Genomic DNA, 144,179 nt, shown 5'->3' with positions numbered 1-144,179 from the left:
TATACTTTTTCTTTATTGATTCAGTCTCAAGACTGCAGTTGTTCAGTTAGGAGGTACAACAAGGTGTTTCGATGTCTGTCACTACCTTTAGCTTAATTCTCCCTTGCTCCCTGGACTGCAGCTTGCTTGAGTATTCCCTGGATAGTTTTCCTTTTTTGTCAGGGATTTTTATGGCACATATCCATCATGTCAAAATCCAGTCTACTTTGTTCACTTTATTTGTCAGAATATTATGGCAGAAAAGCTTAAGGGTTTAATCAGGCAATTTTTCATTTTTCTGTGAAAATGTTGTAACAAATCTCTCTTAATCTATCAGAAAATACTCATTATGTGATACTTCCCTCTACCATAAAGACAGGAAGCCACAAATTCATTTTCACAAACTCTGAGCTCTGAGTCACTTAGAAGGGGTGATTAGAATCACAGAATCTAAATCATGAAGGGAATAGAGAGGCCATCTCACTGACTTATCATGGGAATCACCTAGGTTGCTTTTTGTTGTTGTTGTTGTTGTTGTCGTCTTTTTTGTTTTGTTTTGTTTTGTTTTTAATGCAAGATTCCTTCTCTCTTCTCCCTACCCCCAGCGATGCTGATTTTCTAGGTCTGATTTGGAGTTCAAGAATGTATTTTTAGAAGTTTCCCTAGGTGATGCAGAGGATTAGCTGTCAGTGATCCTCTAATGTAGTTCCCTCTTCTTTCAAATAGAAGAATATCTACTTTAACATTATTGAATTGTGAACATCCAGCTTTTGTAGGAATGGTGTAAGAAATGGGACCTTCCCGGTAGAGCTGTGCTTATCACTTCACAGATTCATCATCACATTCATTCATCACAGTGCATTCATCATTCACTCTTTCTGCAAGCATGTGTTAATGCTTAACTGGGTCCTAGTACTATTAATAGGAACTATTTGTGAAGACTCCACAATGGGCAGGCACTGTACAAATCATTTTATAAATAATATATATAATCTCCACAATAGTCCTGCAAGGTGGATTTGTGTAATTGTCCTCATGTTAAGAAGAAATTTAGGAGAGCTAGAATTTAAGCTGATATCTACTAGGAGCTCCATAGCTCATATATTTTCAAGTGTTTCGTATGTACATCCAGTTCCAAAGCAATTACATAGATAAGTATATACACTTTGCCTTTTTAAATTAAGAGAATTTGGGGGACTCCTGGGTGGTTCAGTGGGTTAAGCCTCTGCCTTTGGCTCAGGTCATGATCTCAGGGTCCTTGGATCGAGCCCCACATCAGGCTCTCTGCTCAGCAGGGAGCCTGTTTCCCACCCCCTCTCTCTGCCTGTCTCTCTGCCTACTTGTGGTTTCTCTCTCAGATAAATAAATAGAATCTTAAAAAAATAATAAACAGAATTTTTTTCTTAGTCCAGGAATATGCTTAGTCTTTTTTTAAAAAAGATTTTATGTATTTATTAGAGAGAGAAAGAATGAGAGAGAGAGCATGAAAGGAGAGAGGTCAGTGGGAAAAGCAGACTCCCTGCCGAGCAGGGAGCCCAATGTGGGACTCCATCCCAAGACTCCAGGATCATGACCTGAGCTGAAGGGAGTCATTTAACCAAGCAAGCGCCCGCTTAGTCTTTTTCTGATCTTTTTAATTATGCAAACTTAATGACAGCCAGTAATTATTGACCACTTGTCTCAGGTACTTCATACGTTAAATTAAGTATAATATTGGCAATCCCTTTGGGGATATACTATTTATGTCTATAAGAGGCTTTGTGATTTTAAATTCCCACTTCTTTCCAGACCTTGTAAAAATAGGATATATTCTTACCTGTTGGCGATGATGTAAACACTGTACTACTGAAGAATAGATAAATAGATTCCCAAAATTCATACCAGCCCTCCAATTCTATATTGGGATTATAATTAGCCCTGAGAGATCCTCTACTGAAAAACTTTCTATTTCCTGTCGAATTAAAAGCTGTTTCCAGTGCATTCATGGATTGAATAGGCTCTATCTGATCACAATGTTTCACTTTTCCCATGAGTTCAATAAGTTGTATTTTTAGCATTTTTTCTGAAGCCAGAAAAAAGCCACCCAAAAATCCCAACAAACCCCAAGAGCTATTTTCAAAAGGGAGTTTTTTGGCCACAAGCAGTGGGCTACTTTTCAAGTGATTGCAGTAAAACTTGGCTCAAGTTAAATTTAAGGTAGTCTCTTATTTTTTTCTCCCATTCAGACTAAAAATATTTTCAAATGTCTAGATAAACTATAAATACTTCTTAACTATAAGAATAACTTTTAAATTTGAATCTTTGAATGTAATTCTAATTTTTTAAAGGTAAAGTCATGTGTATAAAGTCAGAGTAAAATCTAAGATAATGAAAATTCACTATATATTCCAAACTTTTCAATTGTTCTTTAATATAAAAATGACTAATTCAGTAAACATTTTCTTATGGCCTGTGATGTGCCCAAAATCATGCTAGCCACTAGATAAATGGAGATGAATGAGATAAGGGCTCTACTCTTGAGAATTTTCAGGTACACTCCTTTTAAACTATTGGATTAAACTGCAATATAGTCTGCCACATTACCATTTTTTACCCACCAAAATAGCAATTTCATATGGTTCAACCTAGTAGTTAATCTATTGTATTGTATTGATTTCTCTTAGGGAGAATGAGTAGGCATTCCCATGAGGAGATGTGGAGTGGAAGATGATAGCAAGACTTCCTCATGCCCATACTACTGAGATTGTACTGAATCCTACAGCTTAGGAGAACCACTGGAGATTGCTATAGTGTTCTGGCAAAGGGATGGGGGTGGAAAACACTATCCATCTGTGTTGCTAAAAATGTAATATAATGTTGGGTAGTATAAGGAATGAATGTAAAGAAGAAGTTGGATATCATGAGGTTCATTTTAAGTTTGTTTCATTAGTTCAGGTGAGAAGTGTTGAGGACCTGAATTTAATCTATTCTACAAATATTAGAGACAACATTTATAAAAATAACAAGATGGCCATGATGGCTAATTTTATGTGTCAACTTTATATGGTCACAAGATGCCCAGATTCTTGGCCAAACATTATTCTGGGTGTGTCTGGTAGGGTGTTTCCCTATGAGATTAACATTTGAATCAGTAGACAAGAGAAGCAGATTGCCCTCCCTAGTGTGGGCGGGCCTCATCCAATCCACTGAAGACTTAAATAAAATAAAATGGCTGAGTAAGAGTGAGCTTTTAACTGACTGAGCTGGAATGTCGACCCATTTTGTCTGGCTTTCAGACTGAAACTTAAACTTTGGCTCTCCTGTGCCTCCAGCTTGCCAATTGTAGATCTTGGTACTTCTCAGTTTCCATAATTATGTGAGCCAATTCCTTATAATCAATCAGTCTGTGTACTTATCCATCTGTCTCTTACTGTTCCTGTTTTTCTGGAGAACACCTGACTAATAGTTTTTGGTACTGAGAGTGGTTCTAGAGAAACAGAATGTAAAGAAAGTGTTTTCTGAATTATTTCTGGGGTTTCTAGAATTGGTTCTCTATTCTGATTAAAGATGTTAATGGTTCTATTTTTAGTAATAAAGAAAGCACTGATATTCCATGGTGTGATCTGGAATAGAGATGTATATGAAGACTTCTGGTGAAGCTGGGGACATTAATTATCTAAATTCTGATGAATTTTATCAGTGATAGAGGCCTCCTAACTCCCAGCAGAAGTAGCCTCTCTACCCTTGTCTGAGGGGATTAACCCTGTATTGCCTAAGGAAACTCTGATGGGCTCTCTTGAGACAGCCACTGAACAAGACAATGTTGATTCTCCCCTGGACCGCTTCTACCACCCATTCTTGCTTCTAGACCTATGACTAAACTCATATCCCAAAAAGTCCCTAAAGAAAGGTAAGGTACAAATTGTGATCCATGAGGAGATATACTACACTTTAAAAGAACTACTTTAGTTTTCAAATGTATACAGACAGATATCCAGAAAACATGTGTAGGAATGAATATTAAGAGCATGTGATAATGGAGGAAGGAACATCAAGTTTAATTGGGCCAAATGTGATATCAGCTTATTAACCAGAGATTCTGCATTTCATGTTGCAATTCAGGGAGTTAGAAGGGGTTCTAACAGTTTGGTTGGTTGGCTGAAACATGGATCAAAAAGTGGCCCCCTGCAAGCAAGTTGGAAATATCAGAACTGCCTTAGTTTAATGTAAAGGCAGGGATTCAAAAGCTTACGGAGATCGAAATGTTAAAGTGGATTTATCTTTTGAATGACACACTGGGAGGGTCCAGAAGACATACTTTTCATGATGACTGTGGGAAATAAATGACTATGAGGGGAGTTCCAGCATCTTTAAGAGCCCTGTGATCACGCTTCTCTGTAGGTCAGACCTTACAGTGGGAACTATAGTCACTGAATTGAGAAACCTAAGTGCAATGAGAAAAACTAGATCATGGGGTAGCAGGGGCCAAGTAAACATACTCAATCACCAAAGGCGAGGTGAGTGTGGTTGCCATAATAGACAGCAGAGTCAAAGCAGCAATCAAAATAGTCTGACTGGCACAGACCTTTAAAGTTGGCTACTTGAACTTGGTGTTCTAGAAGTAAAATAGATAGGAAGCCTACTAAATTCTTCCTTGATCTGTATAAGCAGAAAAATTCCAGGTTAAATGAACAAAAGCCTAACCTGAATTATAAAAACAGAGAGTCCTAGCCCCTCAATCAATTCCTATACTTCAGCCAACATACTTACCTAAAACTACTTGAATGAAGAGAGGCTGGGTACCCTAAGGAAGGACCCTGGTACACTACCAAATATTTATACTGACAATCTTTCTCCCAGCCTTCCCCAAAGGGATCTATGGCCTTTTACCAGAATTAACTGTGCACTGTTGAAAAGGAAAATCATCAGACATTTCAGGGACTACTGCATATTGGCTCTGAGCTGATATTAATTTTAAAAGACCCAAAATATCATTTTTGGTCATAAAGTAGGACCTTATATAGGCCAGGCGAGTTTTAGCTCAGGTATGTCTCACAGTGAGCCCATTAGGTCCCCAGATGCATCCCAGTTCCAGAATTCATAATTGGAATTAATATTCTTAGTAGTTGGCAGAATCTCCACGTTGGTTTTTGACCTATGGAGTGAGGGCTAGTATTGTGGAAAAGGAGCAGTGGAAGCCACAAGAACTGTCTTATCTATGAAAATATAAACCAAAAGCAATACTGCATTGAATACTAAATTGCAGAGAATAGTGCTATCAAGGACTTGAGACATGCAGGAGTGGTGATTTCCACCACATTACCATTCAATTAGCTTATCTAGCTCTTTAAAAGATAGATGTATCTTAGAAAATGACATTGGATTATCATAAGTTTAACCAGGTGGTGAACTCCAACTGAAGCTTCTGTACCAGATGTAGTTTCATTGTTTGAGCAAATTAACACATCCTCTAGTACCTGGTATGCAGTTAATGATCTAGCAAATGCCTCTTTCTCCACCCCTGTCAATAAGGGCCACCTTGTCTTCAGCTTGCAAGGTCAGCAATATACCTTCACTGTCCTACCTCAGGGTTATATCAACTCTCCAACTCTATGTCACAATTCAGTTTGCAGGGATCTTGATCACCTTTCACTTACACAAGATATCAAACTGGTCCATTACACTGATGGCATTTGCTGACTGGACCTAGTGAGTAAGAAGTAGCCACTACTCTAGGCTTACTGGTAAGATACCTGCATGCTAAAATATGAGAAATAAATCTGACAAAATTTCAGAGGTCTCTGTGAAATTTCTAAGGGTCTAGTGGTGTGGGGAACTTTGAGATATCACTTTTAAAGTGAAGGATAAGTTAATGGATCTGGCTCTTCCTACAACCAAAAAATAGGTGCAATGCCTCTGGATCTCTTTGGATTTGGGAGGCAACAGATCATTCACTTGGATTTGTTACTCTGGCCCATTTATCAGATTACCCAAAAATCCACTAGTCTTGGGTGAGGCTCAATGCAAGAGAAGACTCTGCAATAGGGCCAGACTGCTGTGAAAGCTTGCTCTGCCACTTGAATCATATGTTCAGTAGATCCATTGGTGCTTGAAGTGTCAGTGGCAGATAGGGATGCTGTTTTGATCCTTTGGAAGGTCCCTATATGTGCAGGCCCTCAGCATACTGGAGCAAAATCCTGCCATGCTCTGCAGATAACTACTTCCCTTCTGAGAAACAGCTCTTAGCCTTCATAGAAACTAAATGCTTAACCATGGATCACTGATCCATGTAACCTGACCTGCCTCTCATGAACTGGTTTTGTCTGACCTGCCAAACCACAGACCTGGACATGCACAGCAGCATTCCTTCATCAGATGGCAGTGGTATATATGTGATCAAGTCTGATTCAGCCCTGAAGGCACAAGTAAATTATATGAAGAGGTGGTCAATTGACATAATTTCCACTTCTGTTATACTGTTGTCTCTCCCAGCTTATATCTATGGCCTCATAAGGGATTCCCTATAATCACTTTATTAAGAACTTTATATTCATGAACTCACCGTGACTTTGAGGTGGAAATCATCATTTCTATTCATTTCCATTTTGAGGAAGCTGAAGTACAGAATGGGTAATAACTTGCCCAGGACCATTCAGCTGCAGTTATGCTATGACACCAATCTGATACCAACATTTCCCTTTGACAAACATGCTATACTGCATTTTCTAAAATTCCACAAGGCAGAAGTTGAAGAACTCTCTTTTAGCCTTGCTGTTATTTTTAGCAAATTTCCATTTTCCTTACTGGAAAATAAGATTGTATGGGGAAAAGTGAGGGAAGGAATCAAGCTATGTATCCAAAAGATACTTTAGTTAAATTTAGTCAATTTAAATTATTCTAAAAAATTAACAATAACAGAGAAAGTGACCTAGGTTCTCTCCCATAATAGACACAGGACTTTTAGGAGGGGTACTATTTATTTTTCATCCCAAACCCCAAAGGTCTCAAGTAGTCATATCTACTAAAGAAATTGAATTTATAATTATAAACCTTCCAATAAAAATGTTTTAGGTCCAACTCCTTCACTGGAGAATTCCATTTAACATTTAATAGAATCTGTTTCAGAAAATTAAGATACGCAAACACTTCCAAACTCATTTTATAAGGCCAGTATTACTGTAATACTAAAATCAGTCAGATACCACAAGAAAAATTATAGATCAATATCCCTCACAAACATAAATGCAAAAACCTTGAAAAATATTAATAAATAAAATTCAGTACTATATAAAAATGATAACATATCATGACTAAGTGAGGTTTATCCTATGAATTGAAAGGTGGGTATAATACCTCAAAATTAATATAAGTTAATAAATGACTAAAGTAATAAATCATATGATCATCTCAATAGATACAGCAAAACATTTGACAAAATTCAATACCCATTCATGATAAAAACTTCAAGATAACTGAGGAATAGATGAGAACATGTTGACAAAAATATGTTTGAAAAACCTATATCTAATATCATACTTGATGATGAAATACTGAAAACCTTCTCTCTAAAATCTGAAACAAGGCAAGGATGTCCACTTTTACCACTTCTATTTCATAATCCTTTGTGTTTTTTGATTTGTTTTTGTTTTTTATTAGTTTCAGAGGTAGAATCTAGTGATTCATCAGTTGCATATAAGACCCAGTGCTCATTACATCAAGTGTCCACCTTAATGCCCATCATGGAGTCACCATTTTTCCACCTCCATATCCCCTTCAACAACCCTCAGTTTGTTTTCTAGAGTTCAGAATCTCTTATGGTTTGCCCCTCCCTTGATTTTCAACTTATTTTTCCTCCCATTCCCTTATGGTCATCTGTTTTAAGTTTTAAATATGAGTGAAATCATATGGTATTTATCTTTCTCTGACTGATTTATTTTGCTTAGCATAATACCCTCTAGATCCATCCATATTGCTACAAATGGCAAGATTTCACTTTCTAACTGGTTTCTAAAGTGTTTCCCAAACTTCATTCATTTAACCAGCTATTGAAAAATTTTTCTCATAACTTCATTACTATGTACAACCACATTTTGGAAATGGCTAAAATAGAAAAATAAAACAGAATTTCAGGAGCAGAAGTTTCTTGAGGAGAGGGATTATCTAAACACACATGTGTATATCAGATCAATACCCATTTATATAGTGGATAATCAGTTTGACTCAGCCTACATTTCCTAGAAAATAGAGCCTGAAGAAAATTTTTATGTGTAAAGACTTTATTTGGAGGTACAATCTTAGGGCAGAAAGTGAGGGGAAAAGAAATGTGTAGCAGGGAAGGACAGAAAGCAAATATAAGCTATTGTATTCACAAGCTGACCAGTTTCACAAGAAAACATGGATGTCTGCTCAGTCACAGAGGATATATTTCAAACAGACTCTTTGGAGCCATATTGCTTTCAAACAATCTAACAAGGACAGGAATTATCAGCCAACCACTTTCCATCTTCCATGCTTCAATAGTCAAAGTTTGGCACGTGGTACATTAACTCCTTTGCACATCCTGGTTGTCCCACCCCTCCTTGTCTGGGAGCTGCTAGAGAAACCAGATATCACGCCTTATATTAAGATGCTTCATTTGAGTAAAACACCCAGTGCTCCATGCAATATGTGCCCTCCTTAATACCCATCATGGAACACTACATCAAAAACTAATGATGTACTGTATGGTGACTAACGTAACATAAAAAAAAAAAGCTTCATTTGAGACCACAGTGATGGGAGGAGCCAGATTTTGTGTAGGTTTGGTCAGATCACATCTGCATTCTCAACAGGCACAATAGAGACCATACTGGAGTCCAGCAATCACTCTGAGGAGGTGGTGACAGAAGGTGGTATTAGGTGATGACTTCCCAGTGGTGGCCAGGGCCCTCCACTGACCAAACAGCAAGAACCCAAAGGGCAGGTGGGCCTGAGTAAATCTGTAAAGGTGCATAAACCAGGTCTGATACAGTTTCCAAAGGATTAATTGCTATGGGTGATCTGCTGACAGTTTGAAATACCCATCTAATATTTGGCCTATTTTTGAAATCCTTTGGGATAATTTTCTCAAAAATATTTCATGCCATTGTTTATTGGCAATACACATAAAAGATTGCTGAGTTTTCTCAAATGTTGCATAGAGTAGAATTTAATTGACCATCAATTCATTATCTATGGCAGAAGTCTGAAAATTTTTTTCTACTAAGATGCATACCCAGATGATGTATCAGGACATTATATACTCCCATGAGCTTCCCTGAGACGGGGTGGAATTCCTAGTGTACTTGACATAACCTGATTATTATCTCCCTCTCTCTCCTTCTCAAAGGAATTGTCTACTAGAGAGTCACATAGGGATAACTATTATATATTTATATATTTATATAGATATATAAAAATATATATGGTGCAGAGTATATTCTATATATACACATATATATGTGTATATATATGTATATATAATATTCTAAGCATATATACTATATATACACATAGTATATTATATATAACATGATTTTATATATAATATATATTATATATTACTTATAAATATTTATATAAATATATAAATATAAATGAGTGTGAACACATATTTGGTGACATAACAAAATATGGTGGCTATATATATAAATCATTTGAAATTATTATTATTAGAGAGTGAAGTACAGTGCTTAAACATTTGAGCTTTAGAGTTCTTAAGCAATCCAACTCCCGCCACTTTCTAACGATGTTACCTTGGACAGATATCTTCACATTTTCTGCTTCATTTACCTTATCTATCAAATACAGATAATAATGATATCCACCAAATTTGGATGTGTAAAAATTAAATGAATTCATCTCTCTTTTTTTTTTAAGATTTTATTTATTTGAGAGAGAGAGAGAGATCACAAGTAGGCAGAGAGGCAGGCAGAAGAGAGAGAGAGAGAAGCAGGCTCCCTGCCGAGCAGAGAGCCCAATGCGGGGCTCGATCCCAGGACCCTGAGATCATGACCTGAGCTGAAGGCAGAGGCTTTAACCCACTGAGCCACCCAGGCACCCCCAAATGAATTCATCTCTTGCACCAAAAGTGAGAATTGCTGAGCTGGACCAGTGCTTAGCATAGATTAATCATTCAAGAAATGTTAGTTACTAGCAATAGCTAATTACTTGTGATTATTATTTGAAAACTATTATTAATAACAAATGACTTCATTTGCCAATGTGCCATTGGTATTCAATTCAATTCAATTCAATTCAATTCTACGAATATAAACCACTGCTCTATAAGAAAAGTAGAAACTGTGTTTTGAATTTGCTATAATTTTCTTATTTAAAAAACTAAAAATCTAAGTCATGTGTATAGTTCAAGTACTAACCTCAACAAGGTACATTCTATTTCTATAGGTTAGATCTTTATTCTAATTGTTATCAAGAGTTGTGAGATTCTAGGTTCTTTACTGAAACGGTTATTCTAGAATTTTCAACTGGTTTTATTCTCAATAGATAGGGTAAGTCAAAAATTGCAAAATATCAGAACTTGTGCCTTAAAACCATTGATGGAAATGAGCTCATGTACACAGGTAGGTGGGAGAGCTGTAGAGTAAGGTAAGACAGTGTGGGTGCAAACAACAAGTTCTCTAAGTGGGTGTTTGTCTTTTTCATGTGCTGTTTTCTTCCTAGGCATGAGTTCTCTGTTGTACTTAAACAGACGTTGTTTAGTAATAGTCACCACTTTGGGCACTTAATCACATATCTACCTACATTTTCTGTTAGAAGTAACTTCATCTTTTGGGTCTCCCAGGATAGAAATATTGGTCTTATCTTTGTTTCAACCCCTTTAGCCCCTGCATTCAATTTGCCATTATATTCTCTAGCTGTTTCCTCTAATTTACTCAGGGCCTCAATCTGTGCATATCTGGTTTTTGTTTCCAAAATATATTTATCTTCTTATACATCTATTTCCACCAGGAGATGAACAGCTACTGCAGGGCAGCACCATCCTTACCTCTCTACCCCCTTCCCAGAGCAGCATGTTTACAGTGTTTATTAACTGGGCTTTGTTTTCTGCTCTTTTGCCTTCTCTCACAAGCTGCTCCAACTTCCCCATCTGAGGACCACCTGCCATAGACAGACCAAGAGAGCTAGCAGGACTCTTGAGCAGAACCTATGGCCATTCTGCAACAAGAACATCATTTCTCTGAAATCAGGTTTTATCATATTTGTTTCAAAGAAAATACTAGATTACTTACAAGCTAAATTACCTTTCCTCCAAATCTTCAAGTAAAATCAATACAACACATTTTAGTGTGTGAATGTGAGTGGGAGTTTGAAAAGCACATATCTATTTTGTCCAGCATGTATCTATCAGTTGAATGTTTCTCACACACATCCTAATCATGACCCACCTCTACTTAATGATTTATAGAACTTTCATGTGTTCCCTGAATCAAGCCCAAACTCCCCAGTCTAGCTTCTAAGTGCCCACTGCCTCATTTCTTACTCAGTGAACACATCACTCTAACAAGCTTATCTGCTCACTGTCCCTTATGTCATTCTCAATTTTATCTCTAGACCTCTGTACTAATTCTCTAAAATGCTATTATCTTCTTTATTCTGTTTTTCTTAACCTTTTGAGAACCAACTCATACAACTCCTCTACGAAAACTCAGCAGCTCAGGGGTTTTACCTTCTCTAACATCCTCTGTTAAAACACTGTTTCAATTTCTCATTGTTTCAAGCATTTCCTTTATCTTTTCAACAACTTTTAAGGCAAGGGGCAAGAGTTGATTTCTCTTTGTATCTCCCACATAGTGCAGAATGGATACTAGAAAAAATCAAGAGTATCAGCATTCTTCTAGACTTCCGTGGCCACTTAGTCTAATCTTACATAGTAATACAATCATTTATTTACCAAAAATAAATTTTTCCAGTTTTATTGAAGCCATAATTGACAAATAAAAATTATGTATATTTAAGGTGCACAATGTGATGTTTTGACCTATGCATAAATTGTGAAATGATTACCACAATCAAGCTAATTAAAATATTCATCACTTTACATAGTTGCAATTATTTACCAGTATGAATTGAGGGTTTATTTTGTACAAGTCAATATGTGTAAAATTCTCCCATTAATACATTTGAAGAGATTATTGGTCTCGCCTGACTATTTGTCATGACAAGAAAGCTTACCTCTTCACAAGAAGGTTTATTTTATTTTTGGATAGCTGTGCAAGTTCTTTTTTATGATGATCTGAAATACATTTTCTTCTGATCTTAGTTCTGTTTCTGGAACAATTTAGAATAAGTATTTCTTCCAAAAAAATAAAAATAAAAAATAAAAATAAAAAAAGAATAAGTATTTCTTCCATATAACAGTCCTTTGATGTTCATCTAATTTCATTTTTTTTTACAGTTCTATCCCCCGCTGACATTAAAATTTTCATCTTCTGTTCTCCTTCACTATTCATCTTCTACTATAACTCCATGCTTTCTAAATCCTTCCTCATCTTAGCTGTCTTCTTCCAAAGACACTTGATTTTGTCACAGTCCCTTGGTAACTAAATATGGAAGTATCATTGGACTATTACCAGTGCAAGTATCTGTTGCTTAATCAGGGCACTTTAACATTTTAGCCTAGAGACCAGTGTCTCAAATGACACAAACCATGTCTTAGTTACCTTAGTTACCAATCCAGTCTTAGTTGTCTTCTCATAGTCAAGTTTATTGACAATAATCCAATCTCAAACTATTATTTTAAAAAAATGACTAGGAAAAATGCATTGCAGTTTCTCTTTGGCACATACAGAAATCAATATGCAACAGAATACACTACATTCCTGGCATGGTACCAAGGTGCTAGGTGTATGATAGTGAACAGAGTTGGTCCCTGCTATCAAAGAGCTTTCAAGTTTTTTATAAAGAAAAATAACAAAAAGTAAACAAATAATATAAACAAATAATATACAAACATAAATTAATATAATTGTTATAAAACAAAAAAAGATAAAGAATAGAGTTAAAAATGGTGGGTCCTACTTAAGGTAGTAAGGAAAGCTTTCTCTTTGGTGCTGACATCAAACCGAGACCTAAAGAGAAGAAAGAGGCTGCTGTACCAAACAAGAAAGGCAGTCTTCCAGGAAGAGGAAACCAATTCTGCAACAAGATTAGGGAGAACAATCTTGGTTATGTTTTAAAGCCAGAGGCCAGAGGGCTGGGGCAAGAGTAGAATGAGACAAGACTGAAAAGGTACGTAAAAGCCAGGGTAGGCTGGATCTTGTAGGTCATGGGAGATTTTGAACAGGATAGAACTCAGAAATGGATTTTGATTTAAAAATTATTCTGGTTGCTAGAAACCAAGCCAGGAAGCAATTATAGTGGTCCAGGAAAAAGATGATAATGAATGACTTGGACCTGGGTGGCTGTAGTGGGGCTGAAAACAAGTTGATAAATTTGAGATATATAATGGAGATGCTAATGACAGTTTGCTGATATATCATCTATCAAAAAATATGCATCTATTCATGAATTCTTACAAACCAAAGAAAGGTATTTTCATGCAAGCCACAGGCACACAAAATAAATATATTTTTTGTTGTCTTCTAAAATCCAAAGTACCCCAACATATAGCACAATTTCTGTTTGCATTGATAAGTGATCTTCATTCTTCAGATATGAAACATCTGTCACTATCTATTCTGAAAACATGAAGGAAAAGAAGTGTAATCTAAAATAGTCACTGAGGTTATTCTCCTCTGGTTGTTGGAATAAAACAGTGGATCCCAGGCTCACTCTGGATTCACATTACAAAACACTAAATTTGGTTTAGCCTTAAATTTCTGAGTTGATATTCCAGAAAAATAGATTTCTGCTCATTAGATGAAAGAGTTTTCCCGTAGTTGCATTTTGAATAGGTAAACTTCAGGACAAATTATCTGTCAGACTTCCTATCATTTCCACTTTTTAAGGAGTGGTCCCTTAACTCACCTAGGGGTGTCAAGAGAATGATTTCCTTTTCTTTAGGGACTTGAGAAATAAAAGCTGAATTTATTAGATCTCAGGAAGGAAATAACACAATATCCCAGAAACTGATGACTTAAAAAGTGCTTGAATAATAAAGATCCAAAGAAGAATATTAAGACATTTGAGTTCTATTGCTAATGGAGATTAACTTTGTTTTCTTGGACAGGGTTCTTGATTATTCTGAGACTTGGTTTACCTAAATGTTAAATAGTTATAAAAATCAATGGTTCTCTCTCCCCCCGTTTCTTAGTAGTGAATTAAAATCTGGAAAATCCCTAAAACTGAAAAGAAAAAGTGAGAAAAAGTACCTAATAGTCAAAAAAGGAAAGAGGGCATTATTGAAGCACCTGGCAACATTAAGCAATCATGACTCAATGAGCAGAGAAAATCAATGAGTCAAAAATGAATGCTTTTTTTTTTTTTTTACTTGAATAGACTTTCTCTAGTCTGTGAGCCTTAATCTTTTCACTAATTTCTAATCCTCTGAAAGGCTGTTGGATATATCACACTGTGAGGGTGCAGATGTCACCAAGATACCATGATCCCATCCTCATCTTCCCTATTGACCTATGTCCTAAGGTGCATTCAAAAGGGTGAGAGCTTGGTGTTTGGACTGATTTCATGAGTGGCTTTTCTAGAGATTCCAAAGTGCCAGACCCTTTAGTGTTATTGAAGATATCTCTCTCTTCCTGGACAAATTCCTAACCTCTCTATACCTTAATGTTTTCATCTGTAAAATTAGAATAAGGACGTCACCTAACTTATTACAGTTGTAATGTTAGGTGATAAGAGCATAAATAAGATTTTTAAAAGCTCTTGAAAATATGTTTTATGTTAGTGATGTATTATGGATAATGTTAGTGACAACAGATGCTAGCCATTATTCATTTTACATTCTCATCCATAGTCACAACTTCAACTTCCATGTGAGTGCTCACAGTCTCCAGTTACTGATCAGCCCATGTTACCAAACTTCATACTGTTACAGACACTTGTAGTCCCCCTCAAAAATGCTCAGCCCACAACTTTACCCTTTTTTATTTAGTTCAACATGTCTGTTCTAGCATATTCCCAACAATTCTGCCCTGGCCTTGTCCTTTGCTCGCTGCCCTCATTCACAACCCCTTCCTCACTTCCTCCCACCATCTGCAGAGATGCACAATGACACACAGAATCCATATCTATGCCTTTGGTCATGCTGTTTCCCAAACCTGGAATGCCCTTTTCTTGGCACAAACAAATCCTATGCGTTTTTCAAGGCCTTCACTCGCATCTCTCTTATGACTTTACCTTAATTACATAAAACATATCTCTATATCAATTTAGTACTTAATTATAGCATCCTTATTTGTGTTTTCATTTGTTTTCTGAATGAAAATCTAATTTTTCCAACCAAATTGGAGACTTACTGAGAGTAAATTCTATGTTTCATGCTTTTTCCATATCTCCTCTGGAGTCCATCACTAATATAACACACATAAGCACTACTGGACTTTAACAGATTTTCCACTGGAGTCAGTTCTTTCTGAAATAAGCTTAGAAGATGCCATGGAGATGGCTAAGAATGGTCAAGACCAGGTCTGTAATTCCCTGAAATCTCTCATAATAAGTACCCCTTAATGACTTATCCCATGTGCCAGACCCCATACAAGGCCACAGCACAATTAACACTCTCTGAAACCTTTTATCTCCAGTTTGTAAATGAGGAAAGTGAGAGAGAGGTTAAGTAATTTTCCTCAGGAGATGGAGCTTGAATGTCGTTACCTTCAAACTGCTAGTTATACAGGTTTTCCTGAATTTAATTACAGACTGTATATACTCCTTTAATCCATCAGCAATGTAATGAAAACAGTCTGGTTTTATTTTCTTATGTGGGATCTTTGTAATGAGAAGTCACAAACTCTTTGTCTATGGCCAGATCTGGCCACCAACATTGTTTTATTTGGCTTACACAATAAAAAAAATATTTTTTAAAGATTTTATTTATTTATTTGACAGAGAGAGATCACAAGTAGATGGAGAGGCAGGCAGAGAGAGAGAGAGGGAAGCAGGATCTCTGCCGAGCAGAGAACCTGATGCGGGACTCGATCCCAGGACCCTGAGATCATGACCTGAGCCGAAGGCAGCGGCTTAACCCACTGAGCCACCCAGGCGCCCAATAAAAAAATTTTTTAAACAGACAATTTTACATGAAAACCTAGATTCCTAGCTAAATTTGAATGAATTCAACTTAGATCAAATCTTTGTGAAAAAAAAAAGTACTAGAAGAAAATATGAATTGCTATTTATATACTCTTGGGACTATAAAAAGATTTTCTAATAAATACATGAAGTCCAAAGGTCATAAAAACTTTCTGACAGAAAAAATTAAAAGCCTCTAATAGGGAGAGAAAGAGATATATATGGAGAGAGGAGAGAGAGAAAGGAGGAAGAAAAGGAGGAAGAGCAGGAGGAGAAGGAGAAAGCAAGAAAATCAAAAGACAAAATAGGAAACTAAATTTATAACATATACGCAGACAAATGCTAAACTATCCCTAATATATAAGAAATTGATCAAAATTAATAAGAAAGCTATTAAATTTCCAATAAGAAAAAAGAACTAGGAATTCACAGAAGAAAAATACAAGTGGCCAAATAGACATATGAAAAGATGCTTAGTAATTTAACAATGAAAGACAGTTAAATAAAAACTAATAAAATAATGATTTTCAGTCATCACACTGGCAAATGTTAAAGAGGTGAATAATATCCAGTACTGGCAAAAGTATGAGGAAATAGGGACTATTCTACACTGATGGTAGAAATATAAAATAGTACCATCTTGCAGAGGATATTTGACAACAGTCCTTAAAATTTTAAAAGATGACTTTCCTTTGACCTGTTTCACTTCCAGAGATTTATTTTAAACACAATGAAAAGACGTGTACATAAAAATATTTATTGTAGAATATTTGTAATAATGAAAAATTTAAAACAAATTTAAATGTTTAAATCAACAGATATATTAGATAATTAATTATGGTATAATCATACAATGTAATACTGAGATCTCCCAGGGAAAAAAATGAAGATATGAAAAAAATATGTAGCATACTATTAGATGATCTTATTTTATTTTTTTAAGGATTTTTTTTTTTTTTATTTACTTTACAGAGAGAGAGAGCACAAGTAGGCAGAGAGGCAGGCAGAGACAGAGGGGGAAGCAGGCTCCCTGCTGAGCAGGGAGCCCGATGCAGGGCTTGATCCCAGGACCCTGAGAACATGACCTGAGCCAAAGCAGCAGCTTAACGCATTGAGCCACCCAAATGCCCCTAGATGATCTTATTTTAAAATAATATATTTATATGTGGGAAAAATCCAGGAAAATATATACAAACCATTACCAGCAATCTTCTCTGGTGGGATTCTTTGATACATTTCTGTGTTTTTTGAAAAATTTTTCTAAAAAATTTTACTTATTTGAGAGAGAGAGAGACAGAGTGAAAGAGAGCATGAGAGCGAGGTCAGACAGAGAGCAGACTCCCCATGGAACTGGGAATCTGATGTGGGACTTAATCCCAGGATCCCAGGATCATGACCTGAGCCAAGGGCAGTCGCTTAACCAATTGAGCCACCCAGGTGCCCAGTGTTTTTTGAATTTTTAACTAGAGTATATATTTTTTGCAAACTTCATGCATCTGGGGGAAAAAAAACTATATAGGTATTTTACGGTTCCTTTAGTATCTGCTTCCTCCTTACTTCACTCTAGGGAGTCATTCCAGGAATCTAATATCATGGACCATCTAAAGAAGAGATTTTACATTTTTCTCTATTTCCCCCTCCATCCAATGACCCCATGCATTTATATATTTACAATCAAGCAAACTAGTGGGAAGAGGCTATTTCCAGTCTTATGTGCTCAGTTTTCACTTAGGCTCAAGTAGAGTACAATTTAGTAGTATGTTCTTGGAGACAAAGGACTCTCTGTGTGTGTGTGTGTGCGCGCGCACGCACGTGCAAATTGTTTAATGGTTCTTAACTTCAGCTCCTTCTCCATAAAGTAGCCACAATAGTGTATAATTATTAGAGTGGCTGTAAGGATTGAATGAGAATATAAATGCCTGGCATATGGTAATTACTTGCTAATTGGTTATCATTATTATTGTTATCTCCTGTGTCTCTTAGGGTGAGGACTGTACATTTGACTTAATACAGCTTTAGATATAAATGGGTTCCTAATAAATATTTCTTGATAGTTATGGCCACATAGTTCCAAATTACTTCTGTTCTTGTCAGTTTGAATGGATAGTGAATCTTACTATATTTTTTATTTTGGAGACTCTGCTTTTACAAGTTGACTCTGAGAAATGTTGACCTTGTTTATTCAATCTAAAACGTATATAAAATGCTAGAATCTCCCTGGACTGACTAGCAGTGGTCTGGGAATGAAGGGATAGAATAGAGAAATGGAGAGGTAAATTTCTCTGCAGGAAGGGCAGGGAAGGGGGTAGAGAGGAAGAAACTGTGTTTGCATAAACCCCAACCCAATCTTCCTTTCGGTTTTCTCATCTTGATTTTGCTAAAGATAAAAACTAGACCTGTCTTTACTTACTACTCGTCCTCCCCGCAATTAAACATGATCTCTTCAGGTTTGAAATCTTAGAAAGTTTTTGTAGTTTGACCATTCTTGTCAATGACTCTCAAAGAAATATACAGGCAGTCCTAACTTAAGCCTCTTAGGACTTTGATTTAAAAAATCTATTCATGATCGTGTGTATGAGACACACCATTGTGCATGACTAAAAAGGTGTGTTACAGGGAAAAAAAGACTGTTTTTGAGTATGGGCAGGGGATTCCTGATATGATCAAACCATTAGGCTATGTTTTCTTGGGTTTATGATTTAAGAAGGAATTTCATTTCCTCCGCAGTGAATTTTCTTGCCTTTGTTGATTGCTTTTAATCTTCATGCCATTGAAAATTGTGCTTTAAAAAAAATAAAGTTCTGAATGTGGAAAAACAAATTGCTTGCTCATTCTCATTTTCAGTGGTGGAAGGTATGACTGCAGTCACTGTGGTGCACATACCTCCCTTACTTTCAGTTTTTCCCTTGTTAAGATATGGAAAGTAATAAAGATGGTAATTTGAATAAAGGTGGGAAGACCAAGTTTTGGGCAAATTTCTCCATTACTTTTGCTTATATTATCAAGTTGATGTGAATAAAAACTCCAGATTTTTAAGGTAACATTAATGCCAGGATTTCAGCATTTCTTTCCATTATATCAACTCTAATCAACCTCCATCTTTCCCTCTTCAGAAGGGGAAATACATACCAAGGTTTGATATAATGCTTTGCAACTTGTTAAAAATTTCCATTTTTTTCAAGGGTTTAACTTTCATAAAACTCCATGTCATCATGATCCTGTCAAAAACTGAGAGCTATGGATGCACTTATGAGTACTCCAAGGCAAAAATTCACATTTGATTTGAAGGAAACTTTTTTAATGTGTATCTCAAAATTATTACACAAAAAATCATGTTTGTTCCATAATTCAAAAAACACAGTGGAAACACCTAGCTTTCTCCCTAGGGTTTGCAGGTGAAGCAGCAGAATGTGAAACAGCTGAGAAAGACTAACCTGCAGTACAGACATGTGGTGCTGGAGTGAACTCTGGCCTTGTTTCCTGGTGCTCCTGCTTATCTTCCTCCCCTAAGGAGGAGGCAGCTGAGGAGCAGGAACTGAGGGCAGAAGAAAGGTGGGTATTTGCTAAAGGCAGAAAGAGAATATCTCTGCCCCCCCTAAAAACATCTATCCCAGAACCAGGAATCGGTCTAGGAGGTTCAGGCAGACAGGGAGGGCTGCGGTCTGGAGAAGGACTCAAATCAAAGAGCCAGGAGTCACAGGGCAAAAACTGGTGAGTGGAAATAACCAAAGAGGAGATAATCAGGATTAATCCCAAAGATCTGTGTGGATAGGTCTACCTTATTAAAGAGAGAAGGGTATGGCCAATAATCATATTAACTTCTATTTTTAAAACCCAGAAGTAATTTAATATTTTAAGAAGTAAAGTTAAAAGTGTAATCTGCAACCTCATTTGAGCCCTGAGTTACAGTGGACAATAATTTTAAAACTAATAAAAATTTTAAAATGAGTGAGCCCTTTGTCTCTGTTATTAAAACTCGTGAAAGGTGGCTTTGTTTTTGTTTGTTTGTATGACTCATGACTGGCTTTATTAGTTTAGAGGCACAACAGCAGTCATAATGTTCTAATTTTAGCCATTAATTATTTTAGCATCACCTGCAAGTCATCAACAAGTCCAATATCTCAATCTTAAGCCCTTCCTACTTCTTCAACCCCCAACCCACATCAATTGCCAAGAAAGTCAAGTGCCTACTCAGTTCAGAAAAGTCAATTTTGATTCTAAGTACCAGGTAGAAGAGACTCTTGCATTGCTTGCTGCTGTGGATCTCACACAGTCAATGGGCACTGTCTCCTGGTGAACCGACGTTCTTGCTTCCCCAGATCATGCCCAGGCTAAAGTACTGCCACATTGGGCTTTAAGGAGAGAACAAGCCAATCCATATGTTCACAATCTTTGTTCTAAAGACTGAGTTCTAGACCAGCGGGACTTCCTGGGGAGGCCTTCCAGCCTCAGCCCTGTGGTGCAGATCTTCCCTTGCGCATCAGACCAGGCTCCTCATCCTGCATGGTATGCTTTCTTTGGGGACCTATTATCCTTTCAAACTGCAGGAAAATCTCAACTAGAACCATACCAATTCATCCGAAGGATTCTAGTGAACTGAACTTTAAGAGGCTTTTCACTCCCTTTTTCTCCCAGGAAGTTGCTTAGCATCTATGCAAATATGTCTACCTCATACAGCAACTAGCCATGCACATCAAGGGGTCTTAAGAGAGGTCTTATGGTCAGGTTATATTGAGATTCTGTTTCACCCTTCTCCTGGGGCAATAGGTATCTGTGTGCCTTTTATTTGTAGAACTATGTGGGATCACGCAAATGACTCTGGAAAAAGAAGACCCACTGTGCTTGCCTATAAATCCTGGCAACTTCAAGTGCTGGCTGAAGTTCTTACATTTCTATCCCACAGCACTTTGTTAGATCTGGAAACCCAAATCTAAATTCACAGAAAATAGATTGGGTTGATAACTTATGCCACATTCATCTTAGAATCCAGAGATGTCTGAGTATATTTAGAATGCCAGCACGGTGGCCCACAATGGGCTTATTTACCTAAAGGACTGAAGAACCTTCTAGGAAAGAAAGAATTTATTCGAACAAACACAAGTGTCCAAATCTCAAGTTTGGTTCAAGAACAAAGGATCAAGGTGGGCAGTGGGGAAGGAAGTCAAGGAAGGGAGTAGAACAGGTCTTTACTACTCAGATTGTCTTTCAGTTCAACTCCCATGGACTTACTTCAAGTGTCTAGGGGGGAAGGGGCTATAATAAAGTATGAATAAAAACTAAAAGAGTTATTTCACTAACCTTTATAGACCTTAAGAAACCCAATGCAGTGTTTTCCAGAGGAAAATCAGGAGAGAAGGGAATATTGTCAGAAACCAACAGGGCCCTGACAATATTGGCAGCTCCAGAGTATCACCACAGTGAGCTGGAGAAGAGAGCAGGAATGGAAAATGCCAAGTAGGAGCAGAGACTAAGTTAGCAAACACAAGAGACCTCCCACCGGTCTTTTCAGAATTAGCTGGGAGTATCTGCAAAGCAGGTAGAAGCAAAGCAAGAGAAATACTGTTTTGTGACTGTTACTGTGACCCTGCTTATACCCCAGAGCTAGGACTGGGGACACAAAGCCTAAAATATAGTTAAGTTTCAACATTTGTTCCATGTAACCCCACAGGTCTTCTGCATTCTATTTGTTTTCTATAGATAAATGTGTTTCATAAAACTATTTGATAGGAATCCTTATAAATGGTAGCAGTTGCCTGAGGGCCACAGAGAGAAGAAACCAACTTAGAAAATGGGCCTAGGGGCACCTGGGTGGCTCAGTGGGTTAAGCCTCTGCCTTCAGCTCAGGTCATGATCTCAGGGTCCTGGGATCGAGTCCCACATCGGGCTCTCTGCTCCGCAGGGAGCCTGCTTCCTCCTCTCTCTCTCTCTCTGCTTGCCTCTCTGTCCACTTGTGATCTCTCTCTGTCAAATAAATAAAATCTTAAAAAAAAAAAAAAAAGAAAATGGGCCTATGTCATTGGGTAAGAATCAGCTGTTATGAACTGAGTCGTGACAATTGCTTTGTCATGTCAGTGGTAATATGTATTTATGCCTGTAGCTCGGTGTTCTAACAAGTGCTCTCTGCCCTGAAATTTTTTACTACTAAGAAACACCAAACTTTAGAAATACTTGCTTTCAAATTTCTTTTGAAAAGAGCCTGTACATCAGACTCAGAACTTACACGTTCTCATTACTTATAATTTAAATCAAAGGTAACTGTCTGTGATGATTATGACCAATCTTATATTTTCCTTTTTAAAAAGCTATTTTGATTTTTTGCTTTTTATTAAATAATCTTTTAAAGATTCTTTCCTTTTTCTTTAATTTTTTTATCATTCTTTCCTAAGTGAAGAGAAAGAAACAAAAAACTATCAGATATGAGGATAACCCATAGCTGATAAATGGAAAGCTGAGAATGTTTTTCTCTCACAAAGAGAATGGTCTTTATTGTTATTGTTATTATAAAAGTAATACTGCTTATGTCAAAAATTCAAAAAAACATAGACATAAGGAAAAGAAAAAATTATTTCAAAATCACACTATTCAGAAGATAATAACCATTAATGTTCTAGGATAGAATTTATATGTGTCTCTCCATATACATATAGACAGACAAAAAGAGAGGGAGAGAGAGCTTGTGCAAGAGCCTTTCTAGGTCCTCTGCCCCTTGAACCAGTGTCTAAATATTGTCACCTAGAGAAGAAAGAGATAAGCAAACCCCATGTTTCAAAATTACCCATAACACAGCAGCTCCACAGATCAAATTAACCACACAGGACAGCCCTGAAGATCGCTCAGGAAAATTGCTAGAACCACATTGTTATCTTGTTTCCAGAGCTATTCAGAACATCTATGAGGAAACACATAAACTATAAAGCATTGTCTTTGACGTACATTGTCATCTGATAGGGGCCGCAACTCTTGAGTGGCTCAAAATACCACAGAAGTGGGTGGGGAGTGCTTCTACACAGGGAGAGTCTTTTAACCACATTTCCCTGCATCTGATCTTTCAGAAAGTCCAAGTAATTTTAATTTACCTTTATAATTGGCCTCCCAGAAAGACTTTAACAAATGTTTGGAATCCATTAGTTACTGGTCTGCACCCAGGATAAACTAACTTACTTTCCATCAAAGCAAGAATTTAAAAACAACATAAAGTGAAACAAAACAAGAACTTATATTAACAGGGGAAGAGAACTGATGCTGGTATAATTCCTACGAAGGTTTTTCAGTGTAGGAGTGGTATTCTCTCTTAGTTGGAGAACAGAAAGAGTCAGAATGTAGAATCACATAGTTATGAATCAAATGCCACACACTTAGGGCTATATGTTGTCTATTGCATGCAATCTTGGGGACATATTTATGCCAAAGAAGTATTTGCTGTTTTTCTGAAATGCAATTTTGACTGCATCCTGTATTTTTATTTGCTAAATCTGGCACCCCTACACTCCCTCAGTTTGTGACCACATATAAGGTACTTCATTTCTCAGAACCTCCAGCTCTATATATGTAAGTTGTGTGATTGAGAAACATCTAGTATTCACTCACTAGATATTTACCGAGTGTCTACTATGGCAAGGGGTCTCGTCTAGTCCAGGAAATAGAACATGTCCTCCTGAAGATTACGTTAAACAGTTAACTGCACAACTAGTTACTTACCTTAAACTGATTAACACAACAGAAAAATATGTTATGAGATGGAGCTGTAACTGGTCAGAGCAGCTTTTCTTGAAGAAATGACATTTGAACTTGGATGCATATATTCAAATGCATACTTGGAGTACTTGAAACTCAAAATGTCCAAAACTGAAATGAGTACCTTTCACTTCTTCCTTGCAAACCAGTCTTCAGTCCCAAGTCCTTAAACTCCAGTTAAAGGGATAACATTCATAGGTTGCCAATGCCAGAAACCTAGGAGTCATTCTGAACTCATTCCTGACACTCACTCTATATATTAATTCAATTATCAGTTTTTCTTCCAAGCATTCCTCAAATCTGTATACTGTTTTCCATCCGTACTACTACTGCCCTCACTGTCTCTTATGTGACTATTTTAGTAGCTTCCTAACCAGTTAATATACTGCTAGTTCTGCTCCCTTAAAACTTATATTTTGTACTTGAGCTAGAAAAAGCTATTAATTTCTCTACTTAAAACATTTTAGTGGGGCACCTGGGTGGCTCAGTGGGTTAAAGCCTCTGCCTTCAGCTCCGGTCATGATTCCCAAGGTCCTGGGATCGAGCCCCACATCGGGCTCTCTGCTCAGCAGGGAACCAGCTTCCCCCTCTCTCTCTGCCTGCTTCTCTGCCTACTTGTGATCTCTCTCTCTGTGTCAAATAAATAAATAAAATCTTAAAAAAAAAAAAAACACAACATTTTAGTGACTTCCTTTTACCCGAAGCTCAGGATTTCCTTCCCTTTCCCCTTTATAGCCCTTTTAAGAATCATTCCTGAGCAGCCAATAACCTATTCAGGGAATCAGGGATGTGTTTTAGAGCCAAGGATACTCTGTATCACCCCAACAACAGAGAGCACTGAGAGACTATTAGAAAACCAACACAGGGCTCCTTCTGAGTATAGCAAACAATAATATGCCCAGCTCTGGGATGAATAAAAAACAAAACCCAAAACCTTACAAAAAAATTTGTCCTTCCAAACAATTAGTGCCTAAAATAAAGTTAAGCCCCTTTGCCAAAATCTGAAGTGTTTGGAAAAGAAGAGCATAGGGAGTCCTGGGTACATGTAAAATGCTGTCACCACTTAGTTTCTTTAGATCTGAACAAGTCCTACTACCTAATCTTCATTGCCTTGTAAGCCACATCTGTTCATGAGTTGTGCTTGGATCTTTGGTGTTGATGTTCTACATGTATATCACTTCTATGTTTAAATGACCAGTTTCCATTAAAAAATGAAAATATATACCATATTCCTTTAAACACCAATTGTGAAAAACCATTAGCCAGATCCCTAGACTCAGAAATCTAAAATAACTTTTTAAAAATTTTTATTTGCCTTAGAACAGAACCACTAGTGTGGGAGGGATGAATTCCTTGATAGTATTTAAGTAGCAGGCTCAGAAGGGAAGTCCATATAGAGGAGAGCAGTGCTGCTCTAACAAAGAAGAGAATTGGAACTGGAGGCAACAGAAGACAATTACCTCCTACTTGCTGCCTTCGTTCCAAGAGGTCTGGGATTCTATGGGGTCATCAGAAGGGCTTCAGTCTTCTCTCTGTTCAGATTAGGATGAACCAGAGAATGGTGGAGGTGTGGGAATTAGGTCCTCCAGTCTTGTCCTCTTCTGCATCCAGCTCCTAGATGCTGTGGGAACAAAGCAGGACTTAATGAAGGACAAAATGAAGTCACTTTTGCTATAATACTTTCTCCTTCTACTGTGGATGCTTCACACCCATTGTCTAATGAGTTACGAGAGATAAAGAGGGGAGATAAGAGAGTTGAAACAAGGATGAGGACAACTATAGAGGCTTAGGTAAGGAGGGAACGATTTCTCCATATTCTGTCAGAGCTTGCCAATCCAAAATAACAAAGGCCTCTTTTGGGGACAGAGGAAGAAAAATAAACTTCAGGAATCCCTTATTCCTCACATGGACACTGTGAAAGAGTTTTGAGAATATATCATCAGGCTATTTGTGGGATAGTAAAAAGCAGGTCAACCACAGCTTCCTCCAGCCTCAATTGTGATTCAATTCACCAAACCAGCTGGGCTCTTTGGGACAGGAACCCAGAAGTTTGGGCTGCAAACCAAAAGGTAACAGGGGGTCATGGACAGCACAAGTCTCCCATTTCCAGGAGAGCTGCCATAAGTAGACATCCTGAAGCAGTCATATAGAATAGGGTAGCTAGATTGGACATATCTAGATCCTTATGCCTATCATCACCTATAACTCATTTCCATTTTCTGGAAGAATTGGTAAGCACTGGATGTTATATGCAACTAATGAATCATTGAATATTACATCAAAAATGAATGATGTATTATGTTGGCTAATTGAATTTAAATAAAAAAGAAAGCAAATTATTCTACACTGAATTACATATGCTTACATACATTATCCAGTTAGCAGTGTGCAGAAGACATTATTTTTGTTCTATGTAGACCTCTTTTTCTTAGTCACCTTTTTCTTAGTCACTACCATCCAGGGGAGGCCATGGGTCATTCATTAATTCTGCTAATTATAGGCAAGTAGGGCCACCTTTCCCCCTTCTTCCTGCTTTAAATGAAACTTGATATCTGAAATTACAGCAGCAATTTTGTAACCACGAGGTGACAGACATATATAAAAAAGGCTGAAAATCATAGACAATAACCTTGACAATGTCAAGCTACTGAGCAAGTACAAGCAAATACATATGTTCAGCTTTCTTATGTGACACAAAGTGATTTGTTTAAGCCATTCTTTTGGGGTTACTTTCAACCTTAAAGATTCCCTGAATGATATAAGGAGTCCATCTGCTTTACTGAACTATTAAAGTGTTGGTTACTGACAAGAGAAAGGATAAACACCATGTGATCATTTCCATAGTTGCATAAAAAGCATCTGACAAAACATAACATCCATTCATGATAAAAGCCCTCAACAGAATAGATTTGGAGGGAGCATAACTCAGCAGAATAAAGTCATATATTGAAAAACCAACAGTTAACATCACCCTAAGTGGGGAACAACTGAGAGCTTTCCCTCTATAGTCAGGAAAAAGACAGGGATATCCACCTTCACCACTGTTATTCAACACAATGCTAGAAGTCCTAGCCACAGCAATCAGATAACAAAAAGAAATAAAAGGCAACCCAATCGGGAGGGAAGAAGTAAAACTTTCACTATTTGTAAATGACATGATACTATACTTAGGAAACCCTAAAGACTCCACAGAAAACTGAACTAGAACTAGATAAATGAATTCAGTAAGATCGCAGAACACAAAATCGATATACAGAAATCCATGGCATTTCTACACACTAATAATGAGGTAGCAGAAAGAGAAATTAGGCAAACAAACCCAGGGCCTGGGTGGCTCAGTAGTTAAGTGCCTGCCTTCAGCTCAGGTCATGATTCTGGGGTCCTAGGATGGAGCCCTGCATTGGGCTCCCTCCTTAGTAGGGAGCCTGCTTCTCCCCCTCCTACTCCCCCTACTCGTGCTCTCTTTCTCTCTGTCAGATAAAGAAACAAAATCTTTTAAAAAATCTCAGGTATAATCACAGCAAAAATAAGCAAACACCTCAGAATACACTTAGTGAAGGAAGTGAAAGAACTGTACTCTGAAAACTATAAAATACTGATGAAAGAAATTAAAACAACATAAGTAAATAGAAAGATATTCTACGTTCATAGATTAGAAGAATAAATGTTGTTAAAATGTCCATACTACCTGAAGTAATCTATAGATTTAATTCAATTCCTATCAAAGTACCAACATTTTTCACAGAACTAGAATAAACACTCCTAAAATTTGTATGGAACCCCAAAAGACCCTGAATAGCCAAAGCAATCTTTTTAAAAAAGATTTATTTATTCGAGAGAGAGAGAGAAAGTACAAGCAGGGAGAGGGGCAGAGGGAGAGAGGAGAGAGAGAATCGTCAAGCAGACTTCTCACTGAGCACAGAGTCTGATGCAGGGCTCCATCCCAGGAACTTGAGATCATGATCTATGTCAAAATGGAGAGTCAGATACTTAACTGGCTAAGCCACCCAGGTGCCCCTAGACAAAGCAATCTTGAAAATGAAAACAAACAAACAAACAAACAAACAAACCTGGAGGTACCACAATTACAGATTTCAAGAAATACTACAAATCTATAGCAATCAAAACAATATGGTACTGGCACAAAAACAGATGCATAAATCAATGCAATAGATAGAGAACCCAGAAATAAACCCACGATTATATGCTCAATTAACCTTCAACAAGGGAGGCAAGAATATACAATGGGGAAAATATCTTCAAAAATGATGTTGGCAAAACTGGATAGCTACAAGCAAAAGAATGAAACTGGGCCACTTTCTTGCACCATGAACAAAAACATACTCAAAATGGATTAAGGACCTAAATATGAGGCCTGAAACCATAAAGATCCTAGAAGAGAGCACAGGCTATAATTTCTCTGACATCAGCTATAAAAACATCTTTCTAGATATGTCTCCTGAGGCAAGGGAAATAAAAACAAAATAAGTTATTGGGACTGCATTAAAATAAAGGGCTTCTGCACAGCAAAGGAAACAACTAACAAAACTAAAACACAACCTACTGAATAGGAGAAGATATTTGTAAGTGATATATCTAATAAGGGGTTAGCATCCAAAAATATATAAAGAACTTATATATTACTTAACACCAAAAAACCTCCAAATGATCCAAATCAAAATGGGCAGAAGACATGAACAAAGAAGATACATGGATGGCCAATAGACATGAAAAGATGCTTAACATCATTAGTCATTAGGGAAATGCAAATCAAAACTACAATGAGTTATCACCTCACACATGTTTGAATGGCTAAAATCAACAATATAAGAAACACCAGGTTTTAGTGAGTAAGTGGAGAAAAAGGAATTCTCATGCACTGTTGGTGGGCATGCAAACTGGGGCAGCCATTGTGGAAAACAGCACGGAGGTTCCTCAAAAACTAGAAATAGAATTACCAGGAGTGCCTGGGTGGCTTAGTCAGTTAAGTGTCTCCCTTCGGCTCAGGTCATGTCCTGGGGTCCTGGAATTAAGCCCCACGTCAGGCTCCCTGCTCAGTGCGGAGTTTGTTCTCCCACTCTCTTTACCTTTCTCCTTGCTTGTGCTCCCTCTTTCTATCTCTGAAATAAACAAAATCTTTTAAAAATTTTAAAAAATAGAATTACCATATGATCCAGTAATCCCACTACTGGGTATTTGGCCAAACAATATGAAAACACTAATTTGTAAAGATACATACCCTATGTTTATTGCATTATTTATAATAGCCAAATCATGGAAGTAACCCATGTCCACTGATAAATGATAGGTAAAAAAGGTGTCATGTGTATATACACAATGGAATATTACTCAGTCATAAAAAGAATGAAATCTTGTCATTTGCAACAACATGGGTAGACTGAGAGTATAATGCTAAGTGAAATAAGTTAGTCAGAGAAAGAGAAATACCACATGATTTCACTTAAATGTGGAATTTAAGAAACAAATGAATAAATAAAAAAAAGACAAACCAAAAAACAAACTCTTAACTATAAAGAGCAAATTGAGTGTTACTAGAGGGAAGGTGAGTAGGGTGGATGGGTGAAGTAGGTGAAGGGATTTAAGAGTACATTTATCATGATTGAGTCAAGTATAGAATTATATATAAACTATACTGGAATCAAAATAGATAATAAAAATATGGGGCACATGGGTGGTTCAGTGGGTTAAGCCTCTGCCTTCAAGTCCTGATCTCAGGGTCCTGGGATCAAGCCCTGCATCAGGCTCTTTGCTCAGCAGGGAGCCCACTTCCCCCCTCCCCGCCGCCTGCCTCTCTGCCTACTTGTGATCTCTCTCTCTCTCACTCTGTCAAATAGATAAATAAAATCTTTAAAAAGAAATATAAATAAATAAATAATAAAAATAAATAAAGTATTGGTTGCAATGACTTAAGCCAAAACTAAAATGACAGATCCATAGCTTTTTCAAATAACTTTTCTGCCAGTATCTACTCATGCATGTAATAGAGTCTTTACTCTAAGACTTTCAGTATAAGAGAGCACAGGGAGAAAGTTGGCTAGAGAAAAGATATTAGAAAGTTAGGACTTTCATTTGCATATGAATACACTGGCAAAGGCCTGGCTGTAGAGGATACTGGAACTAATGTTCCAACATCCATTTTATTTCAGGATATTTGTATAAGCCAATCATGATAAGACTATGTCCCTTGGAACTGTTAATTGGGGGATGAGTAGACCTAAGCCAATATGGATCAAGGACCTACTGGAGTTCCTGGGAAAAGGTCTAGTTTCAGTCTCCTGCTAGAAATAATCAAGGAAGTATATTATTCTAGCTGTTGTTGGCAACCATATTATGATCATGAGAGTAACCAGTTTTGACAGAAAGCCAACTCCATGGCAGCAGAGAATTGGGGTGCTTAATGACATCTCTAAGCTGCTAAATCAATTAGCTCTGAAATCGAGCCTACTTTTAGACTTCCTAACAGGTGAAATAAATATCTTTGGTGTTCAGGCCAATCTGAAGCAGGGCTTCTGTAACTTATGGCTGACGGTATTCTATCTAACATGGAATTTGGTACCTGAAACTGAAGTGCTCCTAGTTTCAGACCCTAAAATGTGATGTGCAATTTGTTGAGTGGAGAAAAGTGGGACCAATAACAATGGGCACTCCATTATTATTCCTGGTCAAAAAGGTTCTAGAAACTTGTTTGAGAAAGAGTAAAACTGTTTTATCTTGGGGGACAGATCTATGCCTATTAAGGCTATAGTATTTGGGGAAATGATAGGAAATTAAGAATATTGGAATACATCAGCTCCTTCTTGCTGCCTTAGTAAAACCCTATAAGAGAGAAAATGAAACTAAAGGTGGCTCATTTGATAGCAGAGAAGGAACAAAATATAGTTCTTTTCCAAGAGAGGACTTTTCTGTCTATAACCTATATTCTAAGTTTTTTGAGAGTCCAATAATTTTGATCCTTGAATGCTGAAAACAGACAAACCAAAAAAACAAACAAAAACCAAGAAACAACAATAACAAAAAAACCAAATACCAAAACAAATGAAATGAAACAAAACACCAAAGACTTTTCTTCCAACAAGTAGCAAAATGGGTGGAGTGTAAACATCCACAGACAAGGTTTAGAAAACTCCCAGAAACTAGCTAGAATGATTAATGCCGATCTTTCCTTACTGAAGCCAATCCATAAAGACTGGGAGATGTGGCTGTTTCTTCAAATGTAAAGACACCGGTGCAAAAATACAAGGAATGTAAAGATTCAGGGAAATATGACACAACCAAAAGAACAAAATAAATCATTGTTAACCAACCCTAAAGAAATGGAGATCTATGTATTTCCTGATAAAGAATTCAAAATAATCATCTTAAATAAGGTCAGTGAGTCACAAAAGAATACAGATAACTAAACAAAAACAGGAAAACAATATATGAACAATATGAAAATATCAACAGTCATAGAAACTACATAAAAGAACTAAACAGAAATTCTGAACATCAAGAATTTAATAATTGAATAGAAAAATTCAGTAGAGAGCTTCAACATCCAACTTGACCAAGCAGAAGAAAGAATCCATGAACCTGAAGCCAAGTCACTTAAAAAAATTAGAAAGAACAAAGAAAGCCTGAAGGAATCATGGGACATCATCAAGTGTACCAATATGCCCATAAAGGAGAGAGAGGAAAAGGGACAGAAAGCTTAAAGATATGCAGGAATTTCAACATAATAAAGATTATATATGACAAGCTATAATAACATCATATGCAATAATGAGAAATTGAAAGTATTTCCTTTAAGATCACTAACAAGACAAGGATATCCATTGTTCCTACACCTATTCAACACAGTACTAAAAATCCTAACCATAGCAATTAGGCAAGAAAAAGAAATAAAAGCCATCTGACTGAGAAAAGAAGATACACTGCCTTATAGATGACATGATTTATATGTAGAAAACCCTACAAACTACACACACACACACACACACACACACACACACACCACACACACCTATTAAAACTAATAAACAAATTCAGTAAAGTTAAAGGATACAAAATTAATATACAAAAATCAGATGCATTTTATATAACTATCAGTGAACTATCTGAAAAAGAAATTAAGAAAATAATCACATTTACAATTATATCAAAAAGAATAAAATACTTAAGAATAAACTTAACCAAAGAAGTGAAAGACTTATACACTGAAAACTACAAAACAATGGTAAAAGAAGACACAAAACATTGGTAAGATAACCCATGTTCACAAGTTGGAAGACAATATTGTTTAATAGCCATACTACTCAAAGAAATCTATAGAGTCAAGATCAAAATCCCAATTTTTTAAAGAAATAGAAAAAAAAAATCCTAAAACATATTTAGAACCATGGAGGTCCCCAAATAGCCAAGACAATCTTAAGAAAGAAAAACAAAGCTGAAGCAATTATACTTCCAGATTTCAGTACAGCATTTTGTATGTGCAAGATGAACAGGTTCTAGAGATCTGCTATAAAATATAGTGCCTATTGTTAATAATATTATATAGTATACTAAAAAAATAGTTAACAGGGTTTATCTTATGTTGAGTGTTATTACTACAAAAAGCAGGGAGAGTACAAGATAGATACACTTATTACTTTAATAGTGGTGATGGCTTCATGGGTATGCCTATGTCAAAACTCATAAAATTATATATAGTAAGTATGTATGTGCATTTCTTTGGTATATCAGTTATACTTCAATAAAGTTGTGGGATGGGGCACCTGGGTGACTCAGTTGGTTAAGAGTCCAACTCATGATTTCAGCTAGGTCATGATCTCTTGGGTGTGGAACTGAGCCCCCTGTTAGGTTCCCCACTGAGTGGGGAGTCTGCTTAGGATTCTCTCCCTCACTCTCTTTCCCTCTGCTCCTCCTCCCACATGTGCTCTTAAATAAATAAATACTCTTAAAAAAAATAAACTTGTGAGGAAAAAAGTTAAAGGCTGAAAGCATTTGTATTCTTAGAAATTAGGTTCATATTGGTTGAGCTATATCTTTATTGTGGTCAACCATAAAATGTGAAAATTTTTTCCAATTTTTTTAATAAAGTTTGCCCATTGAAATAATATCCCTAGTTACACAAGATTTTTGAGTCACATACATATTGCTGACAGAATTAAAATATAATGGTTGTTTCTATGACTGCTCATTCATGAAATATCTATCTATTGTATGCCATGGGTTTGTGGGTTTTATCTCTGTTTTTCCATCTTAGATCTCATACTGACTTAAAATTGGAGAGAGAGTTGCTTTTTCTCAGAAAGTGGATCTCTCTGAGGCTGAACACCTGAATAGAAACAATTTGGGAACAAGTGAGTAGAGGGAAACCAAGCTCACTGATGCCAATTCCCCAACCTCCCCCCCACACCACCATGCTTTCTTACTGTATCTGGAGATGTAGACCAAATTATTTGAATTGCATAGTAAATTTGGAAACAGAGGGAGGTTAACCATTCCCATTAACTTAATTTAATAACTTTCATGTTTTACCTATTGTTTCTAGTTATTGATTTATTTATGACTTGGATAGGAATTTTAAGCCCAGTATATATGACCAAGGAAACACTGAAATCCAGTGGAATAGTTAAAGGTGGATATTTGAAAGAATGTAAAAAATTTTAGTATGGTGATTTTATTTGTAAAATTCTGCAAAAACTGCAGATATTCATGGGTAAAACTAGATAACAAAAGATTGGTTTGCCTCTATTTGATTAAATGGAAGTAATACTTCAACCAAAACACTTTATTGAGCAGAAATGGGTAAGTAGAAAATGACCTTTCTCTCTGCATTTATCACTCTTATGTGTGACTAAAAGCATAAACTTCAGCCCATGTAACTTGGGAAATTTGAAAACAGACATCTCTTGGTCATGTTAAAACAACCTTCTCTTAATAAACATTTTCTTTTATCCATGAATCTACTCTTACCATCCTACCATTTGTGTTTTACAAAATTAGAAATATTTGCAATAATTATTTCAGTTGTAAACTACATGAATCCAAGAACGAACAGGTATGAAAAAATAAACCCAAGAAGAAATACCACAAATGGGGGAAGTAAGTTTTCCTTTGATTGCTATCTGCTTAGTGGACCAGGAGAAATAGTCTCTCACTCAGCTATCCGATTTAAGACAACTGCTCTTTCAGTTCTTTTTGGCCAAAAAATTACCAATATGTAAAATTAATAGAAGTACACTCTTAGGAAATAAACTACATGTCATACTAAATGGTTATGGTAATTGTGAAATACAAAGTTTATCTATCATAGTATAAATACATATCACAATTTTTCTCAAAATATATGGCCTAATCACAAAGAGAAAAACCTTAATAAAAGCATGTCATTTAACTATGAAGAGTAGTGTTAAGCTGGAAAAGTTCCATGGAAGGACCAACTTTTCATTTCAGATTATAAACAAACATTGAAGGAAATCAGAACATACACTTGATCATACATAGTAGAAATCAGTAAAGATTTTTTTCTTTATAAGGGCACATTCTTCTGCTCTCCTAGAATTCAGGCACTTAACTATTTGAGAAGCAATTCACTTTTTCTATCCAGAACACTACAAAATGGCCATCTACTAAGGGCTATTTTTTGGCCAAAATAAGAAAAAAATGAACAATTTCCTTGCTTACTCATGATGAAATAGTTTCGTGTCAAAACTTCAGGTGGATTACTGCACACATCTTTCTCCCCCACACCAACTTTTTCTACCAAAACTTTGAACACTCTAGCTGATTCACATATGATAGCATTGCTTCATTTTAAATCTCTCAATACATGATAAATTTACATACAAACCTGATGCTATACCTCATGTTCACAAATTGGCAAATAAAATGCAACTTTATCTTTTATTTAATTAATCAAGGCTTTTCTTAAGGAAATGATAAGTTATGTTCCTAAACTAGGTTCAGTTCCAAGTAGAGGGTTTCTGTAAAATTTGGGCATGAGAAAAGGAAGTCATTCCTGTGTTTGGCTCTTTCAATTTCTCTTCAATAATATTACTAGAGGAATCTTTGTAAAATGCAAATACAAAATCTATCAATCGCTAAAAAAAAATAAAATCTATCAATAGCTTTCCATCATACTCAGGAAACATCCTAATTCTTTAGAATGACGTACTGTAAATATTTATTGAATGACAATTATGTGTCAGATACTGTTATAACACCTAGGGATAGCAATAGACATCCCTGCCTTCACAGAGTTTATATTAAAGTGGAAGGACACAGACATTTAAAGAATAAATAAGAAAATTATGCAATGTAATTAAAGGAGATAATAAGAGGGGGAAAAATCAGGGAAGGGAGATATCTAGTTCCTGGGAGGTCAATATTAATAAGGTGATCAGAAAAGAAAGACATTTGAGCAAAGAACTAAAGGCAGCAAGGGAATAAGTCAAGCGGATATTGAGGTAGATAACCTTTTAGGCAGAAGAGCAAATGCAATGGCCATGAGGATGTCACATGCTGTTTTGTTCAAGGAGCAGTAAGAAGGCCAGTGTGACTGGAGGTAAGTAAGAGAGAAGAGTAGTGAGAGAGGATATTATTGATAAGGGGGACCTTGTAAACCAACTATTGACTTTGGCTTTTACTTTTGGTGAGATGGGATGTCACTTGAAGATTCTGATAAGCACGATATAATTTGATTTATATTTTAGAAGGATCATTCTGTCTCCTGTGTGAAGAGAGATTTTTAGTGGAACAAGAACTGAAGGAAGGAGTACCATTTAGGACAATGATCGAAATTTTAAAACAAATGCTGGGGGTGCCTGGGTGGCTCAGTGGGTTGAGCCGCTGCCTTCGGCTCAGGTCATGATCTCGGGGTCCTGGGATCGAGTCCCACATGGGGCTCTTTGCTCAGCAGGGAGCCTGCTTCCCCCCCCTCTCTCTGCCTGCCTCTCCATCTACTTGTGATCTCTCTCTGTCAAATAAATTAAAAAAAAAAAATCTTAAAACAAATGCTGATAATTCTTAGGCTAGAGTGGTAGAGATAGCTGTGGTTAGAAGTGCTGGATTGACAATAAATTCTGAAGATAGAACCAATAAGATTTCTTGACAGATTGAATATGGAGCACAAAAGAAAGAAAGTAAACAAAGACGATTGCATAGATTTTTGTTTTGAGCAGTTAGTAGAATATGGAATTCCCAATAATGAGTGACAGAGAAGACTTACAGAACCATCATTTCTGGAACCATTGCCACATTTCTATAGTATTTGTTAGTACAGTTATTTATCTTAAATATGTTTTTTAAACATTCAAATATACTGATGTTAAAGGATACCATTTTCATTTGCTACTCAAAGAAAAAAAGCATTACCACTACTTCAATGTGTGGGCCTTAATTAGGTGATGATAATTAGCAATAGGAGTAGTGATTGAATGCCCTTCAGTATCTTTCACTGTTTAATAATAATGATAATCAGAGAAAGACAAATATTATATGATCTCTCTGATATGAGGAGTTTGAGAGGCAGGGTGGGAATTCGTAGGGGGAAGGGAGGGAAAAATTAAACAAGATGGGACGGGGAGGGAGAAAAACCATAGGAGACTCTTAATCTCAGGAAACAAACTGAGGGTTCTTGGAGGGGAGGAGAGGCGGGTTGGATGCTGTGGCTGGGTTATGGACATTGGGAAGGGTATGTGCTATGCTGAGTGCTGTGAATTGTGTAGGACTGATGATTTACAGACCTGTAGCCCTGAAACAAATAATACATTGTATGTTAATTTAAAAAGGAAATAAAATCTTTTAAAAAAGAAAAAAATAATGACAATCTTAAGTTTTAATCTATTGATTTCATTCTTAATTTTAACAATACAGTTGTTTTACATATACTGGTTATATACACAATTCTTAGAGATAAATGCAGTTTCATTTGGGGACATTGTTTATTTCAGTATAGCCACAAACCAAAAGAATACTGCATATGTTTCAACCACAATTATGAAACTAGCAAAACAAAACAACAACTTTGAGATATAATCTATACACCATGAGTATACAATTCAGTGGTTTTCTAGTATATTCATGAAATTGGGCAACTATCACCACTATCTAATTTTAGAACATTTTCATCACCCCAAAAAGAAACCTCATGCCTATTAGAACTTACTGTTCATTCTCTCTTATCACAGCCCCTGGAAACCAGTAAACTACTTTCTGCCATGATGGATTTGCTTTTCCTGGGTATTTTATATAAATGGAATCATACAGTATTTGGCTTTTTGTGATCATTTTCTAGAAATTAGCATAACGTTTTCAAGGTTCATCTGTATTGTAGAATGTATCAGTTCTTCAGTATTTCCACTGCCAAATAATATGTCATTGGATAGATATGCAACACTTTATTTATCCATTCATAAGTTGATAGGCATTTGGCTTACTTCCACTTTTTGACTATTTTAATTAATGCTGCCGTGACCATTTGTTTACAAGCTTTTGGATATGCTTTCATTTCTTTGGCATATACCTAGGAGTGGAACTGCTGGATCATACAGTACTCTAATATATTGAGAAACTACCAAATTATTTTCCAAAGCAGCTGAGCCATTTTTTTACATTCCCACCAGCAATACATTATGGTTCTATTTCTTCACATCTTTGTCAACACTTGCTATTGTCTTTTTTCATGTTAGTTATCCTAATGGGTATGAAATGGCACCTCATTGTGCTTTTGGTTTGCTTTTCCCTATTGATTAATGATATTCAGCATCTTCTCATGTGCTTTTTGGTCATGTGTACATCTTTTTTGAAGAAATGTCCAATCAAATCATGTGGCCATTTTTAAATAAGGTTATTAGCCTTTTCATTGTTGAGTTGCAAGTGTTCTTTATACATTCTGGATACAAATAATAAGATTCATGATTTGCAAATATTTTCTTCTATTCTGTGAGTTATCTTTTGACTTTCTTTATGGTGTCCTTTGAAGGACAAAAGTTTCCTGTTTTAATAATGTCCAATTTATTTTTTCTTTTGTTGATTTTGCTTTTAGTGACATATCTAAGGAACCACTGACTAATTCAAAGTCAAGAATATTTACTCCTATGTTTTATTCTATGAACTTTGTTATTTTAGGTCTAAAATTCAGGCCTACAATTCAGTTTTGGTTAATGTTCGTATATGATATGAAGTAGGGGTCCATCTTCATTCTTTTGCATATAAATATGCAGTTTTTGTGATTTATTTATTTTTTTTAATTTTTTAACAAGTCCCAGTACCAGCTGTTGAAAAGATTATTCTTCCTCCCTTTGGCATCCTTGCCAAAAACTAATTGACCATAAATTTAAGGACTTCTTTCTGGACTCTCAATTCTATTCCATTGATCTGCCTGTTCTTATGCCAGTAAAAACTAGCAAGTTGTACACTTAGCAATTAACTACCCATCCATCCCTTTACATTCATAGTTATACTAGAGCATCCCTACATGTCTGTTTTTCCTACTAAAATGTAAAATTTTGTAGGCTAGGGATAGCTACTTATTTTTGTCCTCCTATAGCCCATGATGTTGTTCAGTAATGTACCTTAAATATTTTGCAGACAAAAAACCCTAAATACGACTGTTTATAAAGAACATGACCTAATGTACTCAGTGTTAACTGCATACACAGTTGACCCTTAAACAACATTGGTTTAAATTGCACAGATCAGATTTTTAAAATAAACACAGGATAATGTTGTAAATGTATTTTCTCTTCCTTATGATTTCCTTAACATTTTTCTCCAGTTTACTTTATTAGAAGAATATGGTATATAACACATACTACATATAGTATATGTTTTAATCAACTGTTTCGGTTATCAGTAAAGTTTCCAGTCAACAACAGTCTATTAGTTAAAACTGGGGGGAGTCAAATGTTACATATGGATTTTCAACAGTGCAGAGGCCAGTGCCCCTAACCCCCATATTGTTCAAGATAGTCAACCGTAATGAGAAAGCCAAAATAACAGTGGCTTAAGCAGATATGTTTCTCCTTCACATAAAAGAATTTAGGAACTAAGCAATCAGAGTTTATTTGGCAGCTACATAAAAATATCAGTATCATACCTCTCAGTTTTAACATGCCTAGATTACGGTCCCCTGTCCTTAAGGTCTAGAAGAGTTACTAGAGCTTCAGCCATTATATCTGCATGGCCACACTTCATTGCAAAGGGAAAGTAGGGAAAATGATCTTTATTGAGAAGCAGCAATATATCCCGCTAAGAAGCAGGATTCTTTTTCTAAGCTGGAGGGAAGAATGGATATTAGGATGAAATTATCATTCTCTACAACAAAAATAACAGAGTAACTTTTTAAAAATCCTTTGGGCCTGAAGAAAGCAAGGTATTTAGGAAGCTCCAAGGTGATTTAGTGTCTTATAGCTGCCCCAATAAGACTGGTCTGAGATGAGTTTGGGGTGGATGTAGAGCTTGTTCTTCTTTTAACTTAGACTCTGATGCCCTAGCTAACTGTGACCCTTATGTAGTTCTATCCTCACCAGTGGAGTGTGGCACTTGAATTTATATTCCCTAGGAAATGGTATCATACAGTCCAATTCTAAACCTTCCCTAAATGCTTGATCCATCAAATTTAATCACTTTGGGCTTCATTTTCACAAGAACCTACTATAGTGTACAGAATAACGAATTATTCTCTTAAAATCAAAGAAATACTAGGGTTTTATTACATTAATTCTAAGTAGTGGTGAGCAAGTCAGCAGAACTTTCAGTGATTTTTTAACCACACAAAAATATATATTTTTAAGTATTTCTAATAGTTGGAATTTTGCCACTATATAGCCAACCACAAAGACTGAATGCAGGAGTAAGAGTGTGTTATCTCCAATTACATGAGTGTGAGACAACAAAAACTTTTTTGTCTTCTGTATATTCTACACTGAAAACATGTTATCTTTTGCCTGACCTGTATATATACAGGTCATCTGTTATAAGTACAGGATAACTAACATGAAAAAAGACAATAGCAAGTGTTGACAAAGATGTGAAGAAATAGAACCATAATGTATTGCTGGTGGGAATGTAAAAAAACGGCTCAGCTGCTTTGACCTGTACTTATAACAGATCTAAAAGTGAGAATTAAGAAAAAGGTACATATTTATACATTTTTAAAAATTACAAAAGAGGCAACTTTGACTCTAAAATACTTTCAATAGTAAACAATAATTTTTTGTACTTTTATGTTGCCTCTTACCCTGTTCATAGGTAGTTCTAAATCAAACAACCATGATTTCTCATTTGAAGGAGTAAAATTCTTAAGCATTATTTTTCTTCCTGTTTTCAAAACATTATGTCATCATTCTGGTCTATGAAGCAACAAACCTGCAGCCACTCTTTTAGGAACTATACCTGTATCTTAACGGAACAAGTATTTTCCTTGGAGAACTCTTATTATTGCTGCCCCAAGCCATACCCCAAACTCAGAATAACAAAACTGTAAGGATGCCCATTATACCCATAACATCTAAGGTACCTTCTAGATGGTCCCTGGAGTGCTCCAAGGGTTTACTTCCTCACCTTAGAAAAAAAGAAATGCTAAAAAATTAGTTGTTCTTGCTATGCTTCATATTTCAAAATTAACTAAATGGTTTTCTAAGAACTGCCCTATTTTGCAGAATAACAATGTTGGGAATCTATGAAAAGGGAGAGTGAGAGAGAAAGAGTGAAGGGTGGGGGATTGAGAAAAAGCTTAGTTTCACCAGGTTGATTTTGCATAGGAAGAGTGTTATTACTATGGATATTTTCAATGACTATGTGCCTTTAAGATGGGTAGAAGCTTTGTCATATTTGTATACAAGAGCTGATACAACAATTGTCAACAAGCTTACTAAAAGATTTTATTCCTAGGTTAAAATAACCTTATCCTATGGCTCACAATTTATGAATCAGATGAAAACATCCCAGAGACTTGTCAATGCTGTAAAGCCCATAATACATTCTTACTGCACAGAAAAATCTGCCTGAATCCTTAAGAAATAATTACAGATGCATACACACATACACATAAAAAGGCATATATAGGTTGGTCTATAACAGGCTAGGCATAAGAAGTAAAATGAACTCTACAAGAATCTTAATATCACCAGGTGAATAGTTCAGAATTATTTGCCCAATACTGTGAGACTAGCTTGATGCTTATCAAAGACAGAAGTGAGAATTAAGAAAAAGGTACATATTTATACATTTTAAAAAATTACAAAAGAGGCAAGCTTGACTCTAAAATTAGCCACCTGTATAACTACTTCTGGAAGCTCTACCAGTGTAAAAAAAGTCCAGTTTCCATGAGGTGGTGTGAAAGCTTTCTCTCTGGTTCCTAGTAATGGAAGCTATAGGTGCATCTTAATTGCAGAGGCTGGCTCCTCCGCCCATCTCCATGGATTGCATGGGTGGGCCCTGACAGAGTGTTGATTTACTTTATTTCCTCTTTTTTTCTCTAGCATTACTGTCTTCTATAATAATTTTTTTGCCTTGATTTACAGATGTATTAAGTGTTCTCATTTGCTTTTGTTCTATTATCTAACCCATTTGAAATGAAAATCTCTCCTCAAAATATTAGGCATATTGTGGCTTCCTAAACAAAGCAGATAAAAACAAAGCAAAACATAATTTAAACATTTTTTTGAGGAGGTAGAATCATTACTGTGAATGTTAGTCACTATACTCTGCTACTACACAGGACTCTCAGGACCTGGTTGGGGTACATGAGATGACTGGGTCATATACTAAGTTTCTAGAAGGCTGTGCTTTTCTTTGGTTCCTATATTTATTTCAGTTTTTAAATACTTTATGCGTTTTCTATTTTTCTGTCTACCCCTTATGCCCTATTCTTTTAAACTGTTGGTGATCATTTGTTCTGCACACAGCCCCATTCCCACAGTTCTTTCGCAGCTACCAACATCTTGAAAACAAGTAACATAAGTTGGCTAGAATTGGGCTAAAGAAAGCATAGGCATAACAGAAATAAAGAGCTAGCATCCAGGCTATTACCCCACATTCCAGAGCCTATTGCAGATTGAATATCCATAACATGTTTCTTCACTGAGGACAGAATTATTCTCAGTACAGCATTCCAGGCATACAATGCTAATAATTCAGCGCATGAGAAGAAACCCATTTACCATCTTCTCCATGAGATTTGTTGCACAAAGGAATTTTTAAAAATTAATTTTCTGGTTTTTGGTTGTGTTAAAGAATGAGTTTGTCTTTCAACTCAGGTCAGGAAAGGCCAATTTTGATGGTAAACAATAGCAGAATGTACCATCTCAAAATATGTTTCATTGGCATCAGGATTATTTTGAGTTGATTATTTTGAAAAACTTGCAGACCCAGGAGAGGCTCTGAAAATAGAGCAGAACTTAGTATTTTATAAGGGAAAACTATGTTTATAAGGAAATTTACATTAGGAAGAGGCCTGTGCTAGGAAGAAAGCTATTACCAGAGATAAGTTCTTCACCTGAGAGACTTAAGTGCATGACAAAGCAAGGTAATTTTGCTTCCCAAACATTCCCTCTTTTCACCTTTTCATGAATTGCCTTCTCCCCTTTGAAGCCACAGACCCCCATCCCTTTCCTTAGCTCAGGATGGGATATAAGCTTCAGCTGTTTAGGTGCCCTTTGAGTCTCATATTTTTGTGGGGATCCTACAGGTATTCATGTATGCAGTTAAAATTATTACATTTTTCTATTAATCTTTTTTATAGTGGGGGGGTCTCTGCCAAGCACCTAGGTAGGCAGAGGGCAAATGATTGTTCCTTCTCTACAATGGACAGAGTCCCCTTAGGTGGGACTGATATATTATGGAATAATAACCTTATCTCTAGTGACCTCACAGAATGATTAAAAATTATTTGGTTAATTAAATTAGATTCTGAGTTTAATTTGGGTAATGTTGGATGGTAAAGTTTTCACCTGTTTCTTTCTCAACCCTCAAATTAGGCAGATTAGCAAACCTGGATGATATCAAGATATTATGCAAAGGAAATCCCATCATTTTAAAGATCTTAGTAGAAAAGGACAAGGTGGTAGCATATCAGAAACAGATCATGGAATCACTTATTCATTCCAAGTTAATAGATTAGTGTTGTGGGCTTTCATTTATGCTATCTTGTTTGTTACACATAAGAGTCCAGGGAGGTCCATATTGCCATTTTAAAAATGAAGACATGCTTAGGTAAGATAAATAATTTGTTCAAACTCATACAGCCCATAAATGATAAATAGGACTCCTACCCCAGGTCTGACTGACTCCCAGTTCTAATGATGGACCTCAGCATATTAGTATAACCACCAATCAGCACACATTTCACTAGATCCTCTCCTTTCTCCCTCTTGCCCCCTTCCCTATTTGATAATATGGAACCAACATAGGCAGCACAGAAAAATAAGCTCATACCAATGATAAAGAATATTAGATTTTTATGAACTTTCTAAGTATCAGAAGTCTTAAAATGTTCACAGTCTTTGACCCAGTAATTCCACTTCTAGGATTTTATCCTAAGAGAATGACTAGAAATTTACACAAATATTTATGTGCAAAGTTTTCAATGAATTACAGCACTGTTCATATGGTGAATGACTGGAATTAATGTAAACTCTGATAAAAGAATAAAGTCACACAACAGAATTTTATGTAATTATTAAACATGTTTTAAATGAATATATAATATGTAAGATATTTATAACACATTAAAAGAAAAATAAGCACGAAAACTATAACACAGAAAAAAAGACTAAGTGGACTTATACCAGTATATAATATCAACAATTGCCTCTATAAGGTAAGATTACAGTTGATTTTCACTTTTTTTTAGCTTTCTTGTAGTTCCCAAATTTTCTATAATGAATATATATTATTATGCATTATTTTTAAATTAGATAATAATGTTATATTTTTAAACAAAAAATCAGGCTATCGCTTTAAAAATTATTAGTGTTAAAAACAAGACAACATGCCCAAAATGAAGTCACTTATGCTAAGCCCCACATCACTAAACCATGACTTAATTACAGTTTCTATTCTCCTAGGAATAAAATCTTACACCAGTCAATCAGGAATTGTCTGCTCATCACTAGATAATCTACCTGACAGACCCATGCCATCCCCTAAAAGAAAGTAGCCTTGTAATAACCAACTTTTTTTTTTTCTTTTTTTGCTTGGTATAAGTTGCTCATTCTTGCTCCCTCTGGCTATAAAAGTCTTTCATTTTGTACAACTCCTCAGAGCTCCCTTCTATATGCTAGATGGGATGCTACCCAATTCAATTGGATTTTTGTTCAAACTCTTAAATTTTTAAATACACCTCATTTTATCTTTTAACATGAATGATGGAACAATGGATTGTCGAGGATACATCCAAAGAAGCTACTGTAGAAGAGGGAAGAACAAATGGTTAACAGAGAACTCAGAAACAAAGTTAGACAGGGGAAGTATTTAAAGGAAGATAATTTTATCTTCAGAAGATTTTAATGAAAGCACTTATCTTAGCAGAGGAGAAAGCTAATATTTACCTGTAAGTTGCAAGCTTAATTCTTAATGTACAAGAAAATAAAGTTGTTAGTGAAATACATATAACCAGAAAATGTTTACCTATTTTGCCATAAGAGGAGACAAATGGATGTGAAAGTGCTTTATAGACTTGAAATGTCTTGCAAATCTATTGCTGTTACTGTCAGCTTATCCCATTCTACTTCTGCTAACTGCTGTGTATCTTGACTTGGATCTTATATTTACACAAAAAGTAAAGTTCCTAGGGTTTGGAAGATCCTCCCATTCTCATTACTCACTTTAGGCAGTGAAGTGTCTCTAGGTTGCCAAACGCAGACAACTGCCTAGTGTGTGATACCCCTTGTCAGCTTTAGAATACTGTACTCCTAAAAGTACAATGCAACTTAAATCCACAGTAGATGCCATTATTTTCTTACTTCACATACAGGAGAAGTGTTAGGAAACATCAAGTTCTCCACTGCTTTTAAGAGACCCCAGAAAGAGATGAAGAAAAAAGAGAGAGAGAATACCTAGCTTCTGTAGCTGTGTGAATTAAGCAGCTCTAACTTCTTAGAAATCCTAAAACTGCTCAGGCAAGGTATTGGTTAGGCGAAGGTGGATGATGCCTTGCCTGACTCATCAGCTATCACTGATAGAGTGAAATGAGATGGAATAGCAGGCACAGACTAATTCAGCTTTCTCTGTATAGCCTAATGCACCTAGAATTTAGCATCACTATTTTACCCCGGAAATACACATGATCATTAGGGGTCAGGAAGTCTTGGGGTTTTGCTCTAACTTCACCACTAACTTAAGAATGTGTTATTGGGCAAGTTATTTAACCAGTACAAATGTTAGATTTCTTATCAGTAAAATGTGACTCAATGAGATAATGAATTTGAAAACACTTTGTAAAACTAAAAGTACCAAGGAAATAATTCTTTCATCCCAAAAGATTATGAACATTAAAATTGCCCACATGGAAGAAAAGCACACATGAATGAGATGTAACTGTGATCCACAGATAGATTTACAGTATTATCACATCATGGAGGGCCAGAGTTCTGATAAAGACTAAGACTGAGCACCAACCTATGCCTGAAGAAATTCAGGTTTTCACGGGAAACACAGAGCTCTTAGCTGAATATTCTCTGGGTAGTATGGAGATTATTCCTCAATATGTCCTAATTTCAAAGGGAGACAACTGTGTCTTGAAAAGCCAAGAGGCCTGTAGACACTAATATGGGCATGAAACATCAGTCTAAATTAAAGTTTTATAAAGCAATGAGAAAAGGTCAGGAAGAAAACATTCTTGCAGGAGGTGGAGTCCTTGAAAGTCAGCTTTGATGAATGGACAATGTGTGCAACTGACTGACCAATCTCTTTGGTAGGCAGCTTCAGAGACTAGGGCTTTTCTTTTAAAAGAACTTGGGCTACTCTTGAGTCTAAGAGGCTGAGTCACAAACAATGTTTAGCAATGAAAATAGGTTCTTATGGAATAGAATTTTATTTTCAAAGGGGAAGTAGGGGGTGTGACAAATGCAGTAGCCTGCAGTCTCTTACTGATTTTACCACCACTACAGCCAGAGAAGCCAGCTGATGTGTCAAACATGTTAAAAAAGTGAAAGTATGCCACAGTGTATGGTAGTTTTACCCACAAGCATTTAAAGAAAGAAACTGGCAGTCCAGCTTCATAATGGTGCCTGTTGTATGATAATAGGGATACGCCCGGGGCTTAAGAACTCAGTCTTCTACAGGGTCCCATCAATGTAGCCATATACTGACCCATTCTCTAATGGAAATAGCTGGAGAACTAGAAATATCAAGACTATGAGAACATCAAAGGCCTCATTGGAAAAGCCCCCACACAGAAAAATGTGTGGGCCTGAATTCTTCCATTCTGGAAGGGTAAAGGCCTGAGCTGATGATGCTGGGATGAAATACTGAAGTCTTTAGAGAAGCAAAACAAGTACAACAAGGTTGACCCACAGATCATTAAATAGCCCTTCCCTTAGAACTAATGCTTAGTTTGATTTGAAAGGTACAGAGAAAGATTTTGCACTTTTTAGTAATAAAAAGAAAAGATCATGATCATTTGTTCCTAACTTGTCTCTAATCTTTTCTGAAAGATCACTGATCTCTAATCTGTCTTTTCCTTCATTTTTTTTCCATCAAAGGAACTATTTAATGCTTGTTTTTAAATTTTACAAAGATGTTTTATATTTTTCAGAATGTTACCTGATGCATAAACGGTACTAAACCAAACCATTTTTCCTTTGTTTTTTTGTAGTACAAATGCTCCTTTGAATGGTTAACCTTTCCTGCCTACCACTCACTCTCCTCCTCATCCTAAATGTACATATCTACAGTTTAACCATGTTGTCAAAATCCAGTTTGAAGTCATATTCTTTCTTCAAAATTCTTTATATCCACTTCTCTCGAGGCAGTAATTTTTATGTTTTACTGAGATTACACTCATCTATATACACATCTTTTATAATGCACATCAGTTTCTTTAAAAAAGAATACAATGGTGGACTTTGCAGTCAGAATATTCTGGTTTCAAATCCTTGTTCTGCCACTTATTGGCAGTAAAGGATTCATGACCTACAACAAATTAGTTAACATATCTGAGATTCAGTGTTCTAATCTGTAAAATGGGAATCATTACAAGTTCATTATAAGGTTTAAACTAGACTGTGTGTGTTCACATTGTTCTTTTCTCTCCCTTTCTGTATACCCAAGGTGCTAGAGAAATGTCTTTTTAAAGACTAGACACAAAATATAAGGTAGTAAAATTGGAGTTATAAGCAATCTCATTGAGGATTTCCTCAATTCTTTCCAGTTTAAGTTACAAGTATATACCCATACCATTATTATACTGAAGCTGTTAGTGCATTATACTGAGGACACATTAACACATGTCCTAAGTATCCTACCTACTCTACAGACTTTAAGAATATTGATCTGATCTTATTTAAGCATTATTATTTTACACTCATAGTATCCCAGATGCTGTAGTGGATAAACCTAAGTCTATTAAAGAGGTAAAAACATAACAAGTTGAAACTTATGAACTGGTTTACATAGAGCGCATATAAAGTCTATTATAAAACTAGCATCTGTACTATTGGATGCAAAGCCTTTTCTCAATATATGTCATGAGTTGTTTGTAGTACTTTATTCATTTTTTCATAAAAGGTGCTCTAAAAATTATAATGGATACCCTAAGTAACTTTTGTCAATTCAATTCTGACTTCTGTATAATAAGAATCATCTTGGAATAAATGAGCCCAAATATGCCTGCTCTGAGGCATGCTCTTATTCCACAAGTCACATGCACACACAAACACCCCCACCCCATGACCTGCCTCAGCCTCTTGGTCTATTTACTACCATGCCTTTCTCAGCCCCAGCCACACTACTTAGGCCAGTATTGGTACACCTCAAGCTAGCCACATCATATTCTCTTTCTCCTAAAGTATGTACAAATAGTGTCCAGAAATTTCAGTTAGTAAGATACCTATAAACAAACTTGGTGATCCCTATTGTTCTTATTTTATGCCTTATATTTAAAGAAATATAAATAATCTGTTTAAAAGAGAGAGAGAGAGAAGTGAAATGGACATAAAGTGGGAAAAATATTTAATAGCTTGGCTGATCCCTGAGACCAAGAGGAAGTAAAACCACCCTGGTTGTTGTGACATTCTAACTCACCTTACATTCCCTTGATGCCCAGCAAAAATAACAAAGCAGCAAAAATACATTTGTCCAAACCCTCCTCCCCAAAACTAGCATTTGTACCCTTTCATGCAAGCCCTTTTCTGGGTATTTATTTGTTAAACATCATGCCCATTAAAAAAATGTACAACAGCTATTAAGAGATTAAAACAGATACAAGAAATATTCAAATTAAAATAGCATAAAACAGTACCTCAAGCTCAATGAGCATTCATGTATTCTAGTCTTAATTTTTCTAGCTGATTGTGTAAGAAGTAATCTATCATGTATGCATTAGCTCAGTCATTGTGTAGATCAAAAGGTAAAACCATCCTAAACAGGAAACCAATATTCTTCCTGTTTAATCAACAAATCTAAAAATTTATTCTTTTCAACTATTTACTCTTGTCCACCACACCATAGAGCTCCACGTGTTCACCATAGTTTTATGACAAAGAGAAAATTTTCATGAGCCACTTTTGTATCCCCACCCCCCTAAAGAAAGAGGGAGGAAAAATTGTTTCATACAGAAGGCGTTAGTTGTATGAATTACAACAGCCACCTAAGTGTGGGCTCATGTAACCAACAGGGATTTTACCTACATCCATTCAGTCAGTTTATGGGGGTTTAAAGAAATTCCAAAGAGTCATCAGAAGAGGAAAAATAAAGGTAATGCTTTTTGCCACACAGGTAGAATCTTTGAAAATATGTGTAATATGTAAAACATTTTGACACCCCCATAAATATTTTTCCAGAATTAAGAGTATAAATTGCTTCTCTTGTTCAAGTGCTTCCTATCAGCCTCTGTAATCACTACTCACAGTAACCTCAACTCCTGCCACAATGTACAAAATGCAACTCTTGTCTTGCATCGTACTGACTCTCGCACTCGTCGCAAACAGTGCACCTACTACTTCAAGCTCTACGAAGGAAGCACAGCAACAGCTGGAGCAATTGCTGCTGGACTTACAGTTGCTCTTGAATGGAGTTAATGTGAGTATATTCCCTTTCCTACCAAAATTATTATATATAATTTTTTGAACTGGAGTTCATTTTTTAATGAAAATATATTATGCTTTCTCAGAATTATGAGAGCCTCAAACTCCCCAGGATGCTCACATTTAAATTCTACATGCCCAAGAAGGTAAGTACAACTTTCTACATTCAATTTATGTCTTTTTTTTTTTAAAGATTTTATTTATTTGTCACAGAGAGAGAGAGAGCGTGAGCATAGGCAGACAAAGTGGCAGGCAGAGACAGAAGAGAAGCAGGCTCCCCACTGAGCAAGGAGCCCGATGTGGGACTCAATCCCAGGACGCTGGGATCATGACCTGAGCCGAAGGCAGCTGCTTAACCAACTGAGGCACTCAGGCATCCCCATTCAATTTATGTCTTAATAAAATTCAAAGCTGTATGAAAATTTGTAACTGATTAGATTAATAGCACTTCATCTGAAAAGCATCAGTAACTTCAATATTTAAAAAAACAATTTGGTAAGGTAGCGTCTGTAAAATACCTTTGCATATATATTTTTCTGCATGTATTTGTGTGTGTTTTGGGAAGAGACAAGAATAATATTCCCAGTTTATTGATGGGACAATTTTAAAAGATTATATTGACTTATTTTTATTTAAAAATTTAAAACTTGAGAGATATTTGATTATATCATTTTACCATGCAAGTTATCAAAGTTGATTTCCTATTTTTAAAAATCCTTCATCGTTTCAGGAAAAATTCCTAAGGGCCTACCTTTGAGAGGCAGCATAGTAATGACCAATAGCATGGTCCCTAGGACCAGATTATCTGAACTGGAATCCCAGCTATGTCTTAGCTTTTGTGACCTTGAGCAAGTTGCCTACTCTGACTCAGTTTCTTATCTACTTATGTGAATGATAGTTATAGTTCATATAGTTTTGTGAGGATTAACAGGTAAATGCAAAGTACTCAAAATCGTGTCTGATATAGGATAAATACTTATAAACATTAGCTATTAGTAAAAACAAAATTCTCCCTCAGAATATAAAGTAAAATTTTGGACTTACACATCTTTTATGCCAATAGACCCAGCATTATGGATGCTATATGACTTGTTTTCCAGGATTTGGGTATTCAGATAAACATAGATCATCTAAGCTCCTATGGCTATACTAGAAATATAAAGTTTCTTAGTAGTTGTGCCAGTCAACAGAGAATGCGCATAACTTTGTGCTGGAAAGAGTTTGTCCCAGGGTGAATCCAAGCCCAGAAAAAAAAAAAAAAATGGGATTTAAAGGTCATGGATGTAATCTCATTGACCTCTTATTAACTGAAAAAAATTATTCTTCAAACTACTCTTTTAAAAGATGAAAATAACTTGAGATGCTTCTTCAACTTAAGAGCCACATAACTCTTAACTCTAGCTTCATAAAGACACTAGACTGTTTTCTGAGGAAAACAGCTCCAAATAGTTAAGCCCTGAATTTGTAGTAACAAGTTAAAAGGCCAGTGGATAGAAATGTCGTCAAATGTGTGTGGTGTAGTCCTAAGTCACGCTTTAAAGATTTCTAGAAAGATAACATGAGATTATGTGCATAATTTAGAGGGTGGTGAAATTCTTTGAAATCTAACAGTTTCTAAACCACATCTCAAAATCTATTTGAAACCCAAAGTAATGTGGTAAGCTCCACTCATTTGCTCATTTTACCACCATTTTATTTTGCAAAAAAATTTCAGGAAGTTATAAAAACATTTAATTCAAAGGATGCTATGTTAGAGCTATAAAGAAAAAGAACTAAAATTTAATCTTGGCTCCACCTAATCATGTGACTTTGGGAAAACACTTAAATTCTGAGATTTATTTTCCTTCTTTGTAAAATGGAGATAACAACACTGCATTGCTATCTCAAGAGGTGGCTGTGAGACTTAAATGGGCTTGTTTGGGAGTAGACACTTTAAAATGTGCTATGATGAGAGCTGTAAACTGCACAAAACTGATAAATCACAGACCGGTACCCCTGAAACAAATAATATATCATATATTTATAATAAATAAAATTATAATGTACCAGAAAAATACGAAATACTATCATTATAACAGATCACATGGGTGAGGAAGTATATAGGTTTAAGTCAGGAGGGCCACCCAAAATTCCTTCAAATATTCTACTCTTTAATTTGGTTGGGACACATAATTTTTTAATGCATCTTAATATACTTATAGAAAAGTAAAAAATTAGGACACTTATATGACTTGCTATATTGAGAGTCATTACTATATGATTAAAATTCCCTAATCTATAAAATGCTGGGATTGTGACAGTATCTAAGAGCTCCTCTGTTCTTAACATTCTATAATTCTCAACTCTTAGATTAAATGTTAGAATTATAAAAAGTGATCCTATACTTCCATGCTGTGACTGCTCTGATTCTAATAATTTCTACACAGAGGGGAAAAGAATTCTGCCTATATCTGTGATTTGCATTTGGGTACAGAAATGTTGACTTTGGGCAAAGCCAAATTAAGTTGAAATTATTGACTTATCATTTAACATTCATTCATTCACTCATTTTAGAGAGAAGAAGCAAGCATGAGCAGGGGGAAGGGCCGAGGGAGAGGCAGGCTCCTTAGTAAGCAAGGAGCCCAACATGGGATTCCATCCCAGGCCCCTGGGATCATGACCTGAGCTGAAGGCAGCCACTTAACTGACTAAGCCACCCAGGCCCCTCTCATTATGTAACATTTAATGTTAAACATGGATAGATGAATTCTAGTTTTTCCAGTCTTATGAGCTACATTGGTACATATTTAAAGTAATGCTGACAATAGGAAGAATAATAAAAAACTATTCTCACTAGAGACTAATTTCTGGTTCTGACCTTTAGGGCAAACTGACCTGACAACTATTTTTATTATTATTCAAGGCCACAGAATTGACTCATCTTCAATGTCTAGCAGAAGAACTCAAACTTTTGGAGGAAGTGCTATATTTAGCTCAAAGCAAAAACTTTCACTTGACAGACATCAAGGAACTAATGAGCAATATCAATGTAACACTTCTGAAACTAAAGGTAAGGCATTACTTTATTTGCTCTCCTGAAAACAAAATAAATGGAAGATCATCTTAAAGTGGTATAACATTTTTATAATTTGTGAAGTTCTCATGCATTTTTTTTAAAGATTTTATTTATTTATTTGAGAGAGAGAGATCACAAGTAGGCAGAGAGGCAGGCAGAGAGAGAGGAAGGGAAGCAGGCTCCCTGCTGAGCAGAGAGCCCGATGTGGGACTCGATCCCAGGACCCTGAGATCATGACCTGAGCCGAAGGCAGTGGCTTAACCGACTGAGCCACCCAGGCACCCAGTTCTCATGCATTTTAAGACCAATGTGAACATGTATCATTTTTATGTTAGATGATACACTATGGAACAGGGGAGTATAATTTAGAGGGCTTCTGCCTACTATTCACCTAGAGATAAGCCCATAACCCAGCACTCTGTCACCTCTTTGTCACATTAATACAAAACTGGGAATGGGAAAAGACAACTGAATTTTGCAGAAAGCGGACAGGTTTTGTTACATATTTTCTAATTCTTTCAGATCATTTTCCAGAATAGCCAATCTAATTACCTAAAGGCTTTTAAAATGCAGTTTCCCTATTATTTGGTGGAAGGTTTGAGAGATTTACCTAAAAAAAAAAAAAGTTAAAACTAAAATCGCCAGTGGGCTAGACAATTAACTCCTTATTTAGAGATAATACGTTTAAGAACTTAAGTATTTTTAAATGCATAGGAAGTACTAAATATACAAGAGACTCAGGTGATGTGAAGAGATTCATGGCTCTCTTTTCTCATCCCATCTGACAAAGTACAAATTTCATGAGTTAATAGGTCTCCAAAATAGCATAATTTTAATTATAGTAAAGCCAAGTTTCTAAAATTATAGTTGTTTCCAAATAAGTCATTGTATTAGTAGACTGTTTCTTTTCATCTACTTAAAAAATACATTGAAATCAATGTCATCTAAACATTGATAGATAATAACAATGGCAAAAAGGTTTGTTACAAAATTTTTGACCATCAGAAAACTCAGTCTTGATGTAAAATTAAGATAAAATTATGTGCAAGTCAGAAAATGTCAACTATTTTAAAATTTTTAATTTAAAATTAAATTTTAAAAGTTAAAATTTAAAAAAATTTTAAAGCTAATTTAAAAAATTTAAACCTTTCCAAGAGGTTGTAATATTCAAATAATTATATGTAAGAGGGTATATAACACTGCAACAGTTTATTTAAAAGAAATACTTATCTTACTAGGTTTATATTTCCATGGTAGGAATTACCTCAGTTTGAAAAATTGCTCTCTTTTATCTTGTTATATTTCAAACTATTTGTCAGCTAGAGGCAGAGTTGAAATAGCTCCTACCAGCAGAGAACGTTATTTTCTAAAAAAGTCCACAGAACATAATTTCTAATGTTTAGACTTTTAAAATTTGGGAAGCTTACCTGCATTAATATTAAGGTGGAGTGGGAATGGGTATGAGTATTTATGAAAATGTTCTTCACATAAATATTTTCCAAACAAAAGTTTATCCTAACTTACTCTGGGCTGGTTCTATTTTGCTTTGGGGAACTATGAGGAGATTCACTAAAGTTAATAGGAGGTTTAAGGTCTGAAAAAGAAGTATAATATGTAAATGACTGTATACATGTAACCTATAAATAGATATATGCCCAGAGGAAGCATATTTATTTTGCATGCAGCATTTAATGAAATATTTGTCTAGAACTGTTTTTACTTAAAATGTTTACCTTTATACAATCCAGGAAAAAGAATTCTTGTATTCACTGAGATGGGCAGAATTAGACAAATGAGGAAAATCTTAGTGTATATGTTACTATCACTTGTTATGAACATAGAACTTTTTGGCATACCATTTCAATCATTTCAAGAAAATGTGATTGATTAATATATTAAACATACTTAAAAATAAAGGGCATCAGTCATAAATTATTCAACTGGGAATAAGTATATATGAGAAACTACCTTGAACTAAAAAAATTAAAAATTTTTCTTTTATAGGGATCTGAAACAAGTTTCAAATGTGAATATGATGACGAGACAGTAACCATTACAGAATTTCTGAACAAATGGATTACTTTTTGTCAAAGCATCTTCTCAACACTGACTTGATAATTAAGCACCTCCTATTTAAATGTACCAGGCTTTCTATTTATTTAAATATTTAAAATTTATATTTATTTTTTGATGTATGGTTTGCTACCTTTTGTAATTATTATTCTTATACTTCATACGGTAAATATGGATCTTTTAAGATTCTTTTTGTAAGCCCTAGGGGCTCTAAAAACTCACTTATTTAACCCAAAATATTTATTTTTATATGGAATTGTTAAATATGTCTATGTAGATCAGTTAATAAAATTATTTAATAAAGATGAATAAAAATCAGCCCAGCCATTTATTGTTCTAGGAATAGCACAAAGTAAAACATTTCTGAACTCATGTGAACTCATAAGATAGTTAAGATGCTTCCAAAACCCACTCTTCCCCTGAAGAGGTATGTGGAATAGGGAAATGGGCTTCTCAAAGTTCTTGCTTTCTCCTTTCATAAGCGGATTGGATCCTTAGTTCTAGTTTGAGCAAATCTCATCAAATCACACTACTTTCCTTCTTCAGGTTATGCCTTAAACAAGATGCCAAACTTGAAACTCTTCATATAATTGGTGTGCCTCTCTATCCATTCTCCAGCATCTTACAACTTGCTGTCAGGCGGCTTACTTGTATAACATATACCAAAGTTTTCCCCTGCCCTCTGGCTTTCCAATGGCTCCCACTACTGGGGAGCTCTGGTAGGATGTCTGGGGGAGAGAAAAGATCACCTGACTCTACATGTGAAGTAGTCACTGGATGGCTTTACCTCCCAACCAAAAAACCCAGTTTCTCTCAAGACATTTTCCTTTTAGGTTCTGCTAACTTTTCCTTCCACTCCTCCCTTCAGCCCTAGGGATAGTAACACTTCAACCATTACTAGCTCCAGGGAACTGCATTATCCCTTGCAGCTTCCCTGTACCATGATCATAGTTTGGTAAATTGTCTCTTTATTAGATCCTCCTTGATGTATTCTGAGTATGCCATCTCTTTTCTGGCTCAAACATATTAATCATGCCAGAAACAGCCACAAGAAATAGATCACCAAAATCAGATCTGGGTCTGGCTTCATTAGGAATATAGGAGTGAGATCGTGAGAGTTCATGAGATATGAGATGTAGATATTTTGCCAGATATAGAGGCTGAGAATTTTAAACATCTATTGACAGAGCCAACCTCATTTTCTTTAATAGCATCCTTTTGAGGAAAAATCACTCTTCTGCTTAAAAACCTTCCAGTGACTTACAAATTAAGGGAAATTTTCCTCAGAACTCACCTCTAACACCTGTCATTACCTCTAAGCCTAAAATGAAAGTTAAGATCTCAACATCACTGAGGTTGTGAGAATAAAAAGTGTTTAAACCAACAAGAGTGAAAACTAAGTCAGGTGTAGGCTGATTTAATTTAGGGCAGTGAAACTCCCTGGGATTCAGAATTTAAAGAGAACTTGCAAATGGCATTAATAGTTGGTTGAATAAATTCTTGCACTCCACAGTGGCCTTTTAAATGATATTTAAATGCCAGAGTTTCCCTGTAGAATAAAGAATCCAAAGGATCAGGGAAATAGAAATACTGGAATGGATCTATTATGTGCAGTTTTCTCATCTTGCCTAAGAAGTTATGAAGAAATGGTAAGGGGGACACCAGCATCAACCAAAGTTGTATGGTGTTTCTGTGGGTTTTTTTTTTTTTTTTCATTAAACCAGAAATAACAGATGGTGATGCAATGGAATTGGTTTCCCTGACCTGAGACTAGTGGAGCCCTAGAGTAATAAAGTTCAGGTGAGAGGCTCAGGTGAAAGCATTTAGCCCTCAGAAACAAGGTGGAAGCAATCACTAACTACAATAAACCATAGGACAAAGTGCTAATCAAAGTGTTGATCTAAAAGGATCTGCAATGGTGACTGAGTGAACACAAGATCCCTAAAAATTCAAAGATTCTAACTCTGCTGCGCAGAAATAACTGAAAAATCACCATAATTGGGAATCATGGACTGTTTCCATGGGGGAAAAAACAAACAAACAAACCATGCCTTGTGCAGGTTTAACTTAAAACATAAAGTTATACATAAAGTGAAAACATAACTTGGCTTGTGACAAAACCCTGGCAGAGAAAAATGTCTGACCACAGAACACCAAATGATTATGCCACCTGAACTTCCCATCATGGGCTAGTTATTAACTGATGTACTGAAACAATATTGGGTGAACAGAGCAGCATTTCATCAAAAGACGAAAGTGAGTGGGTTTGAATGGGTCTAGGAGGAAGAATTAAACTGCATAAGGAGGTAGCTTAGAATCTTATGGTACTTGATTAACCATTCTTTCTCAGTCCATCCTTTTGGACTCTTGGGGAGCTTCCTATTAAAAATTTGAGAGGGAGGAATAAGAACCTAGTTTAAAAATTGATTGGCTTCAGATGCTATTATCAGCCAGAAAATGGATGATCCCAGAACTATAACCCTATTCAAAATTGTGCATTTGTCTATTTCATGCAGAAGGAACAATGGACATAGGTATGGATCTAGAATAGACTGACTTATGGGAAGTGACAAATGAGTTCACTAGATGATCATACATTGAAAAAGAAAATGGAAAATAATGACAAAGAGGTCTGGGGAAGGGTTATGTGAATGGACCTCTTGAGAAAGTAGAGAATGTAAAAATACTAATGTTCCTCTATAAAGACTCTCATTATACAAGTAGACAAGATGACCCTTCCTGTGAATGCCAACCAGCTTCTTTCCCTGGTTAATCTAGTACTTACTCAATAGATCTATGTAAAAAGTGGCTATGGCAACAAAGATGGAGGCTATATATGAGCCCAACAACATAGCCTTTCACTCACAGTGACACTCACAAACTGTCACTGCCATCTGCCACTGCCACTGAGTACCCAGCTTCCCCAAAGCATAAGACAATGCTGAGCCTTCAATATGGCACCATTCCCTAGAGAAACCAGCTGGCTATCAGATGGCATACTGATTAAATTGATCCCTATCACTATGGAGTAAACATGGAGTAAACACTGTTTTGTCCTCAAGAGGATAGATCTATGTTCCAATTCAGATTTTCTTTCTTTGCCTCATGTTCTGCAGCACCACCATTAGATTTATGGAATACCTTCTCCATCACAACAATGCCTCCAAACAGTTTATGACAAGAGAAGTGTGGCAATGGCAACATGCTCATGGATTTCACTGATCTATGTATTCCATCATTCAGAAGCAGTTGGCTTGATGAGTGTGAAATAACCTGCTAAAGTTTCAGTTATGACACCTGTTTGAAAATATTGTGAAGATCAGGTATCGTCCTACAGGATGCACTATTTATGTTAAACCAGCAGCCAATATATGATACAGTCTCCCCTGACAGATTGCTAAGTCTGGCAATCAAAAAGTATACTTACTACTCACTTACTAACTCACTTGAAATATCTTTACCTCCAATCAGTAAAACCTTAACTTTGTCATTTTTAAGGTCCTAGTGCTCAAGAAGGCATGTTTCTACCAGCAATCTTGACTTTGGTAACTGATGACATGGAAGCTAAGACTATGTTTTGGCCATATAGGGACTTTTCATGCAGCTGAATGAACAGGTACATAAAGGACAACTGTACTGACCAGATTGATTGGTTCTGATGACAAGGGTAAATGGAGGTTCCTGCTACAGAACAGAGGCAATACTGCACAAAGGGTAGCACTATATTTAGAACCCAGGAATTCCAGTGGGGCATTTTTAAGCACTCTATTTCCAATAGTACTAGTCAATGGAAAACTATACCAATCCCCAAAATGCAAGAACAGCAAAGACTCAGATTCCCCAGAATTGAAATTTGAAGTCCACTAACCAGGTAAAGAATTCCATCCAGCCAAAGTAATGGCAGAAGGTAAAGGAGAATATGCAAAGAATACTGGAAGAAGGAAGCTATGATTACCAACTCTCATGACTAGCTATTGAGCAGGGACTAGTGTATTTATTCTACCTGTATTTCTTTCTTCTTGTCCCATACTATGGGAAATGGGACTTCACATAATCTCACTTTCTTTATGTGAAAAATACTGGTGGTGCTTAACATTTTAAGTTTCAGGAAAAGTATTTCTGAATTGATACAACTTCACAATGATGCCAAACTTGGAGAACTTCATTTGTCTCCTCTGCTAGGGCCACTTTCCTCCCAAATGAAGGAAGAGCATACATGTTGAAGAATAAAGGGACAAAGTGTGCCAGATATCTTCTATTTTCTCCTTGATGACTCTACACCTTTCCCCATCCTGCTAAGCAGACTTGTGAGGATTATCTTAATGTGTTTTCCTTGCTTTCTGGTTTCTGGTTGAGTTTGGCCAAAGAGGATCCATGGTAAGAGTTGGATGAAAGATCACCTCAGGATGGCTGCATCACTTGACGAAAGGTATATTCCTCTCAAAGTGCTCCTTTTTTCCTGACCTTGTCCTTAAGTTTCCAGTAATCTACTCACTCCTCCTCCCTTCAGGCCTAAGCCTGGCAGAAGTCTCCCTATATGAGGACAGAAACCAATGTAGGCAGGTCTTGCATGTTATATTCCTCAAGAGAAAGAATGTGTACAAGGGACATTCTGGATTTTCTCTGAGGGTATGTTCCAAGTTATGGCACAGAGAAATGGAACCCAAGTGGGAGTCCCACAAGGAAATCAAAGTAGGAGTTCAGAGTTTCAAAACATATGGTATTTGAGAAGCAAAACAAAGGGAACTGTGGAGGAGGAGCCCATACATCCACATACAAATTTTCTTCCATGGCTGATCCATCAGCCGCACATGTACCTCTCAACCACACACACACACACACATACACACAGGGCAGAAAACAGTAACTAGGAAGCAAATGAGCTATGTAGAGAGCTGTGTGGTGCTGAGGAGACACAGGCTGGAGTTTAAGTTCTGCCATGGGTAGGATCTAGTAAACATGTCAAGATTTCAGATGAGAAAAAGAAGGGCTAAGATTCTCGGTAAACAAACCTTGAAATAAGGGCATTTGTGAAATTTAACAGCTCTAACAAAGCCTAAAACCACACCTCAAAAGGATTAAAGGTATCTCCATGATTCTACTAGCCTCCTGAAGAAAATTTAACTTAAAGATACTATCATCCAGAGCCTCTGTAATATTTCATCCACATATGGCATTAGTTAAAAAATTATGAGGTATGCTAACACATGCAAACACACCCAAAATTAAGAGGCAAACCAGTAAAAAAAGAAAATCTCCAACACAAAATTCAGATATATAGTTATAACACAAAGACTTTAAAATAACTGATTAATATGTTCAAGGAAACAGCATGACACCTAAAATATACATGGAAATTTAGATTTCTGCAGAAAATTGAAATCTATTTGAAAAAAATCAAGTGTAACATTCTAAAACTGAGAAATACAGTATCTAAAATTAAGAAATCACCAGATGTATTCATCAGTATACTGGACATAATCAGAAGACTGGATTAGTGATCTAAAGACAGTCCAATAAAAGAATATCCAGAGTGAATACCAAAGGGAAAAAGAAGGTACTAACAAGAAAAACACAAGAAACAAGTAAGAAAAAGCAAGCAGGATAAATACAAAACAAAATCCCCACAAAAAAATCCTTAAATCCACATCTAGGGAAATCACAGAACTGTTGAGAAGCAAAGACAAAAAGCATCCAGTGGGAATAAAGGCATTGCCTTAATAGAACAATATTAAAATTGCTGGCTAATATTTCAACAACCTCTATGGAAGTTGGAAAAACAAAGGAATGACATATAGGTGATAAGATAAAACACATGATAATCTAGAATTCTGTACCCAAAATTTCTTAGAAATTTAGGTGAAACATATATTACAGACAAAATTCTGAGAAAACTAGTTAAAAGCAGACCTGAACTATAAGAAATACTAAAGGAAAAATTTTCTTCTGAAGGGAAAATTCCCACATGTAAGCACAGACCTGGAAAAAAAAAATTAAGAAGGCAATATATCTTGTGCATTTTAACATACACATAAGTAACATATCTGAAAACAAAAAAACTAAGAGCAAAAGATGATAAATAAAAATTTATGTAAAAATAAAATATTGCAGGATCCTTGCATTATTTGGGAAGTGCTAAAGGAATGTATTTTAGGTAGACTGCAGTTAAGTGTTAAAATAAAACAAAGGAGACCTATGTGGGAAACTTCCTGAGCAGACACCACCAGTTTAATTATATAAACCAAAGCTTAATTTAGATTATTTTTTGCAAGACTAACTTGACCTGGGTCATTCCTGCCTTAACCTCTGGAAATAATAAGTAAAACTTGAACTGTTTCCCAGGTTGATATGCGATAACCACTGAACAATTCCCTACAATTTAAGAATACTCTAACACAACCTAGTCACCACTCTCCCACTGTATAAGCCTACTCATAACAATATACCCACACAAGCCTCATTCTGTGTTTTGGGTTTGAGTGCTTCCAGTTTGCTGACTGTCTTTCCAATGTGTGCAAAATGTACTTATAATTACTTTGGTGATTTACTGGTTTTATTTCTGTTATTTCTGAACTTTTGACATAAGTCAAGTTTGCATATTATAATATAGGTAACCTCTAAAAGAATAGTAGAACTAAAAAGTAATAAGGCAGGAAATATAATATTAGAAATATCCAACCTAGAAAAATTAAGAAATGAGGAACGAAGGGAGGCTAAAGGAAGAAAGAATGAATGAACCAGAAAAGAGCTAAAAGGAAGAGTTAAAACAAGGCCATCAATCTCATTAAGTAAAAATGAATTGAAATATCCAATAAAATTTTACAGTTTTTAAAAAATATGCTTTAAATATACAAGGAAAGGTTAAAAGAATGAAAAAGGATATAATGCAAACACTAGCCAAAACCAAAACATCCCCCAAAACAGAAATAGCTGTACTAATTTTAAAAATGGGACCTTACCACAGTTTGGCAATTGTGGCTATTGTTGCTATGAAAATTGGGGTACATATGGCCCTTCTTTTCACTTCATCTGTATCTTTGGGGTAAATACCCAGTAGTGCAATTGCAGGGTTATAGGGTAGCTCTATTTTTAATTTTTTAAGGAATCTCCACACTGTTTTCCAAAGTAACTTGCATTCCCACTGATGATGTAAGAGGATTCCCCTTTCTCTACATCCTCTCCAACACTTGTTTCTTGTCCTGATAATTTTGGCCATTCTAACTGGTGTAAGGTGGTATCTCAATGAGGTTTTGATTTGAATTTCCTTGATGGCTAATGATGATGAACATTTTTTCATGTGTCTGTTAACTATTTGTGTATCTTCTTTGGAGAAGTGTCTGTTCATGTCTTCTGCCCGTTTTTGATGTGATTATCTGCTTTTTGGGTGTTGAGTTTGAGGATTTCTTTCCTTCAACAGACAAAGAGTTAAAGAAGATATGGCCCATATATACAATGGAATATTATGCCTCCATCAGAAAGGATGACTACCCAACTTTGTATCAACATGGATGGGACCAGAAGAGATTATGCTAAGTGAAATAAGTCAAGCAGAGAAAGTCAATTATCATATGGTCACTTACTTGTGGAGCATAAGAAATCACATGGAGGACATTAGGAGAAGGAAAGGAAAATTGAACTGGGGTAAATCAGATAGGGAGATGAAGCATGAGAGACTATGGACTCTGAGAAAAGAACTAAGGGTTTTGGAAGAGAGCGGGTGAGAGGATGGTAAGTCTGGTGGTGGGTATCAAAGAGGGCACATATTGCACGGAGAACTGGGTGTGGTGCATAAACAATGAATCTTGGAACACTAAAAAAAAAAAACACACAAAATTAAGATGTGAAAAAAAAAAGAAAGAAAAAATAAAGCTACATTTATGTATTTAAAAAGTGGGATCTTAAAGAAAAAGATATAGAGATATAAATAGAGATAATATAAATAGAGATAAATTTCATAATGACAGGACTTTACTCCATAAGAAGATATAACAACCAAATTTGATCCATTTAATAATTCCATAGCTTCAAAATGTATATAACAAGACATCTGCTTTCCAGCTTTGAGTAACTGGCACCAGACTAGTCTCTTATAACCATAAAAGTTGAGCAGTGAAGAACAGGCAGTATAGAAATAAGACACTTAAGAAAATGGACAAAAATAAGGTGAGTCCTAGGGCACAGCCACCTCACTGAGCTAAAGCAAGAGAGAGTTTCAATGTTACTGAAACAAGTGAAATTTGTGGTGCAGCATTGTGGAGAAAAGAGAGTGGTATAGTAAGGAGCTACAGAAATATGTATAAAAGATTCATTTTTTTCTTTTCTATATTTGGCTGAATACTAAGCTGTGGTTATTTAGAGGTGAGATTCCATGAGGCTAATCAAAGAACAACTAATAGAGAAGGCATGTATCCTTATAAATTGTGATCTAAACAACCACAAAAGTTTAAGATTAGAAGATGCTCCAATTCTTTTTTTTTTATATTCAGTTAGCCAACATATAGTACATCATTAATTTTTGATGTAGATGCTCAAATTCTAACAAGGCAGAGTAGAGAAACCTTACTGAACATCCTGGAAATTTGGTAGAAATCCTAAAAAGACCAGGACTTAGATTTTGGACCAATCTAGCCTTATTTTAAGGACCACTCTAGACATGCCCTAACAAAGCTGGAAAGCAAGTCTTGAAAGATTCAAGATAATCCACAAGTAAATTAATTCTACTCCAGAACAAAATTCAACATTGCCTAAAATAAGACAACAACATGGATGGAGCTAGAGTGTATCATGCTACGTGAAATAAGTCAGTCACAAAAAGACAAATACCATATGATTTTACTCATATATGGAATTTAAGAAACAAAACAGATGAACATAGGGCAGGGAAAAAAAGAAGGCAAACCATGAAATAGACTCTTAACTACAGAGACAAAAAACTGAGGGTTGCTAGAGGGAGGTTAGGGATGGGATATTAAGGAGGGAACTTGTTGTGATGAGCAATGAGTGTTACATGTAAGTGATGAATTATGAAATTTTACTCCTGAAACTAATATTACACTTTATGTTAACTAAAATTTAAATAAAAACTTGAAACAAAAATAAATAAAAATAACAAAAACCAATCCAGCATAAATAAAAAATGAATAGGCATGTGAAAAAACATGAAAATGTGACCTATGATGGGCAGAAAAAAAAAACTCAACAGAAGCAGAAAAGCAAATGACAGAGATGATGGAATTCACTATTATAAATAAGTCCAAGATTTAAAGGACAAGCTGAACACAATGAGGAAACAGAGAATCTGAGAGAAATGAAAACTGTAAAAATGAAACAATTTAAAAAGCAAAAAAATGAACCACAATGCTAGAACAGAAATTTTACAACTGAAAAATACATGAAATGAAAAATTTCTAGCTGGGCTTAAAAAGACACCGAAGAAAGAGATGCAATATGGGGAGTTAAGGGGGTAGGAGAAGAATAAATGTAACAAGATGGGATTGGGAGGGAGACAAACCATAAGTGACTCTTAATCTCACAAAACAAACTGAGGGTTGATGGGGGGAGGGGGGTTGGGAGAGGGGGAGTGGGGTTATGGATATTGGGGAGGGTATGTGCTATGGTGAGTGCTGTGAAGTGTGTAAACCTGGCGATTCCCAGACCTGTACCCCTGGGGATAAAAATATATGTTTATAAAAAATAAAATTAAAAAATTTAAAAAAAAAAGACACCGAAGATCAATGAACTTAAATATACTCTAAAGTAAATTCCAAAGAAACAATGACATTAAAACACAAAACAAAAAAAGGCTGAATAAAAAGTAAATGGGGGGGAGGTGCCTAGGTGGCTCAGACGGTTGAATATCTGTCTGCCTTTGGCTCAGCTCATGATCCCATGGTCATTGGGATCCCTGCTTAGTGGGGAGTGGAACCTGCCTCTCCCTCTCCTCCCTGCTCATGCTCTCTGTTGCTATCACTGCCTCTCTCTCTCAAATACATAAAATCTTAAAAAAAAAAAAAGTAAACAGAAACTCAATTACTCATTGAATATCAAATGATTTAATGTGTACATAATAGGAATACCAGAAGAGGAGGAAAGGGAGACAAGTTGAAAAATAGTAAAAAATAATGGAAAATGATTCTGCAGTTTAAAACTTTCCCATGAAGGAAACCTCAGGACTAAACAGCATTTCTTATTATTCCAAATATTAAAGGAATAAATACAAACAACCTGAAAGTAGAAAAAGAAAGGAGGGGCACCTGGGTGGCTCAGTGGGTTAAGCCTCTGCCTTAAATAAAATCGTAAAAAAAAAAAAAGAAAAAGAAAGGAGACTTCAAAAATCATTCTATAAAGCTAGCATAACCCTGCCACCAAACTAACATTACTAGAAAGATCAAGTATAGGCCAATATTTCGGATAAACACAGATTCAAAAAACTTTAATAAAATATTAATAAAATCAATGTTACATATATAAGGTAACATGTGACACCAAATTAGGAATATAAGACTGGCTTGATGTTAAAAAACAAAATGTAGGGGCGCCTGGGTGGCTCAGTGGGTTAAAGCCTCTGCCTTCAGCTCAGGTCATGATCCCAGGGTCCTGGGATAGAGCCCCGCATTGGGCTCTCTGCTCAGTGGGGAGCCTGCCTCCGCCTCTCTCTCTCTCTGCCTGCCTCTATGCCTACTTGTGATCTGTCAAATAAATAAATAAAATCTTAAAAAAAAATGTAACTCACTGCACACAAAAAAATTAAACTTATATAGACTACAAGTATCAATTCAATTATGTATAAATATCATTTAAGAGAACTGAAATAAAAACAGTGTCCAGAGAAGTAAGACTAGAAGAGAATTTCCTTCATCTGAGTATCTTTGTCACAACAACCACAGCTAGTATGTTAATGATAAAATATAGAATACTAAATTTGAGATTAAGTTTGAGACTAAGACAAGGATATATACTGCCATTTCTATTCAGTAGAGTAGTGGATGTTCTAACAAATTTAACAAGAAAGAAGTAAATTATTATAAAGAAATAAAATTCTAATTTTTCACAAATATGTGTATAAATAGAATATCCAAAAGAATCTACAACTATAAAATATTAGAATGGGTGAACATAGTAAGGTAACTAGTAATAAGATTAATATAAAAAATTAAATTGTATTTTATATGCCATCCTCAGACAGATAAGGAAAATTTAACAACAATACCATTTGTAATAGCACAAAAATATTAAAAAATTAGGAACAGATGTGCTGAAATATATATATCTCCTCAAAAACATTACTAAAAGAAAGTAAGACCTAATAAAGCATATACTACATTCATGAATTATAAAACATAGTATTCAATTTATCTATAGCGTTAATACAATCCCATTCAAACTTTCAAATTTTAAATGTGTGTATGTGGTAAAAGCCAACATAAAATCAAGAAAGTGAGACTTAATATTTATATGGAAATACAAGGAATTTAAAATAGCCAAGGCAAATATACATTCTTGTCAAGTGCACATGGAATATTCTCCAGAACAGATCACTTATTAGGCCACAGAACAGAGGTCTCAACAAATTTAAAAAGATCAAAGTCATACCATGAATCTTTTCGGACCACAATATTGTGAAATTAGAAATCAACCACAAAAAAAAAAAATCTGAAAACAGCACAAATACATAGAGGTTAAATAACATGCTACTAAACAGTGAATGGGTTAACCAAACAAACAAAAAAATCAAATAAGAAATTTAAAAAATACATGTAGACAAATGAAAATGAAAACACAATGGTTCAAAACCTTTGGGATGCAGCAAAAGAGGTTCTAAGAGGGAAGTTTAGAGTAATGCAGGCCTACCTAAGGAAGAAAAATCTCAAACAACTTAACTCCACACATAAAGGAGCAAGAAAAGAAGGAACAAACAAAACTCAAAATCAGAAGGGAGCAAGCAATAAAAATTAGAGCAGAAATAAATGAAATAGAAACTAAAAATACACCAGAACAGATCCATGAAAACAGGAGCTGGTTCTTTGAAAAGATAACAAAATTGATAAACCTTTAACCAGACTCATCAAGAACAAAAAGACAGGACTCAAACAAAATCAGATATGAAAGTGAAGAAGTAAGGATCAACACTACAGAAATGCAAAGGACTAAGATAATATTATGAAAAACTATATGCCAACATATTGGGACAATGGAGAAGAAATGGATAAATTCCTAGAAACATATAATCTCCCAAAACTGAAACAGGAAGAAACAGAAGATTTTATCAGACCAATTACCAGCAAGGAAACTGAATCAGTAATTTAAAAACTTCCAACAAACAAAAGTCCAGGACCAGATGGTTTCACAGGCAAATTCTACCAAACATTTAAAGGAGAGTTAATACTTATTCTTAAACTATTCCAAAACATGGAAGAGAAAGCTTTCAAATTCATTGAGGCCAGCATTACCCTGATAACAAAACTAGATAAAGACACGGTGAAAAAAGAGAACTATAGGCCAATATCTCGGATGAACATAGATGCAAAAATTCTCAACAAAGTTTTAGCAAACTGAATCCAACAATACATTAAAAATAAAATCTTTCACCACAATCAAGTGGGATTTATTCTTATGATGCAAGGGGTGATTCAATATTTACAAATCAATCAACATAATACATATCAATAAATGAATAAAAAATAATCATTTCAATAGATGCAGATAAAGCATTTGACAAAGAACAACATCCATTCATGATAAAAACCCTCAATAACCGTAGGTTTGGAGGGAACATGCTTCAACATAATAAAGACCATCATACTCAATGGTGACAAGCTAATAGTTTAGCCCCTAAGGTCAGGAATAAGACAAGGATGTCCATTCCCACTACTTTAATTCAACACAGTACTGGAAGTCCTAGCCACAGCAATCAGATAAGAAAAAGAATTAACAGGCATTCAAATTGGTAAGAAAGAAGTAAAACTTCCACTATTTGCAGATGACATGATACTATATATAAAAGACCCCAGAGACTGCTTGAGATTCTTTCCCCCTTTCTTCTCCCATCCCCTCTGCTCCTCCCCTAACTTTCTCACTCTAAAAATAAATAAAAATCTTTAAAAAAATGTGAAAAAATTCAGAAAAGTCACAAGACACAAAATCAATATACAGAAATGCATTGCATTTATATACACTAATAATGAAGTAGCAGAAAGAGGAATTAAGAAAACTATCCCATTTACATTCACACCAAAAATATCCAACTGCCTAGGAATAAACTTAACCAAGGAAGTGAAAGACGTGTACTCTTGAAAATTATAAACCCTAATGAAAGAAACTAAAGATGACACAAACAAATGGAAAGATATTCCATGCTCGTGGGTTAGAAGGAAAAATATTAAATGTGTTACTACTCAAAGCAGTCTACAGATTTAATGCAATCCCTATCAAAATAGCAACAACATTTTTCATAGAATGAGAACAATTATTGTAAAATTAGTATGGAACCTTAAAAGACCATGAAGGACCAAAGCAATTGGGGCACCTGGTTGGCTCAGGTCATGATCCCAGGGTCCTGGGATCGAGCCCTGCATCAGGCTCTCTGCGCAGCGGGGAGCCTGCTTCCTCCTCTCTCTCTGCCTGCCTCTCTGCCTACTTATGATCTCTGTCAAATAAATAAATAAATAATCTTAAAAAAAAAAAAAAAAAAAGAACCAAAGCAATCTGAAAAAGAACAAAACTAGAGGTATCAAAATCCCAGGGGTGAAGATATACTAAAAATACGAAGCAATCAAAACAGTAGATACTGGCACAAAAATAGTGTGTCAGATCAATAGAATGGTTATATGCTCAATTAATAAACCATGATTATATGCTCAATTAATCCTCAACAAAGGAGGCAACAATATCGAATGGGAAAAAGACAGTATCTTCAGCAATTGGTATTGGGAAAACCGGACAACATGCAAAAGAATGAAACTACCACATTCTTATACTATACACAAAAATAAAACTCAAAATGGATTAAGGGCCTAAATGTGAGACATGAAACTACAACAGTCCTAGAAGAGAGCACCAGCAGTAATTTCTCTGGTCTTAGCCATAGCAATATTTTCTAGATAATTCTGAGACAATGGAGAGCAAAAATAAACAATTGGGACATCAAAATAAAAAGCTCTGCACAGCAAAGATGATAAAATTAAAAAAGACAACCTACTGAACAGGAGGAGATATTTTCAAATGACATATCCCATAAAGTATTAGTTTCCAAAATACAAAAAGAACTTCTACAATTCAACACTCAAAAAAGTAATAATACGTTTAAAAATGGACAGAAGACATGAACAGGTATTTGTCCAAAGACATACAGATGGTCAACAGACACATGAACAGATGCTCAACATCATTCATCATCAGGGAATTGCAAATCAAAACTGCAATGAGATATCACCTAACACCTGTCAGAATAACTAAAATCAAAACACAAGAAACAAGTGTTAGCAAGGATGTGAAGAAAAAGATGCATGGTCAGTGGGAATGAAAACCGGTGCAGCCACCATGGAAAACAGTATGGAGGTTCCCCCCAAAATTAAAAACAGAATTACCACATGATCCACTGATTCCACTACTGTGTATTCACCCAAAGAATACAAAAACACTAATTCAAAAGGATATATGCACCTCTATGTTTACTGTAGTATTATTCACAAAAGCCAAAGTATGGAAGCAGCCCAGTATCCAGAGATAGTTGAATGGATAAGGTAATGGTGTGTGTATGTATAGACACACACAGACATACACACACATTCACTAGAATATTATTCAGCCATAAAAAGGAATAAAATCTTGCCATTTCCAAAAATATGAAAGAATCTAGAGAGTAAAGTGCCAAGCTATGTCAAAGAGAAAAACCATATGATTTCACTCATATGTGACATTTAAGAAAGCAAATAAACAAAGAAAAAAAGAGACAAACTAAAAAACAGACCCTTAACTATAGAGAACAAACTGATGGTTCCCAAAAGGGAAGTGGGAAAGAGTCTGGGTGAAATAGATGAAGGGGATTAAGAGTACACTTACCTTGAACACTGAGAAATGTATAGAACTGCGGAATCACTATACCATACTCCCGAATCTAATGTAACATTGTATGTTAAGTATACTGGAATTAAAATTTTTAGGGGCACATGGGTGGCTCAGTGGGTTAAAGCCTCTGCTTTCGGCTTGGGTCATGGTCCTAGGGTCCTGGGATCAAGCCCCGCATCAGGCTCTCTGCTCAGCAAAGAGTCTGCTTCCCTCTCTGCCTGCCTCTCTGCCTACTTGTGATCTCTGTCTGTCAAATAAATAAAATCTTTAAAAAAATCTTTTTTTAAAAAAACTGAAGTTACCTAATTTTCTTTCTTACAATTACCCTGACTTTGTAGTTAAAATTTATAAAAATAAAATGTAAATATATAAATCAGTAAAATAAAATAGCTAAGATCTTCCTAAAGAAAAACAAAGTTGGAAGGTTCATATTGCAAAATATCAAGACATTAAAAAGCTACTCAGTAAATAAGAGTGTGGAACTTATTGACAGAGCAGTGGAGGAAAAAGGGACCAATGTATATAACGTTATACTAGATGTGCAACTATAATTCAGTGAGGAAAAAATAGTCTTTTCAGAAATACTGCCAGATCAATTGAATGTTTCTTTTTACATTACAATAGCCCAAAGATGGAAATAAGCTAAATGCCCATCATCAGATGGATAAACAAAAAATGCAGTATATCCACACAATGAAATACTATTCAGCCTTAAAAAGGAAGTTCTGATACATGTTATAGCATAAGCAAACCTTGAAAACATTATGCTAGGTGAAATAAGACAAAAACACAAAAGGACAAATATTGTATGATTCCACTTATATGAGGTACCTAGAATTGGCAAACTCAAGAGAGACAAAAAATAGACTACTGCTCACCTGAGGGTTAGGGGAAGGAAGGAATAGTAGTTATTGTTTAGTAAGTACAAAACTACTATTTGTGATGATGAGGATTTAAAAAGTTCCAGAAATGGGTAATGGTGATGGTTGCCCAACACTGTGAATGTACTTAGTACCACTAAATTGTACAGAACTAAATTGTACTGGCTAAAACAGTATATTTTCTTTTGTATATTTTTGTTAACAATAAAAAATGTGTGTATGTTCATTATAGCTTTATTTACAACAGGCAAAACTGGAAATAACCAAAATGTCCTGGAAAGGTAAAGGGATAAAAAAAATTGTGATAATATACTAAATGGAATACTATTCATCTATAAAAAAGAACAAACTGTTGATACACTCATGAACTTGGATTAATCTCAAGGTCATCATCATGAGTGAAAAAAGCCAATTTCCAAATAGTATATATATGATTCCATTTATACAACATTCTCAAAGTGAAAACATTATATATAGAGATTGCTAGAGGTTGGGGGAGAAGACTTGATGATAAAGCCTAAGGGAGTTCTTTGTAGTGATGGAACAAATTTCTTTTGTGGTGATAATTTTATCCATATATACATATGAAAATATTTCATATAACTATACACATGAAAAAGTATAAATGAAAACTGATGAAGTTCTGTGGTCTACTTAATAGTATTGTGCCTATGTCAATTTCCTGGTTTTGATAATTTTCTATAATTAACTAACTAAATGCACCATTAAGGGAAGGTGGGTAATGGGTACACATGATCTCTCTGTACTACTTATTCAACTAACTTATGAGCCTATAATTATTTCAAAATAAGAGTTTTTAAAATTCTGAAAGGAAAAATAATTCCTTTATTTAAAAAAGAACACATGAAACTGTGTGTCACATACTATAATAATTAAGAAAGTTCTTGGCTTCTAAAAATGCAAGTTATGTTTATAAGTACACAGTTCTATAGGAGGTGTGGTAATTAAAATTCTAGCAATAAATGATTAAACAAGATAATTGTTTATATAAAAGAACATATAGCTAAGGAAGCCAGAAATGCTCCAAATTTCTTTAGTAGTAAATTTTACTGTTTCTAGATATGAAGGCTAGCTGTATCTTTCATTTTTGGGAAAAAAATTTTTAAAAATTGATTGCAGTTTTCAAATAAATATTAACTAATTACTATAGGAAAGTCATTGTCCAAGAAGCAATAAGTAAAAAAAATGAATAAATTTACAATTTAATAATAAAAATGTAAAAATAAATTTAATAAGATAGGGCAGAATACATAGGAGTTCAGAGATAAGAAGGATATTTAAAACTGAAAGGTTCAGAAAAATTTCACGGAAAAGTTATATTTATATTTGTATAACTTTATAAGCTATAGCTAAAGTGGAAGAATTTTGATTAAAATGGACTGGAGAGTTTTCAGTTCAAGATGGAACATAGATCCTTAACTGACTTCTTCTTACAGGCACATTGAACCTACAGATTGTAGAATAATTTTCTCTGAAGAAAACCTGTCAGACCAGCTCCCTCACATTGGGCAAGTAGGAGGGAAACAATATCAAAGCAAGGTAGGGAAAAGCAGAGACACAATCTCACCATAAATCTCATCTCCAGCACAGTTACCCAGAATTAGGAGAGAATTCAAAATGTACACCTTCTCCCTGAGGAGAAAAGAGTCTGTGCCCCACATCAGGCACCCCAACTTTTAAAACTAGCATCTGAGGGACAAGCTCCCAAAACATCTGGCTTTGAATACCAACACGACTCTTGCCCAGGAGACCTGTGGAGGCAGTGGCCAACTGAAGAATAGTTTTCAAAAGGTTCATGCACAGACCCAGCTGCTCCAGGGCCAGCACAGAAGCAACCTTTCAAAAAGAAGACTCATTAATTTTAAAGCACCAGTCTGAGGGTCAGGGGCTTTCTGGAATACTCTGCAGGGACAGAGGCTAGCAGGTGCCATGTTCTTGCTCTCCACCTGCCTTGCTAAAGTCAGTGAGTATCATCTTTTTTTTCTTTCTTTTTTGCAGCAGGTGTGTCATCTTTAGCCTTTCTGCCTCACTCCAGCCAAAACATCTTTGTGTTCTCCCTCTGCCACACTCCAGAGTGGCAGTATCTCCTGGAATGGAGCTTCCACACATCTGGTATCCTCATTTTTACATCTAGTGACAGTCTTTGTGGTTGCCACCCCATGCTCATCTGGTGCTTGTGGCTGGTTGTGGGAGGCAGGGGGAGCTTGGGGAACTTGGGATCCTGGGTTCTCTGGGACTGTAACAGTCAAAGAAACAGAGAAACAGTTCTTCAGAAGTTACCACTCCAAGAGCACTGCACAGATAGCAGACTAAAATACAATAAAATACCCCCAGGCTTTCTGTGAAAGAGGCCTACTTACTAGTCCTAGAGTTTCAACCTTAGTAACAGGCTTCAGGTTTGGTATGTCTAGAGGCTACAGAGGTCATTTCAGGGAGCATAAATTGGAGAACACTGTCATTGTACTCTATCCCTACCTTGCTACAGCTCACCAGTATCTCCCAGAAAGGAGCTTATATGCTTATTTGGAGCCCCAATTTTTATGACTGCTGCCCAGAGGATACCCCCAGATTACCTGTCTCTGGGGCCAGCAGGACTTATGCTTGTTATCACACGTGACTATATATATTTATGCATACATTAGAAGCTATTGCCTGAGGGGCTAGCTTACAATGAGACCTGAGATCCTCCACTTTGAGACACTGAAAGGTTTTAGTACACCCTCAACTACTGGGAGCTATTAAAAATAAAATAGAATTTCAGTAATGTACTGAAATAAAGCATACTGTGTTCATATGTGTGTGTGTGTGTGTGTGTGTTTATGCGTAAATAGAAAATACTGAACGGTTTCCAGTAGTTGATGGTGTGCCACTAACTGGAATCTAAACAACTTAAAAACAAACTAAAAAAACAAGACAAACAACCCTTAAAGAAATAGACTGCTTGGACAATCACAAAAGCTAGACAATAAGAGCTAAGACAAGGTTGAACGATAAGTTTCATCCCTTACCCGAGGCCACTCCTACAATACTGTTTTATTTAATGCACAGAAACCAACCAGAGATTCAAGGAAAATGAAGAAACAAAGGAGTATATTTCAAGTAAAGAACAAAATGAAACCTCAAAAAGTCCTTAATGAAATGGAGATGTTATTTACCTGGTAAAGTACAAAACAATGTATATAAAAATGCTCACTGAGCTCAAGAATGAATAAACAAAGTAAAAGTTTTAACATAGAGACAGAAATATATAAGGCAGTACCAAAAAGAAGTCAGAGAACTAAAGACTACAATAAGTGAACTAAAAGTTACAATAGAGGGACTCAATAGCAGACTAGGTAAGACAGAAGAAACAATGGGTGAATCTAAACACAGGGCAGTAGAACTCACCCAATCAGAGCAGCAAAAAGAAAAAAGAATGAAACAAATTATGACAGTTTAAGACTTGTGGGACAATCTTAAGTGGGCCAATATTTGCATTGCAGAAGTTCCAGAAGGAGAAAGCAAGAGTAAGAAAAGTTATATGAAGAATAATGACTGTGAACTTCTCCAACCTGAAAAAAGAAACAGACATCCAGACCCAAAAAGTCCAAAGAGTTCCAGCTCAGGTGAACCAAGAGAGACCACACCAAGACACATTATAATTAAAATGTCAAAACTTCCAGTCCCATCCATATGAGATTATGCTGAGTGAAATAAGTCAAAAAAGAAAGTCAATTACCATATGGTTTCACTTACATGTGGAACATAAGGAATCACATGGAGGACATTAGGAGAAGGAAAGGAAAAGTGAAATGGGGGAAATCAGAGGAGGAGACAACATGAGAGGCTGTGGACTCAGAACGAACTGAGTGTTTTAGAGGGAAGGGAGGTGGGGGGATGGGTGAGCCTGGTGGTGGGAAGGAAGGCACATATTGCATGGAGCACTGGGTGTTATATGTAAACAATGAGTTTTGGACACTACATCAAAAATTATTGATGTATTGTATGGTGACTAACATAACACAATAAAAAAATGTCAAAACTTAAAGAGAGAAGAGACTCTTAAAAGTAGCAAGAGAAAAACAAATTGTTATGTACAAGGAAATCCTCAAAAGATTATCAGAAGATTTTTCAGTGGAAATTTTTGCAGGCTAGAAGAGAATGGCATGATATAGTAAAAGTGTTGAGAGAAAAAACACTTGCTAACCAAAAATACTCTTCAAATTGTTCCTCAGAATTGAAGGAGAGATAGTCTTCCAGATAAGCAAAAGCTAAAGGATAAGGAAGTTCATACCACCGAACATCCTACAAGAAAGTTTAAAGGGATTTGTTTAATGTATATTAAAGGTAGTATTTTAAGGATAAGATGAAGATTAAAAGACAAACGTGGGAAAAATAACTAACTACAATAATTAAAGAATAAACAAGATAAAAAGACGTAAGCTGTGACATCAAAACCATAAAATGTGTGTTGGTGGAGTAAAAATGTAGAGCTTCAGAATGCTTTCAACTTAGGTTGTTATCAATTTAAAATAGACTGCTATAAATATAAGTTGGCATATGTAAGATGGATTGGAGATACTGTTCTCACAGAGTTGAGGGAAGAGTATTAGATAATACAGCAGGAAAGACAGACTATATTTTTAAAAACCAGAATTATTCTAATTGGCTAAAAAACAGGGTATTATTAAAGAACTGGGAAGTAGTACATTAACTGAAGAATAATTGTGGTAGACTCAAAAAAAAAATCAAGGATTTCCACATGGTAAAGAACACTGAAGGCAATGCCACCATCATATTTTTCAATTATCAAATATAGTAAAGTTTGACAGTCTCAGAGCTATAACATTCAAAGTCTAATTTGCAAATGATATGACTGTACCTTTTAGGTATTTTTCAATTAATGGAATAATTTTAAAAAGTGGATAGAATAAAATTACTAAAATTTTGGAAAAGCATCCACAGATGTAGCTTAATTATATTAAGTCGTCTGTCCAAACAATTTACATATTAGAATGCTTCTTCTCTAACAGCGAATTTCCTCTATATTACAGTCAAAGTGCAAGGTAAAACTCTGACAAGCGTACTAATAGATGTAGAACAATTAAAACTATAACTCCCAGGAAATAATTCATTTTTAAGTTTTAAATGGTAATACCAACCTTCCAGGATCAGTATACCCTTTTCCTCCACTATTATGTAACAAATAAAAATTTTAGCTTATATGAAAACAGAAAACAATCAAGACTTCAAATACTTATAAAGAAAGACAATTCGGGCTCAGCAGAATTTTTAACAGAAAGGTGTATGTTATTTCCAAACACAAATGTTGTTTTGGTCATCAGGATGATCCTTCGGTACTACTAAGACAAACAAAATCAGTTATTTTTGACATCTATTATGGCATAAGAAGTGACAGCTTAAACTGCATTTTAAATCAACTTAATTTATAGGATGGTAACAGGATCAAAAATTTTCTAAAGAGGAAATTCTCATGTTTCCCATTTACCTAACAATATTCTTTTTCCTTTCTCACATCAATGAATGATTTTCTTTATCTAGGACCATCAATTTCAGCTCATTCTAAAGAAAATAAACTTGCATTTGCAAGTAATAGTGATTTTTAATTAACTGTCATTATAAAGCTTGACAACATTCATATCTAATCCCCATCAACATTTTCAAAGTATTTGTACATATTTAATACATATATTTTACTCAAATTATTTTTCATAAGGTTCATCTAAGGCTTCCTTAAAGTAATGTTCAGTCGTGTCACTTAACCTTATGTCCAAAATGAAACAGAATTATCTAAAAGTACCACCCAAGAGCTTCCTTTTTTTTTTCTTAAAGGGTTTGTTTGTTTACCTGACAGAAAGAGAACACAAGTAGGCAGAGTGGTAGGCTGAGGAAGAGGGAGAAGCAGAATCCCCATTGAGCAGAGAGCCCAATGTGGGGCTCCATTCCAGGACCCTGGGATAATGACCTGAACCAAAGGCACACACTTAACTGACAAAGCCACCCAGGTACCACCCCCCCCACACCAAGAAATTGTTTCAATTGTTTCTAACACAGATGTTAAACATTTGTTAAACAAATGTCTGTTCTATTCCCCATAGGTAGTGCCTTTTTTTTTTTTTAAGATTTTATTTATTTATTTATTTATTTGAAAGAGAAAAGAAAGCACAAGCAGGTGGAGCAGCAGGCAGAGGGAGAGAAAGAGAAACAGGCTCCCCTCTGACCAGAGAGCCTGACGTGAGTCTCAATCCCAGGACCCCGAGATAATGACCTGAGTAGAAGGCAGATGCTTAACCTACTGAGCCACCCAGGTGTTCCAGAGAGCCTTAAGACATGATCAACACCACATTTTTTATTAATAAGTTTAGGAAGCTGTGATCATCAGGACAATATGGTACAGGCACAAAAACAGACACAGAGATCAATGGAACAAAATAACCCAGAAATAGACCCTCAACTCTATGGTCAACTAATCTTTGACAAAGCAGGAAAAAATATCCAAAGGGAAGAAAAGACAATTTCTTCAACAAATGGCTTTGGGAAAACTGAATAGAAACATGCAGAAGAATGAAACTAGACCACTTTCTTAAAACCATACACAAAATATATTCAAAATGGATGAAAGCCCTAAATGTGGGACAGGAATCCATCAAAATCCTATAGGAGAACACAGTCCGCAACCTCTTTGACCTCAGCCTCAGCAACTTTCTACTGACAGTCTCAACAGGCGAGGGAAACTAAAGTAAAAATGAACTATTGGGATTTCATCGAGTTAAAAAGCTTCTGCACAGCAAAGGAAACAATCAACAAAACTAAAAGGCAACCTATGGAATGGGAGAAGATATTTTCAAATGACATATCAAATCAAGGGCTAGTATCCAAAATCTAAAGGGAACTCACCAAATTCAATACCCCAAAACCAAAAAAATCCAGTCAAGAAATGGGAAAAAGACATTAACAGACATTTCTCCAAAGAAGACATACAAATGGCTAACAGACACATGAAAAAATGCTCAAGACCACTCATCATCAGGGAACCTGAAATCAAAACCACAAAGAGATACCACCTCGCACTGGTCAGAATGGCTAAAATGTAAAACTCAGAAAGCAATGGATGTTGGTGAGGATACAGAGAAAGGGGAACCCTCTTGCACTGTTGGTGGAAATGCAAACTGGTGCAGTCACTGTGGAAAACAGTATGGAGATTGCTCAAAAAATTAAAAAATAGAGCTACCCTATGACCCAGCATTGCACTACCTCATATTTACCCAAAGGATAAAAAATAAGTGATTAGAAAAGACACATGCACCAATTTTATAGCAGCAATTTCCAAAATATTGAAAAAGCTGAGATATCCATCAAGGGATGAATTGGTAAAGAAGTGGTGTGTATATATATAGATATACAGGTATGGGAATACTACTTAGCTATCAAAAAGAATGAAATCATGCCATTTGCAACAACAAGGATGGAATTAGAGTATATTATGCTAAGCAAAATAAGTCAGAGAAAGACAAATACCACATGATTTCATACATATGTGGGATTTAAGAAACAGAACTAATGAACAAACGGTAAGGTAAGGAAAAATAAAGTAAGATAGAAACAGAGAGGGAGGCAAACCATAAGAGACTCTTAACTATAGAGAATAAACTGAGGGTTGCTGGAGGGGAGGTGAATGGGGAGATGGGGTAACTGAGTGTTGAGCATTAAGGAGGACACTTAAATAATGAGCACTGGGTGTTACATGCAACCAATGAATCACTAAATTTTACCCTTGAAACTAATAATACAGTGTATGTTAACTAAATCAAAATTTTTAAAAAATCTTAAAAATTTAGAATGCTGTCTTCTAAATTTTTCATACCACGGCACAGACAAGAAAATGGCATTACTGAACATAGGGGCAACAAACAGGCTGCCTAAGGCCAGGGTTGACTGTCCAGAGCTCTAGCTATCCCTAGCACTAAAAGATCCCTCACAGAGTGAATGAACACTAAATCTCAATTCATAAGCCATTTTTTATGCCTAGATTTCAACTAATAACTGGGTTATATTGAAGGTGAAACCTGACAAAATACAGGCCAGAATGTTAAATACCTACAAGTTTGAACTTTGAAAATACCCTGAATACAATCTCCTGTTCTCTTATATTCGCATTCTCAGTGAAACTGCTTTACTTCCAGTTAATTCTATGTACTCATAGTTTATTCCCCCCATTTTGGCTTGAGCCATTTCAATAATACATTCATATCACTCAAAATTCTCTAAGCAGAGTTGATCTGATTGCAACCAGGCCAATTATCTGAACTGACATCCACTATTCTCCCCCAAAAGTCATCAATATCACATTAGATGGCTCTACTGTAAATTCATGCACATTGATGAACTCTCCATCTTACAGCAAAAAGATCCAAAAAACCCAAACTCAGCCATATTAGTCTCACCACCACACTGCAAGAAAGAATTGAATTCAATCACTGACTCCAAATCATCTCTCATTTATTCCTTAATTGTGGCCAATCTTTCTGCCACCACCAAACTTTTATTACTGTGCAGGGTGGTGTTTTTCAGTGTGGTCAATGTACTACCCACATCAAATTATCTGCAGTAACTTGTTAAAATGTAGATTTGGGGGCTTTTCCAAGATCTGCTCATCACCCTGGAGTGATGCCTCTTCTGAGCAATTAGCTTGGGAAACTGCTATTTTAGCCATTTGTGACAACTGTGGTTGCCAGTTCCAGTGATATTTTTGTAGTTCTCATTCTCCTTGACCCATAGAGCACCTGAGAATGCCTACCCTATTCTTTGAAATTTCTCTTTCTGCCAACCTCACTCTTCACCCATCTGTTGCTTCCTCTTATTTTTCCAAATGCAAAATATAAGACTTTCTTGGGGATCTAGCCCTAATATTTTTTTCATGCTCAAGAAAAAGCAAAAATCTTTTCTCCCAATTTGAGAACTGCCTCTTTGCAAGTGATTCCTAATTTTTTATCCTTACTCTAAAATTTTCTCAAAGGTCTCTATACCTCTATTTCCAATTGCTGAGTATCTCCGCTTGAGATACAAAATGATATTAGGTTCCAACTGACACAAGAGAACAATATGAATATGAATTGTAATGAGTGAAACACAAATATGTTTAAATTCATAATGATACTGAAAAAATTCTCACTGTGAACTTTAAAAAATGATAGGGAACCAACTATTTCAAAAACATAAAGACAGAGAGCCAATCTAGCCTTTATGTGCTAACTACACCTCAGGTCATCAAATCATCTATAAGCAAACATTTCTTTTAACAGAAGCATTCCATCCAATGAGAGAACTTATCAGCTGCAATCTCCAGTGAAATAATGGAACTGGGCAATGATCAACGACTGCTAATATTACAAAAAGAGAAAACCCGCACATTGTGTCTTGTGATGAATGTATACAATACTACCCATATTTTTGCAAAAAAAAAATTGAACCTCTATTTGAAAGCATCTAGATTTAACTACTTATTTTTGGAAATACAGATCACAGAGAAACACAGTAAATGACATCATGGAAATGTAAGCAGCAAAAATGAGATCATGTTAAGACTCTACTTAGAACGTAGTTTGTTTTCCAGGAACTAATTAAAAGAAAAGAAGTGAGAAGAAATCTGTAGATTAACAGACATTTAACATACAAATTCCATCCAACATATGGATATTGGTTTTCATCTTGATTCCAACAATCTATACAACCCTTAAGAGATATTGGGAGAATTATTATTAACTTTTAAGGTGTGCTAACTGGATTGTGGCTATAAAGGTGTGTATGTGGGTATTAAAGAGTTCTCATGTCTCACAGATGTGTATCAAAGCATTTTCAGATGAGAGAGAAACCAAGAAACAGACTCAACTATAGAGAACAAACTGATGGTTACTAGAGGGAAGTGGGTGGGGTAATGGGTGAAATAGGAGAGGGGGATTAAGGAGTGCACTTGTGATGAGCACCAAGTGACACACAAAAGTATTAAATCACTATATTGTACACCTGAAACTAACATTACACTGTATGTTAACTGGAATTTAAATAAAAACTTAAAAAATAAAACTAAAAAAAAATAACTTGTCTGGCATTTTTTTCTAACATAATCCAACATATACAAAATAAGACTGCTATGTTTTAATAATTACTGAAGCTGGGTGATGGGTACATAGGGATTCTTCTACTATTCTATTTTTGTATGTTTGGAAATTTCCAGAATAAGTAAACAAAAAAAATGTTGTGGAATCGTGCCTTAATGTATGTCACTTTCCTACATAATATCCTTCACGGTTTCCCATCTGACTACCCAAATGAGAACATCTACTAGACTCAACCCTCAACTTTCCCATCCAGTGTTCTATACTCTAGCCTCAAACACTGTGACACTTCCCATCTAATCTTTGGATTATTATTTCCAACTGTTATATATCCTCTCTCCCATTTCAACTTTCTCAATTTTTATCTATCCTTTAATGTTTATCTCAGATAACAGAACCTGAGAGCTAAAAGAGGACTTAAATTTAGATGTAACTAGTTTAGTGGCTTTTAAACAATTTTAAAAGTTAAAGTTTAGAAGCCTGAATTTAGAAGTTTGCTTTTCTTCAAGCAAAGATCTTATATGACCATAATACATAAAAGAGGCAATAAGCATTGCTGATTTTCATGTAAGGCAGTCGAGAGTCCTTTCTATCAAGCTTATATCTCTGAACAAAGAATGCCAACAACTAGTATCAATTTGTCTTGCAAAGATATTTTTAGAATAGGCAAAACAAAACAAAAAAAACTACACAGACTTTATTAGAGATTATAAAGACTCAAGAGGAATAAAGTCTGAGACCAATAATGCTTAAGTCATCTGCGAATGAAACTAAGGAATAGGTTTAAGAGGCTGAAGTATGGAACAAACTCACAATTTCACTGACGATACATTAGCCTAACTCAAGTATAACCAAACTTTGTCTTTTGATCTAATCACTGTATAAACAAATATAAATGTAAAGCTAAATAATATTTTGTTGATGATCAGAAATCCCTACTTATCTAAATTATAAATACTAAATCACATTTAGATGGATCTTACACAACACTTGAAAATGGTCAATCTTATTTAAAGCATTTACGATGACTTTTAATCAGAATAACTAATTTATGAAATTATTCTCTAACGTGTTAACATTTTTCTGCATATATGTGCAGTTTGCATTCATAAACTTCTTGGACATGAGAAATGGTGTTCTAGTTGCTGTTTTTCACTATCACACAAGCATGGTGATTGGCAATTATTAGGCACTCATATGTTCATTGAATTAATCAACACATGAGCAAAAATTATTATTTGTATTCCTGGATTCTAATTCTTAATTTAAAAAGAAACAACCTGAGTGAGATACCCAGAAACAATGTTGAATATATTTGCTAAACAGCTTAAAAGCAAAAACTTAAAAGAAATTTTCTTTTAAACTATAAAAAGGGCTTTATAATGCCTGTAAAAACAAATGCAAAAGAGCTGCATAATGACTCAGGTAATAATTTTTCAAAAAAAAAAACAGAAAAAACTCAATATTTTAATATAAATTATTATTTTCAGCAATCTCTGGAAACTGCTGTTGCAAGACTGGTTTTGAAAGCTGAAAACCACCAAAAATTTTAAAATATATTTACTAGTCAAAGACACCAAAAAACAAAAGATTTTTAATATGACAATGTATTGCCTAAATCACATACTAAATTGCTCTATACAGGGAGATTTCACAATCCAGGAGCCATAGCCATGCTGCTGCAAGTACGATTTCAGCAAAGTTTTAGCTTCTTGATAGGATCCAGACATACTCTATAGAAAGAAAAAAAATTGAATTATAGAATATAGGCAGAATTTGGCTTATGAAAAGTTAAGTAACCCTAATCTTGCTTCTTAAGTTTGACATTTTAAAAATTAAAATATTTTTGAATTCCTATTTTTCTCATTGTTTTTGAAACTAAACATTTTCCTTTCCAACACTCCTTAAAGACAACTTTTTGAACATTTTTTATTAAAATAATCACACTTATCACAGAAAACTTGAAAAGTAGAGAAAATATAAAGAAGAAAATAAAATCTGTGTGTAAGGCACAAATAATAATCACCATCATTTTGGTTCTTTTCATTTTCTATAAATCAACGTATAGATGAACTTTAAAAAAAAAGCTTTACTGAAGTATAATTACATGCCATAAATGCACTCACAAGTATACAGTTTGATGATTTCTAGTAAACTTATAAAGGTATGCAACCATCCCACAGTCAAGTTGTAAAACAATTCTATCACCTGCAAAAAAGTTCCACTGTGCCCATCTGCAGTCCAATCTGTATTCCCAGATCCAGCCAGCCATGAATTTATCTGTCTTTAGAGTTTTCCTTTTTCTAGAGATTTGATAAAAACTGATGGAACACAAACTCTTTTGTGTCAGGCTTCTTTTGATTAGCATAATGCTTTCAGATTCATTCATATTGTTTCATGTATTTGTAGTTGGATCTATTTCATTGCCGATTAGTACTCCATCATATGGATTTATCATATTGCTTATAGATTCACCAACTGATGGACAACTGAATGTTTCCAGTTCTGCACTATTATGAATAATGCTGCTGTAAACATTTATGTACAAGTCCTCTGTGGATATAAGTTTCTGTTCCTCCTAGACAGACACCAGTGAAAATGCTGGATCACATGGTAACTATACGATTATCTTTGCAAGACAGCCAAATTATTTTCCAAGGAGACCATACTATTTTACATTTTCATTGGCAGTGCAAGAGTTCTCCAGTTTCTCTGCAACAATACCTAGTATATAGTGTTTTGGAGTTTAGTGGATGTATAGTATGGTCAACACCTACTGACCAATGAGGATGAGCATCTTTTATATGTGTATTAGCCATTTGTATATATTCTTTGCTACTTTTAAAAACTGGGTTGTTTGCCCTCTCAATATTGATTTTTAAGAGTTCATTATGTATTATTATAGATACAAGATCTTTATCAAATGTATGATTAGCCCATTTTTTCCTCCAGTCTATGGCTTGCATTTTCATTAATGATGACTTTTGAAAAGCAAGTTTTACATTCTGGAGTCCAAATGATCAATTTTTTCTTTTATAGATTGTGCTTTTGATATCACATCTAAGAAACTGTTTCCTAACCTAAGAATACAAATATTTTGATATTTTTTTTGGAAGTTTTAAGTTTTAGCTCTCTCAGAAATATGATCTATTTTTATTTTTTTGTATGACTCATAGAGTTTAAGTTAATTTTTTTTTTGGTCCACAAATATCCAACAGTTCCAGCACCATTTATTAAAAATAAAAAGACTATTCTTTCTCCCATTAAGTTACCTTGGCACCTTTATATAAAATTAATTGACCATAAGTGTGTGGATTTATTTCTACCTCTTATTCTGTTCCATTGATCTATATGTCTATCATTACGTCAATACATTGTCTTGACTACTGTGGCTTTATGATGAATTTTGAAACTAGGTAGGGTAAATCTGCTTTTAAAAAATTGATTTGGGGGGTGCCTGGGTGGCTCAGTCATTAAGCGTTTGCCTTCAACTCAGGTCATGATCCCAGGTCCTGGCATCGAGCCCCACATCAGGTTCCCTGCTCAGTGGGAAACCTGCTTCTTCCTCTCCCACTCCCCCTGCTTGTGTTCCCCCTCTCGCTGGGTCTCTCGCTGTCAAATAAATAAATAAAATCTTAAAAATGTTTTGGTTCTTCTATGTCCTTTAAATTTACATTTCAATTTTGATCAGAACAGCTCATCAATTCCTACACAAAAGCTTGCTGGGATTCTAATAAGAGTTTGCCTTGAATCCATAGATTAGTTTGGCAAGAAGTGACATCCTAAAATGTTTTATTTCCAACCCATTACATGGTACATTTCTCCATTTATTTAGGTCTTCAATTATTCTCAGCAACTTTCATCATTTTCAGTGTATAGATCTTATACTTAGTGAAAATCACCTCTAAGCATTTTTTATGCTATTCTGGAGAAAACAGTTTTCCCAATTAAAAAAAAAAAAAAAGAAGTGTTCATTCCTAGTATCTTATATATACACAATTTGTTTTTCTATATTGTCCTTATAATGTGTACTAAACTCACATATGATATAGTTGTTTTTAATAGATTCGATGGGATATTTTGCATACAAGATTACATTATTTAGAAATAAAATGAGTTTTTCTGTTTCTTTCCAGTCTCAATGCCTTTTCTTTTTCTTAACTTGCTAAACTTGCTAGGACATACAGAGTATTGTTGAATAGAATTGAGATGAGAACAGACATTCTTGTTTTCTTCCCTAATCTTGTGGGGGGCAAGGGGAAGAGTATTCTTTCACCATTAAGCATGATGTCAATTGTAGGTTTTTCATTGGAGGAAATTTACTTCTATTTCTTATTCAGTATTTTTACCATGAATAGCTGTTGGATTTTGTGAAATACATTTTGGACATCTTTTGAGGTAATTATGTGGGTTTTGAACTTGAGTCTATTCATATAATGGTAGTACATCCAATAATTTTCTGATATTTAATCAACCTTGTATTCTTGGAACAAACCTCCTTTGTCATGGTGTATAATCCTTTCTCTGGGCTGCTGGATTTACTCTGCCAATATCTTAAAAATTTTGCATTTATGTTCTGGAGAGATAAAGTTTGTAGTCTTCATTTTTTGTGATGTTTTAATCCTGTTTTGGAATCAGGGTTATAGTGACCTCATAAAAGTTGGCAACTGTTCTCTCTTCTATTTATTAGTTTTTTGTAGGATTTGTGCTTTTTTTGCATATAGTTTGATAGAATTCACCAGTAAAGCTGTATCTGCACTCTGCTTTTCTTTAGGAAAAGAATTTTGTTTTTAATTCCAGTTAACATTACAGTGTTTTATTAGTTTCAAGTACACAATATAGCAATTCAACAATTCCATATATTACTTGGTGCTCAAGACAAGGGCACTCCTTAATCTTCATCATCTATTAACCCACACCCTCTACACCCTCTGGTAACCATCAGTTTGTCATTCATAACTGAGTCTGTTTCTTGGTTTGTCTTTTCAGGAAAAGAATTTTAATTAATAATTCAACTACTTTATTTCAATCTGGATATTCTCTTTAGTCACATTTTATAATTTGTATCTCTCTAGGAATGTGTTCATCTAACTTGTATAATTTTTTTGAAAAAACGTTTATACTGGATGCTTGGGTGGCTCAGTGAGTTAAGTGTCCACCTTCGGCTCAGGACATGATCCCAGGGTCCTAGGATCAAGTCCTGCATCTCACTCCTGGCTCAGCAGGATACCTGCTTCTCTCCCTCTGCCTGCCACTTCCCCTGCTTATGCTCTCTTCTCTCTGACAAATAAATAAAATCTTTAAAAAAAGTTCATAATATTCTCTTATAATTATTTTAGCTCTTTGGGGTCTGTAGTAATGACTCATCTTTCATTCCAAATTTTGATTGCTTGTATTATCTCTTACTATTTTATCAGTTAATCCAAAGGATAATCTAAAGGATTATCAATGTTGATTTTTTTTCAATGAACCAACTTTTGATTTCATTGATTTTTTTCTATTTTCCATTTTTATTTTTTGTTTTCTAGAATTTTCTATGCCATTTTATATTATTCCCTCTCTACTTTTAATTTGCTCTTCTTCTAACATCTCATGGTGGAAGCTCAAATAACTGATTTTACAATTCCCTTCTTTCCTAATATAAGTAAAGTTATAAATTTCTAACCACTCCTTCAGTTATATTCCACAAATTTTAATATGTTGTATTTTCATTCAGTCGATTTTTGATTGATTCAGAAGATTTTTTTTTAATTCGCTTATAATTTCTTCTTTGACTCACAGGTTATTCAGAAGTTAAGCTGCTTAATTCTTAAATGGTTAACTTCCCAGATTTCATTCCACTGCTGATTTCTACTGAGACTTGCTTTATTGCCAATACTGGAGAATGTTCCAAGTGTACTTGAAAATAATGTATATTCGGTTATGTAGTGTTTAATACAGGCCAGTACAGGCACTGATATTTAAGCCTTTTATGTTCTTATTTTCTGTCTAGTTGTCTTATCAACTGCTGAAATAAGACTATTAAAACCTCCTACATAATTGGAGGGCATTAGGAGAAGGGAAAAATGAAGGGAAGGTGGAAATCAAAGGGGGAAAAGAACCATGAGACACTGTGGACTCCAAGAAACAAACTCTGGGTTTTAGAAGGGGAGTATGCGGGATGGGTGAACCTGGTGATGAGTATTAAGGAGAGCATTGATTGCATAGAGCACTGGTATTATATATAAGCAATGAATCATGGAACACTACATCAAAAACTAATGAGATACTGTATGGTAACTAACATAATACAATAAAAAATTAAAAAGTACATTTTTCTGGGAAAAAACCTCCTACTGTAATTGCAGAATTATCTATTTCACCTTTCAATTCTGTCAGTTTTGGCTTATGTATTTTTGGGTTCTGTTGTTACTAACACATGCAATTATTACATAACTATTTGTTATATGTTTCAATGCATTAGCCTTTTTACTACTATAAAACATCATTGTCTTATATTTCTCAACATATATTTGATGTTAATATAAACACTTCAGCTCTCTTTATTGCTACAGTTTACATATGTTTTTTCATCTTTTTAGTTTCAACTTGTGTTTTTGAATTTCATGTGTTTCCTGCAGACAGCATAGAGTTAAATCTTGCCCTTTTTTTTTTTTTTTAACCCACTCTGATGACCTCTGCCTTTTCTCTGGAGCATTTAGTCTAATAGAACCTAATGTGATTATTGATAAAGTGGGTTCATGTCTGCCATTTCACTCTTTTCCAAGTCCCATGTCTTTTATTTCTCTGCTTCCTCTTTATCGCCTTCTAGTTTTCTCAAAAATGAATTTTAATATACAATTTTAATTCATGTGTTGATGTTTTGCATGTAGTTTTCAGTTATTTTCTTCATGGTTACTTTAGGAATTACAATATGCTTCTGTATCTTTTTCTTTTTAAAGATTTATTTATTTATTTATTTATTTGAGAGAGAGAGAGAGAGAGAGAGATATCACAAGTAGGGAGAGAGGCAGGCAAAGAAAGATGGGAAGCAGGCTCCCTGCTGAGCAGAGAGCCCAATGTGGGCCTGGATCCTAGGACACTGGCACCATGACCTGAGCTGAAGGCAGAGGCTTAACCCACTGAGCCACCCAGCCACCCTATGCTTCTGTGTCTTACTGTATTCTACTTCATATTCATACTGACTTAATTTGGTAAAATACAGTATCTTTGTTCCAATACTGACTGATTTCTTTCTCTGTCCTTTGTTATACTATCACTGTCTATATTGCATCTACCTTTGTTACAAATTAATACACTATTAATATTGTCTTAAAGAATTTCCACTTTCTAAAGAAAATAAGAGGAAACACACACACACACCCTTTTATATTTATCCCATGATTACCATTTTCAGTATTCTTTGTCCCTTTCTGTAGATTTATATGTCAGCTCCTGTTATTTCTTCCAAGGTTCAAGGACTTCCTTTGGAATTCCTCTTAAGGAAGTTATACGAACAACAAATTTTCTTTATTTTTGTCTGCCTGGGGATTTTTTTATTTTGCTTTTAAGAATTATCTTGCTATACAATTCCTGGTTATCAGGTTTTTCTTTCAGCACTTTAAACATATTTTTCTTTTCTTTCTTTTCTCAAAATTATATTTCAGTTAACATATCATGTAATATTGGTTTCAGGAGTAGAATTTAGTGATCCATCATTTATGTATAACATCCAGTGGTCAACACAAGTGCCCTCCTTCATACCCACCACCCATTTAGCCCATCCCTGTGCTGACCTCTCATCCAGCAATCCTCAGTTTGTTCTCTGTAGTTAAGAATCTTTTATGGTTTGCTTCCCTTTTCTTCCCCTTCCCCTTCCCCTTGTTTCTTAAATTCCACATATAAGTGAAATCATATGATATTTCTTTCTTATTTTGCTTAGCATAATACAATCTAGCTCCATCCACATTGATGACAGGATTTCATTCTTTTTGATGGCTGAATAATATTCCATTATATATGTATCATATATATATATACACACACACACAAACATACCATCACATACATCAGTCAATGGGCATTTGGGCTTTTCCCATAATTTGACTATTGTTGATAATGCTGCTGTAAATATCAGGGTATATGTGCCCCCTGAACCAGTATTTTTGATCCTTATGATCCAACAATTGCACTACTAGGGTAATTGTTGGATCATAGGGTAGTTCTATTTTTAACTTTCTGAGGAACCTCTATACTGTTTTTCAAAGTGGCTGCACCAGTTTGCATTTCCATCAGTGGAAGAGGGCTCGCCTTTCTCCACACCAATGTCTCTTGTTTCCTATATTGTTATTTTGGCCATTCTGACAGGGCTGGGGTGCTATCTCATTGTGGCTGTGATTGCCCTAATAATGAGTAATGCTGAACATCTTTTCATGTATCCATTGGCCATCTGGATGTCTTCTTTGGAAAAGTGTCTATTGCTGTCTTCTGTCCCATTTCTTGACTGGATTTTTTTGGGTTTTGGGGGATTGCTGAGTTTGATAAGTTCTTTATAGATTTTGGATGTTAACATCTGGTATGTCATTTGCAAATATCTTCTCCCATTCTGTAAACTGCTTTTTCATTGATTGTTTCCTTCACTGTGCAGTTTTTAATCTTGATGAAGTCTCAATAGTTCACTTTTGCTTTTGTTTCCCTTGCCTCTTGACAAAGGTATAGTAGGAAGTTGCTATGGCCAATGTCAAAGAGGTTGCTGCCTGTGTTCTCCTCTAGGATTTTGATGGTTTCCTGTCTCACTTTTAGGTCTTTTATCCATTTTGAATTTATTTTTGTGTATGGTTTAAAAAGTGCTCCAATATTGCCAACACCATTTGTTCAAGAGACTTCTTTCCTTTGGATACTGTTTCTTGCTTTGTCAAAGATTAGTTGACCATTTCTGGGTTTTCTATTCTGTTCCACTGATCTATCTATCTGTTTTTGATCTATCTATCTATCTGTCTTGATGACTACAGCTTTGTAATATAGCTTGAAGTCTGAAATTCTGATGCCTCCAGCTGCTTCGTTTTCAAGACTGCTTTGACTATTTGGGGTCTTTTGTGGTTCCATACAAACCTTAGGGTTGTTCGTTCCAATTCTGTGAACTGGTGGTATTTTGATAGAGATTGCACTAAATGTGTAGATTGCTTTGGGTAATATAGACATTTTAACAATATTTTTTCCCTCCAATCCATAAGCAAATCAATTCACTGCATTCTTTTGTAACAGATTTGTTAAGATATAATTCATATATCATAAAATTCATCCTCTTAAAGTATACAATAAATAAATGGTTTCTAGTATATTCACAGAGTTGTATAACCACTACCAGTAATTCCAGAATTTTTCATCACTCCAAAACCGAATCCTATGCCCATTAGCAGTCAATCTTCATTTTCTCCTCCCCCCAGTTCCTGGAAACCACTAATCTATTTTATATCCTTATGAATTTGCCTATTCTGGACACTTCATATAAATGAAATCATATTATCTGTGGCCTTTTGTCTGGCTTCTTTCACTTAACATTTTCAAGGTTGACCCATGTAGAATGTATCAATACTTCATTTTCTCTTTTATGGATGATTAAAGATATATGCCACATTTTGTTTATCAATTCATCACTTGATGAACATTTGGTGAATATGAATACAGCTGCTACGAACATCCGTTTACAATTTTGGTGTGAATATGTGTTTCCAATTTTCTTAATAATATACCTAGGAGGGGAATTCCTGGGTTACATGATAACTCTATATTTAATTTTTTTAAAGTTTATTTTTAGTAATCTCTACATCCAATGTGGGGCTCGAACTCACAACCTCAAGATGAAGAGTCACATGCTCGTCCAACTGAGCCAGCCAGACACCTCTCAATATTTAACTTTTGAGGAACTGTTGAATTGTTTCCCAAAGAGGCTGCATCATTTTACATTCCTACCAGCAATGGTGATGGTTTTGATTTCCTTACATCCTTGCCAACATTTAATATCTTTATGTATCCTAGTATGTGTAAAGTAGCAAATCACTGTTGTTTTTATTTGTATTTCCCTAATGATTAATGATGTTGAACATCTTTTCATATTCTTATTGGTCATTTATTTTACTTATAGAAATGTCTATTCAAATTCATTGGTCATTTTAAAAACTAGGTCATGTATCTATTATTGAGTTGCAAGAGTTTTTATTTATTCTGGATACAAGTCCCTTAACAGATATGTAATTTGCAAATATTTTTTCATAGTATGTAGCTTGCCTTTTCATTTTCTTAATTTTTGAAATGTAAAAGTTGTTACTGTAATAAAGTCTAAAATACCTTTTTTTTTTCTCTTTTGGATTGTATTTTTGGTATCAGATCTAAGAAACCTTTCTCTAAGAATACACACATTTTCTTCTATGTTTTCACCTAAGAGTTTTACAGTTTTAACTCTTATATAGCTCTATCATCCATTTTGAGTTAATTTTTGTACATGGTATGAGGTAGAGGTCTAAGTTTATTCTTTTCCCTGTGGAAAGTTGTCCTAAGACTATTTGTTGAAAAAACTATTTCTTGCCACTGAATTATCCTGGTATTCTTCTTAAAAATCAACTGTCCATAAATGTTAGGGTTTATTTCTTTTTTTTAAATATTTTATTTATTTATGTGACAGAGAGAGAGAGAGATCACAGGTAGGCAGAAAGAGGGGGAAGCAGGCTCCCTGCTAAGCAGAGATCCTGATGTGGGGCTCGATCCCAGGACCCTGAGATCATGACCTGAGCCGAAGGCAGAGGCTTAACCCACTGAGGCACCCAGGTGCCCCATTAAGGTTTATTTCTTAACTAGCAATTATATCTTATTGAGCTATATGTTTATCCTTATGCCAGTATTACAGTGTCTAGGATTACTGTGGCTCTATGGTAAGATTTGAAATCAGAAGTGTGAATAATCCAATTATATTCTTCTTATTCAAGACTGTTCTGGCTTTTTAGGGTGGCCTCCCTTGTTGCTGAAATCAACCTTTAGATGTACTGCCCTATTGTTAATAACCATAAATAGTAGTAAATCATTGTGGTTTTTATTTGTATTCCCTAATGATTAATGATGGGATTAATCTTTGTTTTGGTCTCAAGCAGTTTGAATAGGACATATCTAGGTATGGATCTTTTTAAATAGTATGTTCTAAAATTCCATTATGATTAATATACAGTGTTATATTACTTTCAGGTATGCAATATGATTCAATATATTACTCAGTGCTCATCACAGTAAATGTATTCTTAATGCTATTCATCTATTTTACCCACCCCTCAGCCACGTCTCCTCTGGCAACCACCAGTTTGTACTCTATACTTAAAAGTTTTTTATCTTCATTGGTTTCTTAAATTTCACATATGAATGAAATCATAAGGTATTTATCTTTCTTTAACGGATGGATCTAACAGGTATGGATCTTTTCAAATTTTTTTCTTTTCTTGGGGATTTGCTGAGTTTCTTGAATCTGTTAATGTTTTTCATCCAGTTGGATGACTGATTTTTTTCAGTCATTGTTTCTTTTTTTTCCTGTTTGTCTCCCTCCTTTCCATCTGAGATTCCTAATACACATGTGTTGGTGTGCTTAATATTGTTCCACAAATCTTTGAGGCTCTGCTTATTTTTCTTCAATCTGTTTTCATTCTGTCTTTAAAAAATAACTATTGATTTATCTTCAAAGTTCACTGATTTTTATCTGCCATCTCAAATGTGCTGTTGAGCCCATCTAAAGAATGTTTCACTTATTAAATATTGTTTCGATTCTAAAATTTTCATTTGGTTTTCTTTTTTGTAGTTTGTTTCTCTACTGAGATTGCCAATTTGTTGGGGCCCCTGGAAGGCCCCCTGCCTTAGGCTCAGGTCATGATCCCAGGGTCCTGGCTGGGATGGATCCCCACATCTGGCTCCTTGCTTGGCCAGGAGCCTGCCTTCTCCCCCGCCCTCTACCTGCCTGAAGCTCTCCCTGCTTGTGCGCACGTTCGCTCTGTCAAAAAAAAAAAAAAAAAAAATCAATAAAATCCTTTTAAAAAAAAGAGATTGCCTATTTTTTGATACACTGTTATATTCTCTTTTAATTCTCTGAACATATTTATAATAGCTGCTTTGAAGTCTTAGCTATATTTAACATTTGGACCCACTTAGAACCAACTGGTTCTATTGACTATTATTTTTTCCTGAGAGTAGATTTCACCCTCCTGTTTTTTACATAACCCGTATTTTTTGGTTAAAACTTAAACTTTCTAGACAACATATTGTAGAAACTCTGGATGTGGTTTTATTTTTTTCTGAAGTTTTTATTTTTAAATTAGCTTGCTTAAATTGTGAGATCTGTTTTCTCCATGGTGTGCAGCTGCTGTTGTCCCTTCCCAGTTTTTTTATTACTTATTTTTATATTTTAGCCTGGTTTACTAATAGTTATGCTATACCTGCACAGCTTAATGATATATGATTTCAGCAGACACTGCTCAAACACCTTAAACTTATAAGGCATCTACCTTCTCATCAATTTGTGTGTGTATTGGTGGGGGAGGTTGTGTACATAGTCCCTCCACCCTACCCATGACTTTGCTTTCCCTGGTTTCAGTCACCATAGTCAACCACAGTCTGGATCCCCCTTATGATGTATCAGGAGGTCAATAGTAGCCTCACGCTATGTCACAATGCCCACATCACTCACTTCACTTCATCTCATCAAATAAGCATTTTATCATTTCATCACAAGAAAAAGTTGAGTATAGTATGACAAGACTTTTTGAGAAAGAGATCATATATCTTTTATTACAATACACTGTTGAAATTGTTCTATTTAAATCATTGTTGTTAATCTCTTGTGCCTAATTTATAAATCAAACTTTATCACAGATATGTATATATAAGTAACAACAGTATATAGAGGATTCAGTATTACCTGTAGTTTCAGGCAGCCGCTGGGGTTCTTGGTAGTATCCCCCAAGGATAAGGAGGGACTATTGGATTTAATGTTGCAGCCAGTTTCTCTTTTACAGTTTCACTCGTTACTGGGTTCTCTAGGGTCTTCCCTGAACAAGTGTAGGTTCTCATTCAGCCAAGGATATATGGAGAATTTATCTCAGCCCTTCCATGGCTCTTTCATTTTTAAAATCTACCTAAGTAAGTTACTAATTGGTTCATCAGTTGCCCCAACAAGGACTGCAACCTTGGGGCAGCAAAATTATTGATTTTCCCCATTTGTTTGCTACTAGGTTTGGCACTTTTAGCTGACAAAGCTTCCAATTTTTACCCTCTGCCCCAAATCAAGTCTACCCTCAAGCAGCAAAACTACTACATACTCACTCTAGTAAAAACTATAGTTCTTGCCATTTAAACAAGGAGAGAAGAGGGAGAAAGAACAGGAACAGCCCTTGGATGAAGGTACCACAAACTCTAGTTGTTCTTATCCAAAGCCCGAGCTGTTTTTCAATAATACACACTCTGTCTTCAATTTCCAGAGTTGTGAAAGGTGGTTTTTTGACAATTTTGTCCAGTTTTTATACTTGATTTTCTAAATAGGATCTGTGACTTCATGGCACCAAAGAAAGAAATTGCCTAGATAAGCTTTTATACCTAAAAATGTATGTACAAAAAAAAAAAAATGTATGTACATACCCACAAATCTGTAGTAAATTGTTTCACAGGTTGGGAATATACAGTCTGAGCATTAAGATATTGTTGAAATTAAGAGACTTTCATACAATACCAGATTACTGACTGAAACTAAATTTAGGTTATCAGAAACAATTTGTATTGAATAACTTGATGTCTTGCGTATGGCATATTATAACATGGTTCATCTCAGACTATACCAAACAAAAAAAGCAGATTAAAAAACACATCCAGTATAATATTCTAAAATATATGCATACATAAACATATATATATATGCAAAACACAAGAAACTAAAATAACATGCTTACAGGATTAAGGGTATCATAATTTGAATAGTAGGAAGAATTACAAGTACTATTTTTCCTCTGTATTTAGAAAAATTGCCAAATTCTGTAAATATGAATTATGTTTGTAATACTAAAAAAAATATATTTTTAAAGACAGAAAAAGGCTATATACATCACCTACTTAATCAGGCCCAAGTCATACACTGAACTTAAAGCAGTTTCACATCTTTAAAATAGGAAAATTAATTTATATGGAAATCTTATTGTATTATTTTAGAATACTTCTAAAGTTAGAAAGTTAATACATACAGAAAAAATTTTATCATTTTGTTTCTCTGGGTATGAAAGCAGGTTTTGATAAAATATTGTCAAAATAAGTACACACCATACTAAAGTGGCTACTGTAGGTGGCAACATTCATTTACATATTCAATTTCTGGCATATTCATTTAAAAATTAATTCTACCAGTACATGGAAGTATCTTATATTTAGTTAACTATTTCAAGCAACTTCTCCTATAGCTCATTATCATAAAATTACATTTTTGTTATCTTAAATATTATTTCTATGATCAATTTCATTCCTTTAAGGACTTACCTTTGCTGCATGATATGTACTAGCTTCAAGTAAATCTTCTTTTTTAGCTTCTTTGGCAAGGAGGTTAAATCGACTTAACATTGCAGCTTTACAAAGCCGACTTGCCATTGACACACCACTTTTAAATGGGGAACTAAAGTAGAAAGGAATGAAACATCCACTAACTATTATTCAAGAATTTATGTTGACAATTGTAGAGATTAAAATCAACACAGAATCTACAAATACTTTTCTAAACTATATACAATGAAGATAATGATCCTTACACAAAAATCTTCTGAATATTTGCTTTCTTTTGTTAACTTACAGCTTAAATTATTATAGTGTTGCATTAAAATTTAAAGATGGTGGATACTGGAACAGTTTATTGTTTGAAGCAAAATTAATTTATGTTGATTCAAATAAGGAGAGTGGTTGTAGCAGAATTAACTGGAAAAAGGCACAGGAATATTTTCTGGAATGATGAAAATGTCCTATATTTTAATGAGGTGATGGTTATACAGGTGTATACATAGATCAAAAGTCATTAACTATATAGTACATTTCACTGTATGTAAATTTGAACTAAATATATATATTTTTATATATTTATGACCTTCCTTCCATCTATGTATACATATGTGCATGAAGATATATTTGTTTCTAATAAAAGTGGATCCATAGACCATGAAATTTTTTGCTATAACTCTCATTATATCTTAGTTGTTCTTGTATTCACAAAAATTGTCCAAATCCTTCACTCACCTCCATACTTTTTTATTGTGTTATGTTAGTCACCATACAGTACACCATCAGTTTTTGATGTAGTGTTCCAAGATTCATTGTTTATGTATAACACCCAGTGCTCCATACTGTATGTGCCCTCCTTAATACCAACCATGAGGCTCACCACCCCTCAAAACCCTCAGTTTGAGTCCACAGTCTCTCATAGTTCATCTCCCCCTTCCAATATCCCCTCCCTTCTCTTTGCCCTTCCTTCTCTAATGTCCTCCATGTTATTCCTTATGTTCCACAAGCAAAACCATATGATAATTTACTTTCTCTGCTTGACTTATTTCACTCAGCATAATCTCGCCCACTCCCATCCATGTTGATGCAAAAGTTGGGTATTCATCCTTTTTGATGGATGAGTAATATTGCATGATATGTATATATGGACCACATCTTCTTCAGCCATTTATCTGTTGAAGGGCATCTTGGTTCTTTCCACAGTTTGGCTATTGTGGATATTGCTGCTGTGAAAATTGGGGTACATATGGCCCCTCTTTTCACTATATCTGTATCTTCGGGGTAAATACCCAACAGTGCAAATGCAGAGTCATAAGGTAGCTCTATTTTTCATTTTTTGAGGAATCTCCACACTGTTCAAAGTGGCTGCACAAACTTGCATTCCCACCAACAGTATAAGAGGATTCCCCTTTCTCCACATCCTTTCCAACATTTGTTGCTTCTTGCCTTGTTAATTTTTGACATTCTAACTGGTGTAAGGTAATAATTCAATGTGGTTTTGATCTGAATTTCCCTGATGGCTAATGATAACATTTTTTCATGTGTCTGTTAGCCACTTTTATGTCTTCATTGGAGAAGTGTCTGCTCACTTCTGCACAGCAAAGGAAACTGTCAACAAAACAAAGGGGTAACCCACGGAATGGGAGAAGAGACTCTCAAATGACACTAGACACAAAGGGCTGGATATCCAAGATCTACAAAGAACTTCTCAAACTCAACATTACTCCACACTCTTTATAATGTGACTTTTCACATTCTCTTTTCAGTAACTTGTGGTTGATTTCCATTCCCCATGAATTTGGGCTAGCTTTGTGACTTATTTTGGTAAATGGAATAGAGGATGTGTCAGTTCTGAGCCTGGGCCTCATAGGTTTGTGTGCACTCTCTCTAGGGAATGCCAAATGAGCCAGCTGGGACTAGTCTACAAAATGGTGAACAACACATGGACCACAGCCCTGTCATACTTCTAAGATCAGCCATGTTGAATTTCAGTTAACCTAGAGTTAAACCCAGATGGATGAGGGAGCCCAATAAAATCCAACTCAGTTGACCTAAAAACTTGTCATCAGTAATAAATGGTTATTTTTTAAAAGATTTTATTAATTTGACAGAGAGACAGAGAGAAAACACAAGCAGGGGGAGTAGAAGATGGAGAAGCAGGCTTCCCACAGAGCAGGGAGCCCGATGTGTGGCTTGATTCTAGAACCCTGGGATCATGACCAGATCTGAAGGCAAACGCTTAACTGACTGAGCCACCCAGGCACCCCATAAATGGTTATTTTAAGTCACTAAGTTTTGAGGTAGTTTTATATACAAAAATAGTTAACATATGAGCCTGTGTATAAAATATATTAATCTCTCCATTAATATTTTCACCATGATACCTTTTGTTGTCATTTTCCGAACGGTTCTCCTGGGCTTTTCAGGTACAATATGATACCATATGCAAAGAATGGTAATTTTACCTCCTCCCTTCCAATATTTTATAATCTCTCATTTCTTTCTCTTATCCAAATGCTTTAAATAAAATATTAACAATAGTAAACAATCGTGTCTTGTTCTGGATGTTATCAATCATGATGATCCTTTGACAAATAAACACACATTTTTAAAAATTTTTTTTATTTTTTTATTTGTATTATTAGCCCCAGGGGTACAGGTCTGTGAATCGCCAGGTTTACACACTTCACAGCACTCACCATAGCACATACCCTCCCCAATGTCCATAACCCCACCACCCTCTCCCTACCCCCCTCCCCCGGGGCAACCCTAAGTTTGTTTTGTAAACACACATTTTTATCCCTAACAAAAGTATTGAACAATTTCCTTTTTATTATCTTTAACTTAGACTAGCTGAAGTGCTATATTATATGCTTCCTTAGAATTTTGAGCCATGAATGTGTGGTATCTCTAGATCAATTAATAAGACAATTTTAATAAGAATTCCTAATCTGGTATTATTTCTATTATGTTACTATCCTCACTCTTACAAAAAATATCAATTGGTATTGTTGTATAAATATATATTTTTTTAATGTACTGCTACATTCTGCTTCCTAATATTTTATTGAGATATTTTGCTTGGATATAAAACAAAGTTTCATGTAGAACTTTTGTGGAGAAAAGGCAGCAATGTTCTATCAGATTTAAGTAGCAGTGATATACCTGCTCCATAAAAAGATTTTAATGTTTTACATCTTAGATAGCACTGGAAATTTCTGCTATTTAAAAGTTTAAAAATTCCTCTGAACCTCCTCAGAATGGTACTTTGAGAATAGTTAGAGAATAGTTAAGAGTGCCTTCTTGATAACTTTCTTATGAAAATAATCTGTTTAGGTTTTCCCCCTCATTTGTACCATTATGGAAATAATTTTTCCTAGAAATATATGTATTTCACAAGGTTTTTAAAAATACATGGTTGAGCAAATAAGCTTTTATGATTATCTTAATCTTCTATTTGTTAATTACGCCCTTATTATTTATTAAATATGAGATTAGCTAGTGACATTTTCCCACAGAATCAGATTTTTATTACATCTAACTTTTTGTTATTTAGCTCTTTAAATTGTATTTCAAGTTTTGCTGATTTCTACATTCTCCTAAGTTTATTTCTATTATCTCTTGATCTAAGCATCTGAAGAACTGGCTTTTCCATTCAGCTTTGCTTTAGCTATATATATCTTACAAGTTCTGACATGTAATGCTTTCAAAATTCTTGCTTTCTAAATATCCAGTTTCATTTTATATTTCCTCTTTAGAGCCAAAAGTTAGAGGATTTTTATCCCCAATGAAAGAAATTCCTAGCATACTGATTTTCTTCTTTGGAGACTTACTATATCAAAATCAGAAAATACTATCTACATTGCTTCTAACTTTAACTTAAATTCAAGTTAGTTAACATACAGTGTATTATTAGTTTCAGGGTAGAGTTTGGTGATTCATCAGCAGTTTATGATATCCAGTGCTCATTACATCAAGTGCCCACCTTAATGTACATCACCTAGTTACCCCATTTCCCTACCCACTTCCCCTCCAGCAACCCTTAGTTTGTTTCCAACAGTTGTGAGTCTCTTGTGGTTTGCCTGTTTTTATCTTATTTTTCCTTCTCTTTTTCTATGCTGCTGTTTCTTAAATTCCACATGAGTGAAATCATATTGGTATTTGTCTTTCTCTAATTCTGCTTAGCATAATACACTCTAGTTCCATCCACATTATTGCAAATGGCATGATTTCATTCTTTTTGATAGGTAATATTTCTGTGTGTGTATGTATAACTCTCACATCTTCTTTATGCATTCATTTCCTGATAGACATTTGGGTTTTTTCCATAGTTTGGCTAGCATGGAAATTGCTGCTATAACTTTGGGGCGCATGTGCCCCCTTTAAATCGCTATTTTTGTGTCCTTTGGATAAATACGTAGTAGTGCAATGCTGGGTCATAGGGTAGCTCTATTTTTTAACTTTTTGAGGAATCTCCATACTGTTTTACACAGTGACTGCACCAGTTTGCATTCCTACCAACAGAGTAAGAGGATTTCCCTTTCTCCATATCCTCACCAACATCCACTGTTGCCTGAGTTTTTCATTTTAGCCATTATGACCAGTGTGAGGTGGTATCTTATTGTGGTTTTGATTTCTATTTCCCTGATGATGAGTGGTCTTGAGCATTTTTTCATGTGTCTGTTAGCCATTTGTATGTCTTCTTTGGAGAAATGTCTGTAAATGTCTTCTGCTCATTTCTTGACTGGATTTTTTGGTTTTGGGATGTTGAATTTGTTGAGTTCTTTATAGATTTTGGATACTAGCCCTTGATCTGATATGTCATTTGCAAATATCATCTCCCATTCCATAGGCTGCCTTTTAGGTTTGTTTCCTTTGCTGTGCAGAAGCTTTTTATCTCGATGAAATCCCAATAGTTCATTTTTACTTTTGTTTCCCTCGCCTATGGAGACTGTCATTAGAAAGTTGCTGAGGCTGAGGTCAAAGAGGTTGCTGTCTGTGTTCTCCTCTAGGATTTCAATGGATTCCTGTCTCATATTTAAGGCTTTCATCTATTTTCAATTTATTTTTGTGTATGGTTTTAAGAAAGTGGTCTAGTTTCATTCTTCTGCACGTTTCTATTCAGTTTTCCCAAAGTCATTTGTTGAGGAAATTGTCTTTTTTTTCCCTTTGGATATTCTTTCCTGATTTGTTGAAAATTAGCTGGCTGACTATAGAGTTGAGGACCTACCTCTGGGTTCTCACATTGCTTCTAACTTTTAGAATTTGAGATTCTCTTTGTCTCCTAACATAGGATCCGTTTTTTTCAATATTCTATATTCAATATTCTATAGGTTCTTCAAAAGTAGGTGTATTTTATGTTTTTATGGTGCAGAGTTTTGTGTAAGTTAATCAAATCTACCTTTTTGTCATTTAAAAACACTATATCCTTCCTTATTGTGTTGTCTATCTGATCATGAACTGAAAGGTCAATTACTGTCTCAACTAGTAGTGGATTTCTATTTTTCCTCCTCTTCTGTAACATATGCTTTATGAATGTTGATACTATGCTATTTGTTGAATAGATAACCATAACTATTCTTTCTTCCTTGTGAATTACACATTTTAATAATAGTTTCCTCTGCCTTATGTAATGCTTTGGAGCTGAACAATGTCTTGTCTAATATTTAGATCACATCTGCTCTTTTCATTTGTACCATTTAGCTATAATAAGTTAATTAAGCTCATTTTACATTAATTTCAGCTTTGTTATGCTCATATTTTATCTTTTCTCAGTAAAAGACTTTTTAATGTTTTATCAAAGAATTGTTTCATCTGTGTATAGCTTGTTCATTAACAGCTGATTTGAGGTAAGAATAGTGTAATTCACACTAGCTGAAGTAATCAATAGTATGCCTAAGTTCATAATGAGAAACATTTGTATGTGGTCTTAGTTTAAACCCATCTTTCAGAAAGAAAGCAGCTTAGGCATTTAAAATTTTAACATTATTCATTACCTCATTATAAATGTATGGTCACACTAAAAGTACAGTTTTAGTTTTACTCGATAATCAACAGCAAGGATGTTATAAAGAAATGTCTTAAAGGCATAGCATATTATGGTTACTGACAAGGGCTTTGGAAATAAAATGTCCAAATATGAATCTCAGGTGTGTTACTATTTGGGAGACTTTAAAAAAGATACTAAACCGGGGCGCCTGGGTGGCTCAGTGGGTTGAGCCGCTGCCTTCGGCTTAGGTCATGATCCCAGGTCCTGGGTTCGAGCCCCACATAGGGCTTTCTGCTCAGCAGGGAGCCTGCTTCCTCCTCTCTCTCTGCCTGCCTCTATGCTTACTTGTGATTTCTCTCTGTCAAATAAATAAAATCTTTAAAAAAAAAAAAAGATACTAAACCTAGCTTGAATCAATTTATCTGTAAAAGAGCAACACTACCACCTTATCTACAGTTATTGTAAGAAGGCAGCATAAACATAGTATATTAGCTCTCACATTCAAGTATATATAAGTAATATTTGAAAACACATGTCAAAATACAGGTTCTTAGAATTAGAGAAATTCAGATTCAGTAAGAGGAAATGAATTTTTAAAACAAAACATTATATGATTCTAGTGTTAATTAAAATCATGAAATGATACTTAGAAAAATATAGGTTCTGGAGACTGATTTTAAATTCTCTCTCCATACAACTTACTATGTAATTTCAGTAAGTTACAGAACTTCTCCAGGTCTGTCTTCTCATCAGGGAAAAAAAATATATTCGTTTTTTTTTTTAATTAGTACAATGCCTACAAAATAGTCACAATCATTATTATTGTTCAAATTCAAAAAACTGAACTTAGAATAATTTTAAAAGTTCCATTAAAATGAATTTTTGCTTAATATTTTTAAGGGTTTTTTTTTTTTTTTTTTTTATAGTACAGATAGATGGGAGGTAGATTTATTGTGAAGCTTAACCTTCTGGGCCCCTTACACTTGCACAGGACCCTTCCAAATACAGTTGACCTTTGAACAACACAGGTTTAAACTGCACAGGCCCATTTATATGCACATTTTTTCCTGATAAATACAGTACTGTAAATATATTTTCTCTTAAGATTTTTTTTCAGTTTTTATTTAAATTCCAGTTAGTCAACACAGTGTAATATTAGTTTCAGGGGTACAATTTAGTGATTCAACACTTATATCCAACAACCAGTGCTCATCACAAGTGTCCTACTTAAATATGTGATTTTAAAAGAAATTAATAATGCTAACCTTTCAGTGATTTTTCCACTTAGGCCATCCACAATCTCCAAAGAAATGTCCCCCTGAGCCCAATTCAGACTCAGGGATTTATATTCCAAGTTCGTTTGAAGTGGATATGCAGCAGGTACTAAACTAACATGAGGTCTGTTGACCAAATAAAACATTGGAAGTTTTGAAGTGAGTGCATCATCAACACGTTGCTTTATAGCAATTTCTAAACCTCTAGTATCACTGCAATTCCCATCACCTAGAAAGTAAAAACAAAACACCCAGAAGTTCAATATCAATAGACAAAAAAAAAAAAAAAAAAAGGAAACCGTCTAAAGTCTATTTTTTTCTTGCAACCTATCCTTTCCTACTTCTCAGCAGCTACTTCTGTATTTTTTACCAGAACCAGGACAAAGTAACAATGGTCATAATTTCCATTAAAAAAAATCTACAGAAAATAACAAATCAACATTCCAGTGACTAAAAGTGAAGATCCAGAACTGACCCAGAAAAAAATATAGTGCTTTTTACAAGGTTCTATCAGAAAGAACTGGTTCATCCTGTCTTGAATTCTCAGATTACGGCAAGAAACTAGCAAATAATACAAGAAATAAATGTGGCTGAGTATTGGTTGGTGAGATTAAGTTATTTTTCCACATATATGAGCCACAAATTACAACTATTCCAGTACAACAGTGTTCCATTTTCACAAAACAATTTAAATAATGACCATTTCTGGTTACAGTTGTGGCTAATATAAAAATCTTTGAGTTTTCAGTTAAAATAATTGTTGGAAGAATGCTAAAAAAAAAAAAGGCGAAATATCATTAGTGTAGTATAATATAGTGGGTTGATCAAACTTAAAATAGAAGTTGGACAAGTCATTCCTATTTAAAAATTAGTAATTCAAAATTGGATCTCTTTTCTCCTTAGAGGGTCAGAAGTTCTCTCAAAGACACATTTTACATACCACTAAACATTATATCACCAAGTTTTGTTTCCATACATTGGAACTGCTGAGGTGGCTAGTGGTTTTACACTCACTATGATTATTTGGAAACTAGAAAATTATGTAAAAAGAACATGAATTACTGCTGACACCCTTTTTCTAAGCACTCCCTTGTGTTTTGTTTTTTTTTTTTAATCTCAGTATAGTTAACATACAGTGTTAAATTAGTTTCAGGTATATAATATATGGATTCAACAATTCTATATATTACTTGGCACTCATCAAGATGTGTACTCTAAATCCCCATCACGTATTTCACCCATCCCCCGCCACCACCTGCCACCCTTCCCCCCTCTCTCTGTTCTCTACAGTTAAGAGTCTATTTTCTGGTTTGTCTTTTTTTTTTTTTTTTCCTCCTTGTTTCTGAAATTCCACATGAGTTAAACCATAGGTATTTGCCTTTCTCTGATTTATTTCATTTAGCATTATACCCTCTAGATACATCCATGCTTTTGCAAATGCCAAGATTTCATTCTTTTTGATGGCTGAGTAATATTGTATGTATATACCACATCTTCTTTATTCATGTGTCAGTAGACACTAAGTATTCCTTTGAACAACCCAAATTAAGAAATACTGACAAATTAAGACTAGTTAAAAATATGCTTGGGCACACACAAAAAAAAGATATGCTTGGGCACAAATAGTTGAAAAGAAGTAAGGTCTATGAAATAGTCACTGTCTATAATGAACAGAAGACATGGATTCAAAAGAAAATGTTACATATTACACACTGTGCTACAGAATAAATGTGTCCCAATAAAATTAATAGGTTAAAACCTTTCCAATGAAATAGTAGGCCTTTGTGAGGTACCCTTAAAAAGAGGGTCTCATCCCTGCTACAGTATCAGTGGAACTTTTATTGTAGCAGCCCAAACAGATTAAGACATACTGTAATGAGATAATGGCACTGTTTGTGCCTAAAATACCAAGATACATGTGGGAAAAAACAAAAAAAATGGAATTTCTAAGTCAAATTCCATTTGGGATTTCTTACATACCAAATTGTTTCACCAAAAAGTTTCAATATGGTGGTAACACAGCAGTAATGTAATAGAAAAAAGTATATTACTATTAGAAATTTTACTTTTTCCCTTTATATGTGTACACTTTAACTATTAACTACATCCAAAGTATGGTTTTGGTTATACCTTGAGGCTACATCTTGTTCCTGGAAAAATACAGCTCTAAAACTGTCATATAATAGGGAAAGTTTGATTTATCTCAAGTCCTCTAAAATAACATGAAACCCTAAGGTAAAGTAAAAAATTAAATCTAATCAAGGACCATAGCTGACCTGACTGGACACTTTTTTATACAGAAAAGATTCTGAGGAGATTAATCTACCATAAGTGTAATGTAAGTCAGCAGAAATGGTTGCTGAAACAGCTATTAAAAACTGAGAATGCATGAGTAAGAATATAGTATATAAATCAAAGAATCAGACATTAAAGAACTATGCACTGGTCTTACATCTGGAACAGCATAATTAGTCTGAGGTATTACATTTTACCACCACTACCCATATATTACAGAACATCCAGAGAAAACAATTCAAGTTCCTATGAAACACAAATGTGTGGCTAGGAGAAGACATAAAGGCAAGAAGCATCTTGCCTTTGTATTCATAATGCTCACTCTGTATTTTATTGCATGAATGGTACCCCTGAGAATAATGCGATGGTATACAACACCTAGCATACAGTAGGTGGCTTAATAAGTACCTGATGAAAAAAGAATATAAAAGATTAGATTATCAGAGACCAGTAATTATCAATCCTGGATGCACATTAGAATCTTGAGGGGTTGGGACATTAATACCAATGCCATTCTCACATTATCTTAAAAGCTTCCTGGGTTAGCATAAAATACAACAAGCATAAAAAATAAAATTTATTTTTCAAGTGTTCTGGGCAGAATTAGTTTTAAGTAGAAAAAGAGCACTTTCAAAAATAAAACATGCTGATTCAAACTGTTTATTTATGAAACATTTACTGACCCCCCCTAGCATAAACTGGACCAAGATGAGTGTGTCAAAGCACCTGCTTTCAAGAATGTCAAGTTTAACAGACAAAGCAGTGAGATTCTAGTCACTCACTATGCTCAGACAAAGCTATCAGAGCTCAATTTAATACAAAAAGCAGCAGCATGAGAAGTTATAAAACTGGTTTTGAGTCCAGGCTCTGCCAATAGGCAGACTGACTGACTTGGGGCAATTATTTTACTAACACTAACACTAACAATTACTAACAGTAATTAATTACTGATCTTAAAAAAAAAAAGAAACAAATACAGAATCTCTCAGGTTATCAAATGTTTCTTTAAAGTCCATGAACTATGTTTAAAACAGATTCTTTCACTAGGAGGGAATTAGCAATTGGTATTCTTTATAATCCAAATGTACAATTCAAATTAGTGTATTAAAGGAACTGGACAGAAATACCTCTGTACAAACACTCTTGAAATTTTTAGACAGATGATCTTACCATAATAGAATACCAAATTTTCAAAATACACCTTAAAAACCTTGAAAATTAAAAAATTAAAATCCAGCCCTTAAGTACTTAAGCAAAGTGGATTTTCTTCTTTATATGGATTTTTAAAAAGATTTTATTTTTTTATTTATTAGAGAGTACATGTGCATGAACAGGGGCCAGGACAGAGGGAGAGAATCTCGAGCAGACTAGGCACTGAGCACAGAGCCCCATGATGGGGCTGGATAGCCACAACCCTGAGATCATGACCTGAGCTAAACTCAAGAGTCAGACGCTTACTGACTGAGCCACCCAGGAAATCCTACTCTGGATTATTTTCTTTTCAATAATAGTAAATGTCTTTTTAGCAAGCCTAAGACTTTTTTCCTAAAAAAAGAATACTACCACCAGTAAGTGATAAAATGAATATCTAAGAACACTCACAGCATAAAATTGGCTTCTGTAAACTTTCTAAAAAGTTAAGTAAGTTGAAATATAATAAGTACTCTCCCCACTGGTAATAGATCTAATAAATAAGGTTTTTAAGAATTTTAAATAAAGACCTGTAAAAGATTTCAAAAGAATTATGAGAGAACAGGATGATGTAATTATCCTCAAAGAATTAGATTTAACTTATATTGTCAGTACAGAATTACAGGGAAGCAAATTTCAATTCTAAATAAGGAGGGTTTTTTTTTTTCTTTAAACAACTGGAGCTATTCAATTAATAGAATAGATTGGTTTTAAATCCTATACTTCACATTACATTTTAACACCACTACCCATATATTACAGTTTTAAAATAGGGTTAGATGATACTCTATCAGGAATGGTATAAAATGAGTTTACTTACTAAGTGAGAAGCTCTACTAGACTACAAATAAAGTTCAGTGAACTCTGAAAGTTCTTTTTGCTCTCTAAATTTCTCCTAGTGTACAGAAACTTTTAAATGAATATTTCTCAGAACCATTCGCATCATCTGTATCAGAATCACCCAGTGGTGCTCTTACTTGTATATTCCTCTGTCTCAAAACTCCCTCCCCCAGAAACAGAATAGAGATCTTTAAGAGGTCCAAAAATTGGCATTTTTAACCAACAACTTAAACACATTAAAATCACTTAGGTTATACCCAGGAAGAGCACCAATTAGCTTAAGATGTGTCCCACAAAGATGCCAAGAAAGAGAACAGAAACAATTTTACAAAGTCTATAGTGTTTTTATTGCTACCTGGTATTCCCCATTGCTAGGAGCAAGAGGACACTCAAAATGACAAGAGATTTAATTTTTAAGCTCCTGTCTCAAACCACTAGCTAAATGCTAAATAATTTTACAAGAGCCTATATCCATCCTTTTAAGAAGCTAAATATAGTATGGAGTTATGTCATATAATGACAAGTTTTACAGTATTTTCTTCACCAAACTCAAAGAAAGCTGTGATTCTAGAGACAGCATAGACAATTCTTATATACTTAATAGACATTCAAGAAAAAAGGCCTTTCTTAAAGGAGATTGAGATAAGTTTAAATCCTGAAAGAGTAGGAGACCTAAAAGAAAACAAGGCAAAGAAATTCAGTAAGCAAATTAAATCTAAGAAATGTGCCACCTACAATATTTATTTGGAATAAGAAGATTTAGAAGTAACTCTTTTGAGGGTAAGAATAACTGGCATTATCATATATTACCAGTGGGAATGTGATTTGAAGGGTAACTTAGTAACATTTCTCAAAATTGCAAATGCATACATTTTTGCCTGTGATTCTACTTCCAGAATTCATCTTAGAAATAGATACACATATACATGTGCAAATAATATAAAAAGGTCATTCACTATAGCATTTTGGTAGCTGAAAAAAATTGGAAGCAATCTAAAATTCCCTCAACCTACAAGTGGTTAAATACATTATACCTTTATACAAAGAAATACCATACAATGAGACACAAATAATAATGAAGAAATTCTTTACATACCTGACATGGAAATATTTACAAGATATATTATTAAACAAAAAAAACCAAAAATGCAGAAAAGTATGAACTGTATTATCTATTTATACAAAATACAAAAAAGAAAAAAGAAAAGAAAAAGAACACACATTTACTACTTTAAGTATAAACTATCTTTGGAAAGAAAAACAACAAACTAGGAAAAAGGAATGCCACAGAAGAAAAATGGGTGCCTGGGGCACTAGGATAGGAGGAAAACTTTTCACTAAAAACCCTCTGAATCCTTTGAATTGTGAATCAAGTAATATATTTTCTATACAAAGAAAATAAGCTTAATTAGAAAATAAATAACCAATTTCCTTTTTACAGTTTATTAAAGCCAAACAAAAATAGCATCTTGCATACACATGGAACTGAAAAAAATATTACTTTTAAGAGAAACTCCCAAGAAATGGGTATAAAATATATAAACAACAAAAAAATCAATGAAAAACAAAACAAAACAAATATCAAGGAGGAAGCAAGATGGTGGAGTAGCAGCAGACTGAAATAGCATTAGGCCCCAGGAGTTCAGGTAGATAGTTACCAAACCATTCTGCACACCTACAAACTCAACAGGAAATAGAAAAGAGCAGCAGCAATTTTAGGAACAGAAAATCGACCACTTTCTGGAAGGTAGGATGTCCAGAGAAGTGAATCCGAAGCAATGTGAAGATAAACCACGGGGGAAGGGGCTGGCTCCTGCAAGCAGTGGAGCAGTGGAGCACAAAATCAGGACTTTTAGAAGTCTGCTCCACTGAGGGATGGCTCCAGACGCTAAGTGGGGGTGGAGACTTCACGGGGACAGTGTGATCTCAGGACCCATGGGGTCACAGAAAGACTAGGGGTATCTGAGTGTGGCAGAGCCCCCAAGTATCAGAGCGGGGAAGCCGGCTAAAGAGATGGGAGACAAGGTGGGGACTCTCAGCTCAGGGTTACCTTAAACCCTGATCCAAGGCAGAGTCGGGCCACTGATCTTCAAGCAGGGACACCACAAGTGGCAGATCTGGAGAGACCCCCCTCCTTCCTCCCCTGGAAGAAGCGGCATGTGGGAGCGCACGGTAAGAATCTGCTGAGTTTGGAGATTCCAAAAGGGGCTGTGCGCCAGAGATAGAAAGGCTTGGTCACAGGCCAGGTAAGCAGAGCACCGCCGGAGACCACGGAGACAGGAGGGATTGACTGCTTTTCTCTGAGGACACACTGAGGAGTGGGGCCCCAAGCTCTTGGCTCCTCCAGGCCAGAGACTGGAGGCTGCCATTTCCATTCCCATCCTCCAAAGCTCTACAGAAAGCCTTCAGGGAACAAAAGCTACCAAGAGCAAACCCGAGCAGATTACTTAGCTTGGCCCCTGGTAAGGGCAGTGCAATTCTGCCTCTGGCAAAGACATTTGAGAATCACTGCAACAGGCCCCTCCCCCAGAAGATCAGCAAGAACATCCAGCCAAGACCAAGTTCACCGATAAACGAGAACTGTGGAACTCCAGGATTAGGGGAAAGGAACCTACAGAATTCATAGCTTTTTTCCCATGATCCTTCAGTCTTGCAAAGTTAAATTTTTAAATTTTTTTTCTTATTCTATTTTTTTAACTTTTCCTCTTTCACTTTTAACTTTTTTTAACTATTTTATCTTATCAATACTTTTTTTTAAAAAAAGCTTTTTAAATTTTCATTGTTATAGTCGTATTTTATGCCTTCATTATATTTAACTTAATTTTTTGTATACATATAGGTTTTCTTTTCTTAAAATTTTGGGATATAATTTCTTCTAATAGATCAAAATATACCTTAAATCTAGCTCCAACCTGATGACATTCTCTTCTTTTTTTTCTTTATCTGATAAACTTAGCTTATCAATTCCTTTTTAAAAATCTTTTTAAATTTTCATCTTTACAGTCATAGTCCATCCCTTCATCATGTTTACCCTTATTTCTATACATACAGGTTTTTCTTTCTTTAAGATTTTGGAAGGTAGTTTCTTCTAAGAGACCAAAATATACCCATAATCAAGTGGGTGGCTCTGTTCTAGTCACCAGTCTTTTTTATTTACATATATATATATATATTTTTTTTTTTTTTAACTTTTTTCCCCTTCTTTCTTCTCCCCCCAGTTTCAGGTCTCCTCTGATTTGGTTAGCTTATTATTTTCTGGTGTCTCTGCCACCCTTTTGGTATTTTACTCTCTCATTCATATACTCTTATCTGGATAAAATAACAAGGCAGAAAAACTCACCACAAAAAAAGAACAAGAGGCAGTATTGATGGCTAGGAACTTAATTGATTAATATGGACATTGGTAGTATGTCAGAACTAGAGTTCAGAATGATGATTCTCAAAGTGCTAGCTAGGCTTGAAAAAGGCAGGGAAGATATTAGAGAATCCCTTTCTGGAGAAATAAAACCTCTTTCTGGAGAAATAAAAGAACTAAAATATAACCAAGTTGAAATAAAAAAAGCTATTAGGGAGGTGCAATAAAAAATGGAGGCTCTTACTGCTAGTATAAATGAGACAAAAGAGAGAATTAGTGATATAGAGACTAAATGACTGAGAATAAAGAAGTTGAGCAAAAAAGAGATGAACTCCCAGACCACAAGGGGAGAATTCGAGATAAGTGATACCACAAGATGAAACAATATTAGAATAAATGGGATCCCAGAAGAAGAAGAAAGAGAGAGAGGGACTGAAGGTATATTGGAGCAAATTATAATAGAGAATTTCCCTAGCATATCAAAGGGAACAAGCATCAGAATCCAGGAGACACAGAGAACCCCCTCAGATCAATAAAAATAGATCCACACCGATCATCTAATAGTAAAACTTCTAAGTCTTAGTGACAAAGAGAAAATCCTGAAAGCAGCTAAGGACAAGAGGTCTGTAACATACAGTGGTAGAAATATTAGACTGATAGCAGACTTACCAACACAGACCTGGCAGGCCAGAAAGGACTGGCATGATATACTCAGAGCACTAAATGAGAAAAATATGTAGCCAACAATACTATATCCAGCTAAGCTGTCACTGAAAATAGGAGGAGAGATAAAAGCTTCCAGGACAAACAAAAATTATAAGAATTTTCAAACACCAAACCACCCCTACAGGAAATATTTAAAGGGGTCCTCTAAGCGAAAAAAGAGCCTAAAAGTAATAGACCAGAGAGGAACAGAGACAATACACAGTAACAGTCAACTTACAGGCAATACAACGGCACTAAATTCATATATTTCAACAGCTACCCTGAATGTAAATGGGCTAAATGCCCCAATCTAGACACAGGGTATCAAAATGGGTAAAAAAAAACAAAAACAAAAACAAACAAACAAACATTGATATGCTGTCTATAAGAAACTCATTTGAGACACAAAGACACCTCCAGATTGAAAGTGAGGGGATGGAAAACAATTTACCATGCTAATTGACATCAAAAGAAAAGTGGCAATCCTTTTATCAGTTAAATTAGATTTTAAGCCAAAGACTATAATAAGAGATGAGGAAGGACACTATATCATACTTAAAGGGACTGTCCAACAATAAGATCTAACAATTTTAAATATCCATACCCCTAACATGGGAGCAAACAATTATATAAACCAATTAATAACAGAATCAAAGAAACACATTGACAATAATACAATAATAGTAGGGGACTTAATACTCCCCACACTGATATGGACAGATCATCTAAGCAAAAGATTAACAAGGAAATAAAGGTCTTAAATCACACACTGGACCAGATGAACATCACAGATACATTCTGAACATTCCATCCCAAAGCAACAGAATACACATTCTTCTCTAGGGCACATCAAACATGCTCCAGAATAGATCACATCCTCAGTCACAAATCAGGTCTCAACTGGTACCAAAAGACTGAGATCATTCCCTGCATATTTTCAGACCACAATGCTCTGAAGCTAGAACTCAATCACAAGAGGAACGTTGGAAAGAACTCAAATACATGGAGGCTAAAGAGCATCCTACTAAAGGATGAATGGGTCAACCAGGAAATTAAAGAAGAATTGAAAAAATTCATGAAAACACAACTGTTCAAAATCTGTGGGACACAGAAACAGCAGTCCTGAGACAAAAGTACATAGCAATACATGCTTTGCTCAAGAAGCAAGAAAGGTCTCCAGTATACAACCTAAGTCTACACCTAAAGGACCTGGAATAAGAACAGCAAAGAATGCTAAACACAGGAGGAAAAGAGCAATCCTAAAGATCAGAGCAGAAATCAATGAAATAGAAACCAAAAGAACAATAGAACAAATCAACAAAACTAGGAGCTGATACTTTGAAAGAATTAATAAGATTGATAAACCCCTGGCCAGACTTATCCAAAAGAAAAGAGAAAGGACCCAAATTAATAAACTCATGAATGAAAGAGGAGAGATCACAACCGACACCAAAGAAATACAAACAATTATAAGAACATATTATGAGCAACTATATGCTTGCAAATTTGAAAATCTGGAAGAAATGGATGCACTCCTAGAAATGTATAAACTACCAAAACTGAACCAGGAAGAAATAGAAAACCTGAACAGACCCATAGCCAGTAAGGAGATTGAAGAAGTCATCAAAAATCTCCGAACAAACAAGAGCCCAGGGCCAGACAGCTTCCCAGAGGAATTCTACCAAACAGTTAAAGAAGAATTAATACCTCTTCTCCAGAAACTATCCCAAAAAATAGAAATGGAAAGAAAACTTCCAAACTCATTTTATGAGGCCAACATTACCTTGATCCCCAAACCAAAGACCCCATCAAAAAGGATAATTACAGACCAGTATCCTTCATGAACATGAATGCAAAAATTCTCACCAAAACACTAGCTAATAGGATCCAACATTACCTTAAAAGGATTATTCACCACGACCAAGTGGGATTTATTCCAGGGCTGCAAGGTTGGTTCAACATCCGCAAATCAATAAATGTGATACAATACATTAATAAAAGAACAAGAACCATATGGTACTCTCAATATATGCTGAAAAAGCATTGACAAAGTACAGCATCCTTTCTTGATCAAAACTTGTCACAGTGTAGGGATAGAGGATACATACCTCAATACCATCAAAGCCATCTATGAAAAACCCACAGCAAATATCATTCTCAATGGGGAAAAACTGAGAGCTTTTCCTCTCAGTTTTCCTAAGGTCAGGAACACAGGAGGGATATCCACTATCACCACTGCTATTCAACATAGTACTAGAAGTCCTAGCCTCGGCAATCAGACAACAAAAAAAAAATGAAAGGCATCTGAATCAGCAAAGAAGTCAAACTCTCACTCTTTGCAGATGATATGATACTTTATGTGGAAAAACCAAAAGACTCCACTCCAAAACTGCTAGAAATCATACAGGAATTCAGTAAAGTGTCAGGATATAAAATCAATGCCCAGAAATCAGTTGTATTTCTATATACCAACAGTGAGACAGGAGAGAAAGAAATTAAGGAGTTGATCTCATTTACAATTGCACCCCAAACCATTAGATACCTAGGAATAGACCTTACCAAAGTGGCAAAGAACCTGTACTCAGAAAACTATAAAGTACTCATGAAAGAAATGGAGGAAGACACAAAGAAAGGGAAACACGTTCAGGCTCATGGACTGGAAGAACAAATATTGTGAAAATGTCTATGCTACCCAAAGCAATCTACACATTTAATGAAATCCCTATCAAAATATCACCAATTTTTGTCAAAGAAATGGAACAAATAATCCTAAAATTTATATGGAACCAGAAAGGACCCCGAAGAGCCAGAGGAATGTCGAAAAAGAAAGCCAAAGTTGGTGGTATCACAATTCCAGACCTCAAGCTCTATTACAAAGCTGTCATCATCAAGACAGTATGGTACTGGCACAAAAACAGACACATACATCAAAGGAACAGAATAGAGAGCCCAGAAACAAACCCTCAACTCTACGGTCATCTAATCTTTGACAAAGCAGGAAAGAATGTCCAATGGAAAAAAGTCTCTTCAACAAATGGTGTTGGGAAAATTGGACAGCCGCATGCAGAAGAATGAAACTGGACCATTTCCTTATACCACACACAAAACAGCCTCCAAATGGATGAAAGACCTCAATGTGAGAAAGGAATCCATCAAAATCCTTGAGGAGAACACAGGCAGCAACCTCTTTGACTGCAGCCACAGCAAATTCTTCCTAGAAACATTGCCAAAGGAAAGGGAAGCAAGGGCAAAAATGAACTATTGGGACTTCATCAAGATCAAAAGCTTTTGAAAAAAACCAAAAACCAAAAGACAATGGACAGAATGGGAGAAGATATTTGCAAATGACATATCAGATAAAGGGTTAGTATCCAAAATCTGTAAGGAACTTATCAAACTCAACACCCAAAGAACAAATAATCCAATCAAGGGCAGAAGACAAGAACAGATATTTCTACAAAGACATCCAAATGGCCAACCAAACACATGAAAAAATGCTCAACGTCACTCGGCATCAGGGAAATACAAATCAAAACCACAATGAGATACCACCCCACTCTAGTAAGAATGGCTAAAATTAACAAGTCAGGAAATGACAGATGTTGGTGAGGATGCGGAGAAAGGGGAACCCTCCTACACTGTTGGTGGGAATGCAAGCTGGTGCAGTCACTCTGGAAAACAGCATGGAGTTTCCTTAAAAGTTGAAAATAGAGATACCCTATGATTTACCCTAGGGTAAATACTGGGTATTTACCCTAAAAATACAACATATTGATTTGAAGGGGCATGTGCACCTGAATGTTTATAGCAGCAGTGTCCACAATCTCTAAACCATGGAAAGAACCTAGATGTCCATCAACAGATGAATGGATAAAGAAGAGGTGGTATAGATATACAATGAATACTATGCAGCCATCAAAAGAAATGAAATCTTGCCTTCTGCAACAATGTAAATGGAACTAGAGGGTATTATGCTGAGAGAAATAATCAGAGAAACACAATTATCATATGGTATCTCCAATATGAGGAATTTGAGAGGCAAAGCGGGAGGTTGTGAGGATAGGGAAGAGAAAAAAAAAGGAAACCAGATGGGATCAGGAAGGAGACAAACCATAAGAGACTCTCAATCTCACAAAACAAACTTAGGGTTGCTGGGGGATGGGGGGTATGGATAGGGTGGTTGGGTTATGGACAATGGGAGGGTATAGGCTATGGTGAGTGTTGTGAAATGTGTAAGCCTAATGATTCACAGACCTGTACTGTTGGGACAAATAATACATTGTATGTTAATAAAAATAATTTTTAAGAAAAAAGGACATTGGGTCTTCTAGGATGGTGTCCCAGATGCTACCCCAAATGGTCTTTCAAACAGTGAGCATACTGGGATATCGGGATGCTTGGGTGGGGCTCAGTCAGTTAAATGTCTACTTTTGGCTCAGGTCATGATCCCAGGGTCCTGGGATCAAGTCCCACATTGGGCTCCTTGCTCAGTGGGGATCCTACATCTGCCTGTGCCTGCTGCTCCCCCTACTTGTGCACTCTCTCTCTCTCTGACAAATAATACCTTAAAAAAAAAAACCAGAAATGCAACCACCTAAAAACAAAAATATTACCTATTTAAGGATCTCAAGCTTACACAGGCGATTGTTTTCAAAAAGGAATGGCAAGCAAAGAACCAAGTAACAGCAGTATTTAAAGTGCTTCACAGGTGTAAATTAAAGTTTTGCAACACTCAGAGTTTTATGAAAACTATACATGAGTCCCCTAATTGTTTACTGACAATGGTTGAAAAACCATTCAAATGTAATTACATAATTTGGTAATACCTCCCACCAAAGAATGAATTACTAGTTCCCATTATTTATCGTGTGTTCTAGTTACTGCCTACTCATTTGACAACTTAAAAGGTCCCAGATCATAACCAAATGTGTGAAAAACGTAGCTAAAAAACCAAATGGGCATATAAGACTTTTCTTATTTTAAAGATAATTAAATATAAGCTTTCAGACTTGAGAAGTTCAAGGAAACATCTTTCTCCCAAAGAAAGGGGAAAAATGGAAATATTGTGCAAACAAATGTGTAAGTTCAAAGTATAATACATCTAACTGGCTAATTTAAAATAGTAATTGTCCTCCTCCTGATAAGAAGATAGAAGTCGAATTACACAAAGTATCATCACAAGTTACTACGAAACGGAAATCTCAATGAAACAATATGGTTTTTTTTACCTTAAATAAAGGATCATGTATGCAAAATCTCAATTTATTTTGATTAAGTAAAATATATTTCCTTAGTAAGAGAGGCCAGGAGGTAATGAAATTCCACTCACCAACAAGTATACTGCTGATATAAACTGGCTGTATAAAGTGACTCAGCAATGCTCCCTGTACACCAAGCACTTCCCATCTTGTCAATTTGTCACTTGAGGACATACTGCTTACTCTATTAACAACATCTGCAGGACAGTAGACAGTCAGATAAATTTTGCCTTCAACAGCCACATGGAGACTCAGTTCTTCATTGGCTTCAAACGCAGATATAGAATGTGGATTAAGACGCCTAGAAAAAGGAAAAGTTTTTTCCTTTAAAAAACAAAGTATACACAATGGAATATTACTCAGCCATAAAAAGAACAAAATCCTGCCATTTGCAATGATATGCAGGGAGCTAGAGCATATTATGCTAAGTGAAAGTCAGTCAGAGAAAGACAAATACCATATGATTTCACTCATGTGGAATTTAAGAAACAAATGAGAAAAAGGAAAAGGTGGGGGGCAAACCAAGAAACAGATTCTTTTAACCATCATCAACACACAGATGGCTTCCAGGGATGGGTGAAACAGGAGACGGGGATTAAGGGGTGCACTTTCGTTGAGCACCGGGTGTTGTACAGAAGTGTTAAATCACTATATTGTACACCTGAAACTAATATAACACTGTATGTTAACTAAATGGAATTTAAATTAAAAATTTAAAAAATTAAAAATTTTAAAAATAAAATCTATACGTACTTAAGAATTTTTTTCAAACATGTCTAACTTGCCAGTGTACATTTACTTCTAGTAATAAAAACAGATGTAAAACTAAAACAAGTTTGGGATGGAGTGACTTGGTCCCACAAGATAAATACCAAATAGAAATTAACCATATTTACAGCTTCCAGCAAAGATAAATTATTTTTACTGTCTTTACGTCCCTTAAAAATTTTTGTTCCTACCAAAGGTCTTATTGTCTTTCTCTGTATGGAAATTTTTAAAAACTACAAAAAGAATGAAGGAAAAAAACACTGACAATTTGTATTCAAGATTCTTCTCCAATAAAATATGTTAAAAAAAATTAAACGTAAAATCATTTGTCCTGAATTTTTTCTCCAGAAAGATTCCTTGCCTTTGTCTTCAAAGGTGTAACTGGAAAAATCTGTAACAAAATATTAACCATGGTTATCTCTAGATAGTCAGACTTGCTTTCTCCTTTGTGCTTGTCTGTCCTGTTTAAATTTTATGCTGATGCTACCCATTCATCAAGATAATGAAGTTTTAGCTACAGATTGACCAGAAAAACAAATGGAATTTCTTAGCTCCTGCATTAGCATGTGATAGTGCACAAATCTATGCTTTCCTAACATTTATGAAGTCTTAAAACTCGACAGAAAAAAAATTTCAACAGCATGGAAAGAAAGTGGTAAAGTACATGGAATATTTAAGTACTAGTAATAGATCAGATTGAGTGGAGGGGAGGAGGGGAGAAGTAGTAATAGACCAGATTAGATCAAGTGGCCCTCTAGCAGGCCACAAATAACACCTCAAGCCAGAAAGAGAATTCAGATAGATATGAATTTCCATGTTCTATTGCTCTAGGGATTCAGAATATATGATACAGCCATTCTGATTGCTTTCACTTTTTTAAAAGAATTTATTTATTTATATGACAGAGACACACTGAGAGCAGGAACACAAACAGGGGTAGTGGGAGAGGGAGAAGCAGGATCCCCTCGGAGCAGGGAGCCCAGTGTGGAGCTCGATGTGGGGCCTGATGTGGGGCTCAATCCCAGGACCCTGGGATCATGACATGAGCCGAAGGCAGAGACTTAATGACTGAGCCACCCAGGCACCCCTCCTGACTGCTTTTAAAAACAACTCCCATGATACTTACAATTGTGACTTAATCTGGGCTGAACCTTTAGGCAACTGGTTCATATAGAGATAAATGTTGATAATCTGTTTCAGAGTGAGTAGATTAGAAGCTGGTTCTGTACAAAATATTGATTTTTCCATCATAGCAGGATTTTTGCTGTAGAAGAGTAGAAGTTGTCTATAAAAATACCTAAAATAAAAAGGTTATAAGTTTATCAAGTCATAAAATTTTAAAGTAATTTATCTTAAGCGTCATATTCGTAAGTGTCGTGAGCAATGTTCCTCCCCGTGTTGAAAGTGATAAGAACTCCTAAAATAACTTGAGCATTATTTAATGAAGAGTTAAATCCTGTAAGAGGTCCTCAACTGGAGCCCAGTCTGACATGTGACCTGCTTAAAAGCACCACTCCTTGACTACCGCTCCACTCATTTCACATTTGGGTCCTCAACTGTCATATCCTCATTTCTCTACTGATCCCTCTCTTTGTTCTCAGACAGTTCTGCTCTCAGTCTCCTACCTGAAGTGTCAAAATTCTGCCTTGCTTCTATTTTTCTTTCCCCACCAAAACAGACAAACAACAACTGTGGTTCCTGCTCCTTAGTGATTTTAAAGACAAAAACATAGAAATACAAGAACAATACAATGAAGACCGTAAGTTATACTAAAAAGTGAAACAAGTCTCCTGAAAAATTTATACTAATCAAATCAAGGGACAAATACTATTTTGCTTATTAAATAAAAAACATGATTTTAGTCCTTTCATCAGAAATAAGAAGAAAATTCAGCACAAGCATATAATAGGTCCAAGCATGGGAAGAAATAAACGTAAAAGAGGTAATCTTAGAGAGGTCAAGTAATTCAATAAGCACCAACGAGGATTAAAAGACAATGACTTGCATTACCTTCATGGATTTCCTCAAAACCTTCCTTTTAAGATTAGAGGATTCTTTCCTTAGAGACGTGTACTTAAAGTTTTTCAGGCAAAATAATGTTTAACTTTGTTTTAAAATACTCTACCAAAGAAAATAGCACCATCAAAAAGTGTGGATGCATAGGTTAAATAAGAACAGCAGAATGCTGGTAACTGGATATGATCATTGGATACTGGTATCAGAATGCTGATAACTGAATGGTAGAATTCACTATCCTTTTCTTACTTATGTTTGAAAATACCTATAAAAAAGTTTTATAAAATGTAAGCTCAATGCCTTAGCAGAACCAAAATCTGGTGGATCCTGGAGAAAATAACAGATTTCTCACTTTTCATACAAAGAGACTTCTAAGGAGTAAATTCCTGGCTTCTCTCTCCCACCTGCTATTCACTCCTTTTGTAAGGAGCAGAGTAACTACAGAAGAATTTGGGAGAAGAAACTAGGTATGCTCACCTCAGCCCTTTTCTCCCTCTTTGAGATCTGCCAGCCTGTATTAACTTATAGTTATAAAACAAGTCAGGAGGATGAAAAATATAGCACAGGGAGTATAGTCAATCATACTCTGATAACATCATATGGTGACAGAAGATGACTACATTTATCATGGTGGTGAATGTGTTAAGTATTGAACATAAACATGTTTAACATTGTATGTCAACTATATTTCAGTAAAAAAAAGAATACCATATCTACATTCTGCTATATGGTAAACTTTGCACAGACCTTATGAAGGGAAACTTACCAGCTCCAGGTGATATCTTTGGATAACTATGACTAATTTGGGGGGGGGGGTGATATTACCAAGTCGACTTGGTCCAGATATAAAGCTATATATTCCAATTACTTTGATAAAAAAAGATGATATATTTTAAAAAGAGCTGTAGAACTCTTGAAACTGAGTTCATAAGGTCTTGATAATAGAAGCCACTAAAAACCACCAATTATAGACACTGTAGTTACTGTAAGATTTTTTTAAAATGACATGGAAATAATCAAATGGCTTGGATAAATAAGGGACAGTCATATCCGTGGCTTAATAATCAGTAAAATTCCATTTGTAAATAAAGACATTGTTATGTGGTTACTTTGGACTGAAAGCATTAACATTTGGTGGCATTAAATATATGTGTTACCTTACCTAAGGAGAGACCTTCTTGCTGTAACAACAGCATGAGTGTCATGCAACACTCTTCCATTTGGCTTAATGCACTGGCTGTAATTGTATTCACCTGTGCCAACAGCTACAACTTCATGCTGTCCAGCTGAAAGGAAAAGGTTAATGGTAGCAGGTTATTTTAACCTCCCTCTTTCATATGTTCAACCTCTACCTTACCATTTTAAGGTTACTTATACTGACCAAAAAATGGAAAAATTTCGCAGTTTCAACCAAGAGTTTGAAAGTCTTCTAGGAACCAATATTTTCAATACTTCAATAATATTTCAATTAAAAAGACATTTTATAATAGTTCATCTAAAATTTTACCACAATTAATAGAATCATCAGATATCCTTAGTTTTCAAACATGCATTTATTTCTTCTACATCTAGATATGTTTGGCTTACTAGAGACTTCATTTGCTATTTTACTTTTGCAAATTAAGTTATCTACAGCGGCTCTCTTTTTTTTCTTAATCCACTCAAATTCTCTACAAATCATAGTTTCCCTGTTCTACTGACACTGCTTTTTAAAAGACTTTTTATTTGAGAGACTGTGCGTGTGAATGAACAGTGGGGAGGAGCAGAGGGAAAGGGAGGAACAGAATCCCCACTGACAGAGAGCCTGACCCAGAGCTCAATCCAAGGACCTCAAGATCATGACCTGAGCAGAAGTCAGATGCTTAACTGAGTCCTCCAGGCACCCCTGAAAATGTTTTAAAGAAAAAACACCTTATTCTTTTTCTAATATTTTTTCTCCATTTGTTTTTTGCTGAATGAGTTTCCTTATATAATTCTTTTTTCCTTTCACATCCTAAGTATAAGACCTTTCTATAACATAGTCACTAAGCTCATTGCTCTTTTTTCTCTGGAATATTCTCCTCTTGCTTTTTCTTTTACATCTGTGTTGATGATTTCAGAAAGTCTTTCTTTAACTTTCAGATAAAGTTCAGTTTCAGGGGTGCATGGGTGGCTCAGTCAGTTGTGTCAGGACTCTTGATTTTGGCTCAGGACATGATCTCAGTCAGGGTCCTGAGCTGGAGCCCCACAAGATGATTCCCTGAGTTGGGAGGTTCAGCAGGGGGTCTGCTTGAGATTCTCTCTCTCCCTCTCCTTCTGCCTCTCCTCCAGCTCACATGCTCGCACACTCTCTTTAAAACAAATAAATCCTTAAAAAAAGAAAAAGTGTCACATTTGCAAATACCTAAAGGACTTTCATTAATTTGACAAAAACTGTTGAGGTCCTATGAAGTTCCAGGCGCTAAGGAAGATGCTAGGAATAAAATGTTGAGCAAGACATGCCTTCATTAAGCTTCTAATAAGAAAGACAGAAAAAGACTAAACAAACCACAAACTGTGATACATGCTTTAAAGGAAAAAAATATGGGGCCAATGTAAAGAATAATGGTGGGGGGAGAAGATTACCTATGCAAACTAGTTGGAGAATCTCTCCTTATGAAACTGAAATTTAAGTTTCCAGTATGAGGAGTGAGCAGCATGAGTGAGGTAAAGGGGATTGCGGTCAAAAGAAAAAGCTTGTGCAGACCTTGGGCAGAGGGAGACCAGTATAGCTGCTCCAGTAAAGAGTGAAAGGAATGGCATAAGATGAGGTTAGAGAATAAAGCATCATAAACCATGCTAAGGAGTATGTGGTTTTACCCAAGAGAGCTATGGTGAAGCTACTGAAGGTAAGAGAGTGAAAACAATATTGGGTTACATTTTAAGATCACTTCTTTATGTGGAGAATGTGGAGAATGCTGTAAGTCCAAGAAGCTGAAGACATAATGACTTAAGATTTGAGTAATGAAGGGTGGTTGGAAAAGAATAATCAGATCTGAGAATTTGGAGACATAATAGAACTTAGAGATAAATTGTAGAGTACTAGGGAAAGGACCTAGCTTTTTAGTCTGTCTGAGCAAATGGGAAATGCCATTTATTCAGATGGAGAAAGCTGGAGGAGGAGTAAAATTAGATGGGAAAAATATAAAGGTCCATTGTCACAAACAAAGCTGCTCCAGTAAGGAGAGGATGGTGATGGGAAAAGGTAATTATACAGTGTCAGTGTAAGTTCTGAAATGGTGATGTAAAGCTCTGAGTTACAAATAGAAACTCAGTTCCTACTTCAACTCTATAACTCGACCTGCCGTGTTTCAGTGAGATACTAGTTGGATAATGCAAGAAAAAGAGGAGAAACCAAAAGAAGAAATTCAAGATATGATAGGGAATAGAACCAAAGTTTAAATGAAGGGATTAGCTATAAGAGGAAAGATCCTTCCTCCACTCACAGTGGAGAAGATGAGCACAAATGCAAGGAATTACATAGATTTGGTAGTAGAGACCAGAAAGAAGTTTGGATTTGATAATTTCTTACAGACAAAATTAAAAATTATGAGACAGGGCCATTAGCTGAAAGCAAGATGGAAGAGAGGATGTAGGATATTTGAGGACAAAGAAAAGTATGAAATGGACATTTCAGGGAATGTGTGAGCAACCCTACTGGAGACACAGGCTGGTTGGGCAGTGAGGAATACCCATCTGAGGTTCCTAATACATTTTAAGTATGTACTGATTATCTGAGTTACTCCAGGAACATGTACTTAACCTTACTCAGTCTTTTCCTACCCCACATTCACAACTGTATTTCCAAAACCAGATTTATTACTCTCATCCACACTATTCACACTTCACATCAGCTTTCAGATTCCTGTGTATATGGAAGCACCACTGTACCATGTAAATTTGAAATGTTATGTTTTATTCATCCCACTTCACCTATCATTTGTTGTCACATTCATCTTATCACATCAATTTCTAAAAAATATTTTCTTTCCCTGTTCGTTTCTATCTCAACTCTAACGTAAGCAGCTGCATCACAATCACCTAAATTATGATTCCTTAATTCAGCCCCAATCCTTACAGTATTTAAAAAAAAACTGTTGGCAATTATTGCTTAAACATCAACTTATTTTAATCATTACAAAAGTAATTTAAGCTTTTCCTAAATGCCAAGTACTGGGTCAAGAATTTATATTATCACATCTAAGTCTAGTAACTTAAGTAGAGATAATTTCTACTTTTAAGAAATTAGAAGAAAACTGAAGGAGAGAATTATATATCATGCTCAAAGTCATTTAAGTAGCAGAGCTAAGTCTCATGACTTAGAATCAATCCCTGACCAAAAATCTTTCACCATTACTATCTTTCTCATTAAACCCAACTTCTGACTGGATTTTAAATGACTCCATAATTCAGTATATCTTATCAACCTAAGTATATTCTGTATTACTTTATTTTATACACACACACACACACACACACATATACACAGGCACATATGTATGGACTACATATATATATTTCTGCACTAGTAATAAATTTATTGTTCTATAAACAATTGTCACTGTTCTCATTGTTGCTTTCTTCTTTCTATTTCTCTCTCTCCTTCATTTATTCAAGTCTTATTAACTTAAAGTTAAAACTTAAAGTTTCAGTATCCAAATATTTTAACTCTGTCAGCTCTCAACTGTCTATGAATTCTCATACATGTTTGGAGATATATATACACTTTAACTCTAAAAGCCTTTGTATTTAATGATCCACACCCACTAGAAAAGGCCACTTCAAATCAATCAAAGCTACACCATTGTAAAAATGGCCAAAGATAGTCATTTAAAACACTACTATATACAGCTCAAATGATTAAGATATTTAATACTTTTTCCACAAGGCCAAATACTTGGACTTACCTCTTTCAATTATAAAAGCAGCCAATGAATTGCTACATTTCAGATATTCTGAATGATTGGAAATTAGTTGATTAAATGTTTCTTTAACAATTTGTGAAATCTTTGCATACTGAATATGTCTTCCTTCTGGAAAAAAAAATCAAATGGAATATGAATTTGAAGAACACACTGCTTTCTCCCAGAGGCCTCTATTATTCCTATTATAACACTGCAATTGAGTGACTTTGTTATTTACAGGTAAGGGAGTAAATTATAATTTATGTCATGATTGATATTTTAAAGCATTAAATTCTATAAAACAACTACATTATTGAGCTTTATGGAAAACTCCTTGTAAAAAAATTCTTAATATTACATATCAAAGAATTATTATTTATGAAATAGTCAAAAGTCCTACAAGACACAAGTCATTATTCTTTGAATAAGATGCTCCCATATTGCCAACCAACATCTCACTGAATGCTAGTAGTCTTCCCTCAACACTGTGATAATTAAAATACACTCCTTAGTATTTGCCCCACTAAGAACTACTGCAAAGCATTAAGCACTTAGACCCCTGATATAGTCCATGTTCCTACTAAAAAAGTCCTAAACTTTCAAAGGGGATAAAGAGAGTTTTAAGTAACTAGGATCACTAAAGGACAGTTTATAACCAAGAATATACATCAAAGTTACCCATGCATTTTTTTTTTAAAACATGACAGCGCTTAAAATTAAGATTCTGGATAGGGCCCTGGCCATTTGTTGCTTTGGTATCCCTACTAAAGAACCATTGTTTTGGAGAATGAGAGGTTGCAGAATGACCTCCCACAGTGTTTCTCCAAGTTTAGTTGTAAGCCACTGATAGTTCCTGGTGTTTCATGAGGTTGCTCAGTAGTGTATCAAGTGGATTGCAGTCGATTTCATATTTTTAGAGTAAAACAAGCAATGAAACAACTTTGCTGTCATGCATTATATATGAAATGAATAAAATTTTCACAGAAATTCTTTCTACCAGCTTAATCATCATTACGTTAAAAAAAAAAGTACACAAATGATAAAAGTATATTTTGACAATCTCAGCTAACATTCTGCTAACAGGACACAATACCTTTCAGTTAGGCCATTTACATATTTTTGTTTATATCTGTTAAACTTTAATTTTTCTCTTAATATTGTTAATACTATCTTCTTGCCAAAAACAAATTCACATTATCAAGAAGAATGTGAACAATCACAAAATTACAAAATGAAGCTCTGAGAGCAGAAAGAATGAAGTAATAGTTATATTCTTCTGTCTCCTCACAAAACATATAATGTGGAGGTGCCAATTATTACCGTAATTGCATGCTAGCATATATTTCACTAAGACCGATATTGACAAAACCATCATTATGTGGTGTACAAATTAGTTTTTAGTCCTTACGTAGTAAAAATATGAGAAGTACTCACAACTTGTCTCTGCGTACCAAAAACTCATGATACAGAAGAAGCAGTATCCATTTAATGATATTTAACTTTTTAAAAAAATATTTTAATCTATTTTTTAAAAAGATTTTATTTTACTTATTTGAGAGAGAGAGCTTGCATGCAAGAGAGGGAAAGAGCATGAGCATAGGGAGGGGCAAAGGAGAGAAAGAAGCAGACTCCCTGCGGGAAAAAAAAAAAAAAAAAAAGCCTGATGTGGGGCTCCATCCCAGGACCCTGAGATCATGACCTGAGCTAAAGGCAGATGCTTAAGTGATGAGCCACCCAGGTGCCCCAAGATTTTATCTATTTGAGAGAGACACAGAGAGAGAAAGAGGGCACAAGATGGGGGAGGGTCAGAGAGAAAAGCAGACTTCCCACTGAGTGGGGAACCTGATGCAGGGCTCCATCTTGAGACTCCAGGATCATGACCCAAGCCAACGGCAGAAGCTTAACTCACTGAGCCACCCAGGCACCCCAGATTTGGCTTTTTAAAAAAACTGAAACAGCAATATAAAAATATACATTCAGAAGTTGCATCACCAAATGCAGGCAATGTTACCAGTTTCTGAAATAAATTTTGAGAATCTAGAAATATGTATCACTTCAAAAAACAAAAAATGGGACATGTTGAAATGCACTTTTTGCATTTACTTGGTCTTGAACATCACTCAAGGGTAGACATTAGTATTACCTTATCCTTCTTAATGGGTCCATAGAATGAATGAACTGTAATTTGTTTGATCATATCATATAGAGTTAGCAAGTACTGCATTATGATATAGAGTAGAAAAACACACTGTGATTAGTATAGAACAAGAATTGAGTATGGGGCAAAACAAAAAAAAATGTTCTGCTACACATTAAAAGGTTGTACCTAAATATCATAAAGCACATTTGGGACTTAACAACATACCAGTATATCTCTTGATCTTAATTCAGTGTTGAAGGTAAATAATATTGTGAATATAACCAAGTCTCAGTTACTAGATGTATCTCTTCTAAGAAATAGAAAATGCAATACCATTTTCCTTAAACAGGTATATGTGTAATGTACCATTAAGGAAATAAAATGTTCTCCCAAATTACTGAAAATGAAAGATAAGATAAAAATATGACATGCAGGGGCGCCTGGGTGGCTCAGTGGGTTAGGCCGCTGCCTTCGGCTCAGGTCATGATCTCGGGGTCCTGGGATCGAGTCCCGCATCGGGCTCTCTGCTCAGCAGGGAGCCTGCTTCCCTTCCTCTCTCTCTGCCTGCCTCTCTACCTACTTGTGATCTCTCTCTGTCAAATAAATAAATAAAATAAAATAAAAAATATGACATGCATAATGCCATTTAACATTTCTTTAATTTTGAGTAGCTAATTTCAAGTGATCTTCAATATCATGAATAACCTAAACCTATCTTCAGAGTCAAAACACCACTCTTTAAAAATTTCCATTTATTTATTTGTTTATTTAATTTTTAGAGAGGGGGCAGGAAGTCAAAGAGAGACAGAATCTTAAGCAGGCTCCACACCCAGCATAGAGCCCAATGCCGATCTCCATCTCACAACCTGGAGATTATCACCTGAGCTGAAATCGAGTCGAAGCTATGGACTGAGCCAAGCAGGCACCCCAAAATATCATGATTTTTAATGAAATATGGTCCAGTTAGAAATAGGACAATGCAGACAGGCTGTGAAATAGTGATACACTCTATAACTGGCCCAACCAGGATCTGTTTTGGAAATTACTGTGGGCCTCAAATCTTTTTTCTCCAAAGGCAACAACATTTAACTCCTGTGTTTACCCATAAGCTGGAAGGATGAGGTTTGCTCTACAAGTTCTGACAATTTGACTCCTGTCTCAGCCTACTAAACTTGGCTCTAATCATATATTTCCTTAAACATACTGTTAACCACATTTTCTTTCTTCCTCACAGATTTATCTTTTTTCTCGGGGTAATATTAAACTATATTGTCAGTCACTGATCAGAGTTTTTATCCCACTATTCATTAAAGTTGCCCACGGAGGCTGAAAAGACAGACTAGAGCTCTCTCCCACGTTAAGGGATGATTACTTCTAGATTCACCTCACACTTCCCTTCTTTTCTTCAATTCTTAGGACTGTTAGATCAAATTACTAAACTTTGGTGAATTTTGCCATTTGAATAGGCCTATTTTCCCTGGTCTGGTCCATTTACTCCAAACAAGCTCAGTCTTTCTCTGTTTTAGACAGATAATGTAAATTTAAGAAAACAATGTACAAACCAAGTCTGAATAGGCATAAAGTTTATTTTTAAATCCTAATCTCCAGGAGTGCCTGGGTGGCTCAGTGGGTTAAAGCCTCTGCCTTTGGCTCAGGTCCTGGGATCGAGACTTGCATTGGGCCGCTCTGCTCGGTGGGGGGCCTGCTCCCCCCACCCTGGCCTACCTGTGATCTCTGCCTGTCCAATAAATGAGTAAAATCTTTGAAAATAAATAAATAAATAAATCCTAATCTCCAGATTTAGAAGAGAAAGGCACATTTTCATTTTAAATCTATAAGCATTCTGAACTTTGAAGTGTTAACCACTATGTAAACAATGGAGAAATAATTTCCTGACTTTCAGAGGATTCATAATCTGACAGGAAACGGATACAACTACAACACATGTTGAATATGACAAAGTGACATTAAAAAAAGGTTATTATTTAGGAAGCATCTACTGGCACTGATTTAAATATTCCACATATATGAATTCATTTAATCCTCATAATTACCAATGAGGTAATTATTGTTATGGCCATTTTATAGATGGAAAAATTAAAGTGCATGGAGAAGTAGCTGATTGTAAATGACACAATTAGTAACTGCAATTGTAGTTGTAGTTTTCTTGGGCTTGAGTGATAAATAATTGCCATTAAAAGTAAATAGATTATTTATTTATCAAATAATTTATTATTTAGGGGGGCACCTGGGTGGCTCAGTGGGTTAAGCCTCTGCCTTCAGCTCAGGTCATGATCTCAGGGTCCTGGGATCGAGTCCCACATCGGGCTCTCTGCTCGGCAAGGGAGCCTGCTTCCTCCTCTCTGCTTGCCTCTCTGCCTACTTGTGATCTCTGTCAAATAAATAAAATCTTAAAAAAAATAATTTATTTTAATAAATAAATTCATTAAATTTATTTATTAAAGATTTTATTTATTTGACAGAGAACACAAGTAGGCAGAGAGGCAGGCAGAGAGAGAGGGGGAAGCAGCTGCCCGCTTAGCAGAGACTGATGTGAGGCTCAATCCCTGGACCCTGAGATCATGATGGAGCCAAAAGCAAAGGCTTAACGCACTGAGCCACCCAGGCGCCCAAGTAAATAGATTATTTAAAATGAATGTCCCAACCATTAACCACCAGAAAGCTATTGTTTTTCATTAATGACAAGCCTACCAAAGCAAAACACTCTCAAAAGAGCAGCTATACGAAACTGATGAACCACCTCCTTATAGAAAAATAGCCATTTCTTCAATTTTTCCTCTCCCCTCCTCATTTCTCTTTTTTAGCAGAATACAGAAGGAAAATCTCCTCCTTGTAGAAGTGTGACAGGTTTGAATGATAAAATACTATTGTATATGTTAATACCTAAAGCATATTTTGATTATATGTTTAATTTTTTACTGGGTTACTCTTCTAAAAAAAAATCATAAAGGACTTTCCTACCATAATGTACTTTTGAGACATATGCTGGTTCTGGTGAAACAACAGGTTCTGCAGGGATAGGAGGAGGACCTGTAAATGAAAAAAGAAAAAAGCATAAAGAAACATGAAACTTCAATATTCCAAAGAGCAGTTACCCTACTATTCTATAATAAACAGCAATCTTAAAATGATTATTTTTTCTTTATAGTTCTGCCAACTCTAGGCCACCAAATATTAGCTCAGTCTTGATAAATGTCTTACCTATAATGAAATTATACACACACAGCTCTGGATTTCCTTCTTATGCTGCTATACAGTTTGCATTGTCACAGATGCCATATTTCAAAGAGTTAAGAACGAAACCTTGTTTCAGATGCTCATGAACAATTTTCTATTTACACTACTATGCAAAATATTTAAAATTAATATCCCATCACAACTTAGTAAGTAAAAGTTATCGTTTTTCCTAGGGAGATACTACATTCAAAATTTTCAAAGCTTTTAGTCTCATTCTTTGCAATGGCTTTCCAATTTGGATCATGACATGGGGAATCCAGGAAAAACAAACAAAAAAGAACATGACATTAAACCAAAGAAACAACAAAAAAAAAAGATCAGAAAAGATTAAAAGAAGAGTTTCCGGGAGCAAAGGTTCACCTAAATTAATTAGTATCTCTCAAGAATCACTCATAAGAACAAATGAAGCAAACAATACTGCTACTCGGGTCTTAATTTTGAGTAAGACAAAATACTGACTGAACATATCAAAATTAGCAAGGAAAGACTGGCAATGTCATCTTGCAGTTTACATTAGTTAAGCAAAGGCTAATAAGCAAAGGCTAGATATATACACTCTGGACTTTAAGCAGAGTTTTAAAAACTCAGAGAAAGATGGATTTTTTCCATTTACTCAGGAGAGTTGGGCTCAGGTAGAATGAAAACCAAATATATTAAATCCTGTTCTTCAAGAACAAATAATTTCAATAAAAAATGGGACTGCACAAGTTGGCCTGCATTTTAAAGCATCATGTTCAAATAGGCAAAATAATCTTGAAAAAGAACAATATTGGAGGACTCACACTTCCTATTTCAAAACTTAAAACTAAGTGATAATAAATCAAAACAGTATGGTAATGGCATAAAGACAGACACATAGATTGATGGGATAGAGAACCCAGAAATAAATTCTCACATATTTTCTCAAATGATTCTTGACAAGGGAGCCAGTATCAAAAGGGGAAAGGGCAGGCTTTTCAATAAATGATGCTGCAAAAACTGGATAGCCACATGCAAAAGACTGAAGATGGACCACCACCTAACCCCATATACAAAAATTAACTCAACATGCATCAAAGACGCAAACATAAGGGTGAAAACCATAAAACTCTTAGAAGAAAATCTAAGAGAAGTTTAAGGATGACACTGAATTTGGCAATAACTATCTGGATAGGACACTGAAAGTATAGGTAACAAAAGAAAAAGTTGGGACTTCATCAAAATTAAATACTTTTATGAATCAAAAACCACTAATAACAGAGTAAAACTGCAAATCACAAAAAGAGAGAAAATACTTGCACATCACGTACCTGATAAGGGATTGATATCCAGAATATATAGCAGTCTTTCCCTATCGGGGGACTGGTTCCACTACAGATAATACAAAACCCTAGATATGCCATGTTTCCAATACATGTCTTTATGATAGTTTAGTGTATAAGTTGGGCACAATAAGAGATGAATAGAACATATATACTGTAATAAAAACATGAACATAGTCTCTCTCTCTCTCTCTCTAAATATCTTATATTGTACTTACCCATCTTGTAATGATGGGAGATTTTAAAATGTAATGAGAACAAGTGAGGTGAATGACGTAGGCATTGTGACATAGCATTAGGCTACTACTGACTTTCTGATATGTCAGAAGGAGGATCATCTGCTTCCAGACCATAGCTGACCACAGGTAACTGAAGCCGTGGAAAGTGAAACCATGAATAAGGAAGGAACTACTGTATAGAGAACTCAATGACAACAAAAAAACAATAAGCCCTTTCAAAAATGGGCAAAGGTATTATTACCTTTCTCTGAAGAAGATATAAAATGGCACATGAGAAAATGCTCGCCATCATTAATCATTAGGAAAATGCAAGTCAAAACCACAATGAGATGCCACATCATACCTAGTAGAAGGGCTAATATCAAAAACAAAACAAAACAAAAAACCCATAAAATAACAACTGTTGGTGAGGATGTAGAAAAACTGGAACCTTTGTGCACTACAGGTAGGAATGTAAAACAGTGTAGCCATTATGGAAAACAATATGGCAGTTCTTTAAAAAAATTAAATATAAAATTGCCATATGATCCAGCAATTCCACTTCTGGGTATGAAACCCAAAGAACTGAGACCAGAATGTCATAGCTATTTGCACATCCACATTCATAACAGCATTATTCACAACAGCCAAAGGTTGAAGCAACCCAAGTATCTATCGACAGGTGAATGGATAAACAAAATGTGGTATATACATACAAGAGAATATTATTCAGTCTTAGAAAGGAAGGAAATTCTCACACATGCTACAATGGAGATAAACCTTAAGGACATTATAAGTGAAAAAAGCCAGCCATGAAAAGACAAATACTATATGATTCCACTTTGCAATACCTTGAGTAGTCAAATTCATACAGACAGAAAGCAGAATGGTAATTGCCATGAACTTGGTGTCAAAGGGGTAAGGGGGGGGGGGCGGAGATGAGGAATAATTGTTTAATGGGTAGAGAATTTCAGTTTTGCAAGATGCAAAGGGTTCTGGATATTGGATACACAACAAAGTGAACGTACTTCACACTAAACTGTACACTTAAAATCATTAAGATACTAAAATTTGTTTTATATATATGCATTGTAAAATTCTGTTTGACTACACTAAAAGCCTTTTAAATGATTTTTTAATAATGAGTATTGAAATAAACTTAGAACCAGGTTCTTAACTCATTGTGTCAAAAGTGTTAGATTTTCAGGGTGCCTGGCCGGCTTAGTTGGTAGAGCATGCAACTCAGTCTCAGGGTCATTGAGTTCATGCCCCACGTTGGGCATGGAGCTTACTTCAAATAAAAATGAAAAAAAAAATTTTTTTAAGAAGTGTTAAGATTTTCAAAACTTAAAAAATTAAAGAAGTTCTGTACAACTAAAAAAAATTATACTTTAAAAACACATATAAAATATGAAAAGATACAGATGGAAAATAATTTTGATGAGTTCAAAATTTTAAAAAAGATTAAGCTTTTAAGTTTTATGTTATAAATGAATAGATCAGAAAAACTGATATAAAGCTCACAGCAAAGAAATACTCACCTCTTATCTTCCATATCCCTTCACAAGTAAAATAAATCTTTAAACTCAGCTGTTTAGGACATTTTAAAGAATATAAGGGAAAAGGTGACCTAATTAAATTATTACTAGGCTCTGTGACAAGAGAAAATACATTATTAAAAAACCTTTAGTCTTACTTAAGGTAATATTGGTACTCTTTGAGAAAACAAGGGTGAATATAAATGGGGCATCAGTAGATATGGAAAAATGCTACCTTAATTTTCAGAAAAGGCAAAAGATAAATACTTAGAAACTAAAAACTGTAGCCTACCAAGCAAAATATTTGCTAGCCCTAGATAAGCATTTTAAAGACCCTTAGGGAAAAAAGTATTCATCTTTAGAAGCCAATCATAAACACCCATTTCTGACAATTAAATTAGTTGCTTGGGAAATTCTGTAGACTTGTTTTAATGTAATTTCAACAAAGCATTTTAGTTTCTTGAGGGCAGAGGATAGATCTTACTTGACTCTAAATTCCCAATACCTACCACAGTCCTTGGAACACAGCATATCCTGAAAGTATAGATTTACTGATTCTACTGCATGCTATAGTTGGAAGGAAACTGGGAAAATATTGCTAAGGATATACCTAGGTGGGTTAATAGCTGATAGAATAATCACATATAAAGAATTTCCATTAATAAACTGAAGAAGTGTCTTAAGAATATTTCTTGCCACCAGTTCTGCATTTCACATTAATTTGTTGAAGACTCTGGAAAGGCAAAGGCATATCTATAAAAGAAATAAATTGCTTATCACATTAAGCACCAGGTGAGTAAGATTTGTTCACCCAGAGGATAAATCAGTGAGACTGAATAAATGAATGATGGACAAATATGAATATTGGTAAAGAGAGCAAAATTATCAAAAGATAAAATCAAAACTCAAAATTATCAAAATTGAATTCACATCAGAAAAAGGAATTTCTAGGTTAAAATCAGTACATACCCTCCAAATATTAAAAGGAAAAAAAAGTCAAAGAAAACAATATCTATAGGACAAAAGGAAAAAAAAATATGACACCATTCGTAATAAATGCAAATGTTAAAGTTTTTTTTTTTAATGATTTTATTTATTTATTTGACAGAGCGATCACAAGTAGGCAGAGCAGCAGACAGAGAGAGGAGGAAGCAGGCTCCCTTCTGAGCAGACAGCCCGATATGGGGCTTGATCCCAGGACCCTGGGATCATGACCTGAGCCGAAGGCAGAGGCTTTAACCCACTGAGTCACCCAGTCGCCCAAATGTTGAAGTTTTTTAATTAAAATATTCTTTATGTCAAAAAAATTTAATTTTATGTACAACAGAAAATCATTAAAACAGAATAAAGATAATAAACAAACACAAAAGGTAACTAAAAGTAGCACTGTAAGAATTAAAAGAATTTTAAGACCAAAAACACATAACATATATAAAATATGCAAGATAAAAAAGAAATAATTTTATATTGAATTTTAAAAAGTATACTCTCTAACAAAATTAAATTACTGCATCATTGCTTTTTACAAGTCAAATAACATGTAAGAATTTAAGTATTTCAATAAAATAAGGATATTATGACATTTATAGTGCCAGCATGTATAAGACAAAAATCATACCTAGCCCTGAAAATTAACCTGAAAAACAGTAAACAGAAAATAATATGAAAATTAACACAATACACTCCTAAGTACTTAATAAATCCAAAGTAGGACAAACTATTTGAAAACAATGAAAAAAAAAAACTCCACATCAAAACTTACATGTAGCAAAATAAATCATTTTTAATTACTAAATAATGGTTTTAATTGAACAAAAATAAAATATGTGAAATAAGAGTTAAACTTAAAGAACAAAAAGATATTAAGTATTAGAAAAGTGAATAGACTAAAAGCCAAAAAAGCTCAGTAGTACAATAAGTGATAATTTGAATTTAAAAAGAATGAATTTATAATTACTGCTTAAATAAAATTTTTCTTTTTTAAAGTTAACTTTTTTACAGATAATATAATCTACCATTAAGGGACCACTGACAAAAACTGCTTATTATGCTAACACATACATAAAATGACAACATATTGAGGAATATGTTCTTCAATATGTTGCCATTTTATATGATTAATATTTAATAAGAGCTACTATCATTTACATTACAAGTTATTCACCAAGCACTGGTTGAGAGCTTTGCATGCATATTTAATCCTAAGAACAGCCATAGGAGGTAGTCACTATCAGAGTCACCATTTTTTATTACTTATTTTTTTAATGTCCCCATGTTTTAAATGATGAAACATGTTTAGAAATAGGCAAATAACATGCCTATCCAGGATCAATATTTCAACCTACATAATCTATTTCTGGAGTTTGCTTTAGGCCATTATTTTTTTTTCTTTTTTTTTTAAAGATTTTATTTATTTATTTGACAGAGAGAGAGAGAGATCACAAGTAGGCAGAGAGGCAGGCAGAGAGAGAGAGGAGGAAGCAGGCTCCCCGCAGAGCAGAGAGGCCGATGTGGGGCTCGATCCCAGGACCCTGAGATCATGACCTGAGCCGAAGGCAGAGGCTCTAACCCACTGAGCCACCGAGGCACCCCAAGGCCATTATTTTCTCAAGTAGCTTTACCATTCCTGAATTTAATATAGATAGGCAAACTTCACGAAAATTGCATTTAAAATCTCTATTAAATGTACTGTATTAAGAGCATAATAAGAATCCCAATAAATTATAGAGATAATCAAGTTTCTGGATGTGAAGCTACTGGGATTCTGACAAATTATGAGACAATTCACTCAACATGTTTATAGCTTATGGTGCTGAAATATACAAGAGTATTTTTTTCTTTTATATAAAAACTTTATTTTTTTATTCTTTTCTTTGCTATTTTTATTTTTAATTCCAGTACAATTAACATACAGTTTATATTAACTTCAGGTGTACAATATAATGTTCAACAGTTCCATACATTTCTCAGTACTCATCACCAGAAGTGTACTTTTAATCCCCTATACGAGAACATTTTAACTAATATTAAACATGTTAGCAATCAGCAATGGAAGGAAATAAATTCTGCAACTTCTATCTTGCAGTTGCCATGAAACTCTTCAAAAACAAATCCTTCAGGTGATTTCTTCTGGAAAAAGATACATTTTACAAATAATAATCAAGAGCATTTACCTGCTGTTTCTAAAACTCTTGGTTCAGGTTCATCCAATTGTAGAAGCTCATCAAGAGCTAATTTCGCTGCATTGGATCTAGACTCCTTTTTATTTTGTCCCAGTCCAGTCTTATATTGAACACCATCCACCACAGCACAAAAAGCAAAATATGGTCCCATAATGTTACCTTGAAAAAGAAGTCAGAATGAATGCTGCAATAATTCACAGTATGATCTTGCAAATGACATCTGATATGAAAAATATCCCAGTACAAATGTTGTGGAAAACGATCTTGGCCTATCAGTTTTGTGTTTTATTTTTTACAATGCAGGTTAAAAGTAAAGCTGGGTGAGCCCCTGAACTAGTTCTGAGGAACCTATCCAGCAGCCAGTTTGGCTCCAGATTCAACATCAACAGTAGAGACAGCTTTAGAGTACAGATCATGCATGGAGCAACAGTGTCTTGTATAATGAAGCCTGGCAATAGTAAGCATCCAAATATCTAATGAATGACCAATGAGAGGTAAAAATGTGGAGCTTCTGGCAACATCTCTCTTCTTTTGAAATTCAATAATAATAAAGCTCAATTTCTCCCACCTTCTGAGTGCTCTGACACTCTCATATAAGTTCCAGAAAAAAAGGGATCCTTTTGCAGAAATCTTGTGAGTCTATTAGGGAGTTATGATAAGCTATTCACACCACCATAGCCTTGAGGGCAAGTGGAGGGGAGAGAATCCACAAGGAAAACCAAAACAAACAACAGAGAAGACATGCTAAAGAATTAAACTCAATGTCCAGCCATCCAAAATCCCTAGAAGGATTACCTTTACACCATTATTTTTACCTAGTTTTCATTTTTGCCTAATGAAAAATGAAATGGAATCATCTAAATTTACAGGGCAAAGGTTTTTCCAGTTCAAGTTTTACTTGTTTGTAATTCAGACTTTAGAAGACCTTTAGTCAACTTAAGGTTCTACCCTGTTTATGGATGGCTAGGTACAATGTCACTCCACATAAGCCTCGTCGTCATCACCATCATTATTATTTTCTCACATATTACACTAACTTGTTTTTTTTTTTTTAAGATTTAATTTATTTATATGTCAGAGAGAGGAGTAAGAGTGAGCACAGGCAGACAGAGTGGCAGGCAGAGGGAGAAGCAAGCTCTGAGCAAGGAGCCTAATGTGGGACTTTATCCCAGGACACTGGGATCATGACCTGAGCCCAAGGCAGCTGCTTAACCAACTGAGCCACCCAGGCGTCCCTGGGTTTTTTTAAGATGTACATCAAGCTTTTATAAGAAACTCCTCACAGCATCTGAGTAAACTGATTTTCTCTATGACTTCAGTTTCCCAAGTTCCTTCCTTATGATCACCTAGGTTCCAATCCAAATTTACAAAACCTGAGAGTATTTTGTATATTTAACTAGTGGCCCTGATGATTTTTATGTGTGAGACAGCATCCATCAAATTTGTTAATTAAGTACTCGGTGTCAGAGTGCTAAGCCTTTAAGCTTCATCCTATCATACTTCAGATTCTCAAACTTTAGTATGTACTTAAATCACCTATAGAATTGTGAAAATATGGATACTCTGGTCTCATCATTAAACCTACTGATTCAGATTATTCAGCTAGTACTATGAACACAAAATGAATACCATTACTAATCAGTGGACTGTGTTTTTGAGTAGCTTTTACTCAGGTCAATAAAGATTTGCCCTTAAACACTTCTTTTTCTTATTATGATCATGAGTTTACATTTTCCAAGAACAGTCTGAGAAGAATGGAGGGAAAACTAGTGACACAAAAATTTAAGTTCACAGTACTGATCATGAAGTAATCCAACCTACAGTAAGTGTACCTAGGAAAACTCTACCTTCTATATTAAGACTCTATTTTTGTCACCTGTTTACTGTTTTTTCTTCCAAAACAACAGACTGGAGATGTGACTTTACTATGACAATCTTAGCTAAAATCTCAAAAGCTTCAAATTCTTTTACAAGGATGTCTTGAGACCCGTATTGGTGAAAGTTAGCAACGGTAAGAAAAAACTTAAAAAACCAAGCTACTTGATAATGTCTTTGTATATATAAACACACACACACACACACACACACAAACAAGTATTTGTACACACATATATGTATTTTTAAGGACTGTATTTCTTTGACTCTCATACTTTCAGCTTGTCCATGTCTATTAAGAGCACTTATTCTCTTATCCCTCCACTTTTCTAAAGTTCTTTCTAACCACTGTTCATGACGTTAAGAGATTAGAGGATGCTTTTTGCTTTTATTTGATCTGTACTACTGTAGCCTTCCATAGGTTGGGAGGGAAGTTTAAGAGAGAATGGAGAAAATAGTCACCGACAAGTCTGCAGATAGAGTATCAATCATGGAAGTGCTATTCTCACCTCTATACCTTGAATTTCAGAAGCTAAATTAGACCATAATTTTGTCTGGTATAATCATCACAGAATCTTTCTCATTAGAGAATCCAAATATTTAACAACTCTTCAAAAGCATGTTTAATCTACAAGTACTTACACCTGAAAATAATCCACAAGGCTGATGGGATTTCAGTTCAACTAGCCATAAACAAAAAAATTAAAATTCGATGATAAAAACTTTGTACATGTAAGTTATTTGCAGAAAAATATGAATATAAAAATTTCTGAGGTATACTTGTTAAAACATACCAGTAGTTACCTAATCCCAAGATTATGCGAATGTAGAAAATAATCAAATTTAGTAGTACTTTTATGTTCTGTTTTTAACAGGAAAATATCTTAACAGTATTATAATAACCAGATACAACTTGGCACTTGCCTGTTGTTACAGTTTCCTTAAGATCAAGGTGAACCCGCTGCATTTGTGCAAACTGGTGCAAAGCTGACACAGGATTTATCTCTCCACGTCTGTATTTCATTACGAATTCTTTAGGTATTTTTTTTGGAGGAAGGACAGGATTTGAAATAGATGAAAGGCCTTTGGAAAGCAATGGTTCTGGAAAATTACCTAAAAATGTATGGTTAGAGTTGTCAGTTCAGTAAAATTAAAAAAAAAAAAAAGTAAAAACACTAAACCCTACCATAAAATGGAAGATTGTCCCTGATACATCTATTATTATGTATTCTTCATTACAAGTAAGTTTCTACTAAAAAAATTTTTGCACACAAGTGTAACCTGTTGATGCATATACTTTTTGGAGCACCAAAACCATTTTTGCAAAGAAGTGCTATCATTGTCATAATGTGAAGTGATATCAAAGAATCACAGAATTTTAATGATGTCAAGGTCTTCAGAGGCTCTCAAATCTTTTTTTTTTTTCCAACACATGGTTTCACTAGGCCTGGACTAAAGACACAGACCTGGGACTAAGGTCCATTTCTATTTCCTACTCACTATTTTATATTACTTTTAATATTGAATTCAATTGAATTTAAGTGTTTGTCCCTGCTTTACACCTATGCTAAGCGATATGTTGCCTAAAAACCAGTATAAGTCCAGTCCCTTCCCTGAAGGGACCAACACAACCTTACCTTAAAAAGGCAAGACAGGGGGCACCTGGGTGGCTCAGTGGGTTAAGCCTCTGCCTTGGGCCTAGGTCATGATCTCAAGGTCCTGGGATTAAGCCCCACATTGCGGTGGGTCTGCTCAGCAGGGAGCCTGCTTCCCTTCCTCTCTCTCTCTCTGCCTGCCTTTGCCTACTTGTAATCTCTATCTATCAAACAAATAAAATCTTAAAAAAAAAAAAAAAAGGCAAGACAGGCTTGAAGCTGTTAGAATAACTGAGCAGCAAGGAGGAGGATTTCCACATGCCTCTTACAATGTTCAGAGTCAAAATGGAGCTCCAGAAGGGACAAAGCCCCTGGTAAATGGATATGTATCCAGGCAACATTTAAACTGGAGGCTCAACAGTACTTATTGGTCAACCTAGACTCTCAAAGAACCAAGGCATTATTGCAAATGAAAAAGTCGTACCCGTCACTTGCGTAACCTTGGAAGCCATATTCGACAGGCTGTATCTTTCTGAAGAATATCCTGTGGGTGTAGTTACCGTCTGGGTTGATGGCTGAGCTGGCAAGTTCTTTTTCAGCATTTGAGCAAAGCTAGGGACCCGGGAACTCTGAAACCAGTCATTGTTGCCAGACATTTTCTCACCTGCAAATCGTTAAGAAAATTGGCAGAAAACAAAAGTACTAGATAAAAATACTCTGAAATTAAAAATATACCTACATGGCTTAAAGTCACTCACACGACACAGGACTAAATCTCTTAACTCATGTCGTGACTGCTTTGTGACTAGAGTTTTAACAGGTACGGGGCTCATCCGTCCTACATCCCTTCCAAAGCACTGCTACAAAATGGCAAAGAAGGGTCAAAGCAGTCCGCAGGGACGGTCCTTACAACTACTCGGGGCTCAGGGAGAAAGAGAGAAAGAAAAAAATAAATAAAAACAGGAGACCCTCAACGGCCCGATTCCCAGCCCAACCCCCACCCACCAAAGCTGTCCTTCCTGCCCCGTAGGCCGGAGACCGAGCCACAGGCCCGGGGCTCGCCGGCCCCAGCCGCCGACGCCGTTGCTTCCTCCTCCCCGCCTCAATCTCTGGCTTTGGGAAGCTCTGCGTGAGAGCCACGCGCCCCAAGGTTGCGTCTTTCAAAAGCGGCCTCGTGGCGTCCCCGCAGTACCCCGACTAACACCCCCACACCAAACCTCATCCAATCACCAACCGTTTACGCGCCGGGCTTCTGGCCCTGTGCTCGCGCCCACGCAGTTCCCCTCGGGCTATGCCGGCTAGGCCGGCTCCGCGCGCTCTACGGCCTGCGTCAACAAGCGGAGAGACGTCAGACGTCATGCGCGCGCATTCGAGGCCCTGTGAGGTCGGCCTTGTTTTGTGAGCCGTAGCACTCAAGCTTACTGCGGTGGTCACTGCCGCAGAATTCAGATGAAAGTTAGTCGGTGCGGCCCGTTCACTGTCCTGCCAAATACCCTCCACACCCCGCTCACCACTGTACTCACAAAGCACTGTGTTGGGGCGTCTTTCACCAGGATGATTACAGGCTGTCCTTGGGGTGCCAGTGTGTGGGTGGTTTCAGGAAACCTTGGGCTCTAACCCTGGTTATACTCTGGGGAGGCCTCTGTGGACAAGGTTTGGCCTCAACCGTGTCTTTAATGTTTACAGAAAAAAAGCTTTGGACTCCTGCCTGAGTTTCACTGGAGGAGCCGAACAACGAACACTCATGAAAACAGGCGGGGAGATTGAAACCTAATGACAAACCCATCATGGGTGTTTTCAGTTCTTTGCACTCATGAAAGATAGGAGACCCTAATGGAGATATTGGCTGACAGATGTTAAATATGTATATATGTTTCCCTATGAAGGCAATTGGTTTTCTTATTTATACACATTATGTTATAGATAAGATTTTGATATGCGCTAGGTCAATCTTGGCCTTAGCCCAAATCCAAGGGAGCTGATTTTATTAAAATAACCTCAATTGCTTATGGTTGTGTAAAGTAGTCACTTTGTAAAGACTCGAGCCCTCCTGTCCTGCTCAAGGAGAATATTAAAACAAGACCACACTACACCTATGACTAATTATCTTCTGACTAATGCCTGGCTCAGTTTCTCTTTAGTAAATTACCAACCAAGTTTGGTTTATAACCCAGAAGGAATTCAAGGAATTGAGTGATAGCATTATAACAATATATAAATGCGTCCCTCCCTACTTTTTTTTTTTTTTTCCTCTAAGATTCTATTTATTTATTTGAGAGAGAGGACTACCAGCAGGGAAAGGATAGGGAGAAGCGACTACCCGCTGACCAAGGAGCTTGCTGTGGGACTGGATCCCAGGACCCTGGCATCATGGCCTGAGCTGAAGGCAGAGGCTTTAACCCACTGAGCCACCCAGGCGACCCCTTGCTTTTTTATATAGATAAGATTTCTCAAGGATTATATTGTTTTAAAGGAAAAAGGGAAAGAGAAAGAAAACAATAAAATTGATAATATTCTACCTCATTACAACAAGAGGTAATAGCCACCCAAAAACATATGGGCTAATTGGAAGAAAGAAAAGCTTCATTCCTCTCATAAAGCAATGCATTTTCTTTTCTTTTCTTTTTTTAAATTTTATTTATTTTAGAAAGGAAGAGAGAGCACAAGCAGGGGGTGGAAAAGGAAGAAGCAGACTCTCCAGTGACCAGGGAGCCAGATGCAGGACTCTATCCCAGGGTCCTGGAAACATGACCTGAGCCCAAAGTCCACACTTGAACAACTGAGCCATCCAAGTGCCCCTAAGCAATGCATTTTCAATAAATCTTGTTTTTCTTTAGTGATTATCGAAATGTATTGATATGTTGCTTTGATCAAATGCCCATTAATAATTGTAATGATAACTCAAAGCAGAACTTTTTCTCCTTAACATTTGGAGACTTTTGCTTACAACAAATTAAAAATTCAAATATTGTTGCCAAGAGTAATAATAATAATAATAATGAGTGAAAGTTCTGAGTTCAAAAATACACAATTACATTAGGATCAAATTTGAGGAGGAACGTGGAATGGAAACAGAAGCTCAAGAAGTAAAAGGAATGGGTAAAAATTACTCTTAAAGATGAAGTGGGTATATACACAATGTTTTATTTTGAAATAATTTTAGATTTACAGAATAATTGTAAAGATAACACAAAGAGTTCACCTTTGTGAACTTCCCTTCAGTTTTCCCTAATGTTAATATCATACATAGCCATTGCACAATTATCAACACTAAGAAATTGGCATTAGTACAACATTACTAACTATACTATACACATCATTTGGATTTCACCAGTTTTTCAATTAATGTCCATTTTCTGTTGCATGAGTTAGTCCAGAATATTGCATTGCATTTAGTGGTCACGTCTTAGTCATCTGTCTCATATAAAAGTTTTTAAGTCTTTCCTTGTGTTCATGAGCTTGCCACTTTTGAAGAATAATGTTTGGATATTTTGTAGGTCGGCCCTCAATTTGGGTTTGCCTGATGTTTTCTGGTGGTTATACAAGAGTTAAGGTTATTGGGGAGACGAAAACATAGATGAAGTGCACTTCTCATAGCGTATTAGGGAGTACATGATGTCAGCAACTATTGACAATATTAGCCTTGATGACTTGGTTAAGGCTGTCAGGTTTATCCACTGTAAAGTTACTGTTTTTTTCCTTTTGTGTACTGTTTTTGGTAGAAGGATTCCATCTTACACAGAAGGGGAGGGAAATAGAGATCCACCTCCTGGAGAAAGGAGTATCACAGAATTTATGGACATATATTAAATCCACCATACCAATAAATATTTTGAGGAAGATAATTAGAAGTATACAAATACACTGTTTCACCCTGGAGTTTCAATAATTTTCATTCTTCTTTGGGTCTTGCCTGAAACAGTTATTACTGTGTGTGTTTTTTTTTTTTAAATATGCTTTCTGAGCTCAATTTCTTTTTTATTGAGATATGATTGACATAAATTAGTTTCAGGTATACAGTGTAATGATTTGTTACCTGTATATTCTGTAAATTGATTACAATAAGTCTAGTTACATCCATCCCCCAATTATTTTCTTTTCTGTGATAAAAACTTTTAAGATATACTTTCTTAGCAACTTTTAACTATAAGCATATTTCAGAGCTATAGCAGGTCCAGTTCTAGACCACTGCAATAGAGTGAATATCAAAATAAAGCAAGTCGGGGCACCTGGGTGGCTCAGTGGGTTAAGCCTCTGCCTTCAGCTCAGGTCATGATCTCAGGGTCCTGGGATCGAGCCCCACATCGGGCTCTCTGCTCAGCAGGGAGCCTGCTTCCCCCTCTCTCTCTGCCTGCCTCTCTGCCTTCCTGTAACCTCTCTCTCTCTGTCAAATAAATAAATAAAAAATCTTTGAAAAAAAAAAAGGCAAGTCAAATGAATTTTTTGGTTTCCAGTGCATGGGAAAGTAATGTTTAAACTATACTATAGTCTATTAAGTGTGCAATAGCATTATGTCTAAAAACACAATGTACATACCATAATTTCAAAAATAGTTTGTTGCTAAAAAATTATCTTTTGTAATATAATATAATATAAAAGTAATAATCTTTTGGCTGGTGGAGAATTTTGCCTTAATGTTGATGGCTGCTGACTTAGCAGGAGGGTGTTGCTGAAGGTTGGGTGGCTGTAGCAAGTTTCCTTAAGGCAACAGTGAAGTTCCTTGGATCAGTACTTTTCCTTTCACTAATGATGTTTCTGGAGAACACAGTACTGCTCAAAACCATTTTAGTAACACAACTTTCATATTTGAAGTCAATCCTCTAAACCCTGCTGCTGCTTTATCAACTTACTTTATGTACCATTTTAAGTCTTTCGTTGTCGTTTCAACACCCTTTACAACAACTTCACTAGGTGTAATTTCCTCCTCAATAAAATACTTTCTTTGTTCACCCATAAGAAACAACTCCTCACCCTTTCAAGGTTTGTCAGTGAGATTGCAGTGAGTCAGTCACATTTTCAGCCTCCACTTCTAATTCTAGTTCTTTTGTTAGTTCCATCATATCTGCAGTTACTTCTTCCAAAGTCCTGTTAATATTGATATTTTGACCTCCTCCCATGAATAATGGATGTCCTTAATAGCATCTAGAATGCTGAATCCTTTCCAACAGGCTTTCCATTTATTTTGCCCAGCTCCATCTATGGCAGCTCTAGCCTTACAAATGGATTTCTTAGTAAGACTTGAAAGTTGAAATTAATCTTTCCATGAGTTGCGGAATGGATGTTGTGTTACCAAAAATAACATTAATTTTATCATATATCTCCAACAGAAATCTTGGGTGATCAAGTACATTGCCAATGAGTAGTGCTATTTTGAAAGGATCATCTTTCTGAGCAGTAAGTCTCCTTAATGAGCTTAAAACATTCAGTAAACCATTTTATAAACAGACGTGCTGTCATCCAGACTTTGCTGTTCCATTGAACAACAACGTGGTCACAAGAGTACTTCCAGAGTAGCTTTGGGACAGTTCTTAAGAGCCCTGG

General features: G+C 35.4%; 2 protein-coding genes across 5 annotated transcripts; one reads left to right on the top strand and one right to left on the bottom strand.

The window, feature by feature from the left end:
• Positions 1-25,217: 25,217 nt before the first annotated feature.
• ADAD1 (adenosine deaminase domain containing 1) lies at positions 25,218-139,905 on the bottom strand. 4 transcript variants are annotated; one of them, XM_047718366.1, is made up of 13 exons: positions 139,873-139,905; positions 139,123-139,302; positions 137,968-138,156; positions 135,160-135,327; positions 128,654-128,722; positions 123,535-123,660; positions 119,772-119,895; positions 117,720-117,890; positions 115,897-116,126; positions 102,173-102,410; positions 94,910-95,042; positions 82,008-82,113; positions 25,218-25,537 (listed from the first exon to the last, which is right to left on the bottom strand). In XM_047718366.1, exons 2-13 carry the CDS (start codon positions 139,292-139,294, stop codon positions 25,458-25,460), a joined length of 1,806 nt encoding a protein of 601 aa, XP_047574322.1. In that variant the 5' UTR covers positions 139,295-139,302; positions 139,873-139,905; the 3' UTR covers positions 25,218-25,457. The 4 variants fall into 4 exon arrangements, with proteins under 4 accessions (XP_047574322.1, XP_047574320.1, XP_047574319.1 ...); XM_047718364.1 differs by lacking the exon at positions 139,873-139,905 and adding an exon at positions 139,644-139,849; XM_047718363.1 differs by lacking the exon at positions 139,873-139,905 and adding an exon at positions 139,426-139,557.
• Positions 49,015-54,339, top strand: IL2 (interleukin 2). The gene is made up of 4 exons (XM_047718368.1): positions 49,015-49,164; positions 49,256-49,315; positions 52,072-52,218; positions 54,229-54,339. Exons 1-4 carry the CDS (start codon positions 49,015-49,017, stop codon positions 54,337-54,339), a joined length of 468 nt encoding a protein of 155 aa, XP_047574324.1.
• Positions 139,906-144,179: the final 4,274 nt, after the last annotated feature.

Source organism: Lutra lutra, chromosome 2, assembly GCF_902655055.1.
Source record: "Lutra lutra chromosome 2, mLutLut1.2, whole genome shotgun sequence".
NCBI classification, from domain to species: domain Eukaryota; kingdom Metazoa; phylum Chordata; class Mammalia; order Carnivora; family Mustelidae; genus Lutra; species Lutra lutra.
Note: the sequence above shows the minus strand (reverse complement) of the source record. Positions and strands in the feature narration are given on the sequence as shown.

Bases quoted from the DNA above. Each gene is read 5' to 3' on its own strand.
- IL2 (XM_047718368.1), top strand. From the start codon at position 49,015: ATGTACAAAATGCAACTCTTGTCTTGCATCGTACTGACTCTCGCACTC. The intron at 49,165-49,255 runs GTGAGTATATTC...ATGCTTTCTCAG, and splicing joins TGCTCTTGAATGGAGTTAAT to AATTATGAGAGCCTCAAACT. The intron at 49,316-52,071 runs GTAAGTACAACT...TTATTATTCAAG, and splicing joins AATTCTACATGCCCAAGAAG to GCCACAGAATTGACTCATCT.
- ADAD1 (XM_047718363.1), bottom strand. From the start codon at position 139,471: ATGAGCCCCGTACCTGTTAAAACTCTAGTCACAAAGCAGTCACGAC. The intron at 117,891-119,771 runs GTAAGGTAACAC...TTTTTATTTTAG, and splicing joins GCAAGAAGGTCTCTCCTTAG to GTATTTTTATAGACAACTTC. The intron at 95,043-102,172 runs GTTAGCATTATT...TTTCTACTTTAG, and splicing joins AGTGGAAAAATCACTGAAAG to TTCCCCATTTAAAAGTGGTG.